The sequence below is a fragment of the Physella acuta genome, unplaced genomic scaffold (assembly GCF_028476545.2).
Source record: "Physella acuta isolate Inbredline_101_S28 unplaced genomic scaffold, ASM2847654v3 ptg000535l, whole genome shotgun sequence".
Classification (NCBI taxonomy): domain Eukaryota; kingdom Metazoa; phylum Mollusca; class Gastropoda; family Physidae; genus Physella; species Physella acuta.
In genome coordinates, this window is record NW_026732054.1 from 45,000 (window position 1) to 189,178 (window position 144,179).

The window sequence follows — 144,179 nt, forward strand, 5'->3', positions numbered from 1 at the left end:
TTAGGGCAGCTCTCTTGATTACATATTAGGCCAGCAGCTCTCTTAAGTACACATTAGCATAGCAACCCTTGCATCTACAGTGCACAAGGAGTATTCTATATGTTATGATTTTCTAGTCCTATATGACTATAACTTATCATGATATTTTAGTCCTATATGACTATAACTTATGATATTCTAGTCCTATATGACTATAACTTATAACAATAATCTTCCACATCCTCAATAGTCTTTAAGTTCCCTAGCATTTGATTAAAGTTTTTTATCTCTTGTCCATCAGTCCATGGAGGTTGGTCTGACTGGTCGGAGTGGACCACCTGCCCATATAATGGCGACGACAAACACACAGAGTCGTGTCTCTGTCGGTCAAGAACTTGTGATAAGCCTGTACCTATCAATGGGGGCAAGTACTGCCATGGACACCATATTGAGATCAAGGACTGCAAAGGTAAGCATCAGCATTTGTTAGTATTTATTGCTACAAATACTAGACAAGAAAGTATACTAATTACCTGGGTAATTTTATTTCATGGGGCATTCATAACCCGCGGCATTCATAATCTGGTTAATTTATAACCTGGGACATTCATAATCTGGTTTGGTTGATAAATTCGAAAAAGTCTCGAGTTCAAGCCGTCTGGCAGATAGACTCGATCACTTCCAACACTAAAAATGAAGAAGAAGAAGATAATCTGGTTCATTTATTATCTGGGGCATTCATTACCTGGGGCATACATAATTTGTGTCATTCATAACTTGTATTTTTCATCATAACGGCAACTATAACTTGCACCATTTGAAATATGATATCCCACTGTCTGAAGAAAACAAAAGTAGCTATGATACTTTAAATGTTTGATTAACTACTTTAATTTTCTTTTCCCAGTGAATGGGGCCTGGACAGATTGGTCACCGTGGTCACCCTGTTCTAGGACTTGTGGCTGGGGTGAAAAAACCAGAACACGAATATGTGGAGAACCCGCACCCCAGTTTGGTGGAAAGCCTTGTGTTGGTAAAGATATAGATAAGCAGTCATGTGACAGTGCGCCATGTCCAGGTGAGTTTACTCATTACACATTTGTGGGCTATAAGGTAACTTTAGGATTATCATCTAACCTGATATACTTCTGCAGACTATCATACAACCTAACACAAGTTCAAAAGATATTCATGTAATTTTATGTGGCAGCTTAAAATAAAATTATTTTGCCCTGAATATATTTTGTTATACTTTTTTCTTGTTAAACAATTGTAAATTTTTTTTAAACCGTAGTTTATGTAAAATTTATTTTTTCCGTTCATTTAATAGATTTTTAGATAACCCGTACCCCTACCAAAAATTGTGTAAAGAATTTTTTTTTAAAGCTATGAAAGTGAATAGAGTGTATTCTAGATCTAATTAAAATTCTAATTTCTATTTCGAAGCAATCCCTATTGATGGTGAGTGGTCGGAATGGGCAGGATGGAGCACCTGTACTGTCAACTGTAACAAGGGCTTCCAGGTCAGGAAGAGGCGCTGTGACAAGCCCAAGCCCAACAACGGAGGGCGCCTCTGTGAAGGCAACAACGAGCAGTACAGGACGTGTAACACACACGTCTGCACAAGTGAGTGGCACTTGTTTTACTTTACACCAGTACAGGACGTGTAACACACACGTCTGCACAAGTGAGTGGCACTTGTTTTACTTTACACCAGTACAGGACGTGTAACACACACGTCTGCACAAGTGAGTGGCACTTGTTTTACTTTACACCAGTACAGGACGTGTAACACACACGTCTGCACAAGTGAGTGGCACTTGTTTTACTTTACACCAGTACAGGACGTGTAACACACACGTCTGCACAAGTGAGTGCCACTTGTTTTACTTTACACCAGTACAGGACGTGTAACACGCACGTCTGCACAAGTGAGTGCCACTTGTTCTACTGTACACACCTCATGAGGAAATTAAAGAATGAATGATAACTGACAGGAAACCTCAGGACTAATTTTTGGGGTTTTATTTAAACTTTAGAACACCGAAGAGTGTAGTTTAAAATGATATACATAGATAAAATCTCCAGCAACAACATTTTGATTGGCTGCTGAGAGTTTTTGTGTTTCAACATTATATTTTTCTAATTAAAATATTATTTTTAATTAGAGTAAATAATGTACATCTTGAATTAGCTGAAATTTTTTTTTTGCAATTTTATTGAAGTAAAACTCATGAATTCAGGTTATAAATATTGGGAAAGACAAAATATTCCCTGAGTAGAATGAATAAATGAAAATGGTCTCATTGCAGAAATTAGTTTAACTTAAATTAAAACTCTTAATTAAACCCGTTTTGAATTCCAAAGCATCTATAAAATGATTTTGCATAAGTAACACTTTTTGTGGCATTTATAGTATAATCGAGGCTTATCAGAATTCAAAAATAGTTAAAACCACAATCCATTTAGTCATTTATATATAAATATTCATGTATCTACAGAAAAGACAAGTATAGCATTTTATTTATCTATATAATATTTCCCTTATAGTTGAAGCCACTTAAATCATTTATCTATAGTTATTTCCCTTATCTCAACAGAAAAGAAAAATTTTGCATTTTATTTATCTGTAAATATTTTGCTTATAATTGAAGCCACTTAAACCATTTATCTATAGTTATATGCCCTTACCTCTACAAGACAAGTATAGCATTTTATTTATCTGTAAATATTTCCCTTATAGTTGAAACCACTTAAATCATTTATCTAAAGTTATTTCCCTTACCTCTACAGAAAAGACAAATATAGGATACTGGTCTGACTGGTTCAACACAAACAGGACAAAAACTGGTCACTTCCAGCAGCGGTTCCGCTTCAAGTGCACGGCTCCAGTTGACAACGCTGATGATATCAAGATAACATTCGCAGAAAGCCAGGCGCAGTTCTGTCCCAAGAAAACCAATACCTGCAGCAGCTTAGACGACAAAACATCGCCAACATCTTTATCAGCGAGATCTGACCTCGATGAATCTCTGCGTAGAGTTTGTAACCGAAAGACTAAATCGTTCAAAGGATTCTGTAACTGTCGAACTTTGGGTGTGTTTTTAGTGTGTAAAAAATGTGACAATATATGACTAGCAGAAAGCTACTGGGATGTACTGCTTGACTATTTGGTGGCCCTACCTGAATACTTTTGGGAGCCACAAAACAATGAAGTTAACCAAGTTATAATCCAAGATAAGAAGAAAGGTAGGAAAAGATTATCTCGGAAATATAACAAGACAAGATCATCACCTTGAGATGGGTTAACTTATTTTGTTTTTGCATTATAAATGAGATCCACAACCACACAATTTTGAAAACAAGTAAGATCAGAACTCTCTACCCCAAAGAATTAAAAAATTAAAGTATTAATACATTTTTGATATTTATTTAGAATATTTGATTTTTTTAGTTAAACGTTCTTTTCAAGCATTTCATGTTTTCCTGTCAATTATAATCTTTCATAATAAACAACTTTTTTGGTAGGGGTCATTTCTTTATTCTAAGGGGTTTTTTTTTACTTTATTTTTAACAATTTAGTTATATTTATTTTAATAGCAAATGCCAATTTCACTCCTGCAATTGGTAATAATACCTGTAAGCCATAAGTTAATCTTAATTAGAAATTTACTGTTACTTTATAAAGATTCAAAATTTTAAAATTGAATATTTTTTGCCTAATTGATTAGAATTAAAATTTGTATTATTGCTAGCATCAGATTTTGTTTTGTTTTTAGGGGTCATTCATTTATGTCCTAAAAAAACTGGATATTTAGACACACTCCTCCTTTCCCCAGCTGTGGATATCCAAAAGATTTAATTTGAAAATTATACATAGGTATAAAAATACTTATGCATATAAATTCATTACTGTATATGTGTACTTTGCAGTGCTGTATTTCATTGAATGTTAAAAGTAAAAATTAAAATCATTTGAGAAAAAATCTACTTTTTTTTTTACAACCCCTCTCCATTCATGAGATAAACATAAATGATTGACCCTTTTAAACTGCTGTAACTGTTCAAACAATACATCTTGTTGATTCTCTGTCTTCCACAAAAAAACCAAAACATTAAAATTTTGCTATTGCAAATAAATTATTTCTTAACAATTTTAATCTTGTAAACATCTCCTAATTCTTAATGGAGGTATTTTCTTAATATATTTTTCAGTTAGAAATATGAAGTGTGCAATTTTCTACATGCTAAACACCTAGTTAATATTCCATTTAAGCTGTGATCACTGATCTTATAAACAATAAAACTGTAGATAAATGACTGATATTAAATAATTAAGGTTAACTATATTCTAAATGCATATCAACTATTGTTTATAAACTATACATAGTTTTAATATCTGAACTTAATTTTTACCCAAATAGTTGCATGAATTTATAAAATATATCTGGTTATATTCTAGCACTGACAGTTTTTACTTGAAGATCTGACAATTACCTGGCACTGCATGTTTATTCTATGTTCACTCTAGTTACCCTACTGCTGGTATACAAACTTATCTGATACACCTTTGTGATTCCAAACACAGATGCTCAGCTAAATTTAGACTTTTTTAAATTCTTTGTCTTTTTTAGAGTTTTTTTTTAAATACTGGATTTTTTTTTAATTATGTGTTGTTTTTTTTTAGTTTTTAGAGCCATCTTTATAGCCTTAGCCTATAGTTTTTAAAATAAAATGTGATGTGTAGCTGGCTAGTTGAAAATTTGATTGTTGATACTTAGGTTGTGTTCAATTTGCCAGTGTGTAAAACTGATATGAACTAAAGCCAAGAAGATGAGAATCAAAAGAATAAAAAGCTATATTTCCTTTTTTTTTTAATAGTTAAAAGTAACTTAAAGAATGTTAATAGCAATTATTGCTTCTTTTATATCTTTAGGATTAGACCCCAAAGTTTGCCCTATGAATAAGGTTTTGACAAAATATAAAAATCTCATATTGTCCTAAAATTTAGAATAGACAAAAAGGTTTTAAATAAAGCAAATGAGAAAATCAACTGAACAAATTTAGACTAATCAGGAAATACAGAATGCAAACAACAAAGGTTTCTGGGGTAGAGTGGTGTCCCCTTCTCATTTATATAAACAATAGCACAAGTCAAGCAGTGAGGAAACTGAACTCCCAGTAGCTTTATCAATCATTTCATAAATAAACAACATGTCAAACTTGAGTCATTAATCAAATAACCTAATGTCATTTTTTGGATATATTGTTTTGTTTCTGATCTTTGTGTAACAAAGTTCATTTTTTTTATTAGTACTGGTTGAAAGTTGGTGTGATGAACGAATGTTTATGATATTTTAAAAGTAAGTTAATGAATGTTCATAATAAAATATTTCATGGTCCATTTCAAAATAGATTGGGTATGAAAATTGTTTTCTACATGGGTTCTTTTACTACTGAAGTACTGAAGAGTTTATTTATTAAGTAATATTTATGTTGTTGCTATTTCAAAATATATAAATATTCCTTTGCAATACACATTAAAATGCATATATAATCAAAAAGATTATTAGATTTAAGGGTTGTCGTTAACTTGTCTTGTATATTGTGTTTCAATCAATCCATTAAATAGTTAAAATTGTAATTGTGAGAAAAACAAATGCTTTAGATTGTTTTAGTTGCACTGCATGAAAAATATACATTCATTTCTTTTCATGGCTGTACTTAAACATTTTTTATTTATTGATAATTTTCAATGCTAACTAATGACACATTGTTGTATTGCTTGTATCCTGTTTGAATGATTTGTATCCACTTGTATGACTTTGTATTCTGTTGAATAACTTGTATAATGTTGTATGACTTTTGTCTTGTTGTATGACTTGTACCTGATATCTCCATAATATTTTCTAGCTGCATTGTGATGTTGTATTTTGTTTAAAGCATTTTTTATGCTTTATACATTTTTAGCTACATTGTTCATGAAAATGTTATATTTGAATTTTTTTTTTTTTTTTTTGTGGCCATTTTTAAGTAGAATATTTTTTTCAAAATGCTGAACGGATTTGTGGATTTGTACGATGTTTGTTGTACATAACAAAAAATACTGTTAACCAATGACTAATTTATTAAAGTGGTAATTAGGAAGTTTTTAGCTAAAGTTTTTTTAATATGAATGTTTCTTGTGATGGTTCTTTTCACCAGCAACAAATGTATCAATCGGCTGCCATTTTGCAGCAAGCCATTTTCCTGCTTTACAACTGCAGCAGTTGTTTCAAGCACAGGCCACTAGTATCATTCATCCATCAACTCCAACCATGGAAGACACACTGACAATACTCATTAGGTTTTACCACTGTACGAATAACATAATGTTAATCCAATTGTTAACTGCACATAATGCATCTGTCCAGATTGTTATTTTATATTTTAGGCCTTAATCTTTATCTCACAATCATATTAGGCTGATATATATTCAAGGAAATAAGTTTGTAAATATTGAATATAAAGCTAGACAATGAAAATATATTTTATATATAAATATTTATATCTTAACCATATATATTTATACCTTTTTTTACAAAACAAATTGTTACTAAATGTAAAAGATTTCAAATTTTAAAAAAATAAAATTGTTATTAATATTGTAAACAATACTTGAACAAAATGAATGAAAATGGTTTCAGTTTTTTTGGTACACTTTTAATAAAAGACAAGCATAAATAATTTACAATTTTAGTACTGCAAAACATTTCTGAATTACATGTGCACTAAGCTCTGTATAAATATTAGCAGGCAGTAGTCAATCAGCAGAGTCCTTATAGAAATACAAACCTAATAACATGTGCAGTTGTTCAAGAGAATGTAAATGTATATATATATATATAAGGCAGGCTTTGTAAATGATGTAGAATAATGAGATTATAACCATTGATGTTTTTTTTTGTGTCTGTTTTTGCCTGTAGTCTCATGCTTTATATCACAACATGAAGATCTTACCCCTACAATATTTCACCTAACACAAGCTTCATGATTAGAGTTTCAGAATTATAGTACAATTATTTTAAGGGAAAAATTTCTCCTTGGTAAATATTTGTACTACTATTACATTTTAGTGTTGTCTCTATTTAATATGATTTTGATTTAAATTTAAGCATAAATTAGCCAAGAACAGTTATGAAAACAAGATTTTAAAAATGCACAAATTGCATTTTTTGTGTGCGTGCATTCTGCTGATTGTGCTCATTATATTTACATGTGAATGGGGAACATTTAAACCCACACAATCATAAATATATAAATACAAATATTATATATACATACAAATATATATATATATATATATATATATATATATATATATATATATATATATATATATATGTATGTATATATAAATGAAGTCAGTGTTCAATATTATGTATTGATTCCTACCTGACAAGAACTTGAGATATCTCACATTTCAGTGTAAGGTATGTGAAAAGGACTTTCAGTATAGTTATCTTCATTCATATGTATAACTGACCAGTCAACAAAAGGTTTTAACATTTTTCGAATAAATAATAGGAGGATTGTTTTTTGTAATACAAATTCTAACATTTTTAGTTTTAAAATGTAATATAACATATTTTGGAAATAATAGTTTTTACAACTTCTAGTTTTTATTATTATAGTAATTAATTTAAGAAATAATTTTTTTTTTTTTTAATATTTTAAACACTTTAGATGTCTTACATAGGGCTTGGATGAGATTTTAAAAGTGTACATTTCATGTATTTACATATGTATAAAAAGTCATATATTTATATGCTGTAATAACATTGTTATTTTGGATCACCGTTCATTTTTTCTGTTTGTTTTATGTGATTGTTAAATTATTAAATGTTTTGTTCCAATGTCAATTTCCTTGTTTTGAATTATTTTTCTAAAAAAAAAATCCAGTTGAGGGGTTAACAAATTATTCTCCATTAATTATGGGGTAAAGGTCATTTTTGTTCAATATAAAAAATAATTTCAAAATTATATTCTAAATAAAATTTTCTTTCTCATTATGTTTTTGTTTCGTTTTTTTTTTTTTCAAATACGCCTGAGTTATGTTAATGTGTTTAAAATATGTTGTGTGAATTTAACAATTATTTACTTATTGCAAAACATAGAACACGCCTAAAAGTGGATAGACAACCTATATCGAAAGCTTTTCAATAAATAATGCTTGATTACTTCCCTTTCATCTTCCATCCTATTTTTATTTTCTTTCAAACAGGGGAAACAACTTTTATACAAAATAATTTTAAAACCCCCCAAAAAAAGTAAAATATATGTTTATATAAACAATAGTACAAAGTTTCATTTCAATTATGAATTTCGTCAAACACTATTATTAACAACCTGATAACTCCAAAATACAGTTATCAAGTTACCTGACATTCTTACTCGTGATATTCAAAACCTTTGAACTCTATTGACTTGCAATTGATTAACAAATTTATTCTCATAACTACAGTTTTTTTCTGCTAATGTTTGGAATAGTCCCAGAAACCCGTGATGTATATTTAAATACAAACAAGTAATTAAAAAAAGTCTAGTGACAATTTTAGCGCAATTTCCTTGTGTTATCTAAAAATAGCTCTGTAGTAGCGTAAATCAAGAGCAGGGTTAGTAAAACAATTGGTTAGTTATTAAAACGTTTTTCATTAATTTTTTTTCAGTATTTTACATGTTTTATTTACAATAGAGTAACATGACTAAAAACCATTGCGCGCCTAGCTACCGAACGTGACGTCGCAGCCATTGAACGTGATGGCGCAGCTATTGAACGTGATGACGCATGTGGTGTGGTTGCATAAAATACCTACTAATTCGGTCCAAATTTTAATTAATTCAAAAAAAATTTTGTGACCGAACGAAAGGATATTTTTGAAAACTTTCTTCGGCAATATTGTTCTAAATTATGGCAGGAATCGATTGGTACATGTTTCAAGTCGCTAAGTGGTCTGGTTGCCGAGATATGGGCCAAAAACTGCTTTTTTTTTAGGTTTTTTGGATTTTCCGGGAAATCCATGAAAGAAACCCGGAATTTTTATGGCCTATGTTCATCCTCGTAACTTGCTTAACATAATTGCTTTGGAACTAGTCCTCGATATTGCTTCGTTGAGGAGGAGATACGACTTAAAGCTGCGGACACACATCCATACATTCCCAGAAATGACGAGTTAATAAACGCAATTCTCCAGAATGGAAATTGCGCTAAAAAGTGATGTATATAATAAGGCATCATGGCACAGGAGGAAAACAAGGCTATAAAACCATAGTGCCAGGTATAAAGAAAGAAAAGCAAGGCAAACCTCAAGAAGTTATAAATAAACCGGGAGTGATCTCCCCTTAACTTTCTCGAATATTCATATATATTATTAATATATAACTCTACGTGGGGGGGGGGGGGGGGGGCAACTTTGGATATAGATATGATTTTTAATCAATTTCGAAATACTTAAACTTTTTCAAAAATAATAGAATCTCGTAGAAAACAAAATTGCACACCAAGTGAACGGCAAACAATATGTGTATAATTGTGCGGAATATTAGTATTTTATAAATTCATATGCGTTTTTTGAGAAATTGGAAATAGCGTAAATTATCACTTCCGGTCAACGGATTACTCAAAATTTGACACAAGGCAGAGAATTAGATCTTTTTCTAATATGTGAAATTTCATTTATCTATCAACAACAGTACTCAAGTTTTAGGCTTTTGAAAAGTCGATACAGAACAACTATGTAATTTCATTAACCTAGCTGTAACGGTACTTAAGTTATCGTGTTAACAGACATACACACACATACACACATACGCACACACAGACATACGAACAAAATTGCAAAACTATGTTTTTCCGACTCAGGGAGGTGTAAAACGTCAAGATTTGTGAAAATCTCATTTTCGATTATTTATTTTTTTGACGATTACAATACTTCCTCTATACTTCGTATACGAGGAAGGAAAAAAAGGATTTGGAGAAGGTTATCAGAGTATGTATTGAGAATAAGTTACAGCAAAAACAGTTTTCTTGAAACCAAGATCTCTAGCCATGTTAAAACCTTCCATCAAAGAAAACAAAGAAAAATAAATCTTGATTTTAATATTTAAAAAAAAAATGTCCCCTTGATGGAAAGATACTATAAGCGCTAGGTTGATAATGATGTCTTTTTTCTCTAAACCAAAACCAAAATCACCACCTCATGTTCAAATAAAACCTGAAACAAAAATATCATTTAAAACGGATTTTTATGCTGAAACTGCATTTTAACTGGATTTAAGGTTGATCTACCCATAGTTACAACACATCCATACTAAATATAGTCGTAGTCATACCCCTAAACTTGCACCTAAGCTTAAACTTGACTAAAGTCACATTCAGTGTTTCTTGCAGGCTGCTCTTCGTCTACCGCCCCCTATAACAAATAGAACTGATATAAAAAATATACTTTTACCAGTTTCCGCCCCCCTCCTCCCGGAAAATGTAGTCTACTCCACCCCCGGGGGAGAAAGAAGTCTGAAAGAAACACTGGTCTCTTTTGTAGATCATACAGACTAAAGGTAGATCCTGCCTTCTATAATCTAGAAATGTTTTGGCCGCTAAACCTTAATCATGCAAATAGTGTTTCTTTCAGACTTTTTTTCTCCGGGCGAAAAGGGGGGAGGGCGCCTGACACTGATAAAAGTATACATTTTCTACATAAATAGTATTTTGTTCGGGGGAGGGGATGGGGCTCTGCCCCCCCCCCCTTACCCTGGGGCTCTGCCCCCTCCCCCCCCCCCCCCCCCCCCACTACCCAAAGAGATGCCTAAAAGAAACTCTTCATGTAGACCACTTTGAATAAGATTAGACAAATAAATTAGACTTGAAAAGCTGGTTCCAAATTTGTGTTGCCAGAAAACATATTTTTTAACAAAAATTGAATAATTTATAGCATTTGTGTAATAAGTACAAAATTACTTCAGGTTTCATTAAGGCTAGAAATAGTCAAAGAAATAATTACTAGTAATATAATAGTAATTTACCAACACTTTTATTTTGAATTTGGATTAGTAGAGTCAGGGTTTTGTGGTGATTGAGAATGTTTAATTATTGAAACAAAATACAATGCTACGCGATACACTATCCGGGTCACACCATTTAGGGGGTGACAACAAGGCAAGAAAAAATTTACAAATGTACAAAGAAAAATGCTTTTTGCCAGTTCCATTAACGATTAATTAAAGTTCAATAGTCTTTTAAATTTAAATCAACAAGTATTACAAGAGGATGGGGGCGACACCCTGACATCAACGTGCTAACTATAGAGAAAGCAATGCTACATCCAACTTTATAATTAACAGACTATAGATAGACATCGTTACTATTAAGTCTGTCTACAGTGATTAAAGCTTATGTGGTATATATTTTAATTATATCCCTACTTAGGCCGACACACACACATATACACGTATATATAAATAAATAAGTTTATATATATATATATATATATATATATATATATATATATATATATATATATATATATATATATATATATATATATATATATACTTCGTTTCTTGTGGGGGAGGGGGTGACACCACTAAGTGCCGCACCAGGTGACATCCGACCTTGGGACGCCACTAAGATCACTATTGTGTATTTTTTATTATGGAAAACAATTGTTATAACTTTTATTGTTTTACTCTCCCTGGCCATTCCGGTTGGCTTCAAGAAGAGGTCGAGGGCAGTTGTTAAAATATTTGAATTGGTAAAATTATTCTAAACGGCTTCTTAACGGCTTATATTCGATACAAAAATATATAAATGAGTGCAATCGATGGTTCCCAAACGGCTTTAATTTTTACAAATATAACTATAATTGTATCGCTTGCCATATATTTTAAAATATTTTTTTCTAAAATATAGCTTGATTACATAGACTTTCGATGACGTCATTATCAGAGTTTCTTCCAGGCATCTCTTCGGGCAGACCCCCCCCCCCCGAAGAAAGTCTACCGCCCCCCCCCCCCCCCCCCGAACGAAATGGAATTTATATAGAAAATATATACATCTTACAGTGTCCCCCTCCCCCCCCCCCGAATAAAGTAAGTCTACCTCCCCCCGCCCCCCCCCCCCTCCCCGATAATTTCAAGTGACCCCCCACCCCCCGGAGAAAAAAGTCTGGAAGAAACACTGGTCATTATTGTTATGGTATTAGATTTATTTACTCCAGAATCAATGATGTCATTCTTTTTCGTGCAGCTTTGAAAGAAACACCGGTCGCATTATTTTTGTAGACCATGCAGATGGGGGACGGGACAGGACATAAGGTTTGACTCGAGGCATAGAAAAAAACATAAAGATTTACATGGGAAGAATTAGCCTAGGATAGTGCTTGGCATTATGAAGTTGAGGCCTAATAAAACATAATGATTTACAAGGAATTTACAAGGAATTCGTTCTAAAAAAAAGGGGGGAGGTTAATCAAGAGTTCACCTTTGGAGCTACGTGCTAACATTCAACAAAGAGTTTCAAAACTGTTTGGTCCCCGGCTACACAATCTTCTACACAATCTCCTACACAATCTCCTACACTATCTTCTACACTATCTTCTACACAATCTCCAACACAATCTTCTACACTATCTTCTACACTATCTTCTACACAATCTCCTACACAATCTCCTACAAAATCTTTTACATAATATTCTTCACAATCTTCTACACAATCTTGTACACAATCTTCTGCCTTTTAGTGATAACAAGTTCATGATACTAAGAGTCGTGTTGAAGAAAAAGTAACTTTAGAATTGCAGTTTCAGTGCTATGCAAACTTGCGAGTATGCTTATTTTAAAATATACATTTATTATTTAAAACCTGAAACCTAGAGTTATTTCATTTTTTGTTCTCAGTTGTGTCCCCTGTTGACCTAGTGTCGTCTCAAGCGGGATAACCCAACGGCGAGCAGACGCAACAATTAAAATTCCGTTCTGCGCCAGACGAGAAAAATGTCTGCAGCTCTCGTGAGAGCACCGTTCTGCTACGTGTTGCCGTGGCAACCATCTCACACTGGCACCACTCACAAAAAAGAAGGTGAGGGAGGGTGGGGAACTCTTCGGTATTAAGTTACAAACTACTTTGTACTTGTTAAATGTTTTCATTCACTTCGCAGGCTTTTCGGCAGATTTTTTCGCGTTTAATTTCTAATACAATAGTTAAAATAAATAGTGCTGAATTTAAGCTAAAAGAAATGTTTAACATCAACTTAAGAAGAACTAAATAATTAATGTTGAACAAAAAAAAATGCAAAAAACGTTAACACGATGAAAAAAAAATCCGACACACATTTTTTTTTTTACAGACTAACTTCCAGATGGTTTTTATTAGGGTGGGTGTCCATGGGAAAATGTATTTTTGATACAAAATGGGAGTAGTTCGGTGTTTTCTTTTCTTTTTCTTCCTGTATGCAAATAACTTGCACCGTTGTAGACACTGGATTGGTTGAGAGAATCACACACAACACGTCATCAAGCAGACCGCCATATATCAATACTGACACGTGACCTACACGCACCAATCATACATCAGCTTTTTATTGTGTTGTGTAAGTTGTGTTGACCGAGGCACAATAACTGTGTTCGTTGAGTTGTTGTTTTTTTTTGGTTGGAAGTGTTAGATTTTTATTTAAATGTCATAGAAATCTTTAAAGTAGATTTGAAAACGTTACAAAATAACGGTTGGATCAGCAGAATTATACAACTCAACACATGCTTGAATTGTCCTTATTATAGCTGACACACTGAAATTGAACTACCGTAGTTTTAAATAATAAATAGGCCTATAGTTAATACTATTTACTATTTATAATATAATTATTAAAAAAAAAATATAGTCTATATGAACACGCAAGAAATGGATATTAAGACAGCGTTAGAGTTAGATTCTAGTGCCTACATTTTCTCTTGTACATCTGCATCCTAAGTGCTTACCTCAATGACGGCACATGCCAATTTTTCAAGCACTATTGAACATGGTTCATGTTTCTTGCTTTGTTTCATGTTGTTTCTTTTGTATCTGTATCTATTCAGTTATCTTTTGTTTGTATCATTCATTGCTAATGATGAAAAAAAAGTTCTAATATCAACCTACATGTCATCAGTATCGGATTCCCGCACCCCCCCCCCCCCCCCCACCCTCCGACCCCCCCCCCCCCCCCACGCCCCAAAAAGTGTAACCCCAGTGGTTATCATTTGGTGAATCTCAACACAAGGCTCACAATTCAACTTGACATAGCTTTAAACTTTAACGCGATGTGAATTTAAGGTTAACACTTAACCTCAAAGTTAACCCTGATGTTAGATTCATAGTTAACCGCGGTGTTAGTCTAGACGCTAGGCCAATATATCCCGCCTAATTAAAATACAAACCGCCATATCGGGGATAGGCCTACAACTTTGGGATAGGCCAACAACAGCGGGGATAGGCCTACAACTTTGGGATAGGCCAACAACAGCGGGGATAAGCCTACAACTTTAGGATAAGTCTACAACTTTGGGATAGGCCTACAACTTTGGGATAGGCCTACAACAGTGGGGATAAGCCTACAACTTTGGGATAGGCCTACAACTTTGGGATAGGCCAACAATAGCGGGGATAGGCCTACAACTTTGGGATAGGCCAACAATAGCGGGGATAGGCCTACAACTTTGGGATAGGCCTACAACAGCGGGGATAAGCCTACAACTTTGGGATAAGCCTACAACTTTGGGATAAGCCTACAACTTTGGGATAGTCCTACAAAGTTTTCAAAAGCAGGGATAGCTGTTCTGTCAACCATCTTTACAACGTTGAAGTTTCGTGTAAAAAAAAATTGTATTTCAAATTTTAGCTGACGCTGTTTGCCAACATTTTTAGGTCGAGAAACCGCCCTGTACCTAAATTGTTGACCGTAACTTTACCCGTTGCCTACATTTCTAGATTCTATTTTTTTTCTTTCTTCGCAAGCTCTTTTGGGTTTATCTCCCTTCAACAGTATTCATTCTTATCTCCCCTATATTCAAGACTCGGAGTTTTGCTGGCTAATGTACTTCTCTCCCCTTCTTTCGCCGGGCTGTATACAAATAAAAAAAAACATTAAATCGCCTCTCTTGGATACTTGCATCCTGCTACATCTGCACTAAAGAGGTCCCAATCATTCGCTCTTTTCGGCCATTTACTTTTTTATAAGTATTCTTTCAGTACCCTATACTAAAATAAGATTACTCAAAAGGTCTGTATATTACCTCCCCTTGACAACAAAAACACACACTTGTCCGTACCCCCTCCCCCTCCTCTTCATCTTTCACCAGGGAGATGGAGAGTCTCTCCTAAACCAAAATAAAACATTCTCTCTCCATCCTCCCCTACCCGGCGCCCCCTCCCCCACCCCCCTCCCCTACCCTGTAACCCACCACAACTCCCATAATACCCCGCACCTGTCTGGAACCCGATGCCATCTTGAAAAGAAATCAGACTGGCCACGCCCATTTTTCCCCCAGCTCCTCCTCCCTAACCCCTCGAATGTAATCTCCCTTCCCATTGGCTGGTCCCGTGCAACCATTACACGCAAGCATCATCGCGAGCCTCTATACTTGCATGCAGTCTCCAAGACTGCACAAGTTCTTGGTGTTTAGAATTCTCATCATCGGCAGCAGTAGATTCTGTCTACGGCTCGCCGACCCACATTCAACTATAAACAAATTCTCGGGAGAATCTTACCATTCTAACACCGCAGACGGCGCTCTGCAGGAAAAAAATTGTTGTTGGCGTTTGCTGGACGTCGACGCCGCTGTGGTGGGATCCGTTCCTCGTCTAGTTTGATGTAGTGACGGTCGAGGGTCCACTTGAAGAAATGGCCCCCGGGGCGAAATGGACGGAGTGTGGACTGCTGCTCACGCTGGCGTTCGCAGCCTCCATTTATGCTGCTCCCTCGCAGGAAATTAAATCTGGTGAGTTCAGCTTTCATTCCTAGTTTTTGTTTACGATTTGGTGTTTTTTTAGTGTTATTCTTAATATTTCTGTACATTTTATTCCTGGTGATTCTAACACCATACGGCTCAGTAACCAATATTTACATTGTTTTCAAAACAAATCACAATCACTCACCTGATAAATTTTCTCTGATACTTGAAAACGTTGTTTAAATAACACTGAGGACATATTGACAATGGCATAGCAAAAAAAAAAATTTGAACAAAGTGTCTGTGTTTACTTATTGAATGAACTGAATTTTTGTTTTGATGAAAGCATTTACGGTTAGCAAGTAACTTAAATTGTACTGACCATGGAAGTAGCATTGTGTTTTCTTATTTAGACTACCCACATTCTCACATAGATTTTTTTTAAATAAGAGTTCAAAACATTTCGTTTAAAACTCACGGTAAATGTTACGAGAAAGTTCAACGAACTACGTTACTAAAAACGCTTGCTCAGCGAAGCAGTACGGAAGAATGCGAGTACTCAAAGATAAAGCACACATCTCCTAGCTGAGTGGGTTTTTTTTACAGCTCATATTAAGCCTGGTGTACGTGTAATGTTATATGTTTGAAGATATAGCTGGTAAATAAAAAAGTATGTGTGTCCATTTGAAAGGGGGGGGGGGGGGGTTCGTTATAAGTAACGTGTAACAAAGTGTCATATCAGAATGTAAGCGGTAATGACAAATATAAACACAGCATTACACCTTACTCTTATAACTATCTACGTTCGCCTACGAAATTAGCTCAGGACAGAAAATTACTTTTCGCGCAAAGCATCCGGTACCCATATGTCCTGTACGATTACTTCCCCCTTGCTAAAATACCTTTTATTTTCTTTGAAAAAAAAATCTTATTTTTATATCAGGTCTGCTCCCCCCGCCCATCCCTTAGCTCCACGCACAAATAAACAGACGTACCTTCTCGCGAGGTTCGCGAACTCACCTGAGACTTCTGCTGCGGCCACCGTCATAACAAAATAAAACGCTTACCTGGCAAGTTCTCACGTGCATAGCTTAACTGGCAAACCTAGATAAAAAAAAAATTAAGACAAATTTCATTTTATAAAAAAAAACTCCCACAAAGTTATTCATTAAATGTAGAACTATAGAACTAGTGAAGTTTAAATATAGGTTGACATCTTATATACCATCAATACATCGTCTTTTAATGTTGATATATCAAATATCAACTCTTCAGATACCTTAGTGTTTACAGTGCAGCTTTACCAAACACCGATCAACTCTACTTTACATTCACTTGTTTAAAGTTAGCTATTCACATTTACGTCAAGCTTACCACAAAAAATGCTAGATCTGAACTCAAACACTTGAACAACATCCCCGATGTGACTTCCTTATTTACCAAACGCTTCCTGTTATTGTGAACGTGCAGTTTTGATTTTGGCACTTGGTTAGGTTATACACGGATATACCAGGTTATACCAGGTTATACCCGGTTATCCCAGGTTATACCATACAATACCACCACTATTGCTTTGTGTTGATCTGGTTAAACCTCTACCTACATGCGGTCACCTAATAATTAAGCCTAACGCCAATGATGTAATGAAGCCTTACACCAATGATTTAATTAAGTCTTACACAAATGATGTAATTAAGCCTCATACCAATGATGTAATTAAACAACACCAATAATTAAAATAACACCAATGATGTAATTAAACCCAACACCAATAATTTAAATAACAAGAATGATGTAATTAACACCAATGATGATCTTGTAATTTAGACTCAGATTACGATTCGTTGTGTGAAGGCTAACACACACACACACACACACACACACACACACATATATATATATATATATATATATATATATATATATATATATATATATATATATATATATATATATATATATATATATATATATATATATAACTTTAATGTAGGCAAATTAACTGATCATCTGACTAATATTTCGACAACCAAAAAAAATATGTCAACACAAATAACAATAAGTCAATGAATACCAGCTTGGTTTAAAACTCATGACCACAAATATAAGATCATCACAGAGCAGGGCGACCTGATAGTAAATTACGTCGAATTTGTGTTTATACTAAATTCTTTTAGAAGTCGGACACTCAATTGTAGCTTTAAGCTTAGAAGATTTGAAACACCAATCTCTCAGCCCTGCTGTCTATTTTATATACATCTAGTGTTTGACAAAAATCATTAACAGTGTGGTGTTATAGAGATGGTCCATACATAACAACACATACTTGTAGAAAGTTGGGTGTGGTGGGGGGGGGCGGTGTTAAGACTACGTTGGAAAGGGGTGTTGAGGGGGGGGGGAGAGATGTGGTTTTTCATATATTTTGTATGTATAAATAAAAATGGTGAGAAAAATCTTACATTGTATGGAAGTAGGTGGAAGTTTGTGGCGTCACATCATGACGTAGCCTCTAGCAATTTAGGGACGACCTCGTACTTTAGGTAAATTCCCATAGGTTGTATAATCTAGCCCTTTCAGCTCTAAAGGATACCCAGCAATCCTGTAGAGAAGTCACCTAATTCACACGACAACCAAAGATTTGAGGGAATTTATTTGAACTTAACTTTTTGAATAATGAGGAACACACTTTTACACATCAAAGTTGATCTCATTTGTCTTCGGAATTAATAAAGGAACATAAAATTCCCCGTAAAATTAATTGATCTTCTTTTCTTAAGCACTAAAAACAATCTCCCATATAAAAATTTTAGTGCTTTTATCTTCTTCATACACAGAGCCTACAAAAATTAAAAAAATTACAATTACAAAGTGTAATTCTTACCGATTTTCCCCTTTAATCTTTTTATGGTAGAAAAAATTAAAATTAAAATTTAAAAAAATGTTCATATATTTCAACTGAATCATTGGGTTGTTGTGTCGTCAGGTTGAAGAAAATGAGAACCATTACCCAATCAAACTTCACCTCTCTTTATTCACATTCCCACAATTCACCTCGCACTCAAATATTTGGGTTTTTCTGTTATTTTTTTCTTGCTGCCGTCCCTTTAATCTGAACTAAGATGTAAGACTCTTTACATCGCTACTCGGTGAGGGGGGGTGGGGGGGGGGGGGGGGAGAGAAAAAAAACATTGCTGCGCTGTGAGAATTCTGGCATACGTGGCACCGTCAGCCATCTTGGAACTTCAGGTTAAGTGTAGTTGGGCGTTGACTGCCAGTCATAACACACACGCACACACACACACACACATAGACACACACGCATAGACTCACACACACACGCACATTCTATTGTTGATTCAGCTTTTATTCCCTTGCCCGTGACTAATGGAAACAAAATGTAACTTTGCCATTAAAAAAAAACTAGGAAAACTGGACCTCATTTTACTTTTAAGAAGAAAAAAAACGTGTTTACATAATTCAAACATGAAATAATTTAAATGTAAATAAATTATTTTAATCAAAGTAGATTATTTATTGATGATTCAATAGGTCGTTACGGGTATTGCTTTTTCATCTTGTAATAAAATTAACTTTTTTCATATATTTGCTTTTAAACTTCTGAATTTGACGTCACCCCTCAGTGAAGGAATATGACGTCACATACTTTAACCGACTATTGATAAACGTGACCACAAAATGTCCAATCGCCATCAAATGACATAAGGAAAGTCCCACCCACTGTCTTTCCTTCAAATCTTGACACCCCCCCCCCTCCCACATACAGACACAGACACGTACACTTGTACACTCAGGAGTGTAAGTACATGCGGAACCAGGTTTTCAGGACAGGGGCAGGGGGGGGGGGGATGGGTGATGGTCAGCGATGGCATAAATAGACACCAACTTATAACTTTATATCACTTTTTTATATCAAACTGTCAATATTAGACGATGAATATTTTTTAACTAAAAAAATCACGAACAAAGTTCCGTGCTAAAAAAATGTGTCTCAGCTACACTGTGTCGTTATTAGTGCAGTATTTCAATTCACTATGTCTCAATGAAGGAGATCTTAAACACACTGGGAGATTTAGCCATCTATTGGACCACCTAGGAATTGTCTTTAATTGATGCCCCACTTCTGGGGGGTAGAAAATTTTGTGACGAAGCTGGGAGGGGAAATAATTTTAAAAAACGTGAAAGCTCATTTTTTTATTGTTTGAAAGTTTTTTTTAAACTGAATTCAAGCTGTTAAATTGGCATTTCTTTATTTCGTGCATTCTAATAAAGATTGATTAAAGACATCAGGGTTGGTAAAGCCTATCAGAAATTAAATAAGTTTTAGCGATATTATAGACAAAAACTACTTTGCTAGCAAAACAATTTTAAAATTTCTACATACGAAGGGGAAATAACTCAATAAATCTTTTCAATTCTTAAAGAAATGACGGGTTCTAAGGATTAAAATTTAATACTGGTTTAGGGGTTGGTGAGAAATGGAGAAGTATGACGCCATAATTATATGGGGGGGTCTAATTATTGTAACAATGAAGCATTGGGGGGGGGGGGGGGTAATTAGGCTATTAAAAGCCTAATGCCTCTGTTTTCTTGTTTTGTTGAATATGTAAAGGGGACGCCACTCGCACTCTTTAGTATTACCAAATTATCTATCTTTATCTTTATTCTTTAAAAGTCTCTTTTTAAACATTTGTGTAAGACTTTTGTTTCTTATTTATTTGTCTACTTTGATTTGTTTTTAATTCTTAATTCAATTTTTTCTAAGTTCTAGATCAAAAGTTGTTTAGCATAATTTAACTAATTAAATAATCCCAAATTTCTCTATGATTCTCCTCAGGTTGTTCCCACAATGGAATACAATATTTACACGAGGACGTCTGGTACCCTCTAGACAACGACTGCCTCCAGTGCCGATGTTTTGATGGAGAAGTCAAATGCAACTTTGTACCTTGCGATAAGTTTTGTAAGAAACTCATTCACACATTTCAGTAAATTTTTAATAGTAAATATTAATTAACATTAGACGTAATTTAGTTCATTAAAAGTAAAACTGGCTGTTTATTTTGTAAGCTTTGTAATAATTACTTTTATTTATTAGCCACGGGGCCTATGTTTTAAACAAAAATAAAAACTGTTTTATTCACTCTATGGATTTACTATTTATGAAATATATCTACCACAGCACACACAACAAGAACAAATATCATACTAGAAAGTGGCAAAAAAAAATAATTTCCCTTAGGCTTGTATTACTTTTATTAATTTTTTTAAAATAATCCTGTACAAATCTTCTGACAATAAAGGCCTACCATTTCAATGCTTAAAAAATTATGCTGGAATATACCATTTTTTTTTATAAAAAATAATCCTAAAATATTCCATTTCCTTCACAGCCTCAGCTGAATCAAGGGCATCGGTAAGAGAAAATAATTCTTTCTGGTCTATAAAAACTGAATTTAAAAAAAAATTAAGATACATTTTTTTAAATATATCAAAACTTAACTTGTAACTGCATAGTTATCTTTCTTTAAAATATATATTTCAGATTTCCTTTAAAATCATTTCCTGTAAAATTATTATATTTGAATTTTTAAAATATTTTTGCAGACACATGCAGAAGGTATAGAAGCACTGCAGGTATGTTGTCGATTTTTGCTTGGATAATATTTGTTACCCTAGAAAACATTGTTGGTTATGGTCACATTAACTTGGCCATGGACATGTTATATTAGAAAATAGTCATGCTACATTATAGAACAGACATGTTACATTAGGGAATCATCATTTTAGATTATTTATTCTAGAAAGATAATTAAAAGATAAAGACCCTGAAATATTTTATTCTATTTGATTTAATCCTTTACGTGTTACATTTTTTTTAATTTACCAGGGTCAACCAGGAGATAAAGGCCCTGATGGCTATCCTGGCAGACAAGGTGAAACTGTAAGTTCATGGTTCAAGACACAATCTCCAACATCTGTATAATTCATCAGTGATACATATTTCAATCATAACATATTAGATGTATTTTTAATATTTATTTTTTTCAAAATTAAAACAAAGCCAGATTTAAATTCTAAAATTAAAATAAAATAAAACTTATAGCAACAAAATAACCATGTCAATAACTGTAACAATATTTATGCACAGGGTGACCATGGTGCTGATGGGGTTAATGGCATTCCAGGCTCAACAGGCCCAGCTGGTAATCCTGAAATGGTTGGTAATTTTTATTTATTTTTTTATTTTTGTCTCCAGCTATACAGTATTTTATAGGAAAAACATCACTTATATAAAAATAAATAAAACTAAAATAAAATGTTACACTAACATGTGCATATTCTGCTTAACTCAATGATTTCTTTTTAAAATTCATTTTATATATTTTTGTTTTACAAAAAAAGGAAACAACTGTTTTATATATATTTTTAGACTGCTGACGAAGCTTACAGGTCTTACTACCCCAACAGCTTCTCTGAAAAAGCTGGCCCAGTTTATACACAGAACTTCCTTCAAGCTCAAGTTGTAAGTTAATTTTCATTCTATTTATAGCTTTCTCTTTCTACTAATCTATTAATAATTTTTTAAAATCCCTTTATATTTTTTCAATGTAAAAGTAATTTAAAAATGTTTTTGATGGAATTAGGGTCCAATGGGACCACGCGGTCCAAGTGGTCCTCCCGGCGCTCCTGGACCTCAGGGTCAGATGGGAGCAAGAGGAGATTCTGGTGACCCCGGCCCACCTGTGAGTCTTGGTTGTTTTTTTTTAATTTAATTTCACATCACCCAGCAGTAAAGAACATAATTTTTAATGTACATCACTCAGCAGTTAAAAAATAATTATTACTGTACACCACCCAGCAGTAAAAAACATAATTATTACTGTACATCACCCAGCAGTTAAATAAACAATTTTTAATGTACACCACCCAGCAGTTAAAAAATAATTATTACTGTACATCACCCAGCAGTTAAAAAATAATTATTACTGTACATCACCCAGCAGTTAAAAAATAATTATTACTGTACATTACCCAGCAGTAAAAAACATAATTATTACTGTACATTACCCAGCAGTAAAATAAACAATTTTTAATGTTCATCACCCAGCAGTAAAAAAATATAATTACTAATTTACATCACCCAGCAGTAAAAAAAAAACAATTATTATACATCACCACCCTTAGAACTACTGAATTAATGAACATAATTTATCCAACCATTTCACGTCTTCAGGGACCAAGTGGTACACCAGGTGCCCCAGGCCCACCCGGACCCTCTGGACCAGAGGTAAGACTTGTCAATACATTTTATAAAGTAAAGCTAAGTAAGACTTGTCAATACGTTTTATAAAGAAAAGCTTGGGGGGAGGGGGAGAGGGGGTCAAGTGTGATGTTATTACTTGCCAAAACGGGGCAGGGAGTGGGAACAGAATCAGCACAAAAAATGTAACATTGTGCATACAATGACTTATTAGCTGCTTATAACGTCCCATTTAGGGTACCTACACTAAAACAAAAATATAGAAAAATTTAACCATTAAATTAACATTTGTGTCCACTGACAGGGTGACACTGGAAGAAATGGACAGCCAGGTGCTGCTGGAGCTCCAGGTCCCAGAGTAAGTTCTTGGTTTCTGACATTTTAGTTCCAGGTCCTAGAGTAAGTTCTTGGTTTCTGACATTTTAGTTCCAGGTCCTAGAGTAAGTTCTTGGTTTCTGATATTTTATCTAAGACTTTTGGAAGTCTTCTAACTATTTAGCTCCAGGTCCTAGAGTAAGTTCTTGGTTTCTGACATTTTATCTAAGACTTTTGAAAGTCTTAAACTTTTTAGCTTCAGGTCCCAGAGAAGGCCCATTATTTCTTTTTCTAACATAAATTAAAAAGACTTCTTTAATTGAGTCTCCTAACATTTTTCTGTCTTATTCAATTAGTTAGTTGAAATGGTTTTGGTTAACGGAATATTGTTTTTCACACAGGGACCTGCTGGTGCAGCAGGCATGCCTGGTATGCCAGGGGCCAAAGGTCACAGAGGTTTCAATGGATTCCCTGGCAAGAGAGGTTCAGAGGGACAAGCTGGTGAACCGGTGTGTAGAAAAAAAAATCTTTTAATATTTATCATTTGTTTGTGAACAATTTTATTTAGAATGGAGTCTGCTTCATTATGTTGACTTTAAAAATTTTGAAACAAAGAAAAACTTTCTTTTTCTTCAATTTTAAATTAAACCTGAAGTATTGTGAAACCAGAGTATAAAATGTCCACTTGCAAGAATCTTTAGTTTAAAAGTTTAGTTTATTCTTTATGTTTTGTTTAGGGAGATGTTGGGCCACCAGGTCCATCTGGACCAGTTGGACCACAAGGAGCACGAGGTGCCCCAGGAAACAGAGGTGATGACGGATCTGCAGGTCCTCAGGTAAGTGTGTTTGTTTTTTTACAAAACTTTTTCAGCAAGCTGTCAGGTATGTGTGGGATGGTGTGGCCTAGCGGTAGAGAGCTAGACTGCTAAACGGTAAGTCTCTCAAATTAAAATCTGGGTTCAAGTCAGTAGACCATCCCTGAGTCCACCCAGCTCTGATGAGTACCTAACTCACATTAGGGGAAGTAAAGGTGGCTGGGCATAGTGCTGACCACACTATCCCTTCACATGGTCACAGAAACAGGTGAACTCTACTTCACTTGCCCCATATACCACCAGATTTGGAGTTTTTTTTTACTTACTTCAAGTATGTGATTTTTACAAAACATTTAAGTTTCATTTTTTATAGTGTGATACAATAGCCTACAGCTGTTGATAAAAATATTTTTACTAAATTATCTTTATTTATCTTCAACAGTTTCCTTTATCATTTGTTTCTTGTTTATTTATCTTCTTAGATTTTAAAATTTTAATTCACGTCTCATGATTTTTCATTTCTCCAGGGTCTGCGTGGAGTAGATGGTATGCCTGGACCACCAGGCCCCCCAGGACCTGCTGGACCTATTGGATCTCCAGGTATTCCAGGTCAACAAGGTCCCAAAGGTGAGGCTGGAGCTGCTGGTCCTAAAGGATCCATGGGACCACAGGGTGCTCGTGGTGATAACGGAATGCCAGGTACACCCGGAGATGAAGGCTACACTGGAGCCCCTGGTATGCCAGGATCCCCTGGTAATGAAGGATCACTGGTGAGAATTTTTTACCTTTACTGAAATTTGTCCCAAAAAAGAATTTTACATTTATGAGAATTTAACACTTATGTTAATTTTTTTTAACTTAGATAAAAATTTAACATTATTTACTGTTTTTGTTAATTCTATTGTGACTTATTATAACTTTAAATGTCCTGATAACTTTTGAAACTGTTATTGTAGGGTGACCCCGGCCCAGCTGGTCTGCCAGGATTTCCTGGATCTCGAGGTCCTCCTGGTCTTGCTGGATCTCCAGGCGCACCTGGTTCTAAAGGTGCTTCTGTAAGTAGCTCAACATCACAACTTACAATACAGATCACTTTTATAATTTAAAAATTACGTATCCTAATATTATAAAAAATTAGTTTTTAAACAAGTAAAGCCAAAAATCCATAATAGAAGAAATTGTTAAAATAGTATATTTAAACTGTATTTTGTTATACTGTAAAAACCATGAATTAAAAAAAATTATAAAATTTTAGAATGATTTTTAAAAAAATTTCTCAACACTATCTGACCTGTAGGGTGATTCAGGTGACAATGGCTTTAAAGGTACAGCAGGTGAGAAGGGAGCACCTGGACCAGGTGGAGAGGCCGGTCAGCCAGGACCCCCAGGGCCACCAGGAAACAGAGTAAGTAGAAACATACCCAGACAGTAAGTAGAAACATACCTGGACAGAGTAAGTAGAAACATACCTGGACAGAGTAAGTAGAAACATACCCAGACAGTAAGTAGAAACATACCTGGACAGAGTAAGTAGAAACATACCCAGACAGTAAGTAGAAACATACCTGGACAGAGTAAGTAGAAACATACCTGGACAGAGTAAGTAGAAACATACCCAGACAGTAAGTAGAAACATACCTGGACAGAGTAAGTAGAAACATACCCAGACAGTAAGTAGAAACATACCTGGACAGAGTAAGTAGAAACATACCTGGACAGAGTAAGTAGAAACATACCCAGACAGTAAGTAGAAACATACCCAGACAGTAAGTAGAAACATACCTGGACAGAGTAAGTAGAAACATACCTGGACAGAGTAAGTAGAAACATACCTGGACAGAGTAAGTAGAAACATACCCAGACAGAGTAAGTAGAAACATACCTGGACAGAGTAAGTAGAAACATACCTGGACAGAGTAAGTAGAAACATACCTGGACAGAGTAAGTAGAAACATACCCAGACAGAGTAAGTAGAAACATACCTGGACAGAGTAAGTAGAAACATACCTGGACAGAGTAAGTAGAAACATACCCGGACAGAGTAAGTAGAAACATACCTGGACAGAGTAAGTAGAAACATACCTGGACAGAGTAAGTAGAAACATACCTGGACAGAGTAAGTAGAAACATACCTGGACAGAGTAAGTAGAAACATACCCAGACAGAGTAAGTAGAAACATACCTGGACAGAGTAAGTAGAAACATACCTGGACAGAGTAAGTAGAAACATACCCAGACAGAGTAAGTAGAAACATACCTGGACAGAGTAAGTAGAAACATACCTGGACAGAGTAAGTAGAAACATACCTGGACAGAGTAAGTAGAAACATACCTGGACAGAGTAAGTAGAAACATACCCAGACAGAGTAAGTAGAAACATACCTGGACAGAGTAAGTAGAAACATACCTGGACAGAGTAAGTAGAAACATACCCAGACAGAGTAAGTAGAAACATACCTGGACAGAGTAAGTAGAAACATACCTGGACAGAGTAAGTAGAAACATACCTGGACAGAGTAAGTAGAAACATACCTGGACAGAGTAAGTAGAAACATACCCAGACAGAGTAAGTAGAAACATACCTGGACAGAGTAAGTAGAAACATACCTGGACAGAGTAAGTAGAAACATACCCAGACAGAGTAAGTAGAAACATACCTAGACAGAGTAAGTAGAAACATACCTGGACAGAGTAAGTAGAAACATACCCAGACAGAGTAAGTAGAAACATACCTGGACAGAGTAAGTAGAAACATACCCGGACAGAGTAAGTAGAAACATTACTGGACAGAGAAAGTAGAAACATACCTGGACAGAGTAAGTAGAAACATACCAGGACAAAGTAAGTAGTAAGTAGAAACATTACTGGACAGAATAAGTAGAGACATACCCGGACAGAGTAAGTAGAAACATTACTGGACAGAGAAAGTAGAAACATACCTGGACAGAGTAAGTAGAAACATACCCAGACAGAGTAAGTAGAAATATACCCAGGCTGGCTATGATGTACAGAACTCTTACAGTCTTTTCTCATAAGATGGCTCCCCACCATATCTAGTCCCTTCCCTGAATAAAATAGAAAAAAATATAGCATTTAGGCTATAAAGCAAAATATACTTAAACCAGTGTCCACCCCTGGCCCCCAGAGAAAAATGTCTGAAAGAAACCCTAGTAGAGAGACTATCATGTCAGGCAGCATAATCAAGAGGGAGGGGGGGGGGGGGTTGCATAGGCAGCAAAATTTTGAATTAAAAACAATTTAGATGTGGCATTTCAAAGACTTTTTCAGGTTTTTTTTTTATCCACTGTACTGCTCTTAATAACTTTATTTTAAAATAATTCTGTTTCTGCTTGTTGTATTTTAGTGATTTAAAATGTAATATTGTACTCCATTATATAGATTAGCTATCAATTATTTTGATTGATGTTGTATTTAGAGCAAAAAGCAATGTGTTGAAAGCTTTCTAAATTGTTGTAATTTGTGTTTGTGAACTTTTAGGGAGAACGCGGAGCAGTTGGCCCTCAAGGTAGTGTTGGACCTCAAGGAGAGAGGGTGAGTAGGATATTATCTGATTAAAAGTATCTATTTTATAGAGTGGGATATTCTATTTTATAGAGTGGGATATTATCTGATTAAAAGTATCTATTTTATAGAGTGGGATATCATCTGATTAAAAAGTATCTATTTAATAGAGTGGGATATTATCTGATTAAAAGTATCTATTTTATAGAGTAGGATATTATCTGATTAAAAAGTATCTATTTTATAGAGTGGGATATTATCTGATTAAAAAGTATCTATTTTATAGAATGGGATATTATCTGATTAAAAAGTATCTATTTTATAGAGTGGAATATTATCTGATTAAAAAGTATTTAATTTATAGAGTAGAATATTATCTGATTAAAAAGTATCTAATTTATAGAGTGGAATATTATCTGATTAAAAAGTATCTAATTTATAGAGTGGAATATTATCTGATTAAAAAGTATCTAATTTATAGAGTGGGATATTATCTGATTAAAAAGTATCTATTTTATAGAGTGGGATATTATCTGATTAAAAAGTATCTAATTTATAAAGTGGGATATTATCTGATTAAAAACTATCTATTTGATAAAGTAGGATATTATCTAACTTAAACATTAGCTGATAAATAGAGTGAGTAGGATATTAACTAATAAAACATTAGCTACTCAATAGATAGAGTTAAATATCATCTAATTACAAGAAGGATGAGTCAACAAATAAAATGTAATAAACAATTTTTATTATAAAACAACAAAGAAAATGTTTTTTTTGTAAATAACAATATATATATTAGCATGTTGAATTTGAATTGTAAAGATAAATTCAAGTTTTTAAATTATCTAGGGAACCCCTGGAGCCAGAGGTTCACCTGGCCCACCAGGTACAGCTGGACCTAAAGGAACAGACGGCATTGATGGAGATAGAGGTGCACGGGGAGAACCTGGTCCAAATGTAAACAAACCTCAGCATTTTATGTTTTGTTTAAAGTATCTATTACATCTTATATGTATAAATAAATATAAAGCCTCTGAATTACAAATAAATTGAAAGAGATGTTTAATTTTGTTGTAGGGTGAAGTAGGCAGACCAGGACCCCCAGGTGCTAATGGTGAACCCGTAAGTTGAAAAATGAATTATGGCCGATATTTAATTATTTATGTGTGTTTGTGTGTACATGTGTCTGTGCTTGTGTAGCCTACACGATTTTGCCATTGTTTTAACTTTTTTTTCCCAACTGTTTCTAGGGAGCCCCCGGCCCATCTGGCCCTGATGGCGCTACTGGACCCCCAGGTCCACAGGTGTGTGTCCTTCGTTAACAAGTTTTATCAAAGCTAATATTATGGGATTTTTTTATAACTTAGTTCAATTTAATTAGCTTAAAACATTAAAAGAGTAGATCAGCTTTCAGTAGGCAGTTTTTTTTAAATTTGTTTTAACTTAAGTAACTTTTCCTATCAGCTATAAGAATTTTAATGTATAAATTTGAAAGTTTAGCCTTATTTTAGCATTAGAATAAAAGCTTGTAATTTTACTTGTTATTAAACATCAAATGCTTTTTTGCAACAAATTTCTTTCCCCAAAATTTCATGTAAAAATAAAACATTTCCTATTAGCACTTTGTAAATTGTTTTATATGACCTTTTGCTAATGACCTTTTGCTAGGGACCTCAAGGATCTGAAGGACCAAAGGGAATTACAGGTCCTACTGGTCCTACAGGTAACCCAGGACAACAGGGTCTGCAAGGACAGCAAGGTGAACGTGTAAGTAAGCCTTAGGAGCAGGTGTTACTTTAAGCCTCAGGTTAACTGTCCAGTTGCAGGAGAACTAATTATTCTTCCTCTTTCTTAATTGTAATATTGGATGGAATTTTCCTCTGAAACAACTGTACTAGGTGTCAAAATGTTATGCACCATTTGGCCTGTTGACTCTGACTTAGCCTACTTTTCTTTCTGGATTTGCTTTCATAGCCTTTGTCCAACCAAGAACAAGAGTTTTTAACTTAAGCATTTAAATTCTGTTGCTCACTTAAAAAGTGATTCTCTCCACTATAACCTATATTTTTAATCTTTATCTGTGTTTGTAATTCCAAATAGATATTTCCATAAACTTAATTAAGAATTATGATGAACTCAATACTTTTGGGTTAGTAAACATGTGCTCTCTGATCCTACCATGCCATATCCCTTTCTTGTATGAATTACCAGCATATGAATGATGTTTGCGATTCACTTGAGTTTTATAAGTTAAAGACATGCAAAAATGTGTTGTCTGATCTTTTTGTTTGAAGTTTTATCCAAATATTTAACATCCATTCCCTTTGTTTGATGTTTTAGGGCCTCTTTGGTTTATCCAAATACTTAACATCCATTCCCTTTGTTTGATGTTTTAGGGCCTCTTTGGTTTATCCAAATATTTAACATCCATTCCCTTTGTTTGATGTTTTAGGGCCTCTTTGGTTTATCCAAATACTTAACATCCATTCCCTTTGTTTGATGTTTTAGGGCCTCTTTGGTTTATCCAAATACTTAACATCCATTCCCTTTGTTTGATGTTTTAGGGCCTCTTTGGTTTATCCAAATACTTAACATCCATTCCCTTTGTTTGATATTTTAGGGCCTCTTTGGTTTATCCAAATACTTAACATCCATTCCCTTTGTTTGATGTTTTAGGGTGCCCCAGGTAAAGATGGGGTACCAGGTACTCAAGGACAGAGAGGACCTCCAGGTGATGCAGGTAACTCAGGTGACAGAGGACCTCCAGGACCACCAGGACCAGAAGTAAGATCTAATTAATTAACAATTTAATTAGTGAGTATGTGTTACCTGAAATATGTATGTGGTTGAGTCATGGATGAAAAGGTTTATATAATTATATCATGACTTATGATTATGTCATGCCTTATGATTGTCATGACTTATGATTGTTATGCCTTATGATTATTTCATGCCTTACGATTATGCCATGCCTTATGATTATGTCATGACTTATGATTATATCATGACTTATGATTATGTCATGACTTATGATTATGTCATGACTTATGATTATGTCATGACTTATGATTGTCATGACTTTTGATTATCTCATGCCTTATGATTGTCATGACTTATGAATATATCATGTATTATGATTATGTCATGACTTAATATGCTTTAGGGTGAACTTGGCCAGCCAGGTAAAGATGGACCACCTGGTCCACCAGGATTTCAAGGTGCGCCTGGACCACAAGGTCCTCCAGGTGACCCCGGGTCTGATGGACCTGAGGGAGAGATTGGTGCAGAAGGTCCAGATGGAAATCCAGGTCATGCTGTAAGTAGTGAATAGTTAGGTCATGAGTAATCACTAGTTAGGTCATGCTGTAAGTAATCACTAGTTAGGTCATGCTGTAAGCAATCACTAGTTAGGTCATGAGTAATCACTAATTAGGTCATGCTGTAAGTAATCACTAGTTAGGTCATGAGTAATCACTCATTAGGTCATGCTGTAAGAATCACTCGTTAGGTCATGAGTAATCACTAGTTAGGTCATGCTGTAAGTAATCACTAGTTAGAGGTCATGCTGTAAGTAATCACTAGTTAGGTCATGCTGTAAGTAATCACTAGTTAGGTCATGCTGTAAGTAATCACTAGTTAGGTCATGCTGTAAGTAATCACTAGTTAGGTCATACTGTTAGTATTGATTAGTTAGGTCATGTTGTAAGCAATCACTAGTTAGGTCATGCTGTAAGTAACCACTAGTTAGGTCATGCTGTAAGTAATCACTCGTGATGTCATGAGTAATCACTAGTTAGGTCATGTTGTAAGTAATGACTAGTTAGGTCATGCTGTAAATAATCACTAGTTAGGTCATGCTGTAAGTAATGATTAGTTAGGTCATGCTGTAAGTAATCACTCGTTAGGTCATGCTGTAAGTAATCACTAGTTAGGTCATGCTGTAAGTAATCACTCATTAGGTCATGCTGTAAGTAATCACTCATTAGGTCATGCTGTAAGTAATCACTAGTTAGGTCATTCTGTAAGTAATCACTAGATAGGTCATGAGTAATCACTCATTAGGTCATGCTGTAAGTAAACCTAGTTAGGTCATGCTGTAAGTAATCACTCATTAGGTCATGCTGTAAGTAATCACTAGTTAGGTCATGATGTATAGAATAAATGAATGATTAGGTCACACTGCTAGTAGTTACTGAATGAATAGGTCATGATGTTAATAAACTGAATGATTAGGTCAAGATATTAATATTGACTGAATGAATAGTTCTAGATGTTAGTAGTGACTGAAGGATTAAGTCATGCAGCCCTTTTATGAGTCCATATAAACGTTTTAAAACCTTTAAGACGTCTTTATAGATATTAAATTGATAACACAAAATGTGGCTTATCAGTTAAACTAGCCTTATTGAAGTCTCCCATCATATCTTAGAACTGAGTTTGACAATTAAAGAAGTTTCAGTCCACTCTGTTTTCATGTTAGCAATGTACAGGGAGACCTTCAATTTTTTTTCACAGGGTGAAAGAGGTTTCCCTGGACCACGTGGACCCCCTGGACCTGTGGGAGAGAATGGTCTTGCAGGAGCTCAAGGTCCACCTGGACCCTCAGGACCCAGAGTGAGTTCCTAGCTGATGTTTTTCAAAAACTGTTGGCCTATATTTCTTATGTAGTAATGCATAAAACATTAATCTGTGTACAAAAGTTTTTATTTTGATGATCAGGCAAATGATATTTTTAAAGGAAGATAAATCAAGTTTTAATTAATATTTATATAAAATTACTGTTTTATTCTAAAGTAAAATTACCTGTTACATTTTGAAGTGAAATTACCTGTTTATTTTAAAATGAAATTACCTGTTTATTTTAAAATGAAATTACCTGTTTATTTTAAAATGAAATTACCCGTTTATTGAAAGTGAAATTACTTGTTTATTTTAATTTGAAATTACCCGTTTATTTAAAGTGATATTACCTGTTTATTTTAAAATGAAATTACCCGTTTATTGAAAGTGATATTACCTGTTTATTTTAATTTGAAATTACCCGTTTTTTTAAAGTGATATTACTTGTTTATTTTAATTTGAAATTACCCGTTTATTTAAAGTGATATTACTTGTTTATTTTAATTTGAAATTACCCGTTTATTTAAAGTGATATTACTTGTTTATTTTAATTTGAAATTACCCGTTTATTTAAAGTGAAATTACTTGTTTATTTTAATTTGAAATGACCCGTTTATTTAAAGTGAAATTACTTGTTTATTTTAATTTGAAATTACCCGTTTATTTAAAGTAAAATTACCTGTTTATTTTAAAATAAAATTACCCGTTTATTTAAAGTGAAATTACTTGTTTATTTTAATTTGAAATTACCCGTTTATTTAAAGTGAAATTACTTGTTTATTTTAATTTGAAATTACCCGTTTATTTAAAGTGAAATTACCTGTTTATTTTAATTTGAAATTACCTGTTTATTTAAAGTGAAATTACCTGTTTATTTTAAAATAAAATTACCCGTTTATTTAAAGTGGAATTACCTGTTTATTTGAATAGGGTCCACCTGGACCAGCTGGATCAGAAGGAGACCAGGGTTCCCAGGGTGCACTTGTAAGTAAATAAAAATACAATCTTCATTAACCGTCTTCGTTAATTAACTCGATAAAGGTACTATAATAACTAACATGATAAAGATTCAGGTTAAATTGATGTCTTCTCAGTATAACATTTTACTTTGCTCATACAAATTATCCAAGTTTTATTATAGCAGATTTTTCTTAAACTTGTCTATGCTTTATAATAAACAATTATGTAGAAAAATATTTTGTAATTTTAATATTGGGTCATTTGTTTAATTTAAGGGACAACCTGGAGAACGTGGACCTGCTGGTGAACCTGGAGCTAAAGGAGACTCTGTAAGTGACATCGTTAAGGGGGGATAAGTAAGATCTACAAGGGGAGTAATCACGATCAATAAGGGGGATAAGTGAGATCAACAAGGGGTGATAAGTAAGATCAACAAGGGGGAAATCATGATCAATAAGGGGGATAAGTGAGATCAAAAAGGGGGATAAGTGAGATCAACAAGGGGGATAAGTGAGATCAACAAGGGGGATAAGTGAGATCAACAAGGGGGATAAGTGAGATCAACAAGGGGGATAAGTGAGATCAACAAGGGGGAAATCATTATCAATAAGGGGGATAAGTGAGATCAACAAGGGGGATAAGTGCGATCAACAAGGGGGATAAGTGAGATCAACAAGGGGTTAAGTGAGATCAACAAGGGGGATATGATCAAGGGGGATTATGATCAGCCCTTAACATGGCTAGTGCAATTTTTTTATAAAATGAACCACATATCTACTTCAAACCCTCAATGATATGAATTAATTCAATGAATGAAACATGACATCACCTCTAGGGAGAGCCTGGACCTCCAGGTCTGGATGGTCAAGCTGGACGACCAGGTGAACCAGGTCCTAAAGGTGTGACAGGTGCTGCAGGAGTGGCCGGAGTCCCAGCTGATAAAGGAGATCGGGGAGATGATGGTTGGTACTCACTCACATATTCATTGTACTCACACTTGGTCACTTTCTGGTGACTATGCATATATATATATATATATATATATATATATATATATATATATATAAGCCTATATATATATATATATATATATATATATATATATATATATATATATATATATATATATATATATATATATATATATATATATATATATATATATATATATACAGATATATATATATATATATATATATATATATATATATATATATATATATATATATATATATATATATATATACAGATATATATAAGCATATATAATATATATATATATATATATATATATATATATATACAGATATATATAAGCATATATATATATATATATATATATCAGTTTGAGGGTGTACAGGCATGTGTGTGTGTTAACCTGATATGAGTATGTAAATATTTTTCAAAAATTAGATTTTGTATTTGTCAAAACCTGACAATGTGAAACCTGTCTTTAAAACCCTCTCCGTGTATTGACAGGCCCTGGTGGTGCACCTGGACCACCTGGACGTCAAGGTAAACGTGGAGTACAAGGTGATGCTGGAGAGGCTGGATTTGCAGGCCCACCTGTAAGTCTTCCAGCAGTCATTTTCATTCTTTTCATAAAATTAACTGTCATTTTCATTATTTTAATTTAAAAAATGGTCTTTTTCATTCTTTTCATAATGTAAACTGTCATTTTCATTTTATTAGGATAAACGGCCATTCTTATTATTTTAATAACATAGATAAGCACATTCAAAGTAGTTCCTTTTAATTGAATGTAAATGAACTCTCTTTTCAAAGTAGTTCCTTTTAATTTCATGTCAATGAACTCTCTTTTCAAAGTAGTTCCTTTTAATTTCATGTCAATGAACTCTCTTTTCAAAGTAGTTCCTTTTAATTTCATATCAATGAACTCTCTTTTCAAAGTAGTTCCTTTTAATTTCATGTCAATGAACTCTCTTTTCAAAGTAGTTCCTTTTAATTTCATGTCAATGAACTCTCTTTTCAAAGTAGTTCCTTTTAATTGAATGTAAATGAACTCTCTTTTCAAAGTAGTTCCTTTTAATTTCATGTCAATGAACTCTCTTTTCAAAGTAGTTCCTTTTAATTTCATGTCAATGAACTCTCTTTTCAAAGTAGTTCCTTTTAATTTCATGTCAATGAACTCTCTTTTCAAAGTAGTTCCTTTTAATTTCATGTCAATGAACTCTCTTTTCAAAGTAGTTCCTTTTAATTTCATGTCAATGAACTCTCTTTTCAAAGTAGTTCCTTTTAATTGAATGTCAATGAACTCTCTTTTCAAAGTAGTTCCTTTTAATTTCATGTCAATGAACTCTCTTTTCAAAGTAGTTCCTTTTAATTGAATGTAAATGAACTCTCTTTTCAAAGTAGTTCCTTTTAATTTCATGTCAATGAACTCTCTTTTCAAAGTAGTTCCTTTTAATTTCATGTCAATGAACTCTCTTTTCAAAGTAGTTCCTTTTAATTGAATGTAAATGAACTCTCTTTTCAAAGTAGTTCCTTTTAATTTCATGTCAATGAACTCTCTTTTCAAAGTAGTTCCTTTTAATTTCATGTCAATGAACTCTCTTTTCAAAGTAGTTCCTTTTAATTGAATGTAAATGAACTCTCTTTGTTGAAAGGGTGAGCCAGGACCACAAGGCAGACGTGGACCTCCAGGACAGGCAGGTGAAAAGGTGCGTACAAAACTGGTGTCTTTTTTTAAAGCTTAGACTTTGGTAGCCTTGTGACCTTAACCTTTGGTAGTACCATGACCTTGACCTAAAAACTATTTTTTTTGTTTTTCCAGGGATTGGCTGGTGAACCAGGAGACCCAGGAGAGCCAGGCAACAAAGGGAGACCAGTATGTGCTTGTTTTTTTTTTATATTCATCTAATTAGTGGCCTAAAGTTTAGTTAACCACTGCTAGTCTGACACTTGAAGCCACTGTGGACCATATGACTGAGTCTAACACAAGAAGCCCCTGGACCATATGACTGAGTCTAACACAAGAAGCCCCTGGACCATATGACTGAGTCTAACACAAGAAGACCTCTGGATCATATGACTGTCTAACACAAGAAGACCTCTGGAACATATGACTGTCTAACACAAAAAACCCCTGGACCATATGACTGAGTCTAACACAAGAAACCCCTGGACCATATGACTGAGTCTAACACAAGAAACCCCTGGACCATATGACTGAGTCTAACACAAGAAACCCCTGGACCATATGACTGAGTCTAACACAAGAAACCCCTGGACCATAAGACTGAGTCTAACACAAGAAGACCTCTGGACCCTACAACCCACCATAGCACAAGAAGCCCCTTGATCCCATGAACCACTGCTTGTCTGACCCTAGAAGCAGCTTGACCCTATGACCCTCCCCCTTCCATGCTATGGAGAACGCTCTTACAGTAAATAATGTTAAGTTCCTGGCACCAGGCTGAGCTAGCTTGCTCTTCTATTTGGGTCAAAACACAAGTGAGGAATCTTATATAAAATATTTCAATTTTTTTTGTTTACTTGCTAGGGTGATCCAGGTATTCAGGGCCGACGTGGACAGTCAGGAGATGCAGGTATTCAAGGAGTCCCAGGAGAGCCAGGAACCCCAGGACATCCTGGACCTCAAGGCTTGCCTGGCCCACAAGGTCCTAATGGACCAACTGGACCTCAAGGAAGACCTGGAATCAAGGTAATGTTTAACAGTTACATGTTTACAGGCTCATAAGGTTGAGTAATATTTATTTGTTCACCATTGCCACTGTTTAATTTTTTAATTTCACGCATCATATAGAAAAGGAAAATAATGAAATAATGTTTGATTAAATTGGATTTTAAAAATTATTTAACATGTTTATAAAAATATTTCCAAATTTATCTTATATTAGTAATATATTAATAATATAAGCTCACTTGAGAGGTCTATATTACATAGCTTTAAAGTCTTCTGTCATATAAAAATCTTTAAAATCTAGGCCCTTCAGATACACGTTAATTCAAAAGATTGAAGTGAAATGTAAATCTTTTATTCTGATGTTTAGGGAACCTCTGGGGAGCTTGGTAGACCTGGCCGTCCAGGAAGTAACGGAGCACCTGGCCAGCCTGGGTACCCAGGTATCAAGGGGGCCCAAGGAGAAGCTGGTATTCCTGTACGTAAAACATTTACTGTTGGCCTCAGTTTTATTTGTTCATTTTGTGTTTCAACTTTAAAACTTGCCAAACTTTACAAAATAATGAATATTTATCAACTAGTTTACTAAAGTGCCGGACAGGTAAAGTTATTTTTTTTTAATTCGTTTGAACTAATTTTTGAAGCTCTTTTATTTGAAATGTGTTTGTCTTTGCTGTCTAGGGATCTGAAGGTCCAACTGGACCCCCAGGCCCTGCTGGTCAACGAGGAGAACAAGGTACACCTGGTGCAGCAGGAGAGACAGGACCTACTGGGGCACCTGGACCTAAAGGACCTAGAGGAGCGGCTGGTAGAAATGGTAAGCTTTCTTGTCCACATAAATAGATGGTTGCTTTTTATTCTTGATACCAAAATAGTGGCTTATCTAGTTGGTGTAAATAGTAAGTAAGATAAACAGTTTATTTTTATTCTCTTGATAATAAAGAAGTAGCATACCTATGGGGGTGTTAAGGTGATTAGAACCCCTACCTCAAGAGACACTTAAAACAAAAATTGTCTCATATTAAGTACCCGCAATAGGCAACAGTGCACGCATCTTCTTGTTTTTACAATTTTAAAATATTGTATAAAGATTACAATTTTACAAACAAATTTTGAATACCCACCATGACCAAATTTCAGCTGTGCTAAACTAATATTGGATGGTCAAATGGTAGAGCAATGAAAGTAATATATTGTAAACAGGCAGATGAATATTTTCACTAAATTATTTTTATTAATGAATTGGTACCTGTCTTAAGTTGTGGAAATTACTGAGACCACCCAGTTTTAATTGGTACCTGTCTTAAGTTGTGGAAATTACTGAGACCACCCAGTTTTAATTGGTACCTGTCTAGTGAAAAGTAATAGGAACCAGGCACACAATACTTTGAAATACAGATACCACAGACAGCCTACAGCTGAGTGCCTGATGGCCCTTCAAGTTTGCCAGAATTTTCTAAAATAATTGTGTCATTCCAGGCATTGATGGCTATCAAGGCAAACAAGGAGACAGTGGACCACCAGGCCAGTCCGGCCCAGTTGGAGAGCCAGGCGCTCCTGTAAGTTGTTTGTAAACATAACAAAATGTTAGGCCTACACATTTTTTACTTCAGCTGATTTAATTTTTTCTTGACTCAATGTACCAAACCCTTTTCATACCATTTTTATTTATAATTAAAGAAATTAACCTTTAAATGTTCATATTAGTGTAGGATGATTATATAATTAATTAAAGTAAAATAAACCTTTAATAAATGTATATAATAATGTAGGCTAATTATGTCTAAATTAATGAAAATTCCCCTTTGAAAACATTAGTGTAGGCTAATCAGATCCTTAATTAAAGAAAAATTCACCTTTTGGCAGGGAGCACCTGGTGCACCTGGTGCCCCAGGACTTCAAGGCCAAGCTGGAGACAAAGGACCAGACGGTGACGCTGGACTTCCAGGAAATCCTGGCAACCCTGGCCTTCCTGGCCCCCCTGGACCAGCTGGAAATGCTGGACCATCAGGCACTAAAGGACCTAGGGTATATTTCTTTATTAAAAGTTACATTTGCCCAATAAATACAATTTTATTTTTAACTTTTTAACTGTTCTTTCCCATTTGAGTCCGTATTCCAATTTATTAATCTAATGTTGTAAAAAATTATTTCAGGGAGAAAATGGACCAGAAGGACCACGTGGACCTGCCGGAGCTGCTGGAGCACCTGTAAGGGCAGATTATTTTAATTAGTAACTTAATCTTAGGATTAGCTTAATCAAGAACCTGTAGGGACAAATTATTTTAAATAGTAAATTAATCTTAGGATTAGCTTAGTCAACACTTGTAAGGACAAATTATTTTAATTAGTAAATTAATCTTAGGATTAGCTTAATCAAGCACCTGTAGGGACAAATTATTTTAATTAGTAAATTAATCTTAGGATTAGCTTAATCAAGGAAAAATTATTTTAATTAGTAAATTAATCTTAAGATTAGCTTAGTCATGCAAGTTACAAAGTCTAGCACTAATCAGGTAAGTAATGAATCATTGTTAACTTTTTATTTATTTGCCTCTCTTTCATTTGTTTGTGTGTGTGTGTGTGTGTAGGGAACTCAAGGCCCAGCTGGACCTGATGGTGTAGATGGTGAAGCTGGTGAAAATGGTGACAAAGGTGACCCAGGATACCCAGGTTTACCTGGAATTCAAGGTGCAGAGGTAAGTTCAGGCCTCCATCAATTTATTAACATTATTATATTTTGATATTTTTGTTTAATTTATACTTATATTCTGACATTCAATTGCTTATGGTCAATAAAAATATACATTTTTAAATAGCGTAGGCTACTTAGTTTATTTAAGAAAAGTAACCATTTAGTTACTAGTTAGCATACAAATTGTGTACAGGTCTTTTTTTGTTTACACTCTTTGTATGTCTGTAATTTGTGCACTACTAAACCAAACCTGTGTATCCTATTAAAATGTTAAAAACTTGAATGTCCTAAACTATGGGTCCTATTAAAATGTTTAAAACTTAAATGTCCTAAACACAGGGACCTTCTGGAGATCAAGGAGGTAGAGGCCCACCTGGACCACCAGGACCTAGGGTAAGTTATTTTTATATAATATTTTTTGTATTAAACTCTCAATACGTTTTAGGCAGTAATGTTTTATTTGTTTCAATATTGAGTGGATTACAATTAAATTGTTTAATTCCCTTCTCCGTTTTTTATTCCAAATACTGTATAAAACAAATTTTTTTGTTCATATCCTATTCCATGTTTTAAAATTGCTTTACTAACTATCAGGGACCTGATGGATCTAGAGGTCTCATTGGGGCAGAGGGTGATGTTGGACAAGAGGGACCCCCAGGTCCAACTGTGAGCAAAATAATCTTTACATTTTTATCAACTTACAATTTATTATAAACATTTCTAAGCTGAGAATAACAATCCATGCAGGGGTTTAAATCTTAGTGTTATATAAAATCTCAAAATAATTTAACAGCCAACAGCATAGTTTTTAATTCCTCATTAAAAGAATATTGAAGAGGTTTAGGTTTAAATCTCGGCGTGCTTAGATTTTAATTCTTCATAAAAAAAATGTGTAGAGGTTTAAATGTCACTGTTATATGAAGTCTTAAAATAATTTCAATGCCAACAGAATAGCTTTTAATTCTTCATTAAAAAAATTGGTTGAGGTCGTAGAGGTTTGGGTTTACATCACGTTCATTAACATTTTTTTCTGTAAAAGCTTCAGTTAACATCTTTTTTTTTTTTAATTAGGGACCAAGAGGACCTGCCGGTGAAGACGGTAGACGTGTAAGTATAAGTCTGAGATTTGTTGCAATCAGCTCAGTTAGAGTTGTCTGAATTAGATAAACTACTGCAGTTGTTTAAAAAAAGTTGTTGCTGATGACTGCTTTGATTGCATTAAATTTTTAAATTTTATTTCTCTTGTTCTTTAGGGACCTCAAGGAGAACCTGGCAGACCAGGACCACCTGTGAGTTCATGAGCCAAATTTTTAAATGACCCAACTTTTAGAATGTAGAACTAACAATCATGACAAAAACACTAAATTTTCTTGCCCTTGTATTTAAATCACTTTATTATCCTAACGCTGACCTGTTGATTCAGTTAAAAGAATAAAAACAAGTAAAATTTCAATTATTTTTTTATGATTTGCTACCCTCAGGGACCACCAGGCCAGTCAGTCTATGCCTCTGCAATGCAAAGCTGGACTGGACAAAAAGCTGGAGATCCATACTTGGTAAGATAGCCAACAATTGAGTAATTCATCCTACATAACATGCATTTAAATATTAAACAGTCATCTTCACATCTAGCCTTTGATTTTATTGGGGGAGGCAGGGACTAAATATATAACAATGTACAAATTTTTATTGCACCTGAGATCTACAAATAGCTATGGAACTGTGCATAAAAAATACAAAAACATTTTTCCTTATATTTTCCACACACAAATTTAAGAGGGGGGGGGGGGTGGGGGCTTTGACAAATTTACCCCTAAACCTGCTTATGTTAATGATATAACTAGGTAAATTTATTTACATTCAAAATAAAAGACTAGTATATTTTGCTAAGACAATAAATAAAAAGATAGCATTAGGCTATGTGTCTTATTTCAAAAGGTTTTGTAGTACTGAATTTAAATATCTTGTAGCTTCACAATTAAATGCTTTATTTTTTGTTAGGGTGATGCACCTGAAGAAGCCCGCAATACAATAGAAGCCCTCAAGAAAGTTTCAGATGAGATTAAAAAGCTGAGAAAACCAACTGGGGAGAAAACTTCACCTGCAAGAACTTGCAGAGAATTAGCTGCCTCTTCAGAAGAGAAGCTCAAAAATGGTCAGTTCCCATCATATTGTTTTGTTTAATTCTGTCAAAGTAAGGAATTTTTTTTTTAAATATAATTGTATTAAAGAATTTTTTTTAATTAAATTAGAACTAAAGCTTCAACAAATATTCTAAGCTACACTGTTTGCTCATATTATTTCTCAAGTTATTGTAATGTTGTTTTTTTCCTTGACTTGCCTATGTTACCCTAGTTCTTTTATTAACTTCTTGATAATTTTCAAAACAAAAAGTGAAGGTTTTTTCCTTGTAGTATGACATAGGTTATATTCATAGATGGTGTCTGTAGGGGTGGGGGTGAAGGACTGAACTTATGTGACAAAGTGATCACATTTTTACTTGTTAAAAATAATTTTCTAAACTTATTTCAACTTTTTAAATTGGGAAATAGCATTGAAATTAATGAAATCTAAGTAACATTGACCCATATTTTCTAGAATTGTCATTATTAAATAGTGATTTGGGTTGTGGGGTAGGGGTGGATACTAAATTTAGATGTCATTTGCCATGACAGTAGGAAGAAAGGGGTGAGTGGGGGGGGGGGGAAATCTGCCAAATAAAGCATGCCATCATTTATGGATGACCTCATATGTGCTTGTAATTTTTTAAACTAAGTTTCCACCTTCTAAACACTACTGACACAATGTTTCAGGCCTTTACTGGGTGGATCCCAATGGTGGTGGTATTGCTGATGCCATTCAGGTCTTCTGTCGCTTCAACAATGAAAACTTGGATGATACACAGACTTGCTTGGTACCTGCAACTTCAGTGGTGAGTTTTCAAATTTCAACGTCAAGTAGACATTATTTTAAGAAATATAAATTGTTCTGTTTACAAATTCATCATTTTGTATTAAAAGTTGAATGATTATGTTTATAATGTGAGCATATTATGTTTGCAGTTTGAGAAAAAGCAATGGTTTACCAGAAGACCATCTGGTGCTGAAGAATTTGCACTGTTTGCTGAAAATTTTGCAGAATCTGAGGTTGTTAACTTAAAAAAAAAATTTTTTTTATTCAAAATTATGTCAAGAATCTGGTTTCAAATCCTTGAAATGTTTTATTAAATTTTTTTAACTGTAAATTAATATTTCACTAAAATCAAAATAAAATTTCACATGAGGTATTTTAGTTTATTTCTATTGACTAACATATTTTTTAAAAATTGTTCTCAATACTCTGTTCAACAGTTCTCCTATCAGACCCACAAATCTCAGGTTAAATTCTTGCAATACCTCAACAAGAAAGCCAAACAAAGAATCACCATCCACTGCAAGAATGTTGTGGCTGTATTTGACCAGGCCAATAACACTTGGGACAATGCCATGAAGCTCATTAGCTTTGACGAGGAGGATGTCACTGCTCAGGGCAAGAAAACATTCAGATACAAAGTAATTGAGGATAACTGCAAGGTCAGTTACAAGAATTAGTTTCACTTTTCATGTTTTGACATTTAATAACATACCTTTAAAAAATTAGCAAATTATTATTTTTAAAGGACAAAATAAGAAAAGTATAGAGATAATAGTACTTTTTTAAGCAGCTGTTTATGTTTTATTTATTTTTTTCAGGAGAAGAATGGTCAGTGGGGTACTACTGTCATTGAGGTACGAGGCAAGGATCAACAGCTCAAGAGACTACCAATCCTCGATGTAGGCTTGAAAGATGTAGCTGGAAGCGAACAAGAATTTGGCATTGAAATAGGAAATGCCTGCTTCGGCAGCTGAGATGTTAAAAAAACTTTATTAGCTTGGCAGTGATAGTATCTCATAATTCATTTTATATCAACATGTCTGATTTCACATTTTATTAAAAATGCCCAGGCTAATTTTTTAATGTTAAAATAAATATTTTTGTTTGTTTTGGGTTTGCATGATATTGTCTATCACTTTGGGAAAATTGTTTACATTTGTTTTAGTTATGTTTATTTCTCATATGCCTAGGACCTTTAAACATTCGTTTAGCCTAGGATATGTAAGTTTGAATAAACTTTCATAACAAAAACTCATTTTTTTCCTAAATACATAGACAATGCCCTGAATTCCCTAAAATTCATTTGTGGTAATTCGCTCCACTTGTCCTTTTCAGTCACTTTAAACATATGTGTTCATTAGAACATTTTAATGACAACTATTGTGACACTAATGTTTTTGTTTGTGTTGAATAATATGAATTTAAATTTACAAAATGGTCTCAGAATTTTTTTCAGTGCCAAATTACGAGTGATTTGAAACACAAAAGTGCCTTTAAATGTCAAAGTAATGGATTAATATTCACTCAAACTTCTTTAACAAATATTTTTTAGTAATATCACAATGGTGACTAAATGCATAGTGCAACATAAAAAAAGAAACACCATTTTAAAAAGTTACAAGAAATTTAAACCAAAAACCTGGGTCAAAATATTTAAGCTAATAAACAACAATAAATGGCAGCAAACCAGTATTTAAAAAATTTATTTCAACATCAACAAATTGTGTGGGTTTGGCCTAATGATTTATGGTGAACTTTTCTTGTAATTTTTATTTTTTTATTTTAGAAAACTTGTGATAAAACTTTGCAATGACCATTCAATTGATTTCATGAATATTTAATTATGAAGAAGTCTAATAATTTTTTAAAATGATACGGCTTACTGTGATTTAGACATTTTATTAAAGATCTTTTCTCTGATGGCTTCTCTAGGCTTTTACATTGCACTAAAACATACATCTCAGATGAACGCAAGGAGAGATTTTCTTCACATATTTGTAATTTAGTAAAAGCAGTTTGAATCAATCAGTTTTGCTTTTGTGGTTTATGTAATAGTGTTAATAAATGTGATGAATGAATTGTTATTGTTCACAGAGCAATGAATGCCAGTTCTTTGGTCAATGCTTTTTTGTGTAAATATTGTATCAAAATCTCAATTGTTTTTAATGTGTTATGAGGAATTTCTTAATCCGTCCAGATGTCTGCCATTTATTTTATTTTTAATTATTTTTATCATTAAAGTTTACATTTTTTTTTTTTTTGCAATAATAAAAATTTGAAAGTAATGAAATTTTTTATGTTTCTTATTTTATTACAACAAATCTAAATACAATAAATACTATATAAAACCCTTATCATACAACTTAAATGAAGTATCACTATAAACTATAATTGTAAAACAAAAATGCATAAACATTATAAGACTATGCTGGACCTAAATGTTGACTAACTGTATGCATACACACACATTATGATACTTATGGTGTTAGCCCCCCCCCACCCTAAACACACCAAAGGAAAAAAGTATACATATATATATATATATATATATATATATATATATATATATATATATATATATATATATATATATATATATATATATATATGGGGGTGGTTATGTGTGTGTATGTATTGTCGAGATGGTCAATGTGTAGATATAAAACTTTTAGACTTTTAATTTTTAACTCTAATTATTCATTAACTGAACAGTCAAAAAGCATTTTCTTCTATATATTTTTCAATTTTTCGTCTTTGGGTCACCCCCCCCCCCCCATATGGTGTCACCCGGTGCGGTCCGCACCCCCCCCCCCCCCTTCGCCTCGCGGCGCCTATGAGTGTCATACTATCGTGGATCTCAAGTCACTCTCAAATTCATAGTAGTGAATTTGCCAAAAACTGTAGGAAGAACATTAAGAACCTAACCTTGTTTTATTATTCAAGATTTTTCCCTTATTAAACAATGCAGAGTATTAGACTTGATTATTAATGAAAAGGAAAGTTTTAAAATATGTTGTAGGCTATAGATCTAGTCATACAAAACATTATAATAAGTCATTTGTGATTAAGCTTCTTCGATCTCACGACATATATATTCATGGTTTCCTTCGTCCCATAAGCTTCTCATCGCAGGTTTGCGATTTTAAACGATTTACCAGCCAAACTTGATTTTCTTTAAATTTAACTTAAAATAAATAAGTTTAACACGTAAACTTAAGAACATTCAACATGGAACTCAACCCGACCCTTACTCATAGTCCATACGCTTCCACCAAAAAGGGTCTAAGTCAAGTCAGTCGAATTTATTTTACCCCCTCCCTACATCCTAGTCTAATTATATAATTATAAGGACACAGGTCTAAATAGATCTAGTAGAATGCTGAATCTCGAAAACTGTTCAAGGTATCGACTTGAGAATATTATTTTCTGATTCTACGGAGGATTTAAACTATACTTGCAATGCGTAGTCTTCAGAGGGTTAATCATGACCTAACTGCACTAGTAAGCCTACTAATACTTAGCGTTGCCATGGAGAAGATTTTTAACTTTGATCCCAACCTTCTGCTATCGATTTTGTTCTCACATCAAAGATGGATGTCAAAACTAATGGATCTTCTAAAGGTTAGAAATTAGTTTAAAATCAAGTTCTGTTCATATTAATAGAATAATAAGATGCCTACTATTTGCGCTATGTACTTATTCTACTAACTATCTTACGAGGCTATCTAATTCTACGTATTATTATTGTGTATTAATAAACTATTATTTAATACAACAGGATTACATACTACGTCACACTTAGTGCTAACTTCTAAAAGTTATGTAACCTTATGGCTTATTTGACTATAATCAGACAGATGGTGGGACTGTTCAAGGCAGGACAAGTCATGACTAGACAACACAAATTCTAAAGACAAAATCTAGTCTAACTAAAAACTAAAAATCTTAAAGTCACAATTTTGTTTATTTGAGTATTTGTTGATTTATTTTTAGATTTTAGATTAATCAATGGGCTACTCATAATAAAAAAAAAATATGCAAACATACATAAACTAGATCTAAAAATGAAATTCAACTGTATGGTCTATACCAGGGGTCTCCAAACTACAGCCTGCGGGCTGGATGCGGCCCGCGAGGTCCTCTCATCCGACCCGAGGAGATTGTTTTGTAAACGAAAAAAATGTTTGTTGGAGGTGGCTGGGGAAAAATTCAAAACAAATTGAAAATGTAGCATTGTGTGCAAAAGTACCACTGCCAACCGTGTTGCAGACATTGATGAAAACATGTGGACATTAGCAGTGTACTGAATCTTGTGTTAAAGATGGTGAAATTAATAAGGTCACATGGGCTCATCTATAGATAGTTCAGAGACAAGTTGAAAGATACAAACGCATAATCGCAAGAATTACCATATTTCACGGCAGTTAGATGGCTAAGTTGTGTGATAGTTCTTAGCAGGTTATTGATATATATATATATATATATATATATATATATATATATATATATATATATTTAATATCGTTGGGAGGTGGAAGACAGTAGGCGTTCTTCGGGGGGTGGGGAGGGCTCTGCCACCTCGAAGAGTTGCCTGGAAGACACTTTGGCCCCCGAACTAATATTTGATAATTAATGCGGCCCTTGGGCTGAAAAGTTTGGAGACCCCTGGTCTATACAATAATTAGTAATTTAATTAATAGGGGCTGAAAAAAATTTCCGCCGTGGGCCTCGCTTATGCTTAATCCGCCCCTGATTTCAGCCTTCACCCTTTCCAACACAACATCATCCCAATGTCTTTATCATCCTGGGGTCAGCTGTTGTTAATAATTATGGTGTTTGGTATCAAATCTGGAGAATACTGTCTCCTTTAAGAACAGTTTTATAAAAAGATCATGAAAACAATGGATTAGCATTTTTTTTTAAATTAAAGTTTTATGTTTAGATTACTTTGTGTTTTAAAAGCAAAGTGAGTAATGAAAAAAATATTCAAAGTTTAAGTAGTCTATTTTAAACAAGTACCTAAATGATTTTAAGAAACCTGTAGTAAAAAAAATAATACACAATGTTTACTTTTTCCCTCTGATGATTTTTGTTTAAGACATTGTCTCATATAAACCATTTAATTAACATGCAAATGTAGAAGGGTCCTTTTTTTACTTTCTCATACATATGAAGTATAGAGAAAGTCTTGTAATCGTGCAAAAGTTCCCATCCCCTGTTGTTTTATATAAGAATATTCGAGAAAGTTTAGGGGAGATCACTCCCGGTTTATTTTAATTTTGCTCTTCAAATCTGCTGTACAGGTATCTCATTTGATAATCCAGACGTTGAGAGTTTCCTAGACAGTCTATTTCAACTAATCAAAGAGGAAGCCCTGAAAAAAGGCACATCAAGAGAAACAGCAGTTATAGAATTTAAACAGCCACATGAGTTAGAGGTAGAAAAAAACTTTTGAAGGATTGAATTTATATTTCTAAAGTTTTGTAAAAAAAATGTTTTGGAAATTTTAAACTGACATTTTTTAATTTAATTGTTCACATGTTGCTAAGCTAACCATGTTTTTCTATCAGACTTTTTAAAAAAATTATTTCACATTTTTTATATTTTCACATTTTTAAATATTTATTTATTCAAACATATACAGTTATCAATAATTACTCATTAACATATACCTTTCTTTCTTCTTAAACTGTTTTAGTCAGTTATGCCAATGCATTTCAATCAAACTTAAAAACATGCTAATCTTGAAGAGAAATTTATTATAATTTCTATCACTGTAGGTCCTGTTCGATTTTGAAATTCACCACAAACCATCTAGTCATGAATCACTTTTGGAAGAAGTTAAAAAGATTATTAAATACAGCGTCAAGTCAGGTAAGGTTTACAAACAGGCTTGCGGCGTCAAGTTAGTTTAAGTTGATAAGTGTAGTGTTGTCAAGTCAATTGAAGTTAACAAGTATAGTGCCAGGTAAGGTAAATGAAAATGACTGAATTATTTGTATACTTAAACATACTAATTCATTGCACATGTTGCTGCAGTCTCAAAAGAAAAGAAGTCCAAGGACACTCATTGTGATAACATTCAATTGTTAACATTGATATATTTTTAGACAAGTGGCCTAATTATCTGCAGGGCGTAGTGATATATTTTTAGACAAGTGACCTAATTATCTGCAGGGCGTAGTGATATATTTTTAGACAAGTGACCTAATTATCTGCAGGGCGTAGTGATATATTTTTAGACAAGTGACCTAATTATCTGCAGGGCGCTTTCAGATCAATATGATTTAGTTCTACACACTAGAGTGAAGAAACGTTTTTTAAGGGTTCTATCAGCATGTTACTCATTGTGTAATTTTAGATGTGTGACCTTGTTTTCTAAAACTGCGTTTTTTAAGTGTAAATAGCTCTGGGGTTATATTAGATTTTAGTTGTTAGGTCGCAGGTTTGTTCACTCTCCCACCCAAATGCCGCTGGCATGCTGTATGAATGCCTTGAGTTAATCACCCTCCAAAATAGTGTGGTATAATACAGCTTGGGGAACACCTAGGTGTCAGGGGTGCATGCTCTAGGGAGCCACCAATTACACTAACAGTGATGTGCCTGGTGCATCCCCTGGTTTGGTCGACCGGTCACTCGATCACTTGTTTTAGTCAACAATAATAGTAGCCCAGTGTGTTTCTAGTATACAGCTCTTCTTAAAACTCACCTGACTCACAGGGTGTAGGTGGATATGCCTGGTGCAAGATAGCCACTAGGGAACTCTGTACACCAAACTGCACCTTACTGCCAGGGGGCTGCCCTCCAGAAAATTTTTCCGCAAAAAAACACCTCAGGAGTATTCTCAACAACTTCCCAAAGTTTCATGAAAGATGTGGTACTGCATAAAGGACATATAAACAGACATATTTACATACTTTCATTTATATATATATAGATCAATATAGATAATACAACTCTAAGATAATATTCTATTCTGAAACCTCCCAGTACTCTAGTGGGTAAAGTAGAGACAAGCTTTTCCTATAGTCACTTAATAAGCAGCATTTAAGTGCTTGAGTAAGCCTCTGATTATCATCAAGAAGAAGAAGAATTTCAAGTCTTGAGTATTAAGGTGAGGATAAGCATTGGGTGGGCGTGCCTTAATTAGGTATTAGGTTAATTATCAGTGTGATTTGCCACTATACTGTTTGTATAAAAATAGTCAGTAGTAATAGTTATAAAAGTGAAGTTTTCACTGTTTCCCTAATTAATGTCTGATACACTGATTAGGTCTGCCTGGCTCATGTCTGATGCCAAGACATGAACACATTTTATCCTTGCACTGCTCATAACTCACTTTGCTTTCATGTACCTGCAGTAATAGTTTGAATAAATTAGACTTGACATGAAATATTTACACTTTCAAAGCCTCATGAAAATATTTCACCATCATAAATTATTAAGTTATTAAAAAAAAACATAACTATAAATTCAGTGACCTTTTAATTTAAAATAACCAAAATCAACAACCAAACTGTGTTGTGAACAATAAAAATCTTATTTTAATGCAGGTATTAATATTTTTTTCTAACTGTACAGGTCACCCACATTTTCACAACTTACTGTATGCTGGCCTTGACCCATATTCCTTATCAGGGGCATGGCTGACAGATGCACTCAATGCTAATATGTAAGAGAATTTTTTTTTGGTCTCTTTCTCTGCATTTTCTAAAGCAAGTTAACATTTTTTACTATTTGATAATTTTTCCTCTTATTGTAGACTGAAGAAAAGAATTATGTAATTAAAGTAATTTAATGCAGGTGAATAAAGTACTTTAAACATTTTTTTTTTTAAAATTTGTTTTCATGTAAAAACATTCGGCTGTGAGTTTTTAACGTCTGCTGGTGTTTACAATTCCTGAAAAATAATAGCTGAGTGAGCAGTTTTTTTTCCATCACACCCCCCAGCTAACGCCTACATGTTGATGTTTTAGCCTTATTTCTGATGACTCAGCCTTTCTCATACAAACAGATGTGTATTTTTATTTAAATGTTCCTCCAAAACAACTCAGTTTTACTCTGTCTGTGGAACTACTTATTTCTGTAGATTATTTTATTTAATAACTTAGTTTTGCATGCAACTAGATTCGGTTCAATTATATGAAAGATGCTATTAAAATTATACAAAAGCCTGATAATGTTTAAATACAAATATATATATATACAATATGTTGGCAAATCTACACTCATCTAAGTAATAAAATAAAAACATTTCAGCAAATGTTGAACACTGCTAACAGACCCACTTATCAGATATGATTTTAAAACTGTTGTATGTATACAGTTTCATCCACTTAGCAATAGAACAATATTGGCTCTGTTATTTCCATTTATGCTGCATGTTTTATTAATATCTTCACCAAAACTTAGACATACATTTGAAGCCAGCCCAGTTTTCATCATGATGGAGAAATACATGTTCAAAAAACTTTCAACACTGATTGGTTATACTAATGGAGATGGCCTTTTCTGCCCAGGTAAAAGAGATAGCAAGGTTCTTAATGTACTTCAACAAAACACAAGATGCATGATGCGTGTAGGAAGAATAACTGTGTATATAGACATATATGTAATATATTCTAGACATATATATAATATATATATATATATATATATATATATATATATATATATATATATATATATATATATATATATATATATATACATATACACACCTACAATAACATATACATATGTACATATATTGATATATATTTATGTATATTATATATATATATATAGGGTCTTTATATATTATTTATATATATATAGGCCTACATATATATATATATATATATATACCTACAATAACATATACATATGTACATATATTGATATATATATATGTATATATATGTATATTATATATATATATAGGGTCTTTATATATTATATATATATATATATATATATATATATATATATATATATATATATATATATATATATATATATATATATATATATATACTATACATGTAGGTGTCTATATCTATATGCTTAGCTAGATGGACTCGGGCAGATGAGGCTCGTTAGCTGGGGACAGCCACTCTTCTAGGAGAGACAACTCCAAAATTAAAACAACTGCTGCCTTGTAGTTTGTTCTTGGTTGGACAAAGGCTATGGAAGCAAATCCAAAAAGAAAAGCAGGCTGAAATCGGAGTCAATGGCCTCAATGGCGCATAACCAGTTGACACGTAACGCTTAATTGTGTTGGAGGCGTGGTCGAGTCGGCAAAAAGCTCATGGTTGATACATTCGAACAAAGTTTCGATTTTCAAACCCACTGGCAGATAAATCTCGATCCCCTTCAACACTAATAATTAAGAACGAAGAAGAAGAAGAAAAAGCTAGATGGTGTGGCAGGATTATAGAGCTTATGACTGCTAACCCAAATTTCTTGAGTTTGCATAGGATATCCATGAGTCCACCCAGCTTTGATGGGTACCTGACTCACTACAGGGAAACAAAGTCAGCTTGTCTTAATGCTGACCACACAATTCCCTTGTATGCTCAAGTCATTGCTTAAGTCATTGAAACAGATAAACTTTACTTCATAAGTCTTGGGCTCAATAGGAAAAGATGATGTATATTCATATACACACATGTACATAAGCAACATATGGGAGTGAAAAATGCTCTGCTATAAAAAATATTTAAATTTAAAATAATGCATTAAAAAAGGTATTAATGTCTAAAAAACTTTCATAAAGCTAGAAATTAAAATACTTAAATCAACAAAATAACATCAATATATCTTGCAGGTGGGTCAGCTTCTAACTTCCTTGCACTGCACCTTGCCAGGTACAGGAAATTCCCTCAAGTAAAACAAACTGGCGTATACAACTTCCCTCAGATGAGATGTTACGTTTCTGAAGATGTAAGCCATGGAATTTTAATGGTTGCTAATTATAATTAGCATGACATTAAAATTAGCGTTCTACCTTTAGAATTTCTAACTATTCTCATCTTGTATTCTAACCTTCTAATTTTAGGGACACTATTCACTTAAAAAGGCTGGCCATTTTCTTGGATTAGGAGAAGATAATATAGTACCAATCAAAACAGATAAACTTGGCATAATGTTACCATCAGATTTAAAAATAAAGGTTCAAGAAGATCTTGATAAGGTATGCTATTAAATTATTTTAAACAGATTAAGACTCCTATTTTTGTTTCTCTTAAATTAAAGTTAGTAGTTTTTCATTTGCAGCTTATTATAAGTAAACGTGGTGTATTTTTAATGAATCGGTCTATTGTTTTAGGGTTACGTGCCCTTGTTTGTCATGGCTACGGGGGGTTCTACTGTGCTGGGTGCTTTTGACCCCATCCCTGAGCTACACGCCATCTGCCAGGAGTTTAACATGTGGCTGCACTGTGATGTAAGTAGACAGAATGTTGGCTGAAAATGGTTCCAATCGTAGTCAGGAATTATGAAAAGTCATCTAAATGTTTGCCCTAAGAAAACAAAAATATAAATACTAGACGTACAATGTTACATATCAAACTCAACCACTAGGAGACAGGCAACTCTGTTCAGTAAAGGGCAGGTAAATCTCTACAGTTAGGGGCAGGTAAATCTCTATAGTTATGGGCAGGTTATCTGTACAGTTAGGGGGTAGGGGCAGGTAAATCTGTACTGTCAGGTTCAGGTAAATCTGTATAGTTAGGTTCAGGTAAATTTGTACGTTAAGGGAGGGTAAAACTGTAGTTGAGGGCAGGTAAATCTGTACAGCTAGAAATTTTAAAATCTGTCCACTGTAGCGTAGTTAACCCTGTCTGTCTACAAATATTTTCTGAGATTTTTCTAGATTTGAAATGAGACTATGTCATGTATCAGAATGTTAACAAAAATTTTTAAATTTTTTACTAACATTTTAATATACCAGTTGTATTGTTAATATATTAGTTCATTAAGTTTTCTTATTATTACTAAAATGATTGTGCTCTTTAAACTCCTAATCCCCCTACACATTCACAATACATATTTTGTGGCACTGGTTAGATCTATTTACTAATTGTATTTTTATTAACAATACTGCATGCTTTTAAAACCTCATATAAAACTAGTCATAGCTGCCATGTTCACTTATTGTCCATATGTTCAACCTGACCCATTCTACCTCATATACAGGATGATATTCATGAATGGCTTCTAAAGTAATATTGATGAAGAAAATAATTAGTAAACAGTACATTCAGTTTAAAACATAAGAGAAGGTATTATTATAAAATACCTCTGTTTTAGTTACCACTGAATTTTATCAATTCTATGCAAATCATAGTTTATTCTAACATAAAAGCAAATTAAAGGCAAGTGCACTGTATTTTTTACTAATGTAATATTAATTTTGGTAAATTATCTAACCATATACAGGGTAATAATTAGTGTAGTTTTTTTCCAGATTGAGTTTTAATTTTATTGTAACCGCTGATAAGTATATGTTAATTTTGTACATGACATTAATTTTAGTTGAAAAATGAATTAACATTTTGGTATAATTAAATATTGAATTTTCAAGACATCCATTTATATGTTTGTATAAAAACTAAAATCTTAAGAATATCTAATAGTGGTGACCAAATGCAGTATTTTACAATTTTAAATCTTCCAGAAACTCTCCACATACACACACTGTCCATTTTGTCTTTACAGTATTGATAGGTAACCTTCTGATATCATGAACTTTAATGATTACCTTTTACACCTTCTGAAATAAAAAAAATAAAGATTACACTTTTTTAAAGGCATGTTTGGGAGCAGGTGTTCTTCTTTCTAAAAAACACAAATACCTGCTAGATGGCATTGACAGGTACCAGTTTATCTCTATAACTTTAATAAAAAGTAAAGATATTCTTTAGTGTAGGTGTAGTAGAATTCACCTGTTTCTGTGACTTACGTGTGGGATGGTGTGGTGAGTTCCATGCTCAGCCATCTTTACTATATCCAACTAGAGTCAGATACCCATTAGAGCTGGGTGGACTCAGTGAGTCCAACAGACTTTAGCCCTGGATCCAAACTCGAGACTTTGAGCCAGCAGACCTGTACTCTACCACAGAACCACACTGTACCTTAAATTGTTCTTTATTATCTAAATATTTATGTCAACAAGCACTTTGTTTTACTAACATTTTAGTTTAATATTAAGAAGAATATATATTTTTTATAAAATAAACTTTTCATAAAAAGAACATTTAATTTTTAGCCGATATTCTAATATATCTTTTTAATATTATAGTTAACTTGTAAATAAATTTTGAAAATAATAAATTTTAAACATGAAGTACTATTCAAAGTTTTTTTTAAAAATTTGATGAAAAGTAATATCATAATTTTGATTCTCCTTTGTCAGTATTAAAAGTAGAAGATTATAAACGTGTTTGATGATATTTTAATGTAATATCAGATAGTAGATTGAATACATTCCATTGAGTCAAAGATGAAATAAATGATTTAAAGAATTAACAAACTGCATGGTTACACCTCTTGTTAAAACGTTAGCTTATCGACTTTAATCTGAGTTAATTTTGTTTTATTTTCTCATAAAGCTGTGATTCTGTTGCTTGGAACTTTCATAAAATCAGTGGTGTGCCCCTCCAATGTTCAGCTTTTTTACTGAATGACAAGGTAATGTTGTGTCATGTTTTGTAGGTTAGATCCTCTTAAATTATAGTTTTTGGTTGAATTTTTATTGTAGCTTTAGTTGTTTTTTTTTTTATTCTCAGGACTTGCTGGGAGAAGCAAATGGGTCTAAAGCTGAATATCTGTTTCAACCAGACAAGTATTATGACACATCACTTGATATTGGTAGGTTGAGCCTCATAATTTTGGTAAGTTGGTGGCTCATGATGTTGGTAGGTTGGTGGCTCATGGTGTTGGTAGGTTGGTGGCTCATGATGTTGTATTTTGGTAGGTTGGTGGCTCATGATGTTGGTAGGTTGGCGGCTCATGATGTTGGTAGGTTGGTGGCTCATGATGTTGGTAGATTGGTGACTCATGATGTTGGTAGGTTGGTGGCTTATTATGTTGGTAGGTTGGTGGCTCATGATATTGGTAGGTTGGTGGCTTGTGATGTTGGTAGGTTGGTGGCTCATGATGTTGGTAGGTTGGTGGCTCATGATGTTGGTAGGTTGGTGGCTCATGATGTTGGTAGGTTGGTGGCTCATGATGTTGGTAGGTTGGTGGCTCATGATGTTGGTAGGTTGAGGCTCATGATTTTGGTAGGTTGGTGGCTCATGATGTTGGTAGGTTGGTGGCTCATGATTTTGGTAGGTTGGTGGCTCATTATGTTGGTAGGTTGGTGGCTCATGATGTACTCATACATTGTTGTTGTTCCTGTCATTTAAGGTGACCGCAGCGTGCAGTGTGGAAGAAAAGTGGACATCGTCAAGCTATGGATGATGTGGAAAGCTTTAGGGGATGATGGCATGGGGTCAAGGATTGACCAAGCATTTGATAATGCCAGGTCAGCTGACGTGTCAAAGTGCTTGTCTCCCTTACTAGTTCAAATGTTCTTATATAACATTAACTTTGTTAGATTGTATTGTACACAGCCAGTCTGCTGTGTGAAATTTTATTTTATGTTTCCATAGCTACCTAAAGAAAAAGATGGAAGTCTCAAATAATTTCAGACTGGTGATACCAGAGGTAGAGGTTTCTTGAATATTTCTTACATTTCATTTCATAATTTTTTTTTATTTTTTTTTTTAAATTTATTTCTTATTTATCTTTTATTTTTATTTTTTGGTGATCTTGCTAATAGTTTTAGCTTTTTTCTTTTAGTTTCAGTGTACAAACGTTTGTTTTTGGTATTTACCTGCAAGATTTCTGGGTCAAAAGGAAACAGAAGATTGGTGGGCTGAGCTGCACAAGGTAAACATTTGGTTTTTGTTTTTATCTTAATAAAATGTTTGAAAAACATTACCAAGATATTTGAACAATAAGTTCATTTTTAATATAACAATATATATATATATATATATATATATATATATATATATATATATATATATATATATATATATATATTTTTTTTTTTTTTTTTTTTTTTTATCAATCTAAGTATCTAAGTTTAAAATGTTATCAATCAAACTCAAATAATAAAATCTTTAAAAATATAACAAACAACTATTTTTTTTATCAATCTAAGTATCTAAGTTTAAAATGTTATCAATCAAACTCAAATAATAAAATCTTTAAAAATTGGTTACTGTGCCGACAGGTGGCGCCAAAGATCAAAGAAGCCATGGTCAAGTGTGGCAGCATGATGATAAGTTACCAGCCACTGTCCAGCAAAGGTTTTGTTAATTTTTTCAGAATGGTTGTCCACAATCCCTTGTGTACATATTCAGACATGGATTTTGTCATCTCTGAAGTGGACAGGCTAGGGCATCACTTATAAATCATGGTTTATTGAGACTTACTAGATGGTGATTTTGTTGTGAATTAATGTTTTACATTGATGTTTCAGTAATCCTGTCTTCCAGTATTAAGGCATTTTACTTTTACTAACGATTACATTTCTTTTATACCAAATGAATTTGAAACATTTTTAAGAGCATTTTTTAAAAAAACATTGTTTACGTTATAAATTTTATTTATGTAACTTTTTTCTGATTATAATATTTTGATTCTTATGGAGATTGCATCTACCTCATTTTACTAGCCAATCCTTTCATGCTTGAGAAAAACTGCATAGTAAATTTATTTTTCTTGGAATGTCAGTATAATTAGTGCCCCCTTAGAATTATGTTTACAGACAAAAAGAAGCTGAAAATAATCAAGGTAAAGCTTAAATGGGTTGAGAGTTGACATAAGAAATGGATCAGTTTTGGAGTTGTATGAATTTCATTTGATTCTTTTTTTTTTTTTAGATTAATCTATGTAACTTTTGTCTGAATTTTGTGAAGATAGGTTAGTGTTATTGCTAACATTCCAAGTTTGATTCTTATGGAAATGGTATCTACTATCTACCTCATTTTACTAGCCTATCCTTTCATAGCTGAGAAAAACTGCATAGTAAATTAATTTTTCTTGGAATGTCAGTATAATTATTGCCCCCTTAGAATGATGTTTACAGACAGATAAAAGCTGAAAATAATCAAGGTAAAGCTTAAATGGGTTGAGAGTTGACATAAGAAATGGATCAGTTTTGGAGTTGTATGAATTTCATTTGATTCTTTTTTTTTTAGATTTATTTTGTGAACATTTTTTAGATATCAGTAAGGATTTTGTTCTAATGTATTTAGGTATGTAATGTAGCTCCAGAAAGACCTATCTTAATGGCACATTGGTGTGTATGGATGTAGTTCCTGATAATCTTTTTGAACCCCAGATCTATATTGTATCAGCTGAGTATTTATTTTAATTTTCAAAATTTTACTAAGCTCTTAAAAAGAATGTATGAAGTAAAAACAAATTCAGGGAAAATAAATATTTATATTGGACAGAAATTTTATTTTTTTCATTAACACAATGGTGACTGATGATATTAATGCATTTTTCCTCAAAAACATTTTCAATTTTATATATTTTTTGTGAAAAAAAATGAGCATCTCATCAAACAAGGAGCAGGTTAAAATCACATATTTCAGTTTAAAACTTCACCAGTATAAATGCTGAATAAAACTACTATAAAGAGCAAGAAAGCATCAAGTTATTTTAAAAACAATCACCATGAATTTATGATGAAACTATTACTCAATCGCCAACATTGCACTGCAGATATACATAGTGTGGGTTATAAGTTATGCGTGGTGTTAAAACTGCACTGAATACCAAAGGTGTAGTAAAATCACAGCAGGCAGCAAATTAATTTTTATGGTTCTAGTTGGATGGAATGAAGAAAATGGCATCAGGCAGTGTGCAATGACTGATGGTAGCAACGATTGCCATAACAGCATTAATAAATTCATGGATCTTGTCAAAAAATAAATGGCTCTTACCTCTACATTTACAAAAAAAAAAAACTAAAACAAATTCAAGTTCTCATTTTGTCTTTGAAATAGTACCCTCAACATATGTTACAGAACACAGAACTAGCACACATTCATTCAGACTTGCACTCAACACACTGCTGCATATATTGTGTAACAGTTTATTTAAATTTGGTAAAGCTTTTTCTCTGAATGACTACTAAAAATATAATACAGGCATTTTTCTTTGGTTGTTACAAAAAAAAATATATAAATCCCAAAAATGAAAATTATATTGAGAGCTATTCTGAGAAATAGTTCTAACTTTTTGATCAACAATTTTTAGAAATTTCTATCAAAAATGTTTTATTTTGGAAGATTTTTTAAAACATTTTTTTTCAGCAACCATTATATATAGCATGACATGAATGAACGATTTCATGTTATATTAATTCACATTACAACAACAAAAAATGTCAAATAGATGGACGGATTATGATAAGGCAAGTGTGAATTATAAAAAATGTAACACTGTAAAATGATCAAAATAGTTAAAAACCAACAATCATTTTAAGTCATTAAAATACGCAGGAACAAGCTCAAAAAGATAATTTCTTAACTTTTAGAAATTGCCAACTGAAAAACAATTTAAAAAGCAATGTTTCATCCAGATGTCTGCCAACTCCAGATGGAAAAATAAAAATTAAAAAAAAATTAAAAGAAAATTAAGTATTTAAAAAACCGATTTAATAAATTGACAATGATTACTTCTTTAATGGCAATGACTGATTAACTAAAGCAGGCATTTCCTACTTCTATACCGAACTGTTGATTCTCTCTGCCAATGTCAAACAAAAGCATGTCAGTCAATGGCAAGATGTCAGTCTTGTTGGTCTTAATGCTGAAGGTTGCTGTGTGCCATTGGTTGTCTTTGCGCTGGAAATGATAGAATCAAAGGAAACCATGAGAAGAAAAATAATTAATCATATTTGTATCTGTAACACTATTTTACTATTAATTGATTTTAAAAATCAAGTTTCATTGACTTTTAGACAGAATGCATTTTAAAAAATACACTTCTTTAAGTCAAAATAGTTTTTATAGATGTTTTATTTTCTAATGACCATTTATAGGAGTAAAAAAAATTTTTTACTTACTTCTTTAAAAAAAATTAACATCAATTATTTGACTGCTATTTTTTTATTAACTGGTTAGGACTAAAGAACTTTTTAAACATTTATCTTATGAATAAAAAAATGTATGTCTACTTGCAAAGTAAATAAGCTACTTACGCAGTCATCAAAAACATCAATGAATGTTGACTTCTTGTATCTGCCCTCCACGGTGTCCATCTCCTCACCTGAGCTGCTGACAAACCTGATGCCATAGGGGATGGTGTTGAGACAGGTGTAGGTGACTGTCTGGCGAGCCCCAGAGGACAGTAGCTGGAGGAACTTGACTTGCTGGGAGTCAGCTTTGTAGAAGAACTGGGGATTCACAAGTTTATAGCATCAATACTTTTTAACAAGAAGTGTAAAACAACTGGGGATTCACAAGTTTATAACATCAATACTTTTTAACAAGAAGTGTAAAACAAATGGGGATTCACAAGTTTATAACATCAATACTTTTTAACAAGAAGCATGAAACAAGTGGGGATTCACAAGTTTATAACATTAATACTTTTTAACAAGAAGTGTAAAACAAATGGGGATTCACAAGTTTATAACATCAATACTTTTTAACAAGAAGCATGAAACAAGTGGGGATTCACAAGTTTATAACATTAATACTTTTTAACAAGAAGTGTAAAACAAATGGGGATTCACTAGTTTATAACTTCAATACTTTTTAACAAAAAAAACCACACCTCAAAATCTGTAGTTGTTTGCTACCATACATACATATTTTTAATTAAGTACTTAATAGCCGTACGTGAATTATAAATATAATTACATATAGCAAAGTTTGTAGTTTCGTTAATTTGTTTCACTTTTTCATATTGTGGTACCAGTGAATTTAATTAATAATTAATTTAATAGATGTTTAAAAATAATTCAATTTAACTTTTGTGTAATTATTTAACACTTTCAGATGATTTATTTCATTAAAATCTTCTAACCAAAGAAGTTTGATATTTTGACCAACCTCTTTGCCATTGTTGACATCTTCCATGAAATACTGGCCATCTTTGGTGTTCTTGGTCCATCTATCCTGTCTGAACTGAAATGTCAGTTTACAGCAAAGGTTTAGAACTTGATGAAAACAACCATTTCATAAACTTTGTTTACAGCTAGAGTTTTTTTTTTCAAAATCTTCAATGTTTCAACTTATTTTTAAGAAAGTGTTAAGAATAGCAACTAACATTGTTGGGGTTGGCATTGATGCAGCTTTCCTCAGTCTCAAAGTTGCAGTACACAAGGATGGCATCATTAGCAGAGCCTTCATTGGGATCAATCCAATATTCACCTGAAAATTAGTGTGGAATTTAATTATTAATTGATCCAATATTCACCTGAATATTTGTGTGACAACTAATAATTAAATACAGGGATTTATCCTATATTCACCTAAAAAATTTTGTGGAATTTAATAATTTATTATTAGGATCAATCCTATATTCCACAGAAATTTTTTGTGGAATTGCATATTCATTTTTGTTGGGTAAAATATGTTTGACCAACTCTACAAGATGGGTAAAAAATGTTTGACCAACACTACAGGTTGGGTAAAAAATGTTTGACCAACACTATAGGTTGGGTAAAAAATGTTTGACCAACACTACAGGTTGGGTAAAAAATGTTTGACCAACACTACAGGTTGGGTAAAAAATGTTTGACCAACACTACAGGTTGGGTAAAAAATGTTTGACCAACACTACAGGTTGGGTAAAAAATGTTTGACCAACACTACAGGTTGGGTAAAAAATGTTTGACCAACACTACAGGTTGGGTAAAAAATGTTTGACCAACTCTACAGGTTGGGTAAAAAATGTTTGACCAACACTACAGCCTGTATACAAATGCGGGCTACTGACCACTCTTAAACTCTGGGTTAGCTCTGATAATATCCCTGCAGGTCTGACCAGGAGATGTTCGTCTGCCAGTGGGTTTGTAGACACGGTTCAAAGCCTCTCTGGCCAAGTTTAAGCCTTCATATCCACTTTCTGTGTCCTAAAATAAATTTGTCAGATTTTTTTCAATTTCTTGCTGCCTTAAGGGGCAGAAGATAAGGTTTATATTACCAGCAATAAGAATACTATAAAATATAATTTAAAATGAGAAATACTTTAACAAAATAAGTTTAGATTAAAGAACTTATATTTAAAATACCATTTTGAAAATGACATGGAAAATATATATTTAGCTTTCTCAATCCTAACTAAACATTTCAAGTAGCTGACATTAAATCAAATATCACCTCACAGTCTTCTAGCATAAAATTATCATTACACTAATACATTACCATTATTTGATACATGCAAACACCAAGTCTCTTACCTCAATGGGCTGATCGTACTGCAGATATGGATCGTTGCCCTTGCCTCCAAAGTTGGGACTGGATGGGTAAACTGGAGCATATCCCTGAATATTCAGATTTTTAAAAGTAATTACTATCCAGTGTTAAAAACATGTATTTCCTTATATCTAAAACATGACCAATGTCACTTATTGCCCAATGAATGTTTAGATACATTTTTAATACATTTCACCACAAAGTAACTGGTTCTTGTGTAGATATAAATGTGATTACAGTTTCAGCATTTTAAAAAAAATTGTCAAAAACTCACAGGTGGGCCTGGTGGTCCTGGAGGTCCTGGTGGTCCAGCTGGGCCCTAAATTGGAAGTAAAAAATGTCATGAGATTTTATAAAGTGTGAGGATTACAGTATTAAATCAACTTCTAACCAGGAAAAAAGTACTTCATTGCATTGCCATTCTTAATCTATCATACCCATTTTTAAAAATTTTCCTTGAACTACAGAGAACTTCAAGACAATATGTGTTATTTATTTTTAAATATATGTTAATATTATTTATTTAAATATTATTATTTATTTATTTTTAAATATGTGTTATTTATTATTTAATTTTTTTTTAATATGTGGTATTTATTATTTGTTTTTAAATAAATCAAAGTTTGATTTTTTTTAGATCTTCCAAAAATTGAAACTAAAATCTTCAAAAAGAATAACTAGATTTGAATCCGAAAAGAAAATTCAACTTACTGAGGGGCCATCATCACCAGCGGGTCCTCGTGGGCCCTACAAATGAAAATGTGGGTTTTATTTTTACATGGTTTTTAATTTAGTTTTTAAATAAATCACATAATCAAAACAGATAAGAATTGAAAATAAACATGTAACAATATAAAACATGGAACAGCACAATGCCGTATGTGAGACAATTTTTTTTTCAACCTACAGGGTTGCCAGGTCGTCCAGCGGGTCCAGACTCTCCATTCCTGCCAGGGAGTCCTCTCTGTCCAACAGATCCCTGTTTGAAAACAAAATTAATCCATCGTCACAAAATCATTAAAACCTCAACAGTTATCTCACTTATTCACAACCACAATTTTTAGTATCCTAATAAAAAGTAATTTATGACATGCCTACTCAAAATAACTTAAGTTTAATTAGAATTTAAATAATAATAATACTCAAAGGTATTATTTTAAAACCTCACAGTAATTATGTGAAACATGTAAATTTTGTAATTGACTTACAGATGGGCCGGGTGGTCCTGGGGGCCCTGGTGGTCCACTTTCACCATTGGATCCCTAGATTATGTTTTGAAGAAAATATATAAATTATATATGGGATTATATATAAAATAATATATAATAATGTGATGAAAAATTACCAAAAAATAAATAGCAACCTAAGATGTAGACTATAAGAAGTTCAAAACTAACCTGTGGTCCAGGTAAACCTTGACCTCCAGGTCGTCCAGGCCAGCCTTTGTCTCCCTTGGCTCCATTTTTACCACGACGTCCAGCTTCTCCAGCGGGACCAGCAGGACCCTAAAATTTACATCAAAAACTATTTTTAGCTTATGCTCTATCATGTTTATCTGGCAATTAAACCAGCTATCAGACATTAAAAATAGGATATAAACAAAAAACGTTGCTATGGCTGATGCTGTTACATTATTCACTATAATTTTATCTAGCAATAAGAGCAGAAAAGAAAATGGATGTGGGCCAAACATGCAAAAGAAATAATCCAATTGTTGACATTTGTGCTTAATTATTATGTTTAATTAACTGAGATTTTCAGTTAATTATTATGTTTAATTACCTAAGATTTTCATTTAATTATTATGATTAATTACCTGAGGTCCAGGTGGTCCAGCATTGCCTTGTGTACCTGGTGAACCGCGATCACCCTGAAAGAATAAATTATATTAGGTCAATTTAAATTCTATTGCACATATTTTTTTAAAATTTATATCTTAATTTTATTTCAATTATTTTAGTTTATTTTGAGAATCATTAAATTTTTTTAATGGAAACTAAAACATGAAAATTTAATCCTTGAAAAAACAAACCAGTAAGTTCTCTCCTTTCACCCTAAAAATAAAACTTAATTTACCTTATCTCCCCTTTTTCCCTAAAATTAAAACTGAATTTACCTTATCTCCCCTTTTTCCCTAAAATTAAAACTGAATTTACCTTATCTCCCCTTTTAAAACAAATTTTACCTTATCTCCCCTTTTGCCCTAGAAATAAAACAAATTTACCTTATCTCCCCTATCACCCTGTGGTCCTGGTGGTCCTGATGATCCTGGAGGACCTGGTGGTCCATTGAGTCCCATTGGTCCAGCAGAGCCTGGTGGGCCCCTGTTTCCTTTCTCACCGTCTCTACCCTGCTGACCAGGACTGCCAGGAGTACCAGCCTCGCCCTTGATGGAGGAAAAAAACATTCATGCACATTAGAAGATCTAACTTATTGGAGGCTGGGGAGGTGTCTTTCTTCATTCAATACCCCTGTACTGAGTCTGTACTGACCAACTGATAGTAAACACTTCTATTGTTAAAAGATTTTTATTAATAATCATGCCTTTCTCAGATAGCTTAAAAGTAAAAATATGAGTATTTCGCAATGAAATTTTAACCATTTTTTACAAATTGTTAATACACTAATCACTGACAAAGTCATTAGTGCAATGTTTAATTCAGAAATATAATAAACTGTTATTTTTTACTAAGATTTATTAATAATAACTACATTTATTGAGAGGGACATTGATAATATTTTGTAACATACTTAAACAGGTATAAATAACAACAAAGTTTCTTAAAAGAGTTATAGTTGATATTTCGTAATGAATCTAAACTGGCATGTTAGAAGTGACTAAAACACTAACTCGCAAGCCAGGATCTCCTGGGAATCCTTGAGGACCTGGAGCTCCAGGTGGGCCAGTGGCTCCAGGTTGTCCATCTTTTCCATCACGTCCAGGTGGGCCAGTATCACCCTGTAGATTTCAAATTATTTTAAACATAGCTGCAAGGACATCAATGAGTTGGGAACTTAAATGTTTCTTTTAGAAAGGAAAAGTTAATACAAGAAAGTTGAATCAAATTGTTTTAATTTTTGTAACAAGACATGAATAATGCTTTGTTTACATTTTTGTAATGAGATATGATTGATGCTTTGTTTAAATTCTTGTGACGAGATATGAATGATGCATTGATTTAATTTTTGTAATAAGAAATTACATTTTTGTAACAAGTTATGAGTGATGCTTTGTCAAAATATGACATTTTTTAATAAAAGAAAAGTTAATAAAAGAAAGCAGAATTAAAGTGTGTGAATGTTTATAATGAGATATGTGTGAATGTTTATAATGAGATATGTATGAATGTTTATAATGAGATATGTGTGAATGTTTATAATGAGATATGTGTGAATGTTTATAATGAGATATGTGTGAATGTTTATAACGAGATATGAAAAGCAAACAAACATGTTAGGTTTAACCTACTATTTTGTTTTTGACTTTCTAGAATATAAAGAAAATTGGGGTTTTTTTTTATACTAAGGTTGTTGTGCTTATTTTCAAAAAGATTAAATTTCTTTACATATTTTTTTCAAAAAGGTTATATTTCTTGACATATCTTTCAAAAAGGTTTTTTTCTTGACAGAAATTTCAAAAAGGTTATATTTCTTGACATGTTTTTTCAAAAAGGTTGTATTTCTTTACATATTTTTCCCAAAAGGTTATATTTCTTGACATATGTTTCATTATTTTCTACACTGTCAGTTTACCTGTTCTCCTGCTACACCAACTGGGCCAGAATCACCAGGGGCACCTGTAAATCCAGGGCTGCCTCGCTCTCCTTGTGGTCCGGTAGGTCCAGGGGGTCCTGGGGGACCCTACAAATAAAGCCATCAAGTGATGTGTGATAGATCTGTCTAGTGGCTCATAAGGGCTTATGTGGTACATCTGTTCTATTTAGTGGTTTATAAGGGCTTATGTGATACATCTGCTCAATTTAGTGGTTTATAAGGGCTTATGTGGTACATCTGTTCTATTTAGTGGTTTATAGGGGCTTATGTGATACATCTGCTCAATTTAGTGGCTCGTGAGAGCTTATGTAATACATCTGTTCTTTCTAGTGGTTTATAAGGGGCTTATGTGATACATCTGCTCTATTTAGTGGCTCATAAGGGCTTATGTAATACATCTGCTCTATTTAGTGCTTTATAGGGGCTTATGTGATACATCTGCTCTATTTAGTGGCTCATAAGGGCTTATGTAATACATCTGCTCTATTTAGTGGCTCAAGAGGGCTTATGTGATACATCTGCTCTATTTAGTGGTTTATAGGGGCTTATGTGGTACATCTGCTCTATCTTATGGTTTACAAGGGTTTATGTGATAGATTTATTCTATCTAGTGGTTCAAGGGGCCTTGATGTGTTCTATCCAGGGGCGTAGCGAGGGGGGGGGGGGGGCGGGGGGTGCGGACCGCACCGGGTGACACCATTTAGGGGGGTGACACCAAGGCAAAAAATAGCAAAATATATAGAGAAAAACTCGAGGGGGGGTGCAAATCGAAAACTTGAGGGGGCGTGCAAATTGAAAGTTTGAGGGCGGGGGTGCAAATCGAAAATTTGGAAGTTTGTCCCTGGGAAGGGTCTCTATGCTTCTGGGGGGGGGGGGGGTGACACCATTAAGTGCCGCACCTACGCCACTGGTTCTATCTTATGGTTTATACGGGCTTATGTGACAGATTTGTTCTATGTTGTGGTTCAAGGGGCTTATGTGACAGATTTGTTCTATTGGGTGGTTCATAATATAATGGATAGAGATTAACTTGACCACGTTGACCATGGAATTCAAGACTTACTTGTGATCCAGGTGTACCACGTTCTCCAGGTAAGCCATCATTGCCTGGCTGGCCAGGTTGTCCAGCTTCTCCAGCAAATCCAGGTGGTCCAGTTTCACCAGCACTTCCCTACAATCAATTTTAGTAAAAAATTAAATTGTCCAGTTTCACCAGCACTTCCCTACAATCAATTTTAGTAAAAAAAATTAAATTGTCCAGTTTTTTATCAGCTCTTCCCTACAATCAATTTTAGTAAAAAAAATTAAATTGTCCAGTTTCACCAGCACTTCCCTACAATCAATTTTAGTAAAAAAAAAATTAAATTGTCCAGTTTCTTATCAGCACTTCCCTACAATCAATTTTAGTAAAAAAAATTAAATTGTCCAGTTTCACCAGCACTTCCCTACAATCAATTTTTTAAAAAAAAATTAAATTGTCCAGTTTCACCAGCACTTCCCTACAATCAATTTTAGTAAAAAAAATTAAATTGTCCAGTTTTTTATCAGCTCTTCCCTACAATCAATTTTAGTAAAAAAAATTAAATTGTCCAGTTTCACCAGCACTTCCCTACAATCAATTTTAGTAAAAAAAAAATTAAATTGTCCAGTTTCTTATCAGCACTTCCCTACAATCAATTTTAGTAAAAAAAATTAAATTGTCCAGTTTCACCAGCACTTCCCTACAATCAATTTTTTAAAAAAAAATTAAATTGTCCAGTTTCACCAGCACTTCCCTACAATCAATTTTAGTAAAAAAATTAAATTGTCCAGTTTCACCAGCACTTCCCTACAATCAATTTTAGTAAAAAAAATTAAATTGTCCAGTTTTTTATCAGCACTTCCCTACAATCAATTTTAGAAAAAAAAATTAAATTGACCAGTTTTTTATCAGCACTTCCCTACAATCCATTTTTGTAAAAAAAATTAAGTTATCCAGTTTCACCAGCACTGCCCTACAATCAATTTTAGTAAAAAATTAAATTGTCCAGTTTCACCAGCACTTCCCTACAATCAATTTTAGTAAAAAATTAAATTGTCCAGTTTCACCAGCACTTCCCTATAATCAATTTTAGTAAAATATTGAATTGTGTTCATATGTAGTAGTTCATTTATTTTGAGCAAAACAAGTGCAGACAATTTATGATTGAAATAATGTATTACTGCTTAGGGATCATGGATATATGATATAAGAAGTAAGTTGGTTTAGAAAGATATTTTCAGTAAAAATCCCTGAGGCATTCCATACCTTTTCCCCTTGTAATCCAGCAGCCCCTTGTGGCCCTGAAGGTCCTGTTGGTCCAGGAAGACCTGGGGGTCCATTAAGTCCAGGTTGACCAGGTTGACCGGCAGCTCCCTGAGGTCCTGCATCACCGTTATTTCCTTTCTGTCCAGGTGCTCCCTCCTTTCCCTTTAAAGAAGATGATAAATCTTTTAGAACAAATCTTGCGCATTTTCTTACTGAAACATTGAGTTCTTTTCTAGAAAAATATCTAAATATTCTTGCTGAGTTAGAAAATGATAACTCTGCAAGAAAATGATAAATAATTTTTAAAAATACTTTTAATTTCGAAAAGTTTAAACAACACATATGTATTCACATTTCAGCCATTTTGAATTATTTTTTATAAACTCTGTCAGTGTTTATATATTTATAAAATATTTCAATATAAATATATTCATGGTTTAACATAAAATATGGCAGAACCTGATTATTGTTTTGTTGTCAAATTTACATTTTTTTTTAAAATGTAAAAACTTACTTGGTCTCCTTGAGGTCCAGACTCTCCTTTTGATCCTTTCGAACCTTGAGCACCCTAGATAAGGAACCAATCATTTTTAAACATTTTGATACTGATTTTAGTGTGTCAAGTTTACATTGATAATTTTCATAACTTATAAAACAACTTCTATGCTGGCTGCACACATAGATCAAATCTACTTACAGGTGGCCCATCAGCGCCAGGTAAACCGGATTCACCGTCCTTGCCTTCAACTCCTCTCACACCTTGTGGTCCTACAGGTCCTGGGGGTCCTCTTTGTCCTGGGGGTCCATCTTTTCCAGGGGTACCAACGTCACCAGGGGGCCCAGGAATGCCTGCGTCTCCTTTGTTGGCAGCGCTTCCGCCTGGGCCTGGGGGTCCTGTGCTTCCAGCGGTACCTATAGGTCCAGGAGGTCCAGTGGGGCCATCTTGTCCAGCAATTCCTTGCAGACCCTAAAAATTGTTAACAATTAACTACCTAAATTAAATTTGGTTTTCTTTGTTTATATCTTAGCCTAGGTAAAAACAAAGATCAGGATATGCTAGACACTGATTGGTTATTTTAAAACAATGATCAGGATATGCTAGACACTGATTGGCTATTTTAAAAGAAAGATCAGGATATGCTAGACACTGATTGGTTATTTTAAAACAAAGATCAGATTATGCTAGACACTGATTGGTTATTTTAAAATGAAAAAAAATAAATTGCTGACCCTGGCACCGCGTGGTCCAGCACGACCAGCTGGTCCTCGTTCTCCTTGTGGTCCCTTAAAAAAATATTTAAAAGTTGTATCAGTTCATTTAAGTTTGTACCAGTTATTTTAATTGAAGTTTGTGTCAGTTATTTCAATTTAAGTTTGTGTCAGTTATTTTAATTAATTTTGTGTCAGTTATTTTAATTAATTTTGTGTCAGTTATTTAAATTAAGTTTGTGAGAGTTATTTCAATTTAAGTTTGTGTCAGTTATTTTAATTAAGTTTGTGTCAGGTATTTTAATTTAAGTTTGTGTCAGTTATTTTAATTAAGTTTGTGTCAGTTATTTCACTTTAAGTTTGTGTCAGTTATTTCAATTTAAGTTTGTGTCAGTTATTTTAATTAAGTTTGTGATCCTTATCTCTTACTTCAATTTAAGTTTCCAGTAGCTATTTAAATTTAAAATTACAATAGTCATGTTTTAAAAATATAGTTACATGTTACCATTTCCTTATATTAGTTTTTAAGAAATTAAAAAAATATTTAATTTAATTTATTGATTCTTTGTGAAAGAAAAATCCATTTAAAAAAAAAATATTTTTTACCATTGTACCTAGACATCTGCAATACAATGCTATTCACAAATATCGTTTTTTTAATGTTTTTTTATTGAACATTTCAACTTTCATGAATTTTCTGATTAAATAAAACACTGATGATAGCCAAATGAATACTTACAGCCAAACCTTGTGGGCCAAGGTTACCTCGTGGTCCTGGTGGTCCTGGTGGTCCCTTCATTCAATAAAATAGCTCATTAGATGATTATAAAATAAGAAAGTTTAGTGGTAAAAATATAAGAAATTAACCCTCTAGTGACTAGTTGTAAATCTTTAATATTTCTTCATCAAGATTAGAAGAAAAAAAAATTCTAGAGGCGGAAATATAAAATATTAAATTTTTTTAACAAGCTACATTGACTTGTTGCTACACAAATTTGACACTACATTGACTTGATCCTACACAAATTTGACACCACATTGACTTGATCCTACACAAATTTGACACCACATTGACTTATTGATCCTACACAAATTTGACACCACATTGACTTGATCCTACACAAATTTGACACCACATTGACTTGATCCTACACAAATTTGACACCACATTGACTTGTTGCTACACAAATTTGACACTACATTGACTTGATCCTACACAAATTTGACACCACATTGACTTGATCCTACACAAATTTGACACCACATTGACTTGATCCTACACAAATTTGACACCACATTGACTTGATCCTACACAAATTTGACACCACATTGACTTGATCCTACACAAATTTGACACCACATTGACTTGATCCTACACAAATTCGACACCACATTGACTTATTGATCCTACATTGACTTGACACTATTTAAAAACTTACAGGTTGTCCTGCCTCACCAGCAACACCTGCTTGACCCCTGTCACCTGGTGGACCCCTCTGTCCTTGAAGGCCTTGATCACCTGGAGCTCCAGGTTCTCCCTGAGGTTAATCAACAATATCAGTCATTAATTATTCCTTTTTAACAACCATGGCTCACTCATCAACATATTTAATTAGGCTGTTTTATGAAATGAGTAAAACCATCAAGGTATTGAGCTTTCTAATATTTTACATATGTAATCATAATGAAGCTGCACTTCAGCAGTTATACTACACCTACACTACAGTTATCATAATACACCTACAATAGAAAACTTAGTCTGGCTCTTGTCTACAGATAAACTACAAAACTTACTCTCACTCCTGTCTACAGATGAACTAGAAACTTACTCTGGCTCCTGTCTACAGATCAACTACAAAACTTACTCTGGCTACTGTCTAAACTACAAAACTTACTCTGGGTCCTGTCTAAACTACAAAACTTACTCTGGCTCCTGTCTAAACTACAAAACTTACTCTGGCTCCTGTCTAAACTACAAAACTTACTCTGGCTTCTGTCTACAGCTGAACTACAAAACTTACTCTGGCTCCTGTCTAAACTACAAAACTTACTCTGGCTCCTGTCTACAGCTGAACTATAAAACTTACTCTGGCTCCTGTCTAAACTACAAAACTTACTCTGGCTCCTGTCTAAACTACAAAACTTACTCTGGCTCCTGTCTACAGCTGAACTACAAAACTTACTCTGGCTCCTGTCTAAACTACAAAACTTACTCTGGCTCCTGTCTACAGCTGAACTACAAAACTTACTCTGGCTCCTGTCTAAACTACAAAACTTACTCTGGCTCCTGTCTACAGCTGAACTACAAAACTTACTCTGGCTCCTGTCTAAACTACAAAACTTACTCTGGCTCCTGTCTAAACTACAAAACTTACTCTGGCTCCTGTCTACAGCTGAACTACAAAACTTACTCTGGCTCCTGTCCAAACAACAATACTTACTCTGGCTCCTGTCTAAACTAAAAAAACTTACCCTGGCTCCTGCGGCTCCTGCTGCCCCTTGGGCTCCTGGCTTCCCAGCCTCTCCTTGTCTTCCAGGAATACCTGGAGGTCCCTGTTGGCCAGCTATTCCCTGTAAACAGAGATTACAGTACATACACATAGATTTACATAAGTAAGTCCCATAAGCATTTACACATTTTATGCCACAGAAAATAAAACTGTTTTTGAATTAAAAGAGGTAACAGGCTGTAAAAGATGTTTTTTTTTGTTTAGGTATTTTTTCTTTGAGTTTTATAGAGGAGTCACAATGCACCATAAAAGAGGCCTTAAAGAAATGTGTATTACGTAACATTTTGAATCAGTGTTTGAATATTGTATTGCTTTGCATTACAGTGTATTGTATCCCATCACAGATTATTGTATCACATCATATCCGATTGTATTTGACAGTTTGGTGTTTAAAGAATCTTGATTGGTAGGCTATATCAGGTGGTGAAAGCTTCTTATAAAAGGGAAGAAAGCAATGAGAACTAAGAAAGGGAAGAGACTTACTTGAAGTCCAGCAACTCCTTGAGGCCCTGGTGGTCCATCAGAACCAGATGGTCCCTGAATTTAATTTTGAAATTTATTAAAAACTATTGATGGTGTTTTTTTTAAATCTAACCTGACAGTGTGCAAGTCTTTAAAAAAAATATGATAAAACTTTATGTTTGAGAAAAGAAGCTAATCTTCTATTTCTTGCACTGACAATATTTTTTTTACTAAATTTTCTTATTAACCAATGCAAAAAATATGTTATTTCATAAATATGTAAGTTTAAATAATAGCTAAAAGGAAGTAAAAATAATGGCTAAAATATAATACAGAAGCGTAGTCAAGAAGATTCCTTGTACTAAAATCAAATTCAGTAATATTAGTAGAACTTATTACATAAATATTTATCTACATTTAAGCATTAATGTTTAGTAATGTACCAGATTTACAAAAATAAATTATTCAAAATCAACAAACCTAGAAATATTTAACAAGAGTAATATTTAAAATGTCTTACAGCTTGGCCCATGGCTCCTTGTTGTCCTACAGGTCCTTGGTCTCCCTTAGGTCCTGGTGGTCCAGGTTGTCCATCTCTTCCATTAGCTCCGTTTCTGCCGGGTGGTCCCTAAAGCATTAAATGAATTTATGGAATGTATTCTGAATAGAATAACATTTATGTATACATTTCTAGATAAATTACAACAAAACATGATTATTGTTTAGAATATCTGCAAACATTTTCTTCTGATAATTGAAAATTTATATTTGCCATAATACTAGCTACGTAAGCAGGTAATTTAAATACATTTAACTATTACAGCATATTCTTAATAATTTTAACTTTTAAAATCTGCCACAGCTTAAATGATGAAATAAAAAATATATTATTTTAATCCATTATCAAAATTCTAATCCCAACAACATTTAACTACAAACCGAACAAATAAAACCAAACAACTATCACCCAGGTAAAACAATTTGTGTAGGCCGACATTGAAAAGTTAAACAGACTTACAGGCTCTCCCCTTGCACCTTGTTCACCAGCTGGACCAGGAGCACCTGGACTTCCTGCAGGTCCAGGCTCACCATCTGCTCCCTGTTTGCCTTCCAATCCCTGGTGGTGTAGATTAGTTCAAGCAAACAGTTACATAATTATAGAAGTCTTCCATAGTTGGTGTAGATAAGTTCAAACAAACAGTCACATAATTATAGAAATCAGTCTTCCATAGTTTATTTTAGTGTTGTTAACAGTATTTTAGTGTACTGAATCTGAATGGGTAGGACAGTATGTGTGTAGTGGAATCTTTTAAAGCTGTTTATGTGTCAGTTAATTTTTTATTATATATGCTAAAATTATATATTTAAACATATTGTAAGTATCTAAGTCAATGCAATTCAAAATTTATTTATTCTTTCATTATAAAATACATTTACTATATTAACATAAAATTCAACCTACTTTAATATTAAAAAACAAAACTAAAAGCTTAACTTAAGTGTAACTACAGCTACACATACATTTTTATAAATTCATACTTACAGCTACAACTATAGACTGTTTTTCAAATATATACTTACAGCTAGAACTACAGGTAGTTTTAAAAATATATACTTATAGCTATAGCTACAGGTAGTTTACAAATGTATACTTATAGCTACAACTGCAGGTAGTTTACCAATGTATACTTACAGCCACACCTACTACACCTCGTGGACCTTCTTTACCAGGATAACCTGGAGATCCCTAAAATAAAAATTTGAAGGTGTCAAAATTTTTCAGTTGTGAATCTTTCAATTATTTGTTACAGATTTAAATGTAGATCCTCATAAAACAGGGCTCAACAACTATTTGTGCTACTAATAGAACTTCTAACAGATCTGTTAGAAACTAATATCTTTTGAAAACTATTTAATGATTGTAAATAAATTTGGAGAGAAAAAAACTTACTCGTTGTCCAGGGGATCCAGCGGGTCCAGGTGGCCCTGGCTGACCCTAAGAAATATGTAAATCTTTAGAGGTTGTTTACAAAACATAACCAAAAAGGTTTTAAAATATGTAAATCTTTAGTTGCTGTTTACAAAACATAACCAAAATAAATTCTAAATATGTAAATCTTTAGAGGTTGTTTACAAAACATAACCAATATAAAATGTAAATATGTAAATCTTTAAAGGTTGTTTACAAAACATAACCAAAATTTTTTTATAATATGTAGATCTTTAGAGGTTGATTACAAAACATAACCATAATAGATTCTAAATATGTAAATCATTAGGGGTTGTTTACAAAACAAAACCAGTTTTTTTTTAAAAAATATGTGATCTTTAGAGGTTGTTTACAAAACATAACCAAAATAAACTCTAAATATGTAAATATTTAGAGGTTGTAGACCAAACTAAAAAAAACAGGTATAAAATTATGTAAATCTTTAGAGTTTGTTTACAAAGTATAACCACAAAAATAATTTAAAAATATGTAAATCTTTATTAGAAAGTGTCACTAAATAATTTGTAAATAAAGTTGAGAAGGCTGAGGGCAACTTACAGCGTTTCCTTGAGCACCTCGTTCACCTTGATCACCTTTGTCCCCATCTTTGCCATTAGCACCAGGTGAGCCTGAGGGTCCTGGGGGACCATTCAAACCAGGTGCACCCTGGTACAAGGATGTATATGTTAGATATTATTATTATAGACAGGAATATTGTTTTTTGTGTATAAATCTTACAGTTGCTGCTAATTTTTTTGTAAGATTCAATTAAAGAACGTTTCATGTAAATGATAATTTATGTCTTTGAAAAATGCATGTGTGTGTTTCACGAATTATTTAAAAATAAAAGATTCAAACGGACAATGCTTTGATACTTACAGATTCTCCCTGGGGTCCAGCAGGTCCTGGGGGTCCGGGGGGTCCGTTAGAGCCCTAACACAATTATAAAAAAAACATTTATCATTCTTTCAAAATGCAATCCTTTAAATTGTGTTAAATCATTGTAAATCACAAATTTAAATAGATGTTTAAGTACAAAAGTACTTAGATTAAAATTATAAATACTAAACTACTTATAATTTTTCAATTCAATTTAACAATTAGATAAGTTTGTCTGTATGTCCGAATGTAGAAAAAGCCAATAAAAGTTATGGAGAAAGGGAAAAATTTGATTTTCCGATTTAAATATTTGTGTGTTATTATTATTTTTTTAAGTCTCTCAGCTGTCAGGTTTTAGAAAATTAACTGCATGGTTGAATTGGAAGTGTGGTATACTTTAATAAATATGAATTTCTTATTAATGTGCATTTTTAGTTTCTTATACAAATAGGCCTATTGCTTAAATGTTTTATTAAAGGGAAAACAGCCAAATATCAACTAGGAATATTTGTAACAACATTTGTTTTTACTGTAAGTGGTTTGTTAAGATGGGGTTGGTCCGGAATTTATTTGTGATGAGAGGTTGAATTTGGTAGGGGCAGAGCATAGGGAGAGATTGCTGGTTTATTAGATGGTGTGGTGCAGCTTAAATGAAAATTGACTAAGTTTGTATGTCTGTCTCTCTGTCACTACCTCAGTATACGTAAGAGTATTCAAATTGGATAAAAAATTAGTTCATTCTGTACTCCATGTTGTTTCCATGAAAATGTGTCCTTGGGATCACTTAGGCAATTGAAAATCTAACCAAATATAAATGTTTTTTACGTTTTATATATTTTTCCAACAGGCTTTACAGCCAGTAAAAGATATATACAAGTATATGTATATAAATGTATAAGTATATGTGTATCAGTACATGTATACACAGATATACATAAATAAATATATTGGTATACTGACCCTACTTATAGATGTACATTCACATATTTATGTTTCATAAAAATATATGTTTTCTAACCAAAATCAAAAAATTAAAAACCCATTTTAAAAATACCGCGTTGGTGAAGAACAAATTGTGCCAGTTGCTTCATTTTACTATTAAAAGTTAACTTTCGTGTAAGGATCTCAGCAATAGTTTTGAATTTTAGTTAGTTAGTTGTGTCAACTTGCCCCTGTGACTTTTAGCCCCACCTTCCTCTTATAAATATATAGTTTAAAATAAACCAACCCTCTTTCTTAGCCCAACCTTCCCCTATAGATATATAGTTTAAAAATAAACCAATCCTCTTCCTTAACCCCACCTTCCCCTATAGATATATAGTTTTAAATAAACCTACCCTCTTTCTTAGATCCACCTTCCTCTATAGATATATAGTTAAAAAATCAACCAACCCTCTTTCTTAGCCCCACCTTCCCCTATAGATATATAGTTTAAAAAAAAACCAACCCTCTTTCTTAGCCCAACCTTCCCCTATAGATATATAGTTTAAAAATAAACCAATCCTCTTCCTTAACCCCACCTTCCCCTATAGATATATAGTTTTAAATAAACCTACCCTCTTTCTTAGATCCACCTTCCTCTATAGATATATAGTTAAAAAATCAACCAACCCTCTTTCTTAGCCCCACCTTCCTCTATAGATATAGAGTTTAAAAAAAAACCAACCCTCTTTCTTAACCCCACCTTCCCCTATAGATATATAGTTTAAAAATGAACCAACCCTCTTTCCTTCCTGTCCTGGCAGGCCTGGGGAACCTCTTTCTCCAGGTGGTCCAGCATTACCTCTGGCACCTGGTTCTCCTTGTGAGCCTGGTTGTCCATCACGTCCCTAGCAATAGAAAAAAAACAATCAAAGTATTTTAGTCGCTTTAGTCACTTTAAATCAAAGTATGAACGTATCTGACATTTTTAGTCACTTTAAACTAAAGTATGAACGTATCACACATTTTTAGTCACTTTAAACTAAAATAAGAACATATCTCACATTTTTAATTACCTTACACTTATTTTTGTAAGTGAAAGTAATTTGTGCGATCCAAACAGGTGTTTAAAAAATTAAAAACATTTACTTGTGTAAAAAAAAAACAAATTTTGTAATAAGAAAAAAAAACAATGTATTTGAAAGAAAACAAATATTGTAAGTATTACAGCATCTCCTTTGCCTCCAGGAAGACCTGACTCTCCAGCAGGTCCTGGTGGTCCTTGTGGGCCAGAGAATCCTGGCTGACCATTGGCACCTTGGGGTCCCTGGTTAACAGAAATAAAATGTTCATGTGGTCTACTTATAGAAATACTTTATACGAGCTTTATAAAGAAACACTTTCACACAATATTTGTAAAGAAACACTATCATACAATATATGTAAAAAAAAAAAAATAAACACTTTCATACCATATTTGTAAAGAAACACTATCATACAATATATGTAAAAAAAAATAAACACTTTCATACCATATTTGTAAAGAAACACTTTTATTTAGTCTATATAACTATTGCGTCCATACCAATGTTCTTATCTAATGGATCTTATCTTAAGCTAAATGTCACATACAAATAAAACACAAATATTTTAATATATGCCCTATACACAACAGTAAATGACAGCTTTTCCAACAAGGAAATAAAGAGTGAAGTTTTAAAGAACAAACAAGGCTATATAACAACATAACCTTCAGCTAAAAGTGAAGTTTTATACAAGGCTATCCAACAATGTAACCTTCAGCTAAGAGTGAAGTTTTATTCAAGGATATACAACAAAACTTACCCTTTCACCTTTGGGTCCAGGTGGGCCATCAGATCCCCTGTCTCCAGGTTTACCAGGAGGACCGGTTGAACCAGCTGCACCGTCAGAACCAGCAGGGCCGGGGGGTCCAGACTCACCAGAGGCACCAGCAATACCAGCGTCACCCTAATACATATGTTTTAATGATTGGCATCACAGTAATACGTAGTGGCTTACATATGTATTCAATGATTCACATCACCTTAATACATGTGGTTTTCATAAATATGTATTCAATGATTGGTGTCATCCTATACATATGTATTCACTGATATTAATATATATATATATATATATATATATATATATATATATATATATATAATGATTGGGATATTATGTCAAGTTTAACTTTTAATATGTCATTCTGGCGAAAATGATCTAAAAAAATTGCTTTTATATCTCTAAAAGAAAATATTTTAAAATTAAACTAAAAATAATTTCTGACTTTAAAAAGGTAGATAAAAAAACCTGATAAAAGCTTGTTTACCTTTTGTCCTTGAGCACCGGGGAATCCAGGGTTACCTGGTGGTCCAGGGGGTCCAGATGGCCCGGAACTTCCAGGTGCACCATCGTCACCTCTCTGACCCTAAAGTACATGACAAAAAAGTTGTTAGAATAGTGACCATTACAAATATATTTGACGTTTGATCAGTTATTTTTATTCTAAGCCAGATTTTAAAAAAGAGAAGGGGTGTTTTAAAGTGGGTGTGTTGAAAGGATGTTTTCATAGAATATCTTGCTAACTGATGAAAAGTTTAAAAAAGATATGTTTGCATCTATGCCAATAACAAAAAATGTTTAGGTCTATACCAACAAAACAATGATTGGATCTACACCAATAAAAGACAAAAGCATAGAGTGCAAGCACACTAAAGTATTACCTGTTGTCCAGGGGCACCGTCACGTCCCCTGTCTCCTGGGGAGCCACGAGGTCCAAGCTGACCAGGTGCACCAGCAGGTCCTGCAGGTCCAGCACTGCCCTGAGGGGTTGGACATTAGAGAGCTGGTCATTTGCTCATTTGACACATGGATATTACACCACACACTGACATAGACACGTACACACACACATATATGTATATATATATATCTATCAATCTCTCTCTCTCTCTCGCTCTCTCTCTCTCTCTCTCTCTCTCTCTCTCTCTCTATATATATATATATATATATATATATATATATATATATATATATATATATATATATATATCAGCAAATGTTTAAACAAAGGGTAGAATAAAAATAGATGAAGTGCTTACCTTTTCACCATTTCGTCCACGTTGTCCTTCTTGTCCATCTCTACCAGGGAAACCCTAAATCATGCAATAAATACATACATATGATCATTGACTGATAAAGTATATATATATTACATACAATCATACTTACTATATTCAATATGTAAATCCAACTAGTAATTAGATTTATATTATTTTTAAACATTGCATAAGTAATAATGCAACAGCAGGTCTTTATAGTAAGGACACTATTTGGCTCAATAACAGTATAAACTACACTCTTAAATTGAAATAGTAAATTTGATTGAAATATTTTTTTTTATTAACTTGATAATTTAAAAAAATTAAAACTTCAACAGTTTTCTTGGCAATTCGTGCTAATATATCTAGTAAAAAAATAGGATTTTCTTAAAAAGGGAAAAATGATATCTCAATTTGAATAAAAAATAAATATCTCTGAATGACTGTAAGGAGTTTTACAGTAACTCACCCTGTGTCCTTTAGGTCCAGGCATGCCAGGAATACCAGGTCGACCACTTTCACCCTAAACAGAAGAAAAAGAGTGTGTAAATAATTGTGTTTTGTTTCTTAGAATGGGAAAATTATGTGGGTTGCAATTCTTAAATTTATGTTTAATATTCCATGTTTTATGTTTTCCATGCTTGCTTGATGTCATCTCTATGTAAGTACTTACAGCAGGGCCAATAGCACCAACAGGGCCAACATCTCCAGGTGATCCCTCATCTCCCTAGTGAAGAGACAGAACAATTCACATTTTATTCTCACATATTTGTAAACATTAGGCAGATTAGCAATTGTAAAAGATTTAAAATAAATTTATAAATGTAACAATTATGTGTTTGTTTAATACTTTAAAGCCCCTAAGGAGCAAAGGGCTGTAGCTACACCAGTTACAGTTATAAAAAGTAGCAAAAGGCTATGGCTACACCTGTTACAGTTATAAATAGTAGCAAGGGCTATGGCTACACCTGTTACAGTTATAAAAAGTAGCAAGGGCTAATGCTACACTTGTTACAGTTATAAAAAGTAGCAAGGACTACAGCTACACCTGTTACAGTTATAAAAAGTAGCAAGGGCTACAGCTACACCTGTTACAGTTATAAAAAGTAGCAAGGACTACAGCTACACCTGTTACAGTTATAAAAAGTAGCAAAGGGCTGTAGCTACACCTGCTACAGTTATAAAAAGTAGCAAGGGCTATGGCTACACCTGTTACAGTTATAAATAGTAGCAAAAGGCTATGGCTACACCTGTTACAGTTATAAAAAGTAGCAAGGGCTACGGCTACACCTGTTACAGTTATAAAAAGTAGCAAAGGGCTATGGCTACACCTGTTACAGTTATGACGTGCCTAAAATATCTCCACAACCTACCTCTGGCCCAGGTGGTCCAGGTGGTCCGGGAAGTCCACGAGCGCCAGGTGTGCCCTGGTCATCAATTACAAAAAAACAAATTTTAAAGTTAGCTCAAAAACTCCAGTAATTTGAAAAAATAACATTAGAATTAATTAATATTAACTAAACATTGAGCTGTGCATCTCAGCTGATATTTTAAAATAATAAAATAATATGCTATCATTGCTTTAAACTTTAGTAACTAGATCATGCACATATTTTTTAACTCTAAAAAAGTTATATTTAAATAAGAACTCTTATATGTATGAGTTAGGAAATAGTTCAAATGTACGCACTGGTGGACCAGGATCTCCCTGTTCTCCTCTAGCACCTTGGTAGCCTGGTTGTCCCTGAGGGTGGAGTTGGTCAAACAAATTATTTTTTTAAACTTTTGCAGAACATTTTTCTGGCAATATTGACATTTTACTTACACTATTCATTTTCTGTTGTTTTTTTTTGTTTTTTTTTTACATTATAAGAATAAAGAGAACATGTTATCTTTAATAACATTTATTTTAAATAATTATAACATTTAGTAATATATTTTACTAGATTGATCTCAGTATGTAGTTGAAAAATCTATTTATTCTATAAGCCAGTAGTTAAGGGGAAGTAAAGCAAAATTTAAAGCTAGAAACTAAAGCAAGAGTTAAAGGGGAAGTAAAACAAGAATTAAAGCTAGGAAGTAAAGTAAGAGTTAAGGGAAAGTAAAGCAAGAGTTAAAGGGGAGTTAAAGAAAGGAAATAGAGCAAGAGTTAAATGGGAAGTAAAGTAAGAGTTAAAATTGAAGTAAAGCAACATAGAGTAAGTTAAAAAAAGAGTAAAAGGGGAAGTAAAAAAAATCTTACAGGTGGTCCAGCGGGTCCAGGTGCACCTCTTGGTCCAGGTGCTCCCTACAGAGGCAACAGAACATCTTAAGTTAGTTTAAGTTACATAGGCTACTTATCAACGTTGATAAGCTACTTAGGCTACTTATCAACATTGAATACCTTATCCCAGCTACACATTTCCTTTATCATACCACTTTTGTGTCCTTCTAATTTTACAATACACAGATTTTAACTATGGTTATCATCTAGTTAGAATTATGATTTTTCTAGAATTCAGCAATGGTTTGTTATGTAGCTTATTATATAATTTGTTTTTAAATGAGTATGATATAAATAAAAGAGCAAATATAATCCTATTGACCATAATTCAGAGAATGAACTTAAAACATAAACTAAGGCAGTTGATGAGTAAAGAGTTAATATAATTCTTTTGTCCCATAGTAATCTAACACAATGGATGCTTATTTAACAGTATATTCAAGTAAATCAAACAAAAGCTTCCTGTGTAGATATTAAAAATCCCAGAGACTATGTTCAAACACATACAATCTAGCTTGATTATCCTAGTGAAAAGATCATACACCGTATGACTATGTTAAACACATACAATCTAGCTTGATTATCCTAGTGAAAAGATCATACACCGTATGACTATATTCAAACACATACAATCTAGCTTGATTATCCTAGTGACAAAGATCATACAATGTATGACTATGTTCAAACACATACAATCTAGCTTGATTATCCTAGTGACAAAGATCATACATGGTATGACTATGTTCAAACACAAACAATCTAGTTTGACTATCCTAGTGACTAAGATCATACACCGTATGACTATGTTCAAACACATACAATCTAGATCTAGCTTGATTTTCCTAGTGACAAAGATCATACACCATATATGTCATGACTATGTTCAAACACATACAATCTAGATCTAGCTTGATTTTCCTAGTGACAAAGATCATACACCATATATGTCATGACTATGTTCAAACACATACAATCTAAATCTAGCTTGATTTTCCTAGTGACAAAGATCATACACCATATGTCATGACTATGTTCAAACACATACAATCTAAATCTAGCTTGATTATCCTAGTGACAAAGATCATACAATGTATGACTATGTTAAACAAATACAATCTAGCTTGATTATCCTGGTGACAAAGGTAATACACTACATGACAATGTTCAAACAAAGTCTAGCTTGACTATCCTAGTGACTAAGATCATACACCGTATGACTATGTTCAAACACATACACTCTAGATCTAGCTTGATTTTCCTAGTGACAAAGATCATACACCATATATGTCATGACTATGTTCAAACACATACAATCTAGATCTAGCTTGATTTTCCTAGTGACAAAGATCATACACCGTTTATGTCATGACTATGTTCAAACACATACAATCTAAATCTAGCTAGATTATCCTAGTGACTAAGATCATACACCATATATGTCATGACTATGTTCTAACACATACAATCTAAATCTAGCTTGATTTTCCTAGTGAAAAGATCATACACCGTATGACTATGTTAAACACATACAATCTAGCTTGATTATCCTAGTGAAAAGATCATACACCGTATGACTATATTCAAACACATACAATCTAGCTTGATTATCCTAGTGACAAAGATCATACAATGTATGACTATGTTCAAACACATACAATCTAGCTTGATTATCCTAGTGACAAAGATCATACATGGTATGACTATGTTCAAACACAAACAATCTAGTTTGACTATCCTAGTGACTAAGATCATACACCGTATGACTATGTTCAAACACATACAATCTAGATCTAGCTTGATTTTCCTAGTGACAAAGATCATACACCATATATGTCATGACTATGTTCAAACACATACAATCTAGATCTAGCTTGATTTTCCTAGTGACAAAGATCATACACCATATATGTCATGACTATGTTCAAACACATACAATCTAAATCTAGCTTGATTTTCCTAGTGACAAAGATCATACACCATATGTCATGACTATGTTCAAACACATACAATCTAAATCTAGCTTGATTATCCTAGTGACAAAGATAATACAATGTATGACTATGTTAAACAAATACAATCTAGCTTGATTATCCTGGTGACAAAGGTAATACACTACATGACAATGTTCAAACAAAGTCTAGCTTGACTATCCTAGTGACTAAGATCATACACCGTATGACTATGTTCAAACACATACACTCTAGATCTAGCTTGATTTTCCTAGTGACAAAGATCATACACCATATATGTCATGACTATGTTCAAACACATACAATCTAGATCTAGCTTGATTTTCCTAGTGACAAAGATCATACACCGTTTATGTCATGACTATGTTCAAACACATACAATCTAAATCTAGCTAGATTATCCTAGTGACTAAGATCATACACCATATATGTCATGACTATGTTCTAACACATACAATCTAAATCTAGCTTGATTATCCTGGTGACAAAGATCATACACCGTATGTATGACAGGAAACCTACAGGAGCAAAGAATCCTTGTTGAGGTCCATAGCTAGGTCCAGCTTTGTCTCCATTGGTTGCCTGTTGGCTTTGGGCGGCATTCTGAAATATGGAATGGGGGGGGGGATGTAGATTTAAATTATTTGTTGAATTTATTATATAATATGACCACTATGACGATTGCAGTGATATACTCAAATATACTGTGAAAGAAATTTTTAAAATTTTGATTTTGCTCGAAACTAAATTAAATTATTATCAACACCGACTTTTTTCAAAAGTTAAATATAAAAATAACTAACTAGATATATTAATCGATTTGAGGTCTATAACATTCGTAAAAATAAAACAACGTACTTTATAATTAAGCAAACCTTAGAGGGCTGATTTTAATTTTAAAAATATTTTTATTCATCAAAATTTGTGAATTGTGTCCCTTGAAAACTAAAACAAAAACGATAACTCACTGTAACTGGACCTTATGAGAAATATAGGTTGTCTCCCATTTAAGATTTCAAAAAAACAAAATGTTTTCAAGTAATTTAAGTCTACGGTGGTTTTGTTTTTTACGAGTTTTTTTTTCTATTTGCTTTGTCTACTGTTAATTAGTTAAAAATTTAGAAAAGGCTATTTGAACAGTAAGATTTGGATCTCGTCTAGATTAGATTATCCCAACACAAAATGTCGAATGTATTGTAATGATTAAATAGTAAAATATTTTTTTTAGTCACAGTTGAAACCAATTATTTTTGCTTTTCTTTTTTTTAATTAAAAAAGTAAATGAATTATTAATTACCGTGTCTACAGCCGCCTCGCCCCTTTCTCTGGCAACTTCGTTGATCCCTTCTGTAAACAAACAAAAAATACTTTATCACTTTCCTTCTATTTGGCTTTAAACAGTGGGAAAAAGAATTCATAAAATATAAAAATTTCTAACCAATTTTTTACAATCTGCTCAGGAAGTAAAATTAATTCATAATTTATAATTTATAACTAACTTTTCACGAGTATAAGAAAAAGAAACTAATACGTTATATCCTATATATATATATATATATATATATATATATATATATATATATATATATATATATATATATATATATATATATATAGTCAGTATTAGGTTCAAATTAAACAATGTACGGATGTTAGATCTAACATTAGTAAATTAGTATTTAAAGCTGTTGTACTCAAGCAGCAAAGATTTAGACAACACTCAGATTTAGTGTTGTTGTTTTTTTATTAAGAAGGAAAATGTGATGATTAATTTCAACCTCGATGCGTTTAAACATGCATGCTGTACATCGACCCATAAAAAAATTAATTTCGGATTTTTGTTCGGCATTAAAATTAATAACTTCATCTTACTATGGGGCTGAAGTAATTCCGTGTACTTTCGTCTTTCCCATCATACTTTTTTTTACAAGTCCGCCCACTCCCAAGGGGCGTAATAAAAACCGGTATAAAAGAGCAGGAAAGGGGTATCTGTACCTGGGCACTGTACGCAACACTCCCCCTCCACCTTGTAGGGTTCCGAGCCGTCAGCGCATACCGTCACCTCCCCGCACTCTATGTATTCACACTTCGTCTCCCCCCGAACACATTTGCACTTGTAGCAGGGGTCCTCGGAGTATGGGAAAAACACCTCCCCCTCCTTAATTTTCGCCTTGGTCACCGGGTCTTCGCAAGTACCACTCCCTGGATGGATAGGAAAGATCCTACGATAAAGATCAAACAAATTCTTCCTGTGTAGACGTAGAAGATCCTAAAGATCAAATAATGTTTCCTGTGTAGACTTACAAGATCCTAAAGATCAAATAAAAGCTTCCTTTGTAGACTTACAAGATCCTACGACAAAGATCAATTAAATATTTCAATATGTAGACATCCAAGATCACATAGACCCCGTTAATGCAAAACTAAAGATCACTAAGACGAAGATCAAACAAACGCTTCCAGTGTACACTTACAAGATCCACGATACAGATCAAAGAAATGACTACATAATTATGTAGAGTTTTAAAGATCCTTTAGTCCAATACCAATGCAACTTTGTTTATGCAAACTAAATATCACAAAGACGAAGATCAAGCTTCCTGTGTAGATCTATAAGATCCTACGAGAAAGATCATACAAATATTTCCATGTGTGACGTAACAGATCATAGAGATAAAGCTCAATCAGCTCAGGTTGGAAGGTCCTAGGACGAAAATATTTCTACAACTCCTATTAGCACTCCCAGTGACGAATACAGAACAAAGAATAGGATTGACAGATCTTCGCGACAAAGATAATCAGGGTCGGCGCTACCTATAAGGCGAACTAGGCGCTGTCCGTAGGAGGGGGGGGGGGGCGCCAAACTGGGTTGGGAAAACAAATTTAAAGTTTGAGCGGGGGGGGGGGGGGGGGAAACGAAAGTTTGAAGGTGTGGGGATGCAAATCGAAAGTTTGTCCCCGGGCGCCGGGAAGGGTCGCTACGCCTCTGATAATACGGGGGCACACAAAAAATTGCGGGGAGGGGGGCGCTTTTAATAAGTTTTGCCTAGGGCGCTAAATAAACTGGCGCCGGCAATGAAGATCATACATCATAACTTCATTGACATTAAGATATTAACGGGGGGGGGGGGGGGTCAATATCATACCTAACCACTATTGTTTTACTGGCAGTGTTTCTTCCAGACTTTTTTCTCCGGGGGGGGGGCACTTGAAATTTTCGGGGGGGGGGGGGCGGTAGACTTTCTTCGGGGGGGGGGGGGGGTGGACACTGTTAAAAGTATATATTTTCTATATAAATTATATAAATTTAATTTCGTTCGGGGGGGGGGGCGGTAAAAAATTTTCGGGGCGGCTTCGCCCCCCCCCCCCCCCCGAAGAGATGGCTGGAAGAAACTCTGTTTACTGGCATTACAGATCTCAGTGACAAACATCAAACTCAATACACCCCTTCAATCGACAAAAAACATCACAGAAGATCAAACATAAAATTCCCCTTTAGTTATCAAATGTGTTTATGTCACAATCTCATCACAAATACCAAGAAATATACAATTCTTATCATTCCACGATGAATTCCTCTTATATAAAATTTTCCGAACTCCTCGCTGAATTCCCCAAAGAGTTGTTACCATAAGAAGGACATCTATTAATTATTGCTTCATTAATTATTCCAATTAAAGAATGTTCTCAAGTATCACGTGCAGTATTTAATGTTAACATATTTTTTGCATTTGTAAAATTATTCCAATCATTAGAATTCTTTAATTTTTCCTTAAAATATAAGGTTACGGTATACTCAGGTATGAAAGAATAAAATATCACAATACGTTAGATCGTATAATAGTGTAACAACTAAACGATACAAAAATAAAATATTTCGAAACTGTAACTAAGAAAATAAAGTCTTTTTTAACTTCCTCAACAATGATATACATATATTTTAATCGGCCTACATAGGGCCCAAATATCTCGTAGCTTTTTGCCAATGCCAGCCTCAAGTAAAAATAAATAGAGCCAGCAGGTTGTAAAGGTGACAGCTACATACACACTCACATACACACACAAATCTAGTCCCACGATGTTGACACTGCACCAATCTAGTCCCACGATGTTGACACTGCACCATTCTAGTCCCACGATGTTGACACTGCACCAATCTAGTCCCACGGACACTGCACCAATCTAGTCCCACGATGTTGACACTGCACCAATCTAGTCCCACGATGTTGACACTGCACCAGTCTAGTCCCACGATGTTGACACTGCACCAATCTAGTCCCACGGACACTGCACCAATCTAGTCCCACGATGTTGACACTGCACCAATCTAGTCCCACGATGTTGACACTGCACCAATCTAGTCCCACGATGTTGACACTGCACCAATCTAGTCCCACGATGTTGACACTGCACCAATCTAGTCCCACGATGTTGACACTGCACCAATCTAGTCCCACGATGTTGACACTGCACCAATCTAGTCCCACGGACACTGCACCAATCTAGTCCCACGGACACTGCACCAATCTAGTCCCACGATGTTGACACTGCACCAATCTAGTCCCACGATGTTGACACTGCACCAATCTAGTCCCACGATGTTGACACTGCACCAATCTAGTCCCACGATGTTGACACTGCACCAATCTAGTCCCACGGACACTGCACCAATCTAGTCCCACGGACACTGCACCAATCTAGTCCCACGGACACTGCACCAATCTAGTCCCACGATGTTGACACTGCACCAATCTAGTCCCACGATGTTGACACTGCACCAATCTAGTCCCACAATGTTGACACTGCACCAATCTAGTCCCACGATGTTGACACTGCACCAATCTAGTCCCACGATGTCGACACTGCACCAATCTAGTCCCACGATGTTGACACTGCACCAATCTAGTCCCACGATGTTGACACTGCACCAATCAAGTCCCACGGACACTGCGCCAATCTAGTCCCACGATGGTGACACTGCACCAATCTAGTCCCACGATATTGACACTGCACCAATCTAGTCCCACGATGTTGACACTGCACCAATCTAGTCCCACGATGTTGACACTGCACCAATCTAGTCCCACGGACACTGCACCAATCTAGTCCCACGATGTTGACACTGCACCAATCTAGTCCCACGATGTTGACACTGCACCAATCTAGTCCCACAATGTTGACACTGCACCAATCTAGTCCCACGATGTTGACACTGCACCAATCTAGTCCCACGATGTTGACACTGCACCAATCTAGTCCCACGATGTTGACACGGCACCAATCTAGTCCCACGGACACTGCACCAATCTAGTCCCACGATGTTGACACTGCACCAATCTAGTCCCACGATGTTGACACTGCACCAATCTAGTCCCACGGACACTGCACCAATCTAGTCCCACGGACACTGCACCAATCTAGTCCCACGATGTTGACACTGCACCAATCTAGTCCCACGATGTTGACACTGCACCAATCTAGTCCCACGATGTTGACACTGCACCAATCTAGTCCTACAATGTTGACACTGCACCAATCTAGTCCCACGGACACTGCACCAATCTAGTCCCACGATGTTGACACTGCACCAATCTAGTCCCACGATGTTGACACTGCACCAATCTAGTCCCACGATGTTGACACTGCACCAATCTAGTCCCACGATGTTGACACTGCACCAATCTAGTTCCACGATGTTGACACTGCACCAATCTAGTCCCACAATGTTGACACTGCACCACTCTGGTCCCACGATGTTGACACTGCACCAATCTAGTCCCACGGACACTGCACCAATCTAGTCCCACGGACACTGCACCAATCTAGTCCCACGGACACTGCACCAATCTAGTCCCACAGACACTGCACCAATCTAGTCCCACGGACACTGCACCAATCTAGTCCCACGATGTTGACACTGCACCAATCTAGTCCCACGATGTTGACACTGCACCAATCTAGTCCCACGGACATTGCGCCAATCTAGTCCCACAGACACTGCACCAATCTAGTACCACGATGTTGACACTGCACCAATCTAGTCCCACGATGTTGACACTGCACCAATCTAATCCCACGATGTTGACACTGCACCAATCTAGTCCCACGATGTTGACACTACACCAATCTAGTCCCACGATGTTGACACTGCACCAATCTAGTCCCACGGACACTGCACCAATCTAGTCCCACGATGTTGACACTGCACCAATCTAGTCCCACGGACACTGCACCAATCTAGTCCCACGATGTTGACACTGCACCAATCTAGTCCCACGGACACTGCACCAATCTAGTCCCACGGACACTGAACAATCTAGTCCCACGATGTTGACACTGCACCAATCTAGTCCCACGGACACTGCACCAATCTAGTCCCACAGATATTGCACCAATCTAGTCCCACGGACACTGCACCAATCTAGTCCCACGATGTTGACACTGCACCAATCTAGTCCCACGATGTTGACACTGCACCAATCTAGTCCCACAATGTTGACACTGCACCAATCTAGTCCCACGATGTTGACACTGCACCAATCTAGTCCCACGATGTTGACACTGCACAAATCTAGTCCCACGATGTTGACACTGCACCAATCTAGTCCCACGATGTTGACACTGCACCAATCTAGTCCCACGGACACTGCACCAATCTAGTCCCACGATGTTGACACTGCACCAATCTAGTCCCACGATGTTGACACTGCACCAATCTAGTCCCACGATGTTGACACTGCACCAATCTAGTCCCACGATGTTGACACTGCACCAATCTAGTCCCACGGACACTGCACCAATCTAGTCCCACGATGTTGACACTGCACCAATCTAGTCCCACGATGTTGACACTGCACCAATCTAGTCCCACGGACACTGCACCAATCTAGTCCCACGATGTTGACACTGCACCAATCTAGTCCCACGTTGTTGACACTGCACCATTCTAGTCCCACGGACACTGCACCAATCTAGTCCCACGGACGCTGCACCAATCTAGTCCCACGATGTTGACACTGCACCAATCTAGTTCCACGATGTTGACACTGCACCAATCTAGTTCCACGGACACTGCACCAATCTAGTCCCACGATGTTGACACTGCACCAATCTAGTCCCACGATGTTGACACTGCACCAATCTAGTCCCACGGACACTGCACCAATCTAGTTCCACGATGTTGATACTGCACCAATCTAGTCCCACGATGTTGGCACTGCACCAATCTAGTCCCACGATGTTGACACTGCACCAATCTAGTCCCACGATGTTGACACTGCACCAATCAAGTCCCACGGACACTGCGCCAATCTAGTCCCACGATGGTGACACTGCACCAATCTAGTCCCACGATATTGACACTGCACCAATCTAGTCCCACGATGTTGACACTGCACCAATCTAGTCCCACGATGTTGACACTGCACCAATCTAGTCCCACGGACACTGCACCAATCTAGTCCCACGATGTTGACACTGCACCAATCTAGTCCCACGATGTTGACACTGCACCAATCTAGTCCCACAATGTTGACACTGCACCAATCTAGTCCCACGATGTTGACACTGCACCAATCTAGTCCCACGATGTTGACACTGCACCAATCTAGTCCCACGATGTTGACACTGCACCAATCTAGTCCCACGGACACTGCACCAATCTAGTCCCACGGACACTGCACCAATCTAGTCCCACGATGTTGACACTGCACCAATCTAGTCCCACGATGTTGACACTGCACCAATCTAGTCCCACGATGTTGACACTGCACCAATCTAGTCCCACAATGTTGACACTGCACCAATCTAGTCCCACGGACACTGCACCAATCTAGTCCCACGATGTTGACACTGCACCAATCTAGTCCCACGATGTTGACACTGCACCAATCTAGTCCCACGATGTTGACACTGCACCAATCTAGTCCCACGATGTTGACACTGCACCAATCTAGTTCCACGATGTTGACACTGCACCAATCTAGTCCCACAATGTTGACACTGCACCACTCTGGTCCCACGATGTTGACACTGCACCAATCTAGTCCCACGATGTTGACACGGCACCAATCTAGTCCCACGGACACTGCACCAATCTAGTCCCACGGACACTGCACCAATCTAGTCCCACAGACACTGCACCAATCTAGTCCCACGGACACTGCACCAATCTAGTCCCACGAGGTTGACACTGCACCAATCTAGTCCCACGATGTTGACACTGCACCAATCTAGTCCCACGGACATTGCACCAATCTAGTCCCACGGACACTGCACCAATCTAGTACCACGATGTTGACACTGCACCAATCTAGTCCCACGATGTTGACACTGCACCAATCTAATCCCACGATGTTGACACTGCACCAATCTAGTCCCACGATGTTGACACTACACCAATCTAGTCCCACGATGTTGACACTGCACCAATCTAGTCCCACGGACACTGCACCAATCTAGTCCCACGATGTTGACACTGCACCAATCTAGTCCCACGATGTTGACACTGCACCAATCTAGTCCCACGGACACTGCACCAATCTAGTCCCACGGACACTGCACCAATCTAGTCCCACGATGTTGACACTGCACCAATCTAGTCCCACGATGTTGACACTGCACCAATCTAGTCCCACGATGTTGACACTGCACCAATCTAGTCCCACAATGTTGACACTGCACCAATCTAGTCCCACGGACACTGCACCAATCTAGTCCCACGATGTTGACACTGCACCAATCTAGTCCCACGATGTTGACACTGCACCAATCTAGTCCCACGATGTTGACACTGCACCAATCTAGTCCCACGATGTTGACACTGCACCAATCTAGTTCCACGATGTTGACACTGCACCAATCTAGTCCCACAATGTTGACACTGCACCACTCTGGTCCCACGATGTTGACACTGCACCAATCTAGTCCCACGATGTTGACACGGCACCAATCTAGTCCCACGGACACTGCACCAATCTAGTCCCACGGACACTGCACCAATCTAGTCCCACAGACACTGCACCAATCTAGTCCCACGGACACTGCACCAATCTAGTCCCACGAGGTTGACACTGCACCAATCTAGTCCCACGATGTTGACACTGCACCAATCTAGTCCCACGGACATTGCACCAATCTAGTCCCACGGACACTGCACCAATCTAGTACCACGATGTTGACACTGCACCAATCTAGTCCCACGATGTTGACACTGCACCAATCTAATCCCACGATGTTGACACTGCACCAATCTAGTCCCACGATGTTGACACTACACCAATCTAGTCCCACGATGTTGACACTGCACCAATCTAGTCCCACGGACACTGCACCAATCTAGTCCCACGATGTTGACACTGCACCAATCTAGTCCCACGGACACTGCACCAATCTAGTCCCACGATGTTGACACTGCACCAATCTAGTCCCACGGACACTGCACCAATCTAGTCCCACGGACACTGAACAATCTAGTCCCACGATGTTGACACTGCACCAATCTAGTCCCACGGACACTGCACCAATCTAGTCCCACAGATACTGCACCAATCTAGTCCCACGGACACTGCACCAATCTAGTCCCACGATGTTGACACTGCACCAATCTAGTCCCACGATGTTGACACTGCACCAATCTAGTCCCACAATGTTGACACTGCACCAATCTAGTCCCACGATGTTGACACTGCACCAATCTAGTCCCACGATGTTGACACTGCACAAATCTAGTCCCACGATGTTGACACTGCACCAATCTAGTCCCACGATGTTGACACTGCACCAATCTAGTCCCACGATGTTGACACTGCACCAATCTAGTCCCACGATGTTGACACTGCACCAATCTAGTCCCACGATGTTGACACTGCACCAATCTAGTCCCACGATGTCGACACTGCACCAATCTAGTCCCACGATGTTGACACTGCACCAATCTAGTCCCACGGACACTGCACCAATCTAGTCCCACGATGTTGACACTGCACCAATCTAGTCCCACGATGTTGACACTGCACCAATCTAGTCCCACGGACACTGCACCAATCTAGTCCCACGATGTTGACACTGCACCAATCTAGTCCCACGTTGTTGACACTGCACCATTCTAGTCCCACGGACACTGCACCAATCTAGTCCCACGGACGCTGCACCAATCTAGTCCCACGATGTTGACACTGCACCAATCTAGTTCCACGATGTTGACACTACACCAATCTAGTTCCACGGACACTGCACCAATCTAGTCCCACGATGTTGACACTGCACCAATCTAGTCCCACGGACACTGCACCAATCTAGTCCCACGGACACTGCACCAATCTAGTTCCACGATGTTGATACTGCACCAATCTAGTCCCACGATGTTGGCACTGCACCAATCTAGTCCCACGATATTGACACTGCACCATTCTAGTCCCACAATGTTGACACTGCACCAATCTAGTCCCGCGATGTTGACACTGCACCAATCTAGTCCCACGGACACTGCACCAATCTAGTTCCACGATGTTGATACTGCACCAATCTAGTCCCACAATGTTGTCACTGCATCAATCTAGTCCCACGATGTTGATACTGCACCAATCTAGTCCCACGGACACTGCACCAATCTAGTCCCACGATGTTGACACTGCACCAATCTAGTCCCACGATGTCGACACTGCACCAATCTAGTCCCACGATGTTGACACTGCACCAATCTAGTCCCACTGACACTGCACCAATCTAGTCCCACGATGTTGACACTGCACCAATCTAGTCCCACGGACACTGCACCAATCTAGTACCACGATGTTGACACTGCACCAATCTAGTCCCACGATGTTGACACTGCACCAATCTAGTCCCACGATGTTGACACTGCACCAATCTAGTCCCACGGACACTGCACCAATCTAGTACCACGATGTTGACACTGCACCAATCTAGTCCCACGGACACTGCACCAATCTAGTCCCACGGACACTGCACCAATCTAGTCCCACGGACACTGCACCAATCTAGTACCACGATGTTGACACTGCACCAATCTAGTCCCACGATGTTGACACTGCACCAATCTAGTCCCACGATGTTGACACTGCACCAATCTAGTCCCACGATGTTGACACTACACCAATCTAGTCCCACGATGTTGACACTGCACCAATCTAGTCCCACGGAAACTGCACCAATCTAGTCCCACGATGTTGACACTACACCAATCTAGTCCCACGATGTTGACACTGCACCAATCTAGTCCCACGATGTTGACACTGCACCAATCTAGTCCCACGGACATTGCACCAATCTAGTCCCACGATGTTGACACTGCACCAATCTAGTCCCACGATGTTGACACTGCACCAATCTAGTCCCACGATGTTGAAACTGCACCAATCTAGTCCCACGGGCATTGCACCAATCTAGTCCCACGATGTTGACACTGCACCAATCTAGTCCCACGGACACTGCACCAATCTAGTCCCACGATGTTGACACTGCACCAATCTAGTCCCACGGACACTGCACCAATCTAGTCCCACGATGTTGACACTGCACCAATCTAGTCCCACGATGTTGACACTGCACCAATCTAGTCCCACGATGTTGACACTGCACCAATCTAGTCCCACGATGTTGACACTGCACCAATCTAGTCCCACGGACACTGCACCAATCTAGTCCCACGATGTTGACACTGCACCAATCTAGTCCCACGGACACTGCACCAATCTAGTCCCACGATGTTGACACTGCACCAATCTAGTCCCACGATGTTGACACTACACCAATCTAGTCCCACGGACACTGCACCAATCTAGTCCCACGATGTTGACACTGCACCAATCTAGTCCCACGGACACTGCACCAATCTAGTCCCACGATGTTGACACTGCACCAATCTAGTCCCACGATGTTGACACTGCACCAATCTAGTCCCACGGACACTGCACCAATCTAGTCCCACGGACACTGCACCAATCTAGTCCCACGATGTTGACACTGCACCAATCTAGTCCCACGGACACTGCACCAATCTAGTCCCACGGACACTGCACCAATCTAGTCCCACGATGTTGACACTGCACCAATCTAGTCCCACGGACACTGCACCAATCTAGTCCCACGATGTTGACACTGCACCAATCTAGTCCCACGATGTTGACACTACACCAATCTAGTCCCACGGACACTGCACCAATCTAGTCCCACGATGTTGACACTGCACCAATCTAGTCCCACGGACACTGCACCAATCTAGTCCCACGATGTTGACACTGCACCAATCTAGTCCCACGATGTTGACACTGCACCAATCTAGTCCCACGGACACTGCACCAATCTAGTCCCACGATTTTGACACTGCACCAATCTAGTCTCACGGACACTGCAACAATCTAGTCCCACGATGTTGACACTGCACCAATCTAGTCCCACGATGTTGACACTGCACCAATCTAGTCCCACGGACACTGCACCAATCTAGTCCCACGATGTTGACACTGCACCAATCTAGTCCCACGATGTTGACACTGCACCAATCTAGTCCCACGATGTTGACACTGCACCAATCTAGTCCCACGGACACTACACCAATCTAGTCCCACGATGTTGACACTGCACCAATCTAGTCCCACGGACACTGTACCAATCTAGTCCCACGGACACTGCACCAATCTAGTCCCACGATGTTGACACTGCACCAATCTAGTCCCACGGACACTGCACCAATCTAGTCCCACGATGTTGACACTGCACCAATCTAGTCCCACGGACACTGCACCAATCTAGTCCCACGATGTTGACACTGCACCAATCTAGTCCCACGATGTTGACACTGCACCAATCTAGTCCCACGGACACTGCACCAATCTAGTCCCACGGACACTGCACCAATCTAGTCCCACGATGTTGACACTGCACAAATCATCTTTCTTCACGTAACCACCTCTCTAACAGACAAGTTCCAGAAGTTTCTCACGAACCCTTCACCTACCTGCACAGGTAGAGGGCGCTGCTCACCTGCCTGCAACAGGTGCCGCTATTGTCACTGGCATTTCACGTGCATCTCGGCAAAGGTCAGAGTTCAATTATTGCCCCTGGCTCCACGGAAATCCATCAGTGTATTCCATGAACCAGATATTTACTGTATTGATCAAAGGTTCGACCAGAAAGAAAAACTTATCCCTGGTCAGGTTTGAGCTAAGATCTCTCCAAACCTCCCTTACTCTCTTAGAATATTGAGACATGAAAGAAAGTTCTTGCATGCTCTTGTTGTGTGTGCTTTTGGAAATCGATACTCAAACTATGAATAGAATTTGCTGACTCGAAGTTCGAACTGAGTATTTATTGACTCGATACTCGTACTATGTACACTTTGTATTAACTTTATATTTGAACTGTGTAGATTATTTATTAATTCGATACTCGAACTATACACAGTATTTATGAACTCGATACTCGTACTGTGCAATGTATTTACTAACTCAATTCTCTATTAATACCCTTCTGTAAGGCTTATGTTAGGTACCGATTAAGGCTGGGTGTGCTCTGGACTCTCTTAATGAAAACACTGGTATTAACCCTGTATGATCAGCTTCTGGAGCTGATATACTCGTATCACTGACCACACGCTTTTAATTACACATCCACCGAATGGTCAAATATATTACGTACTGAAGCATGTCAAAGCTTCCCCGTTAATTTCTTAATTAATTATTTAACAGGTCGTCAACCTCTCAGCCACGCGCTTCGTTGAAGGCAACCATCGCACTGTTGTCAATAGCAACAGGTTTCCTAGCCCAACCACTGCTCACCGCTTCCGCCGCAAGGATCGGATCAAGCCTTTCTGCTCTCCATTAAAGGAGAATTCTACACATTTATCCGGGACTTCCGGAGCGCGGGCGAACGCACGCGAGCGGGGGTCACGTGTGAAAACAAACAGGGGTTAATGCGCCCCGTTCATGCCATTTCTCAACGTGGAGTTTATTTCCTTTCTTACATATGCTTGGTGCAACAGCTGAGACGTCTGTTTAAGTAAGGAAATGCTTGCCCTTTATTATTGCTGGGATTAGCTTTTCTTATTACTAGCCTTAGCTCTTCTTATTCATGGCCTTAGCACTTCTCATTATTGACCTTAGCCCTTCTCATTGTTGGCGAGGCGGCGGTATAGAGAGCTCGACTGCTAACCCGCAAGTCTCGAGTTCGAATCTCTGACTTGTGTCTACGTCCCTGAGTCCACCCAGCTTTGACGGATACCTGACTGATTAGGACAAAGTGAAGCCAGCAATGCACTGACCACTCCACCTCTATACATGTTGCGGTCACTCTACTTCATCTGCCCCACTGACCATCAGGCTCGAGACGGTAACCTAACCCGTATTTTACTCAACTAAGCTCTGCAGTTTGATGACCTTAATTACGCGTATCATATTAGTTAAAATTAATTAATTTTCATTTGTTGTTCCGATAAATGACAGTAGCTTGTTCTACCCCCCCCCCCCCCTCTCCTGCCCCTCTCGACCTCCATGCAAAAACAAAATCACAAAAGTAAGACCCCTTCCCCCCCCCCCCCCACTTGTAATGACAGAGGTCATAAGCGCTCCCCCACCTTGTGACATAAGGATTTTATTTCTAGAAATAACTGTTGCCTCCCCTTCCTTGATTTTTCTGATCCAATGTGTTGTCTCCCTTACATCCGATCTTAGCCCAACTGCCGGCTAAAACAACAACTGGCAGCCACTTCAGCTTAACACCAGACCGGAAGTTAACTCAAAGTGACGTCAGAGGGGAAAAAACTCCACCCAGTTAATTAGATCAAGATGTAATGTTTCTCCCCCCCCCCCCCCTTATTTGTATGCACATTCCTACATTGTTATTCTATATGAATAGGATAACATATTTCATTCCTCGTGTTTTTTGCAACTCGACAAAAAAAAAATAATAGAGTTCGCTCCCTTGGCAGTTTACCTTGTTTCCCGTACCAGTGCTATCAAATACGAAACTGGTTTCAAGGCTAGCTGTCTGGCATGAGACTAGACAATAATGCTAGCGTGTAAACACACATTTCAGTAGGCTATTCTAACATCGCTATGTTAATTAGGTAGTTGATCTCTACAACTGACTGTTTCGTTAACCAAGACTGTTATTAGTATGTATAATAATATGTTCATATAGGATGTTTTAGTAAAGACAAATTTTCAGGTCAACGACAAAATACTCGTTGTTTCATTTGCAGATATATAAATATGCGTGAATATATATATATATATATATATATATATATATATATATATATATATATATATATATATATATATATATATATATATTGGATCATTAAAAATTAATGCTAATTCGATAAAAATCATGTTTAATGTTTTATGCGAATTTATATGTGTTCAAGCGTATTATATGGTGAGCAGATTCTAGATCAGTGGTTCTTATTGTGGGTTTGATAGAACCCCAAGAGTTTAGGGAGTTAGTCTTAGGGGTTCGACGGATCTCAAGTACGACACACACCCGACTCACATCATGCGCGAAAAGACAACTTTCGGTGAATTCTCAAATGGTGGGGTTCTGTACATCTACAAAGGTTAAGGACCATTTTCATATATATATATATATATATATATATATATATATATATATATATATATATGTGTGTGTGTGTGTGTGTGTGTGTGTGCGTTTCAAAATATCTCGTTCATCGGTGGATATAGACACAATTATTGTACACATATATGACTTGCAACATTGCCAAAGAGTAAAACAATTGAAGACTTTAAAAATATCTTTCACTGTCTCGTCTTTATATGGTAGTACATAGACCCTGGCTAACTAGCTATCAAAAGACATTCATCATACAGTATACAACTGGCAGATTTTCTTTACAGCTGATCTATACTAACACCTGGACAGTGTAACCCCCCACTCCCCACCCCTTCTGTTTTTACCTTGAACCACTCACCCTGTTCCCAGGTAAAATTTTACCTATCTGGCAAGAACGGCTACTCGCGAACTGTTTACGTTTTTTACCTTGTCAACAAACAGAACCCCTACTCAGCACTAATGATCTTAGCTAACGGTTTTTAATGGTTAATTATGTAATCTAATTATGCAATTAGACTTTTTAAATTGATTTAGTCCTTTTTAAAATTGAAATATTAATAGTAAGCAAAATAAAATAAAAGCTTAGCAAACGTGCAGAAGATAGAATTTTAATAGAATAAATAATGTTACTAGCACTGAGTTAGTTGAACAGTGTTTCTTTCAGACATCCTTTTCCGGGTGGGGGGGGGGGAGAGCACTTGAAATTTTTGTGGTAGGGGGGGGGGGCACTGAAAATGTTTGTTTGGGGGGGGGGGGTGGTACCCTGATGAGATGCCTGAAAGAAACTCTTTTCGTACTTTAAGTAGTATTAACATTGTAGCTCGCATAGTGTTAATTGTATGCAAATTGTACAGAATGTTATGCAAACATTGTACCGAGTGTCACCAAAATAAAAATAAAAATTTCTTACCTTGGGCTTTAATGAGCACCAAGAGGGCCAGTACAAAAATCAGCGCCTCCTTCCACATTTTCGAACCCTCGCGTCCCAACTCTGTGTGAGCACAGCTAGGAACTGGCGAATATCATCCACTGTGGGACTCGCGTCTCTGTGTCCTCGTCTCTGTCCTCGGGGACTGCTGCAAGTCGATGGCTGCAGCCCTCGCTGATCTCCCCGTACGGATGCCTCGGGTCGTGTTATGCAGACAGAAGTAGAAATTAATCCCTAACAAGCTAACAAAACAACACCAGCTAACATGAAGTTAGCCTGGTGGATAGAACGCACGGCTACTAACTCGGATGGCAAAAGCAGTCAGACACTTTGAGTCTGCTGCAGATCGCCCAAAACATTCGAGCGAGCGTTTCTATTTTATATGGCGCTTTAGGAAGAATTACCAATCAAATCCCACGTTACGGATGCTCTCGGGTTTGGGGGAGGAGCTAAGAAAAGATAGACAACGTAACTAAACATTGAATTTTTTTTTTACCGTGCGCCAAAAAAAAAAAAAAACAATTTCTCCAGAAACGTTACGAAGAGAAGAATAAAAAAAACGATGGTGTATGATGTTAAGAAAGGGGGGTAATTCGTGTTGGGCTGGAAGGTAGACTGCGAGAGAGCAAACGGGATAGAAGAAAATATTCCAACCAAAACAACAAGTGCGGGTAGGTCTCTGTAAATCTACAAGGGGAAACAACCTAGCAGGGGGTAACTCGTATGAGCAAGGAACATTATTCGAATATTAACGTTCGTTTTGCCTTCGTTTGCTTTTTTTTTTTAAGTAACCCTTTTAATCTCCTTCACCCAGATTTCTCACAAACTTGTTTCCAAATGGTGTGAGTAAAAACATTCAACTAAAACAAAGAGACGGGGTGGGGCCGGTGCATTACATAATGAGGTCTTGGCTCTAATCGGAGAACACAAGAGAACGGGTCTAAGTGTGTTTCAAGATTGTTTGCTTTGTGAGAAACCTGTGCAAAAATCACAACAATTAATCCCTTTACAAAGACCAGCTGCAGGAAAATTAGAGGATAGTTATAGGTTAGTCTAAACTCCGAAATACCACAATGAGTCAAATGTTGACGTATTTTACTCCACCTGTGTAACAGCGGAAAGCATCAAGTTAGATTTATAACCAGCTCATTAGAGGCAATTGAAGCTTTGCCTAATGGAGACAAATATCCAGCTGTGTCTAGGCTGGTCTAATGCAAGCAATATCCAGTTGAGTTTTAACAGCTATCACTGTATGTAAGGCCTGTCCTTCCTAACAATATGTATGGCCTGTCCTTCCTAACAATATGTATGGCCTATCCTTCCCCATAATATGCAAGGCTGGATAGGAAAAGTGAGACTTACATCTATACATGGGATACTTCTGTTTCCACATAATTGCGCAACGGAAAAATGCGCAACAGTAAAATGCGCAACAAACAATGCGCAAGCAGAAAATAGCGAAATACACTATACTTATTCACTTTAATTTGGTCATATTTTCTGTAAATATGTGGTCAGTCTTTAAATTATTTTTAAAATTCCCCTAAGCTCATTTTCTTCTTCTTTTTCTTCGTTCTTAATTTTAGTGTGGGAAGGGATCCCCTCTAACACAATTAAGTATACGAGCCGGTCCGCGGCATAACATACGCCGCTATTTAGATGTTTTATTTTCTACTTTTCAGTAATTCATAATTTGTGAATTCGACAGTACCAACGCTGCCACTGAAAATATTTCTTTAAAACACTATAAGTAGCTCGTTAAGGACCATAACCCCCCCCCCTCCCCTACGTTTAAAATCGTTGGCTCTGCTTGTAAACATTTAGAGTGAACACAGCTCACTAAGACCATGTAGGGGTGGGGAGGTAGGGAGCGCGTTTACAGCTTGTTTTCTAGCGGCTCCCAGAAGAAAATTATATATATATAGACGTGTCAACTGGTTATGCGCCATTAACGCCATTCTCTCCGATTTCAGCCTGCTTTTCTTTTTGGATTTGCTTCCATAGCCTTTGTCCAACCAAGAACAAACTACAAGGTAGCAGTTGTTTGATTTTGGAGTTGTCTCTCCTAGAAAAGTGGCTGTCCCCAGCTAACGAGCTTTATCTGCCTGAGGGTTCGAACTCGAGACTTCTCAGTTTGGCAACCATGTACTTTACCGACTGTTGATGTTGCGTATATTTCTGGTCGACTTAACTGCGCATGATTCTCTGTTTAAATTTAAACGTCTGTTCTTTTTTTGACGTATGCAGAATTACACGATTAACTAAGTTAAAAAATCTAAAATCAAATAATAACATAATATCTATTCAATATTTTTTATATTTTTAATATTGCGACTCAATATTAGCTTCAAACAGTCATCGAACTGTGCTCAGTACTCAATAATATTAGAACCGCTACACAGTGGCGTAGCGAGGTCGGGTGTCACCCGGTGCGGCACTTAATGGTGTCACCCCCCTGAGGCGTAGCGACCCTTCCCGGGGACAAACTTTCAAGTTTTCGATTTGCACCCCCCCCCCCCACCCCCTCAAGTTTATCTCTATATATTTTGCTATTTTTTGCCTTGGTGTCACCCCCCCTAAATGGTGTCACCCGGTGCGGTCCGCACCCCCCGCCCCCCCTCGCTACGCCCCTGCCGCTACATCAGAGCATATTGTAGCTCTAAAGTCAACAAACTGTGCTCAGTACTCAATAATATTAGAACCGCTACATCAGCGCATATTGTAGCTCTAAAGTCAACAAACTGTGCTCAGTACTCAATAATATTAGAACCGCTACATCAGAGCATATTGTAGCTCTTCAGGCAGTCAACAAACTGTGCTCAGTACTCAATAATATTAGAACCGCTACATCAGAGCATATTGTAGCTCTTCAGGCAGTCAACAAACTGTGCTCAGTACTCAATAATATTAGAACCGCTACATCAGAGCGTATTGTAGCTCTTCAGGCAGTCAACAAACTGTGCTCGGTACTCAATAATATTAGAACCGCTACATCAGAGCGAATTGTAGCTCTTCAGGCAGTCAACAAACTGTGCTCAGTACTCAATAATATTAGAACCGCTACATCAGAGCATATTGTAGCTCTTCAGGCAGTCAACAAACTGTGCTCAGTACTCAATAATATTAGAACCGCTACATCAGAGCATATTGTAGCTCTTCAGGCAGTCAACAAACTGTGCTCAGTACTCAATAATATTAGAACCGCTACATCAGAGCATATTGTAGCTCTTCAGGCAGTCAACGAACTGCTCCAACATTGACATTACAACTTTCAGAGACCTCTGTCAAACGTCAACACTCAGCGCCATCTGTTTCAACATTCTAGAAATGTTTTTGTTGTTTCAACATTTTGCTCGGTTTCCTTTTAAAATAAATTACCATTTTGTAGGGTCACATGATTTATTGGCCACGGTAAAAAAAAATATTGGGATTTCCAAAATATAATCTGTTAGTTTTATTTTTAAAATCTTTAACCGGTTTCAGATATGGGCAAATATGTGAGTGATTAAAACAAGTTATTCTTTTTTTTTTTCAACATTTTGCTCGGTTAAAAAATAAATAAATAACCTTCTTTTATGTGGTCACACAATTTATTGGCCACGGTGAAAAAAATATTGGGATTTCCAAAATATAATCGCTTAGTTTTATTTGTAAAATCTTAACGGCTTTAGATATGGGCAAATATGTGAATGATTAACATAAAACTTTCTCTAATTTTCATATATATAATATTTAACGCTTATGTTCTATGTTATATATATATATATATATATATATATATATATATATATATATATATACATATATACATATACATATATACATATAACATATAACATATAACATATAACATATAACATATAACATATAACATATAACATATAACATATAACATATAACATATAACATATAACATATAACATATAACATATAACATATAACATATAACATATAACATATAACATATAACATATAACATATAACATATAACATATAACATATAACATATAACATATAACATATAACATATAACATATAACATATAACATATAACATATAACATATAACATATAACATATAACATATAACATATAACATATAACATATAACATATAACATATAACATATAACATATAACATATAACATATAACATATAACATATAACATATAACATATAACATATAACATATAACATATAACAAATAACATATAACATATAGCATATAGCACATAACATATAACATATAACATATAACATATAATATATAACATATAACATATAACATATAACATATAACAAATAACATATAACATATAGCATATAGCATATAGCATATAGCATATAACATATAACATATAACATATAACATATAACATATAACATATAAGATATAACATATAACATATAATATATAATATATAACATATTATATAAATATATATATATATATATATATATATATATATATATATATATATATATATATATATATATATATATGGTGGGGGTGCGTGTATGTGCAAGTGTATGCAGAAACAAGTTGTTGTTTATCTGTTTATCTAAACTTTATATACCTTCACGGTACCCAGCACGTAGAAAAGAATCTATTGACATAACCACTGCTTTTCCGTGTTAGTGGCTAAAATGTCAAGTACACCTGTCATGAGCACTTGTTGTGTGTGTGTACCGGAAGTGGCCTCACTTCCTAGGTACAAACCTCGTCTGAGACTCCAGACAGCCCTAACAGACGTTGGGCGCATAATGACTCACACTATAGGGTATACGGCAGTATTTCTGTTTCCTCCCAAGTTTAATGGGCTTTGTTCACAGAGACGAAGATGATAACTTCTGGTATTATTGGTTAGACACATTCAATCTTTTAAAATATTTTTCAACCTTTTATTTAACTTTCTTCCTCTGTCTGTTGTGCTCATTGCGTTTTCCGTCTTGGATCAAAACTGGCGAGCGAAATTTCGACCACTTCTGACTGACCGATTCTTTTCATAGTTATGCAATATAAAGGAGAAAATAAATGATTTTCTTTAAATATATATAATAATACATTACCATTTAAATCGCTAAAAATAAAAACTTGGGTAGCTTTTTAAATTTTTAGTAAAGGTATCCAATAGATCATAAGGTGATCAAAGCTTTCCTTTTTTTTTTCTTTAAAAAGTTCATAATTATATATTTAAGTAAAGAAAATAATTTATTTCCTCCTTTTTAGTGCATTATTTTTTAAAAGCCTGTTATTAAAAAACTTTTTAATACATTTAAAATATTTTTTTAATAAAAATGTGTTAATTACTTTTTAAAAATCACAAATGCAATTCTTTGTCACGTGTTATGCAGGATTATTATGGGTTGGATAAAATTATGTTGTAACGTTAACCTTTCTATCAGCCAAATAGAAGGAGAACGTCCCCGGATTCTTTTTTCGGGGTCATATGCAAATGCCTTACGGCCTAAGTGGATGAACACTTAACACAACGACCACTAGGGCTCGAAATTAATGTCTAGGGGAGCTAGTGATACTATTGTAATTAACACTCATCCAATCTACATACGACCATTTAATCAGCGAACTCAGATGTGGCAAAACACAAAGATGAACTAGATAAAATATTTAATGTATAAAATATCAAAAACCCAACTTACACAATGTAGGAAAAAACACTATCACAGATTTCTACACTGTCCTAAGAACAGCTACAGGCCACACAACACTGCTGTAGCTTCTAGACTTACTTAGCGACAAGTAATATTAAACTAGAAGATTAAATCAACTGAAGAAAGCAAGGCACACACAGGTCTTAAGTACTCTCACGTTCAAATGGTCAGAGTCTATAGCCGGACAATATGGACGGCTGCCTGACTAAGGTAAAACGGCCTCGTAGACTGCCAGGTCAAGATAAACTGCCCTGTGTTGCGAGTGTGCGGGGCAATTAAAGACTTCTGTGACAGGGGAGGTTATCCTCAACTCATGTCGCCATTGGTTGGGATAATCATCTGATCAGAATCATTCAATCAGATTTTAATGGAAATTTTTTATGTCTCAAACACCTTAATAGTCAATGGAAAAACCCCAGGTGTTACACAATCATTCCATATAAGGAATTATACAATGTCAAAATAAAAATGACTCGACCTAAGTAGGTCACATCCCCTCCCTTTTTGGAAGTGACAGATAGGTTCCACAAGAACATACATAAGGAACCAATCTGGCAATGAAATAACAAAAATGTTTTACAAATGTAGGCAATCAAAATCATAATACCAGATGAAAATATCCCTGAACATAAAAGGGAAGTAACTCCAACTTTTACAATTGGTGAAAGGGGAGAAACCCTTCAAAAAGTAATTATACATCAAAATTCCTCAAGAAAGGGGAATTACAATTTTTCCATGAGAATATTAAAAGTGGTAAACCCGCCAGGGTAAGACCTTTATTTCAATGACTAGCTACAATATCAATTGAGTCATGTGAGACATATTATTATAAAAGATTACATTTAATCAAAAACCACCTTTAATTAAGGTTCACCTGAAAATAAACAAAATATTCAACAGGATTGGAATTTTGAAAAATTCTAACTCACACCACTCATTTTCATATGAGTGACACTCAAACAAAACCTGTTTATGGTCCTAATGAACCACAAAGCATGTCACATGATCAATGTGTGCAACAAGATTTCACATCCTTGACAAACAATCAGCCACAACATTATCACTACCCTTAATGTGTGAAATTTCCAGATTAAAATTTTGGAAATATAAGCACCATCTCAATATTCTTTGATTTGTCTGTCCTAACTTAGAGGTAAATTTCAGGGGATCATGGTCAGAAAACACTCTGACTGGATTGGTTGAAGAAGAGACATAGACTTCAAAATGTTGTAATGATAAAACCAAAGCTAAAGCTTCTTTTTCAATAGTAGAATAATTCTTTTGGTTTTCATTTAACTTCCTGGAAAAAAAGGCAATGGGATGGTCAATTCCCATGTTGTCTTCTTGAAATAGGACTGAGCCAATGGCTAAGTTGCTAGCATCAATGGCAAGTTTAAAGGGCTTGCTGAAATCTGGCGCAGCCATAACAGGAGCATTAGATAGAAATGACTTAATAGTTAAAAAAGCTTCTTGACATTTATCTGACCATTCAAACTCAACACCCTTTTTCAATAATGCAGTAAGAGGTTCAGCAATAGCTGAAAAGTTTTGACAGAACCGTCTATAGTAACCAGCCATCCCAAGGAACTTTTTGATCTCTTTACAATTTTTGGGAGGTGGTAACCTTACAATAGCATCTACTTTAGCTTCAATGGGCCGAACTTGGTTCGTTCCCACTTGATAACCCAAATAGGTAATTGAAGCTTTACAGAAATCACTTTTATGTAAGTTTACAGTAAAATTAACTTCAGACAATTTTCTAAAAAGGTTAGTCAATTGAACAATATGTTCTTCAAAAGTATTAGAAAATACAACTATATCATCTATGTAGGCCTCACATTGGTCTATGTCAGCAATGACAGAGTTAATGACCCTCTGGAAAGTTTGACCAGCATTTCGCATACCAAAGGGCATGCGTTTGTATCTATAAAAACCATTAGGGGTTACAAAAGCAGATATTTCTTTTGCACGGTCAGATAAGGGGATTTGCCAGTATCCTGAAAGTAAATCAATTTTGGAAATTATCTTAGCTTGACCAACTTTATCAATAACGTCTTCTATCCGAGGTAAGGGATAGGAATCAGCTTTGGTGAGCGCATTCACCTTCCTAAAGTCGGTCACAAACCTGAAAGATCCACCGTCTTTCGGGACTAGGAGACATGGGGAACTCCAGTTGCTGAAACTGGGCTCAATGATATCATTCTTGAGCATATAATCAATTTCATCTTTTATCAAAGCAGCTTTTTCCGGGTTAACTCTATAGGGGTGTTGTTTAATGGGTTTTGCGTCACCAACGTCTACATCATGAGGTGGAACCTTCGCTTCTTTGGGGACATCCCCAAAAATAGAGGGAAATGTCTCAAACAACTGAGACAATCTATGGCTTTCCTCTGTGGACAAATGCATAAGGTGGACATTCAAATTATCTAAAAAGGAAGAATTTACCAATTTTGGGGGTTTCAATTTATCATGTATCACATCATCAGAAACATTTGAACATACAGGTAAAGTAATTTTAGCTGTGGATTGAAAATTGTTACAATTATCATAATATTTTTTCAGTGAGTTGACATGATACACTGTCTGTTTCTTTCTTCTGTCGGGCGTATTGACAACATAGTTCAAATCACTTAATTTTGAATGCACAGTAAAAGGTCCACAATATCTCAAGGATAACGCATTGTCCAGATTAGGCACTAGCACAAGAACTTTGTCGCCTGGATTGAATGTTCGTTTACAAGAACTCTTATCATACAGTCCTTTCATTCTCACTTGGGCCTTTCTTAAGTTCTTGTGAGCCATTTCGCACACGGCTTTCAGTCGAACGTGAAAATCGTCGAAGTTTTCCACTGGATGATCACTGGTACCTGTCCAACGTTCGTGTATCAGCTTCAGGGGGCCACGGACAGAGTGTCCAAACACAAGTTGAAAAGGCGAGTAGCCTAAAGAGTCCTGGACACAGTCCCTCGCGGCGAAAATAATCCAAGGAACAGACTCATCCCATTGGGTGTTACTATTAGCGAATGTCCTTAGCATGGTTTTGAGGGTTTGGTGGAACCTCTCAAGTACGCCTTGAGACTGAGGGTGGTAGGCTGAGCTGGTGATGTGGGTAACGCCTAGCTTGGCTAGCGCTTCCTGAAAATGGTGACTGGTGAAGTTGCTGCCTTGATCTGTTTGCACGATTCTAGGTAATCCAAAGGTAGTGAAGAACCGGGTCATGGCTCTGACTACAGTCTTTGCCTTAATGTTCCGTAAGGGAATCGCCTCGGGAAAACGGGTACTTGAACACATAAAGGTAAGTAGGTACTCGTTGCCCGCCTTGGTTTTAGGCAAGGGACCTACACAGTCCATGACGATTTTAGAAAAAGGTTCTTCTAACACAGGAATCGGACTCAAAGGGGCCTTAGGAATTGTCTGGTTTGGCTTTCCGGCCAACTGACAGTTCGTGCAACTTCTACAGTAACGCGACACATCTTTTCTCATTTTGGGCCAAAAGAACAGTTCTTTGATCTTCGCCGTCGTTTTAGTGACACCTGGGTGCGCTGACATTGGATGGTCATGTGCCAGCTTAAGTATTTCGTGCCGATAAGGTGGAGGGATCCACAGCTGGTTTTTACCCAACCATGGTTCGGCTGGTGAGGCATTCACTGGTACAGAGCGACGAAAGAAGAGGCCGTTCTCGGAGAAATATTCTCCATCGTCAGATGATAGAGATTTTTCGACCGTTGCTTTGAGTTCTGCGTCGACTTGTTGAGCTTTAATGATGTCTTCCTGAGATATTCTCAGGGGTAAGCCCAGGCTTGTGTTTTCTGGAAGCATAGACTCCAATTTGGGAGTCGAATTTCTTGACGATGATGGTAGATGTGGTTCAGACGTTGTGTCAGCCAATTGTTTGGTCTGGCTTCTTGTCACCGCACATGCAGGATACAGTTCATTATCATCATCTGGAACTGTTGACAAAGGGTCTGAAACCGTACAGGGGTATACTTTGCTTCCCGCAAGGTCATTCCCTAGAAGTAGGTGTACTCCTGGGACAGGAATACTATCTATCACACCTAAAATGACCTCACCTTCGACGAGATGATGTTTCAAGGCAAACTTGTGTAGAGGGACGACAGTAGATTTTGTCCCCACTCCCTGGATAATGGAAATCTTTCCGGTGTTCGTCTCTGGTGTAATGTCCATTGAACTTTTCAAAAGGAGTGATTGTGACGCTCCGGTGTCTCTTAGAACGGTGATATTCTTCTGAGACAACGGATCACCTGGTTTGCTAATGATGGCTTCGGCAATAAAAGATGAAAAGTCAACTTTTCTCGATCCCTCGAGATCGGTAGACTCGGAAGAAACTGGATGGTGGCGAGAACAGTCAAAATGTGACTGCACATAATGTGTGGAGACTTGACTACTTTCTTGCGGACACTTAGGGTTAGAGTCCTTTAGAATTCTAGAGTTCATAGTTGAACTGGCTGCTTGAGGGGATAGAGCATAGTGCGCGGAAGTACGCACCACCTCTCTGTTATATTGACGACGTTTGTAACAGTCCTTGACAAGATGACCAGGCCTTTTGCAGAACTGGCATACTGCTCGACGATTGAGAGTTGATCTTGGTTTCTCTCTGGACTGTGATGCCTTCAAATGTTGGCCAACAGGATGATTGCTGCCAAAAAGGGGAAGCACGGGGTTGAGGCGGTTTCCTGACACTGGTGGTTTCTTATGCACCAACATGTATGTGTCAGCCGACTCAGCAGCCTTCTGGATGTCAATTATCTTGTTATCCAGAATGTGTAGTCGTATCTCTTCAGGCAGGGACGATAGGAATTCTTCCCTTAGGATAAGTGACCTGAGTTTCTCAAACTCAGAAACTTCCTCAGAGTGTAGCCACCTTGAGAATATTTTCTCCTTTTCAAAGAGAAATTCCACATATGATTGTGTGGGTAACTTGCGGAGTGTTCGGAATTTTGTCCGATAGGCCTCGGGCGTCAGTGCGTAGGCCTTTAAAATGGCAGTCTTGACCAAACTATAGTTATTTTGAACGTCGTGAGAGAGTGCCTGGTATGTTTTTGCAGCTTTCCCAGTAAGGACAGAGCTCAATAAAGCAGTAATGGAAGTTTCGGGCCATTCACATGTCTTCGCTAAACTCTCAAACGAGTTAAAGAAAACGACCAAATCTGTTTCATCAAATTTAGGAACTAATTTCCCAAATTTGGCAATCACTTGCCCTACCGACAACTTTTTTGGATCTACCAGAGAAGTAACATCACTAACTTGACCAAACTCTAATTCCAACCTCCTCTTATCTAAAGCAATTTTAGCCTCTAACTCCTTTTCTTTTAATAAAAGCTCTCTCTCTTCTAGAGATTTCTCCTCTCGGAGCAACACACCAGCCAACAAACTTTCATCAAATACTCCTTCATTAATGAAATGAACAACAATTTTATCTCTCAACACCTCTGACTTCTGCGTAACAGAATAATCCAATTTCAATTCCTTAACAACACTAACCAAAACTTTTCTACTCAACTTTTCTACATCTTCAACAGTGGGATTAGCCAAAAAAGACTCCATAACACCAACTTGAAAATCACAACAAGCCTAGATTCTTTAAATTAATACACAGCGTTGGGCCGTGTACTTGACCTCTAAATGTAGGACGTGACACGTCTGCTTATTTGACCTAGATACTCTAGCCTGAGCGCGCGTTGTAAGAACCCTGCGCTACTGGATATAAAAACAACTAAATCCAACTAACCTTAATATTCCACTGATATAACCAACAACTGGGACGACAGATTAAATCTCGGCGAGACCCCACTTTGTAACGTTAACCTTTCTATCAGCCAAATAGAAGGAGAACGTCCCCGGATTCTTTTTTCGGGGTCATATGCAAATGCCTTACGGCCTAAGTGGATGAACACTTAACACAACGACCACTAGGGCTCGAAATTAATGTCTAGGGGAGCTAGTGATACTATTGTAATTAACACTCATCCAATCTACATACGACCATTTAATCAGCGAACTCAGATGTGGCAAAACACAAAGATGAACTAGATAAAATATTTAATGTATAAAATATCAAAAACCCAACTTACACAATGTAGGAAAAAACACTATCACAGATTTCTACACTGTCCTAAGAACAGCTACAGGCCACACAACACTGCTGTAGCTTCTAGACTTACTTAGCGACAAGTAATATTAAACTAGAAGATTAAATCAACTGAAGAAAGCAAGGCACACACAGGTCTTAAGTACTCTCACGTTCAAATGGTCAGAGTCTATAGCCGGACAATATGGACGGCTGCCTGACTAAGGTAAAACGGCCTCGTAGACTGCCAGGTCAAGATAAACTGCCCTGTGTTGCGAGTGTGCGGGGCAATTAAAGACTTCTGTGACAGGGGAGGTTATCCTCAACTCATGTCGCCATTGGTTGGGATAATCATCTGATCAGAATCATTCAATCAGATTTTAATGGAAATTTTCTATGTCTCAAACACCTTAATAGTCAATGGAAAAACCCCAGGTGTTACACAATCATTCCATATAAGGAATTATACAATGTCAAAATAAAAATGACTCGACCTAAGTAGGTCACAATGTTATAACCCACTGCCTTTGATGAGACTTACTATAAATTTTGATACATTTATGTTATTTAAAAAGTAAAATTATTGAATGGGTCACTTCAAACACCTGGTTTACACGTCGTTTTTTTAAAACGTTGAATGAAGTTGTTAGTAATTTCTAATGAAATGGAGTTATTTTTATTATCTTTTTTTTTTAATTTAAGAAAAAAATTGATATTCAAAAAAAAATTATCTTGTAATTGGAATGAGTGATCATATATCTGAGGGGGTTGTGTATATGATGGACTTGTTATAAACACGTCTAATGAGATAATATGAAATAAATATACTTGGGATTCAATAGTATACACGATTTCTACTCTATCTGTTTCTTAGTTTTGTTTAGGCTAACCACTACCTAGGTGGTCTTTTACTCACTAAGTAGAACCTCAAAAAACATTTTGAATTCTGCGCTTGAAAGTTTTTTTATGAAATAATTTCCTCCCTTAAAAATCGAATCGTTTTGTGATAATTGCGAAACAAAAACTGCACGTCTTCATTCAAATGTTTGCAAGATGTGCGGCATTTAACGAATGGATGTACACCAGAAGTATGAAAGAACACACACAAAACTACTGTGTAGGATAAGTGGCACGTAAGAGAAGCATCGCTTTAGTGTATTAGGTCAAGTCGTGCCGTGTGGTCTGGGGGTGCTTGGGTTATCCTACACTAGGGTGGCCTGACATCTAATTGAGGGTGTGGGGGTGCTTGGGTTATCCCACACTAGGGTGGCCTGACATCTAATTGAGGGTGTGGGGGTGCTTGGGTTATCCCACACTAGGGTGGCCTGACAAATTATACATGTGGGGGTGGGGGTGCTTGGGTTATCCTACACTAGGGTGGCCTGACATCTATTTGAGGGGGTGGGGGGCTTGGGTTATCTCACACTAGGGTGGCCTGACATCTAATTGAGGGGGTGGGGGGCTTGGGTTATCTCACACTAGGGTGGCCTGACAAATTATACATGTGGGGGTGGGGGTGCTTGGGTTATCCTACACTAGGGTGGCCTGACATCTATTTGAGGGGGTGGGGGGCTTGGGTTATCCCACACTAGGGTGGCCTGACATCTATTTGAGGGGGTGGGGGGCTTGGGTTATCTCACACTAGGGTGGCCTGACATCTAATTGAGGGGGTGGGGGGCTTGGGTTATCTCACACTAGGGTGGCCTGACATCTAATTGAGGGGGTGGGGGGCTTGGGTTATCCCACACTAGGGTGGCCTGACATCTAATACGTGAGGGGGTGGGGGAGCTTGGGTTATCCCACACTAGGGTGGCCTGACATCTAATACGTGAGGGGGTGGGGGAGCTTGGGTTATCCCACACTAGGGTGGCCTGACATCTAATACATGAGGGGGGGGGGTGCTTGGGTTATCCCACACTAGGGTGGCCTGACATCTAATACATGAGGGGGGGGTGCTTGGGTTATCCCACACTAGGGTGGCCTGACATCTAATACATGAGGGGGGGTGCTTGGGTTATCCCACACTAGGGTGGCCTGACATCTAATACATGAGGGGGGGGGGTGGTTATCCCACACTAGGGTGGCCTGACATCTAATACATGAGGGGGGGGGGGGAGAAAAGTTGTCTGGTGGGGACAGGGGCATAGGTTTTAGGGGTAGGGGTCATCGGCAAGTGCACAAAAGGCGCCATTGAATGTACATGTATATATATATATATATATATATATATATATATATATATATATATATATATATATATATATATATTGATATATATATATATATATATATATATATATATATATATATATATATATAATTTATATATGCGACTCTACATTAGGGACAGTTGGAGAAACTAGCACAAGAAAGATGGGTTACTACTGGGGAGAAACTTGCTGACTAGCTATTTCCCTTAAAGACTCATGTTGGTGGCCAACATCCACGTCCAGGGGTTAGGTGGCCGTGTCCAAGAGGCCCAGGAAATTTTAATAAAGGCCACCACACCCCAGATCTAACTTTTCATTTTTCCCTAGCAAATTGATGAAATCCGATGCTCATCCTCAGCTTGATATGTAAATAAAAATGACCGTTTCAGTGGGCCCATCTTAATTTTGGTGGGGCCCATCGGTATTTTCCCCCTGTAGACCGGTGGGCTAGTCCACCCTTGTTCTCGTTTGACAGAGAACAAGCAGCTTGACAACTAGTTAAGCCTGCTTCAAAATGTTCATAACTTTGACATCTGATAAGTTAAACTTATTAATACAGCATGATATTCACCTAGGTAGTAGATCTATATATTTTGAGGAATTTTTGTTAAAAAAAAATTTAAAGTTATGATTCTTAGTTTACATCTCGTATTTGTAGGTGGGATAGGTTGACGAACCAAAGTAGTTAATATAATAAATATCTTAACGCTATAAACGATGTGGAAATAAAGGTTATAACATAAGAAGATGATAGAGGTCTGCAGTAATAACAACACAAATAATAACATTATCCTGTTATGATGCATGTTCTGACTATAGAGTGGTGCGACTCAGGGGCGTAGCGAGGGGGGGGGGGCGGACGGGCGGACCGCACCGGGTGACACCATTTAGGGGGGTGACACCAAGGCAAAAAATAGCAAAATATATAGAGAAAAACTCGAGGGGGGGGGGTGCAAATCGAAAGTTTGAGGGGGGGAGGGTGCAAATCGAAAACTTGAGGGGGGGGGGGGGCGTGCACATCAAAAGTTTGAGGGGGGGGTGCAAATCGAAAACTTGAGGGGGGGGGTGCAAATTGAAAGTTTGAGGGGGGGGGTGCAAATCGAAAATTTGAAAGTTTGTCCCTGGGAAGGGTCAGTAGTATATTAGGTCACTTTTGGACCGCAGGCGCAGGCGCTGGGTGAGCAGGAGCAGGAGCAGGAGCAAAGGTTATATAGGAAAATACTCCCCGCCTGGGTGAGCCGCAGGTACAACGACATATAGCAAAATACTCACCCACCAGGGTGAGGTGGGTGAGCCGCAGGTACAACGAGATATAGTAAAATACTCCCTGGGGGAGCAGGAGGTACACCGACATATAGTAAAATACTCCCCCACCTGGGTGAAGGTGGGTGAGGGTGGGTGAGCCGCAGGTACAATGACATATAGTAAAATACTCACCCACCTGGGTGAGCAGGTGGGTGAGGGTGGGTGAGCCGCAGGGACAATGAGATATAGTAAAATACTCACCCACCCTAGGGTGGGTGAGCAGGTGGGGGAGTAGGTCAGTAGGTCACCACCGGTGACCTTGTGACGTAATCAGTGACCTTGTGACGTAATTAGTGACCTAGTTACGTAATTTTAATGCGTTTTTTAATGAGTTTTTTAAATTTTAATTAATTTTTGACCTAGTTACGTAATTTTAATGCGTTTTTAATGAGTTTTTAAATTTTAAATTAATTTTTATTATCGAGTTACGTAATTTAATTACTTTGATTGTATTTTTATTTTGTTTAATTTGTTTGTTTACTTGTTGTTTAATTTAATTACTTTGTTTATATTGTGTAATTTTTATTAACGAGTTACGTAATTTGATTATTTGTTTACTTTTTAATTATTTTTTATTTTGTTTATTTTTAATTTTATTTTATTTTATAATTAGTTAAATTATTATTAACTAGTTACGTAATTTGATTTTAATTACTTTTGTTTATTTATTTATTTGATATATTTCTTTTCTTTGATGTATGGTATTTAAAATAAAAGACACTGTTTATTTGATTGTATGTATGTTTAATAGTAAACGGATAGGGGTGTTGGTGGATGAGAGGGGGAGTAATGATGGGGTTTGAGGGTAGGGGTGCGTTAGCGTGTACTTTGTGAATAACATCCATTAACCAGACATGTAACACCTGTTACGTATTGATCGCACCCACTGGGCCATCACAGCATGATGTCCCACCTAATTAAATTTTTGTTATGCTTCACCGAGTTTCCCCCGAGCGGTTTGATAGGTCATGATGATTAACGACGTACATTAAGTGCCTCTCCGCGTTAAGTGTGGGAACATCTGTTACCACTTTAATTGATTTTTTCCCCTGGTTGGGTCCCGTGCTTTCCACTAACAGTTATACAGTGTCATGGGTTTTTAAGTTTCTAGTACGCGTATGCTACACGTATATACACACACACACACACTAAATTAGAACAAAAGTCTTCTTATATTTTATTTGTTTATTAACGTTTTTCCAATTCATCAAAGGCTTTTAAAATTGCATCCTGTAAACTTAATAGGCGCTCAAAGCAGACGCGACTCATACTAACACCAGAATTTGTAGGAAAATTAAGATCGGTCCCATCTATAAGCTCTCTAAGATTTAAAGTGTTTTTGTTCATGAATTGGCTGACAATCGCCAATTTAAATCCGGTGTGATTCATCGTTCGTATTTCAGTCACTTTATTGTTACCTCTGGCCACAAGTATCCAATCTTCATTAGACAACTTGAAATAATCTTTTATAACTAGTTCCAATAATTTGAAGTGTTAAACGTGTTATAATACGATCGTTAATATATTGACGACTCGCTGACGCCGAAAAGGGTTGTAATATAACTTTTAAATTTGCACCGCGAGCTTTCTTCAAAACAAAATAGGCTGCATATAACCCGCAACTGTTGGTTCGAATATCTTGTAACACTCTTGAATTGTAAACGAGTGGTCTGTTTGAGTTATTTTTTATAAAAGACAAAATGGCCGGCTCCCGAGGTGGTAAGCCAAAACTATCGAAATAAGTAAATTGGGATAGTCCGTTGAAAAATAGACCAACCCAATGACTCCCTGCCTCCGAGGACGAATCTAGATTGATAATGAATGCCGCTTGCTTCGTTCTATCGAGACGCGCGGGTAACTGATCGCACGCTAAAACAGCAAAGAGAGTTGTGCGTTGCACAAATAAGTCCGTGGCCAGTATACTTTGTAGTTCTCTTGTGTTCATTTTCTTTTATAGGCCAAGTTAGGCGGTGTAATCTGTAAGCACTTGCCTCGTTTTTGAAATTTCTAACACCGAATCAAGTTCAGCATACACAATAACTTGAATCGGGTCAGCTGTAACTTGTGAAAATTTAAGTTCAATAGAAACAGGTCCGGATTTAGCCAATTCAAATTGTTCACCATCCAAAAGACTAGGGCTTAAATCAAAAGCAAACAGGGTATACCCGTTCTTAAAGTTTTTATAATCTATCCCATTACCAGCATCTTTTCCAACCATACCAAGAGCGAGGTTACTATTGAAAAACGCTCTAATGGCTTGTTTCTTATCAAAGTCCATGACCAGTGGTTTTCCCGATAACGAGCGACCATCAACGCTTACATTTAAATACGTCAAGTGAAAATGTTGAAAATTGAAGGGGTTTTTCGTGTAACTTCCATTAAAGGCGGTAGAGGCGACTAGACCGATCACTAAACGGGTCGGTGTTTGACTCATATACAAATTGTCTTGGTTGTGACTTAACATACCTTTCGGTATAGCAAAGGTTTTTATTACAACGCGTTTAAAAGGGTATTTTGCATCTGTTGTCGTTAAAGCCTTTTCGTGTGCGATAGAAATGGCGGGGTTAAGTCTGGCTTTTCTAACCACCAATGTTGCGTACGTTATAACCGCTTTATATCCCTTGTTTGGTTCTGCTGTCAAGAGAGTGAAACTGTCTTTTGCGGGTGTAAGTTTAATTTTAATGTCAACACCATTCAGCATATACCGATCTTGAGCGAAAATGTCAGAGTGTATACGTCCCATCATATCGATCTCATGACTTTCAGCAGCGGTGGTGCGGCGAATCCTATACCCTTCATTATTGTCATCTTTGAATTCCTCGAAATAACAGGCTAAGTCCCTCGCATAAAGAGCGGCCGATAGAGACCCATTCTTGGCCTCTTCCCCGTGATTTAACGTAGCTACCAGATAGGCGCGATACGGAGAGGTGTTCTCACTAGCAGTAATTAGCGTATCGTTTAGAGAAATATCCACTTGTGAAAATAAACTGTGCAAAAAATAATTGACGGGTGCGACATCAACGTCAGGCGGTATTGAATCACCATTCGCTAAAGTCACTTTAGCGCGCACGTGTAAATAAGTATTAAACAAATCGAGATAGTCTTCACTGTTGCCAGAAATGGCAAATTCTATAGGTGCACCTTGTGCCAAGGACGCCAGGGGATGTATTTCAACAAATTGACCCTCCTCGACGGCAGTTTGTGTCGGGGGTGTACTAAATAAATCCAATCCAGAATGTAAGCACTCACATGAACTCGGGTGAATAAGAGCCATGGTTAAGCAAATATATCTGAATACTTGGGATGCTTCTTCTTAACACACGTCTTCGAATGTTTGTGGCTTGGTCTGCGTGTTAGTTTTATCTGTTGTTCGAAGGGTTCACCCGGTGGTCTCGAGAGCCCACGCTTTCTTCTCAACCCGCTTCCTGATTGGTTTTGTCCCAGGTGATCAACGGCGCCTTGCAATAAACGATGTCCGGCTTCCTTGGCATGTTCTTTGAACGATTCTCCAACGTCTCTTCCCGCTAATGCGTCGTTTGCAACTTGCAACCCAGTACTAACACCTTCTCTGAGTAAAGCCTTACCTCCCGTCTTTATCCAAGGGAGGACCATTCGACCTAGACCACTAAAGAAACTACCAATACCGTGTCCTCTCTGATTTCGTCCACCGATAAAAACGGGTAAACCATCACCGTACTGGTTACAGTAAAAATCCTCGTACAATTTAGGGTTTCGATGTAAAAGTGTGTGTTTCACCATGGTGTGAGTTATTCGAGATCGAAATGTTTACGTGTTCTAAAATGGAGTGTCAACACTGACGTTCCACTTGTGAATGAGAGCGTTTGTCCCAAGTCATCGCATAAAAGTATTTCCACAGTGTCGAATGAAAAGCGGTTCAGGGGGATGTAGTGGGGTTTGTCGTAAATACGAAAAACGGAACTTGGTTTCTTCTCAACGATCGGTACGGTCCGAAGCAAAGGGACCATGACATCACCAACCGGTCTCGTTTTTACGAGGTCACAATAGACGAATACCGTTTTTACTTCGTCTTCAGGGAGATGTTTCTCTGTAACTCTACCAGGAACAAGCAAATAGCTTGTCAACCTCTCACAGACGGTACTTTCTATTCCCGCCGCAATTACTTTTACGACAACTTTCTTAAATCCCTTGTTACAGTTTGAAATTATAACTTCCACTTTTCGTTCATCTACCTCTCTTTTTACTAGTTTTTTTATAGCGTTAACAAGCAAGTCTATGTTATTATTTTTGGTCTGACGTAATCCATATAGAAAAAGGTTAACGTCTTCACCTTCTGTGATGGAATGATACTGGAGCCAAATTTCATGTTCTCTAAGCATACAAAACGCATTCGGCATTTGAATCTCGACCAGACCAACTTCGTAGTGTAAACTCACATCGATAGTCTGTGGTAATTTAACGAAAAAATGCCCAGCCTCATTGTCTGGAAATACATTTGGTGATGTATTGCTAGGCAGGGTCACATAAAAACTCATTGTAAAATTTTGGTCCTTGCAATGGTTGGGTTAGGTAAAATATATCCGAGACAGCTGGATAACAACACGACCCAGAGTTTTCCCTCTTTGTCGTCGACCGTTCCACGCGTCAGATTAAATAGTGAAAAAGCAATGACAACAAATATAACCAACATTTGAGAGATGAAAACGATTTCCGGTCGTGTCTTTAGTTTATCGAACCAACTCGAAATGGTTGAACCGATAGAAGACGTGGTGGATCTGGGTCTCACCTCGATCCCACCGAACGGTCTGAGCGTTTCTTCCAACACGGGGTCATCCAGACTTAGGCTTTTTACCGTTTCCTCCATCCTTAGTCTTTATATTTCGAAATGTCTCTAGCTGAAATCCAACTATTGAATGAAGGGTTATAACCGAACCACTTGACTAAATACTCTTTACCACCGACACCCTTTCTTTCTTGTATAATTTGTTCGACGCGGTACACTTTTTTGTCCCCCACTTTCTGAAGCTCCTCTTTGTAAAACGAACCTTTCACTTCTTCACCTGAATCATCTTTCAAGACGTATGTTACAGGCGTTGTCGCGTTCACGCGGCTCACCGTAAACAGTTCTTCCGTCCACGACGGGGTATAACCCTTTTTAAACGTGTTTCGGCTTTGGCCGATCCGTACACGATCACCTTCGTTAAATACTTTTCGATAAGTAATGTCCCCATGTTCGTATAAAGTATTCCAGACCCTTTCTTGATTAGACAAATTAACATTCACAGGGGCCATACGAATACTCCTATGGTACGAGTGGTTATAGCTGGTGATCAAGTCGTCTACGACATCAATGTAACGAAGACGATTTGTTTTTGTAAAGTACCGCCACATTTTTTCTTTTAATGTTCGATTGAATCTCTCAACTATAGCCGCCTTAATATCTTCATTCTCAGTGGTAAAGAAATGAACGCCTTCATCTTTAAGAAATTTTAAAAATGTCTTGTTGACAAATTCACTACCTTTGTCTGTTTGAAAATTTATAGGTTTTCTAGTAGTAAATATTTTACGTACGGCCTCCGCTAGAGCCTTACCCGTTTTTTTCTTTATCGAAATCGCCCAGGCGAATTTGCTAAACACATCGATGCAGGTCACTTGGTAAGAAGCACCACCATTGTACTTTCGTAACATGCGCATATCTATAAGATCCGCTTGAAACTGGTGATTTATCCCACCGGTGATGGTGGCGCGCCTTTGAAAGCGTCGCCGAAGAGGTTTATGTAACGTGTAGGTATCCTGATGACTTAACCATTCTTTAATTTTCTTAGTTCCAATTTCAGGGTGCTTAAACACGCCGCCGTAGGCACCTGGTCTACTAGGATCATAGTAATGTCTTTTTAGTGTTTGGTTTTTTCCCACGCGTCCCATTTGGTAGTGCTTGTTTTAGTTTTCTTACTTCTGGTACGTTTCGATGGTGGTGTTTTTTCTACGTGTGTCTTCGTTTTCTTCGAGGGGTGAATATCAGAGTCAGGCGAGCCGGATTTCGTTTTAGTTTCAGATTCTGTTATGTCTATCGTTTCTTTTTTAGGTTCGGTTATGTTTTCTTGTGGTTTTTCAACCTCGGTCGTTGGGGTATTCACGGTGGATGGTTTCACATCGACTAATCCTAGGGACTTGTTTCTATAATCGCTAAGTCGCGTCGTGTAGAGCTGTAGTGTCTTTTGATATTGTCTCACTTTGTCGTGTGGTGACAAATCTTCCCTATTTAAGATATGTTCCATTTGCATATCCAAAAGGCGTAGACTATCGTTGAGTGTATCGGGTGGTACATATGCTTTTTGTTGCATAGACTCTAATATTCGAGGATCCATTAAAAGCATTTTCCTGGCCATCTTTAAAATCCCAAGACACCTTTAAGCACACCGAGAACTGGTCCGAGTAAAGCACCTAGGAAACCACCGGTCTGCAAAATTTGCTTTCGTCTTTTGACGGTCAATGACTTTTTGGTAAGTTGTCTCAAGTTCACTTTGTGACGACGCAAACGTCTCTTCTGACCGGGCGTGAGGGGAACGTTGCCTTTTAAGACATTGTGACAGCACTCGCATAACGTTTTTACGAGTTGTGGGGTAGCATTTTCGACAACGGCTTTCACGGCGGGTGGTTTGGCTCGAGCCAAAAACCTTAACATCTCACCTTGTCGTTTTACCGACTCAGACATGGTTGCTTTTATTTCGGGACGTAAACGACTTGCTGCTCGTAAGAAAAGATACTACTGCGTAATCTCAGATTATCCGGTGTTTCCTGTCGAAGGTCGATCAACAAATAACCACGAGGGGCCGATGTTGCGTCCTTAAAACTTTCCTGGACATATGAAACGCGACCGGGATACATTTGTTTTGCCAAATTTGTAATTTGTGAACCGTCTCTAGGGTTCTTGAACAACACTATGTAATGCGAATTGAGACTGATGGTTCTTTGTTCTTTATTTTTCCCGAATAGGTTTTGGACAATATACATGACACTAATATTACGATGGTGACTCCCTTTCGTAAACAATTTTGTAATTCGCTCATCTGTTTCCGCCATCAAATCGTCGAGGATGACTAGACGTCGACGTTTTCCATCCCCCAGTGATCCACTTTCTAAGTCAGGAAGACCTTCCACAAACTGAACGTTCTTCATGGTATCAAACAAAGGCTGCCACTCCCCGTAACAGTAATAAATTTCCTCAGGTGCAGGATCCATCATCTCTGACACCTGGGATAAAAATGTTTTGACAAATACTGTTTTACCACTCCCGGTTGGCCCTGCGATCAGAGCGGTAAAGGGATGTTTCATCTCGGATCCATCGTTTTAAATGAATTATTTTGCTTCCAATCAAAAATCTTATATAGGATACCGAGTTACATAACTTTCAGGGACAAGTAACAAAACAATAACACATACTTGTCTTTTAATATAAAAGTAAGAAAGTGAGTTTCTGTGATTGTGTGAATGTGTATACATGTAGCATACGCGTACCAGAAACTTAAAAACCCATGACACTGTATAACTGTTAGTGGAAAGCACGGGACCCAACCAGGGGAAAAAATCAATTAAAGTGGTAACAGATGTTCCCACACTTAACGCGGAGAGGCACTTAATGTACGTCGTTAATCATCATGACCTATCAAACCGCTCGGGGGAAACTCGGTGAAGCATAACAAAAATTTAATTAGGTGGGACATCATGCTGTGATGGCCCAGTGGGTGCGATCAATACGTAACAGGTGTTACATGTCTGGTTAATGGATGTTATTCACAAAGTACACGCTAACGCACCCCTACCCTCAAACCCCATCATTACTCCCCCTCTCATCCACCAACACCCCTATCCGTTTACTATTAAACATACATACAATCAAATAAACAGTGTCTTTTATTTTAAATACCATACATCAAAGAAAAGAAATATATCAAATAAATAAATAAACAAAAGTAATTAAAATCAAATTACGTAACTAGTTAATAATAATTTAACTAATTATAAAATAAAATTAAATTAAAAATAAACAAAATAAAAATAATTAAAAAGTAAACAAATAATCAAATTACGTAACTCGTTAATAAAAATTACACAATATAAACAAAGTAATTAAATTAAACAACAAGTAAACAAACAAATTAAACAAAATAAAAATACAATCAAAGTAATTAAATTACGTAACTCGATAATAAAAATTAATTAAAAATTTAAAAACTCATTAAAAAACGCATTAAAATTACGTAACTAGGTCAAAAATTAATTAAATTTTAAAAAACTAATTAAAAAACACATTAAAATTACGTAACTAGGTCAATGATTACGTCATAATGTCACTGATTACGTCACAAGGTCACCAAAAGGTGACCCACCCTCCGCTCCTCCGCCATAAAATTTATAAAAGTCATTAAAACTAATTAAAACGGATTAAAATTACGTAACTAGGTCAATGATTACGTCACAAGGTCAATGATTACGTCACAAGGTCAATGATTACGTCACAAGGTCACCGGAGATTACGTCACCCCTCCTGCTCCGCCAACCCCAGTTGGCGTAGTATTTTACTATATGTCGTTGTCCCTTCAGCGCATCCTGCTCCCCCTCCGCTGCGCCAGACTGCGGCAGGCGGGTGAGTATTTTGCTATATGTCATTGTCCCAGGCTGCGGCAGGCTCCCCCTCCTGCTCCGAGTATTTTGCTATATGTCATTGTACCTTCCCCCCTCCTGCTCCGCCAAAAAATCGGTCCAAAAGGGCCCAAATATACTACTAGGGTCTCTATGCCTCTGGGGGGGGGAGGTGACACCATTAAGTGCCGCACCGGGTGACACCCGACCTCGCTACGCCACTGGTGCGACTGAATATTGGTGCGCACGTATGTTCAACGAATGAAGATGTGATGCGCATAGGGTGATGGTGACATAGAGGAGAGAAAGAACGTTTGTTGCTATAGGATGAAAGCTAGGAGTTAGGGGCTAGGGATGAAAGAAGCAGATTCGGGTTATGTTGTTGATTTAGACTGATATTAGCAATGTTTGAATAAAGACTAAAGTAGGAAGAATTAGTATCCTGTTATATATTATGATGTCTGTGACTAAGCGCTACCTTATAGAAGGAGTGAATATCGTTAGAAGAACGTCCACGGTGGGTGGTGGTGATATTGGAAAGTTTGAACGCTCTCACAGCGAACCCCAAAATATCCCAAGAATAAAAATAATAACAAACATGTCATAAAAATTAGTAGGGAAAAACGTTTTTTTTTCTGTTTTCTGGTAACCACATTAATGGCATTAGCATTGACCTTTTTGTTTATTAAAGCTCACACTAAGAGGGAAATTCCCGAACCTGAACCAGTGCATACAACCAAAGATGTTGCCAAGTCGTAAACACTTCACTTTTAGCCCCATTCCTACAGCTCCATACCCTGTCAGAGTTTTTGTATTGCCGTACATCTGTGATATTTATAGTCTTGAACCGTCTAGCACCTAAAATATCCGCGCCAAAAAAACTATTGAGCGTAGGAATACAAACACAAGAGATATTGGGGAATTCAAGTTCAAAAACTTTTAATTATTTTTTTTATTATTATTTTTCATCAGTAAATAATTGTAGCTGTTCATGGGCAACCATAAAGAATTCTCTTTAGACCTAGCAGATGAAGTTCTAATGTTTTCTGACCTCGGCATATGAAGAGAAGGTGTGGTCAGCACTTTGTCCAGCCACCTTTACATGAGGTAGGTACCCATCAGAGATGGGTAGACTCAGGGACGTCCTATTGACTTGATCCCAGATTCGAACTCTAGACTTCCGGTTTAGCAGCCTATACCGCTTAAGCTACGCCGCCCCATCAATTTCAGCCACGTGTATACTGGAACAATGTGGTTGGGTGGCAGAGTAAACTGGTCCAGACTAGTTAGTCGGGCCTTATTGGTAAGTCTACGGAGAAAAACATATTAATTAAACAATAAATTTGTTAGTTTTTTAAACTTAACTCCGAAAAGCCTTTTTTTCAACATGGCCGCCGTTACCATTGAAAACATATTTGCTGATTAGTCCCTGATGCATTCAAATAGTTGCCTTTAAGTGCCCCAGGGATATTTCTGATTCAAAGGTAATCTCAAGTAACCTCCGTCTAATCGCTCATCGTGTAACAGGTACCGGCAGTGCCAACCAGAGGTAATCTAAATACATCAACGAAACTGCTGGAGCAAGGGCTTTCGGGTACTGACCTACTTACCGCGCTTCGTTTTTTTTAAGTAACGTAAATATAGGTCATGTTGTAATGGTGAGTAGTGTCTGGCATACGTCAACAAAACATTTGACGTCATTTTTTTTTAAAAAATATGTATAAGTTTAATATTTTAATTTAAACACCCAATAAGTATGTACGGTATATAAATGTCTAGTTAACAATTAAAATCCTACGATTAAAATGCTAAAAAAATGTTTTAAAAAAAACTATTCCCACCGCCTGACCTAAATAATCAAAACGCTGATGTACACAAACTGTCAAGAGTTCTTTCCCCTTTTTTTCACCAGCCACGGACAAGATGAGTAAATATTGCAGAATATCTATCCGTGTTATGGTAACATTATCTCCCCTCGCTCCTCAGAACGGGTCAGCTGATGAACGACTTGAGATGCAGCATTGAAACCAACCAGCCTAGGGGAGATAAGCGAATCTGCTACCAAACAAGAACACAAAGAAATAACTCTTCAGTTCAAGTTGGGCTGGAGTTTCCTAAAAATCTGGCACACACCGAAAAAAAAGAAGAAGAAAACAGAATTGGTATATCTAAGGGAGAAAAAAAATGTTTGAATGATTAGGCTGTTGAGTTGCCAGTCTGCAAAAACCATTAGACTGCTTTTGTCTCTGTATTTCATTCATTCAGTCGGCTACGGTTGTGTTGTTTTTTCAAGGCCATGTTTTTATTTCTAGACGTAGATTTATTACAGGGTGCAGGCGACTCTAAATTTATTCTAATACTGTAACATCTAGAGATGTCACCGAATTCAGCAAAATCTAGAGATGTAAAAAATACAGCAACATCTAGAGATGTCACCCATGACAGCAACGTCTAGAGATGTCACCAAACACAGCAATATCTTAAGATGTTGTCTATTAATACATTAACATCTTGAGATATTGTCTGCTAATTATCTTAAGATACTGCTTTAAGATATTGTCTGCCACTATATCATTTGATTTGTTGATCATATCCTTCGTTGTCTCGGCGTTGGTTTCGATGCCGTATATTGTTGACGGGATGTCCAATCGGTCTACTAATTATGTCATCTCGGCTTTACTGCGTGTTATGGCTTCTATGCCATAGGCAATGCTGACTGAGCCAACAAGGTCTCCAAGACGTCAATCATAATGTTTTCTAGATCCAGGTAGATATTGAACCACATTGGAGTGAGCAGACAACTTTGTCTGACGCCTATCTTTGTCCTAAACCATTCGCCTATAGAGATGTTCAAATCTACTGTGCTGCTTTCTCTCTCGTACAAATTCTTGATACATTATTCATATATAAATAGGCTTATATTTATAAACCGTATTCAGAATTATTTGGGGCTTCATCCTCTTCGTTATGTGCAAGAAATGGCACTTACGTATTTATTGTAGAGATCATTTGATCCTGTAGGCTTCAGCTGAACAATTAGTGCCCAGCATTGTCTACACACACAAAACAACACTTGTATTCTACCAACTAGCAGCGTGCTTTGTGTTTCTGTTTTAGCAGCTTTCTGGAGGCCTTACAACCTTAACATAACATGCGGGCGCTTTTGAGTTTAATAATTGTATATTCGGTATTATGTTCCACTTTCTTGCTCATCTTTTTTTCTAATTCGAGGTAAACCTCTGCGGTGGTTTTAGGATATTGTTCACACAAAGGGCGGGTTTATCTTGAGCTATGCCCCTGGCTACAGCCCTGCTAGCCCTTCCACGTGATCCGCCACTGCCCTAACATGCATCTCCTTCCAGGCTCGTTAACTACCTGTATGTTTGACATTACAAAGACAGGCAAGTCTGCATCATGGTTCCATGCCTAACTACAAGAGACAGAGCACATAATTGTCCAGTATAAACATGACAATAACGACATTTGGTAAAAAAAATTACAAGTCAAGATCGTGGTTTTTTAATGGCTTTTATTATGTTCACTAAGTATTTTGTTTGTGACTCCGCAAATCTTGGAATATTAATTAAACCCACTTCCCATAGTCCGATAGCGTTTAAATGGGGAACATTGGTAGATCTTGGATGACAATGCAAGAATATCTAATTTGTATGTTTATTCTGAGACGCCGTCAAAATATCATTCGTAAAGTATTTCAGATTATTGTAATGATTAGCTTTATCTTATAAAACCGTATGTAGCATTTACATCATAAATGCCAAATATCTCCATTTTAAAAATTTAAACATTTTAAGCATATTAGAAATACTGGCCGAAAAAATAAATAAATAATTAAAGAACACATTTTTACTCTATAAAAAATATTGTGCAAGTTTATATGTGTGCTGATTGTGCATAATGTATAAATGTATACTAATGTATGTGTACAGTACTAAAAGGTTCATACAAAGGGATGTCACCCTACTGTACTAACTGAGGGCGTCACAACACCGATTCACATTTTTAACATAAACTTTGTGGTTTTTCGTGTTTTGTTTTTTTTTTTTTTTTTTTTTGTTGTTTCTTTTTTTTTTTTTTTTTTGCAGCATCAATAATGTCATTTTGTTTCGTTTTAGAAAAAATGCTTATTTTCATTTACCATAAAAATGTCTAATAGTTTTAAAATATAGAATTACGAACAGCGCTATCAAATGAAATGCTGATGCAGTTTTTAGCTTTATTTTTTTTTTTGTAAACTTAAAAAGATAAAAAGCTACAACTTGACCTATTTCTGCTTTCCTCAACTGAAGATTTATCACACTGGGCCGCATTAACCTCGAAGCCAAATCTCAGTGGGGCATCTCTACATTGGACATAATGTTTAGGTCTGGCTAGATTACAAACAGTGGCATTCGTTCAGACTAAAGTAGTGCTAGACTTTTCTTTCGTATAAAACATTTACTGTTTTAATGTTTGAAGCATTCTTTTATATTAAAGTTTTAAAAATAAAACCATTTGCTTTTTATATCGGTTACATGTGGCTTTTATTAATTTTATTTATTTAAACCACGAAGCGAGAAAAAGTGTGAAAGAAACAAACAAGAAAAAATATGATTATGAATAGGCTATAGACTATAGAGAACGATATTTTGCACTAAGAAAATACTTTAATTTCTTATTCCAATTGGACATCAACGCGTTGTCGAGAATCCTTCCGTCGTTATTGTTGACGTGAATAAAAATCGTGTTTGTGTCAACTTTTCCTTCATAGCGGCCGTAAAAAAAATATTAAAAAATCAAGCTTGAAAAAAAACAACCATTTTGTGGAGTTCTAAAATTTCATAAACTAACATAGGCCTATATATCGGCTATATAACCATTGATCCTTCTTGTACTAACATTAATAGAGTCCGCTGGCTAGTTTTTGTAACAGAAAACACTCTAGAAATATTTTGTTTTAATTTTCAAAATTCGGTGTGGCGAAATTCCATTGAAATTAATGCAAAATTAGTAGTATTTCACCATTTTAAAAAATTTGAAAATTTGAAAGAAAAAATTATTTCTAACTTTTTTTTATACAAAAACAAGCCAGCTGATTATATTAGTGTTAGTACAAAAAGGATCAATGATAATATGGGCGGTTTATATGTTACTTTAAGAAATTTTTGAACTCCACAAAAGGTAGTTTTTTTCCAAGATGGCCGCCGTTGCCTTGGTAACCATATTTTCAAAAGAGTCCCTGATGCTTGCAAATATTTTCCTTTACGTACCCAAACTTAGATATATACAAATAAATCAATAAAACGTTTTAATTAAGAAGTTTTTTCTGGAGCCTACCCACTTAATTTTGGTCCAGTCAAGTGAATATTTTGTGAAGAAAATTGCAATTAAGTGGAGGGTAGACTCAATTTTGACGTTATTTTAGGGGGCGGAGTCTGACGTTGTGTGACGATGTGTGACGAAGAGAAAGATGGTATTTTAAAAAAGCATCACACCGTTAATAACCGACCCCCCCCCCCTTTCCCAACACACGAGACGATCCTGTACATGCTTTTAGCGGCCCAAGCAGACGATCCTAAAGAACTGCTGCCAACGTCTTATCCTATTTCATCTCAAATTCATTTTTGCACTTCCTTTTTTAACTGCCACGAAAGCTGCACTTTCCCACACTGCCATTATCCGTTTCCTTTCTTCTGCCTGAGTCTTCTCTTGTGGGTTTTCCCACTTCTCACTGACGGCGTCACTTAGTCGAGCCCAGGACTAAAAAACACGTTAGAGCTTTTCAAATAATGCTGACACGAAAGTCCATTCGGTTGTTGTTTTTCATCGTTCGCATCACATCAAACGAAATTATAGTTTTATACATAAACAATAGCTTGCTCATGTGAGTGAGTGTGTGTGTACGTGTGTAAGTGTGTGTGTGTGACTTACAGTTCCTAGGAATAGATCATGAATGCTAGGAGAAAATGTGGATGGTGTGGGGGGGGGGGGGGGGGCGAAACAAAAGAAAAACATTTCACTAAATGATATTATGCTATTAAATTTAAAATATGCCTTATCTTCAGTGCACGTTTTTTTAGTGGTATTGATAAAACATTTTTAAAAATTGTTCGCAGTTTTAATAACCATTACTTACAATGAAACTTCTGCCAGAATGTTTAAAAAAAACCTATCTCGATGGTTTACTTCGGGCATCGATCATGCGTCCTAAGCAATTCGCAAAGTGACCGCGGCGTTTGGCCAAAATACGAAGTAAGTGTTGAAGTGCAATGTTTTATTTGGCCGGCCAGTTTGCAAACATATAAACACACGCATACATATAGAAATACACAAATACAGATGCATATGAACAGGCATGTATAACATATATATAGTTATAATATATATAATTATATATATATATATATATATATATATATATATATATATATATATATATATATATATATATATATATATCACCTATACAATTATATATATATGTATATATATATGTATATATATATATATATATATATATATATATATATATATATATATATATATATATATATGTATGTATGTATGTATGTTTATATTTGGGTATGATTTATGATCGTTTCCCTCCATACTATATGCTGTGTATTTCAACCATAACCCCCCCCCCCCCCCACACACACACACACACGTACCCTCCAAGTGCTCACGATCCACCCCAAGCACCTGTATATCATTTTTTCAATTAGAGATAATTTTTTAAACTGCCAGTGGCTCTCATGTCTTATCTCCCCTCCTCGCCACCTTACCTAGACCATCGTACACCGCACCGCCTAGAGTTATCTCCCGTGGAAGAAAAAAACTGCTGAGCCTGACCTCAACCTCATGACACAGAAAGCACTGCGCGTGCGCAAGTTTTGGAGGTCTTTGGCTTGACTCGGCCTTGCTGTATTTTCATCGTGTTTAGCCCCAGTGTTAAATTTTATGTTTGTTTATTCTCGGCAGATAACGTTAGGGGTTAAATGTCAGCTCATGATAATAATATTCCCTAGGTATATTTTTTTAGCCTGACTCACATGTTGGGCAAAACAAAAATTTTGAAGTTATTTTTGTATGCTTTTAAAGAATATTATGCACAGTATATATATATATATATATGTATATATATATATATATATATATATATATATATATATATATATATATATATATATATATATATATATATATATACTAGCTCCGTACCCGTGCTCCGCCAAGATGAATCTTTTTTAAATGTACCAACTTGGGAACAGAACAAAACTAAACACAAACAAAAGAAAACGCCAACACAATCTCAAACACAACGCAAACACAAACTCAAACACAACGCAAACTCAAACACATAAGAAAACACAAACCCAAAAGAAAAAAAACAAATATGTTAACAATCACGAACTTAGCATTCAAACCGGTTTGAAATTCTTACAACGTTTTCCACACATAGACCACACATTGACCACACGACATAGACCACACGTTGACTACACACTTGTGCCGTCCAACCTGTATAGTTTTACTCAGGAAAATCTCGGTTATGTAGAAGTTATCAACGAGTTAGCTCCTATGGACGCGCAAATCTCCCAAACCACTGACATGAACCGAAAATAAAAATAGACAAAAAAAAAACTCGTTCAAGGACACTTGGTCGGAAAATCCTCAAATTTTGGCTAATCTAAAAATAAATTGTACTGTTCCGTTTATTTTATCTAATTATTATTTTATTTCTTTCAGAGAGCTTGGCAACCCTAGGGTAACATAATTCACTTCGATTATCCACCCCGGTTGATTTATTCGCATATACCATTCACCCTGACTTTACAAATCAACAATTCACTTCACTGAAGTAGATTTATTCAGCTCACTATCATAATTCACCTAGCACACTCATTCAATGTCAACTCACTAATCAAAGCCCCCCCCCCCCCCCCCCGCGAAGAGATGCCTGAAAGAAACTCTGCATACCTTTCACCAATGCAAAAATTCCATTCAACTATTTCCGAATTCCTTTCACCAATTCACACATATCCTTCACCTTTTCACACATTCCCTTTAACAATTCCCACATTCCCTCCACCAATTCACACGTTCCCTTCACCAATTCACACATTCCCTTCACCAATTCACACATTCCCTTCACCAATTCACACATTCCCTTCACCAATTCACACATTCCCTTCGCCAATTCACACATTCCCTTCACCAATTCACACATTCCCTTCACCAATTCACACATTCCCTTCACCTATTCTTACATACTTTCACCGATTCACACATTCCCTTTAACAATTCACACATTCCCTTCACCAATTCACACATTCCCTTCACAAATTCACACATTCCCTTAACCAACTCACACATTTAGTTCACCAATCCACACATTCCCTTTAGCAGTTCACGCATTATCTTCACCAATTCACCCATTCACTTCACCGAATAACCTTGCAATACCTTAGGTCTAGACACAGATCCGTGTCTACAACTTTATGATTGTTTCGTTTCGTTTGTTAACCTTGTTCTATTTGTTATAGTTCAGTTATCTTTTTACATGGAAGGACACGATGCCACCAAAATTAAAACAGACATCTCAAATTAAACGCAAAACACTCCGCCGCATATCCTTACGCTTGCACTACATTATTGCGCGCTTTTATTTACATTCTTCTGGTTACCAAGAGCAGATAAGTCGTGATAAAACAATTACAGTGGCGCCGTTCACAAAAATAGAGGTTTTCTTTTAACCGGCATATTACGCATTTAAAGGGCCCTTTAAGCTCTGAGATTAGGTTGTGGGTTTATACATATATATATATATATATAAATATATATATATATATATATATATATATATATATATATATATATATATATATATATATATATATATATATACACACATATATATATATATACATACACATACACACATATATATATATATATATATATATATATATATATATATATATATGTATGTATTTATATACCACATATTCTACTCAACCCTAGGATCAGATATACTGTTTTGATGCTTAACGTGATTGCAAATGATTAAATCTAACATATGGCATGGTCTGTTTTATTTTGATAGGCCCACAGATTAAGGACTTGTTTGTATACAAACTAAAGTGGTTGTTTACAAACACTCGATGCTTGTTTACCGTCATCTTCCCCAGCTTCCCTGAGTTCAGATGTATTCCATTTCCCCGTTCCTCCAAAGTCCACAAAAAGGCATCTCAAAGTTCTTTTGAAATCAGAAACATTCTAATGAAGATCAAAGTGATTTTCATTATTTTTTTAATCCTGAAAAGTACAATATTGCTTATTTGCTACACCGAATTTCCTCACCCCCAACCTTTCTCGCACAGCAAAAGTCAGATCCCTCCCCATAGGTGTGTGTCGTCATTTATGCATGGACTTCTGGGACTAGACACGTCACCGAAAAGGTCCGTTTCACGTCTGCTTGAGATCTGCACAAACAAGACTGTTTCAAGTTTTGTTGTATCCCTAATTCCATCACCCCCCCCCCCCCCCCCCACACACACACACACTTACCACCGTCACCAATACAGGAACCCATCTGTTACGATTAGCTCTCTACCTTTGGCAGACGTGTTTACATAGCTGAAAGCCAGACCCGCAATTTTTTTTAAGGAAATAATTTTGGTCATGAAATGTGGCTTTTTTTTTTTATAAAGTACAGAACAGTATATCACTTCATAAATATATTACATCTTACGATTATTTTTATTTTTTGTTAAAGAAGAAAAATAATTTTCTAAAATTCACACACATTCAAGATGAGAGAAAAGCACCGTAGTATTTTACTTCTAAAACCTAGACAGAATTGCAGCCATTTTCTTTTTCAGATTCGAAGTAATCCATGTTTTTAAATGTTCTGGTTCTGTAATGCAGTAGGTCTCAAGTTCACAAACAGAATGTACTGACAACTAGAATTGTTTAAAGTATGACATCTTTTAACTGGTATACCGATTATTATGAACTCTGCTTCACCTGCCATATTGATCATCAAGTCTCGTATTTAAAGAATATTGTTGACCTGCTGGATAATTAGAACGCTTAAATCTATGACACCTTCAGCCTGGCGTAATTTTCAGCATTTATATGTTTAAACATTCACGTCTCCAAGACCTATCATTCAGCTAAAGCCACTGTTACGACAAAAACAGAAGTGGAAAAAAAACGAAAAACGAAGTTTATAAACTAACTTAAGCTCAAAGTGGCAATTAACCTTTACGCTACTTTGAGACCGACTTAACTTCCAGAACTTTCTGTTCCCACGAAACTTTTATCACGGCGTTTCAGCGTGGGGCTACATACACGCATCCACGCATCTGATGGATGGGGTTTTTATCGGGGTTTTTTTTTTCGTTTTTTTTTTTCTTTTTTTTTTTTTGTTTAAAAAAATCTGTAGTATCGAGTTTTATTTGCGTTCTGTCATTCAATGAGTAACAAACATACGCATACACCCTCACATACATACATACATACATACACACACGCACAAACACCTACATGAAATAACGCTGAGAATGCAGAAAGCTGAGGGGGAAATCTTCTAGCTGAGAAGTTAAAAAAAAATGATGTTTATGTTTACCTCGTGATGTCGGCCTCTGGGCTGAATGTGGGGCTTGACCTAGCTTGATGGAGAAGGGTGTGGCCGCGGTGCCGCTGTGGTGATACGGGCTAGAAATGTTTACTTTTTGCTCGACTCAGCATCAATATGTCCACGTTCAGATGGCAACAAGAGGTGGATAACACTAGGGGTATCCCATTGTGACCCTGGGGTCAAACTGGGGTCAGACACTGGGGTCAGTCTCTGGGGTCAGTCTCTAGGGTCAGTCTCTGGGGTCAGTCTCTAGGGTCAGTCTCTGGGGTCAGTCTCTGGGGTCAGTCTCTGGGGTCAGTCTCTGGGGTCAGTCTCTAGGGTCAGTCTCTGGGGTTAAATGTGTTCTTTCCCACTAAGGATCGTGGTCAGATGTGTTCCATCCCAGTATGAATATGGTCAGTTTTATTCCATCCCACTGTGACTGGGGTCAGTTTTATTCCATCCCACTGTGACTGGGGTCAGTTTTATTCCATCCCACTGTGACTGGGGTCAGTTTTATTCCATCCCACTGTGACTGGGGTCAGTTTTATTCCATCCCACTGTGACTGGGGTCAGTTTTATTCCATCCCACTGTGACTGGGGTCAGTTTTATTCCATCCCACTGTGACTGGGGTCAGTTTTATTCCATCCCACTGTGACTGGGGTCAGTTTTATTCCATCCCACTGTGACTGGGGTCAGTTTTATTCCATCCCACTGTGACTGGGGTCAGTTTTATTCCATCCCATTGTGACTGGGGCCAGTTTTATTCCATCCCACTGTGACTGGGGTCAGTTTTATTCCATCCCATTGTGACTAGGGTCAGTTTTATTCCATCCCACTGTGACTGGGGTCAGTTTTATTTCACCAAACTCCAAATAAAACAACGTTTTAACTTATTCATATTTGACTGCTTTTTAACGCGGGCTTATGTTTTGCAACCCTCATCCCCATTTTACCAAACTTCTCCCATATTTTACAACCCCATCCCATTTTACCAAACTTCTTCCATATTTTACAGCCCTCATCCCATTTTACCAAACTTCTCCCATATTTTACAACCCCCATCCCATTTTACCAAACTTCTCCCATAATTTACAGCCCTCATCCCATTTTATCAAACTTCTCTCATATTTTACAACCCTCATCTCATTTTACCAAACTTCTCCCATATTTTACAACCCTCATCTCATTTTACCAAACTTCTCCCATATTTTACAACCCTCATCCCATTTTACCAAACTTCACCCATATTTTACAACCCTCATCCCATTTTACCAAACTTCACCCATATTTAACAACCCTCATCCCATTTTACCAAATTTCTCCCATATTTTACAGCCCTCATCCCATTTTACCAAACTTCTCCCATATTTTACAGCCGTCATCCCATTTTACCAAACTTCTCCCATATTTTACAGTCCTCATCCCATTTTACCAAACTTCTCCCATATTTTACAGCCGTCATCCCATTTTACCAAACTTCTCCCATATTTTACAGTCCTCATCCCATTTTACCAAACTTCTCCCATATTTTACAGTCCTCATCCCATTTTACCAAACTTCTCCCATATTTTACAGCCCTCATCCCATTTTACCAAACTTCTCCCATATTTTACAGCCGTCATCCCATTTTACCAAACTTCTCCCATATTTTACAGTCCTCATCCCATTTTACCAAACTTCTCCCATATTTTACAGCCGTCATCCCATTTTACCAAACTTCTCCCATATTTTACAGTCCTCATCCCATTTTACCAAACTTCTCCCATATTTTACAGTCCTCATCCCATTTTACCAAACTTCTCCCATATTTTACAGCCGTCATCCCATTTTACCAAACTTCTCCCATATTTTACAGCCCTCATCCCATTTTACCAAACTTCTCCCATATTTTACAGTCCTCATCCCATTTTACCAAACTTCTCCCATATTTTACAGCCCTCATCCCATTTTACCAAACTTCTCCGTATAACTTCGACCGCCATGTCCCATCATGCACCACCAGGTGCAGACAGCTACATCCGTGAGTCGTCTAACCTTAGCTGTACATCAAACATTACCGCTCCTCAAACTAACCATTACCAATGTTAACTTCCTAACCTATTCACTGATCCACCATACTCTAACCATAAACCTAAGAAATTAGAAGATGAGAATTGATCAAATGTTTAACCTCAAGAATATAGAGCTTGCATTTTAGACATCAACTCTCAAAACCGTGCATACTTGCGCATTGTGAATACACTTATTGCAAAACTATAATTGATGTATGTATACAGTGTTGTTTTGAGAAACTAATTCTAATTTGAAATTTATAATTGATGTATGTATACAGTGTTAATTTCAAATTAGAATTAGTTTCTCATTTAAACGCGTGTATTAAAAAGTAAAGAAAAATACCAGCCTCATTATAATTAATTAACGTTTCTATCATCAGTTGTGTCTGCCAGAAGAAAAGGGGAGGTAACTAAGCATGTGGATAACATTGAGTTGCATTCCTTCCCTGCACTCTCACAAGCATTCAGTCATTTTGACCTCAAATTTTAAAATGCAAGTTCACAGTGACCTTAATGGAATGGAATAACCCCCCACGCATTAACCGCTCATAAATTGCTGATCTTGTTGAATTTTTTGAAATCAAAGATGAACACATTTACATCGCATCCTGTTTGTTGTCTTACTCCGCGCTATTTGTTGTCTTATTCCGCGCTGTTTGTTGTCTTTCTCCGCGCTGTTTGTTGTCTTACTCCGCGCTGTTTGTTGTCTTACTCCGCGCTGTTTGTTGTCTTACTCCGCGCTGTTTGTTGTCTTACTCCGCGCTGTTTGTTGTCTTACTCCGCGCTGTTTGTTGTCTTACTCCGCGCTGTTTGTTGTCTTACTCCGCGCTGTTTGTTGTCTTACTCCGCGCTGTTTGTAAAACAAGCGGGAACACAGCTGCTACAAATAAAGCAACTTTTTTTTTTACCTCTAGTCTACAAGAATTTTTGTTACATTTTTTCCATAGCAATTATCGCAATGTCTCATTAGGATATATATATATATATATATATATATATATATATATATATATATATATATATATATATATATATATATATATATATATATATATATGTGTTCACTTATATTTACACATATATGTAGAGATATATAAATACATATACACACCTGTACACACATACATGCAGCTTATATATTATATAGCCTACATATACAGAAAAATATACTAGTCACGCACGCACACAAGCACACACATATATATATATATACATACACATATATATATATATATATATATATATATATATATATATATATATATATATATATATATATATATATATATATATATATATATGTATATATATATATATATATATATATATATATATATATATATATATATATACACACATATATATATATATATACATATATATATATATATATATATATATATATATATATATATATATATATATATATATATATATATATATATATATATATATATATATATATATTTATTTATTTATTTATGTGTACATGTAGGCTGTATAAGTTGTATATATGTCTGTTCATGTGTGTATATGTACGTATATATGCGAAAAAAAATATCAACTCCTATAGTGAGTGACTGAAAAATAAACTGTATGTACGGTATTAGTGATCGGACATTAGATCTTCTGTCACCATTTTTTTTTTGTTTTTTAATTTAAATTAAAAAATTTTGCTTTGGGATTTTTCGCTAGAATAACTAGAATAATGGTCAAGGGGAAATAAATAACAAAATAGAATGTGGAAAAATAAATTACTTCCCTTGAAGACTGCAATGGTAATGGGTTGTTGTTTTTTTTTAACTTTAATTTCTAACAAGCTTTTATTTTATTAAATTTTAGATTGTCTTTTCGAATATGATTTTTGGCTTACAATAAGTTTTTCACTCAGATTTTTTTCTACTACACTTGCAGAATTTTAGAATGAATTAAAGATTAGGCCACTTTAAGTTACACACATTGAGTAAATGCATTAGTCGATCGCTGTTTAAATCGGAGGGTATTCGTTTGGAAAAGAAAATGGCTATCTTAAATATTACGAACCGTCCATGAAACGCATAGTCGTTAATTTTAAACAGGCCAGGGGCGGAACTACAGTGCCGCCAGACCCCGCAATGCGGGGGGGTGGGGGGGGGCGGGACGTTTAGGGGCCCGCAGCCGACCATAACATCTTTTTTTTTTACAATTAAAAAAAATAACCTTCTTGCATCTTTGACTTGATGGTTGTTTTGTAAAAAGAATACTGAAGCTGAGGTTGGATTATCTTTATTCTATAGACACCATCTCAAGTCCTCTTTCTCCTACAATCAAACATGCTATGGTCGGCAAAATTCTTTTGAAAATAAATCCATCGCGTGAAAGATACGCAAACGTTCAAACCACTTCCATGACTTATTTCCCTTTTTTAAATAGTCAAATATGTGTGCTCTTAAGCACCTTTGAAAAGATTTGCACTCAACAAATTAAAAAGCAATTACTTCTCTTAATTATTATTAAAAAGAATACATATTAAAGAATGACAAAGCATAAAAAGGAAATGTATTTAAAACTAATAATATAAATACAAAAAAATAAAAAATAAAATAAACACAGGGCGAGAAACCATTACACATACACAGCTTTCATGCTTCATATTATTTCGACCGACTTATTTACAGGAGGCATTATAGCAAACATGTTAAAACAGAAATTTTCTAAACAGACTAATATAGCAGTCACACAAATGACGTGTTGTAACTTTTTAATTATTTTTTTTTAAAACTCGAACAAGACCGAAATGAGTATTCTAATCTATGTTGGTATTTTCGTATATATATATATATATATATATATATATATATATATATATATATATATATATATATATATATATATATATATATATATATATATATATATATATATATATATATATATATATATATATATATATATACTATTATATATATAGGGGGCCCAAAAAAATTCTTTGCGGGGTGGCCCTTTTTTTCTAGTTCCGCCACTGACACAGGCGTATAGTTTAAAACTGAACTTTAATGTGAGCATACAAATCCCATCTACGTTTTAAAAACACCATGTGACCACACCCAATTTTTTTTTATAAATCAAGGTACATTATTTTATTATAATTAAATTATATTATTATTATATATTAAATTATATTTAAAATCATTTTTCTTTTAAAGTGCGTAGGCTTCATAATAAAAGACTTCTTTATTAATTTTCTATTTAGAAGAGTGGAATATAAATTATTTTATATAAAAAAATTAACAACAAATAATTTTCTGTAAAGTCACACTTTTAAACAACTGTTTTTAAATACCAAATTAAAAAATTGGACTCCAGAAAAGTTTAATTTTTGTTGAAACCTTGGCTTGCACTGTCACAGCATGAATAAAGCTATAAATAAATCGTTTCTGGTCCAAGGGAAATAATAAGGAAAAATACCCGACACCAGACAATAGCTTCCCCCTGTTTTGTTTGCGTAAATATATATGTCATTCACAATATTGTAGCTCATGGGGCTTTAGAATAGCTTTACACTTTACATTTTAAAATACAAATTTAGATAATATAACATGTTATTTTTTTACTGAAACAAGGACAAGTATTGTACTTCACCCACATTTATTTGTTTCACTATTAACATAAAATTATTGCAGTTCTCTTACACGACGGTTAAAGCTCCTATAGTATTAAATGTGTGTACATATTTGATGAAAAATAATTTTAGTAAAATGAAAAAAAAAACGATCGATCGGGTTTTTCATAACTGCGATTGTTATGTATAAACGGAAGCGGCAGATCTAAAATGTTTCGTATTTTCGTATAGACGGAAGAAAAAGCCAATCATATTCCGAGTTTAGGTCACGTGACAACTGTGACACTGTCTGTGAAAGATGACAGTGAAATAGTCAGAGATAAACATGGGACAGTTTATATTATCGTTATTTTTATTCGTTTCTTCGCTACGTTGTAGCCAGGCAGCTTTAAGTAGTAAGTGCATATCTGCTTTATTTAGTGTGTCGTCAGTGGTTTAATTTTACAAATTTGGTTAACTTTACACACCTTTGGTGACCTACTTGACAAACATGGCCGTTCAGGTGAGAACGCGGAAATGAATGTATTCAAGTTTACCTTTTACAGGTGTAATGGTTATACGAGATCAACGTGCTTTCGATACGTAGCTAAACCCTTTTTTTAAAGGTTTATTTTAAACTCTGAATGCTTGAGTTTTAAAAATACTGTTTTAATAAGAATAGTAGTCTATGAGTTAGATCAAGTTTGTTTTCAAAAAGGTGCATGCCATTTCCCCCCCCCCCTCATTAATTCAGGTACATTAGTATTAGAACTATTAGGCCTAATTAATTCTAATAATTTGAAAATAATCTATAAGCATGAGATTCTAATGTCAATTCACAATTAATACAATGCACAGAGGAGTGGTGATACTGATAACAGACTTCCTGAATAGGTGTGTTAAGCTGTTAGTAGTAGCCCCAGTAGGCCTATTCAGTATTCAATATTGTAATCTCAACTAGTTTTATGGTTAGAACTTAGGTTAGCCTTAACATTAGCAATTAATATGTGTTAACTCCCACCAGTAACCTTTTTAAAGAAGATTCAATTGTGCCATTATATCTAGACACTGGTATAAGAAATGCATCTACAAGACTTATTGCTTATAGTGAATATAGTCGGAACTTGAAGTGTTTAAAATCTATTTAGATAAGTCTTAGAGACCGCCATACTCAGTTTAAGGCCTACATAATTCAATACTTAAAATGCTTTTTCCCCCATGGCAGGAGAGGTTTATGAATATAATGACTGCAAAGCTTTACATCAGCAACGTGTGGGGGTAGAGGATGGCAGGATACCAGATAGTGCTCTCACGGCCAGCTCTTTTAACACAAAACGCCAGCCCCAAGATGCCAGAGTGGGACGCTCAGCAGGTCAGTTGATGAAAATATATGGTCAGCAGGTCAGTTGATGAAATTATACGGTCAGCAGGTCAGTTGATGAAAATATATGGTCAGTAGGTCAGTTGATGAAAATATACGGTCAGCAGGTCAGTTGATGAAAATATACGGTCAGCAGGTCAGTTGATGAAAATATATGGTCAGTAGGTCAGTTGATGAAAATATACGGTCAGCAGGTCAGTTGATGAAAATATATGGTCAGTAGGTCAGTTGATGAAAATATACGGTCAGCAGGTCAGTTGATGAAAATATATGGTCAGTAGGTCAGTTGATGAAAATATACGGTCAGCAGGTCAGTTGATGAAAATATACGGTCAGCAGGTCAGTTGATGAAAATATACGGTCAGCAGGTCAGTTGATGAAAATATATGGTCAGTAGGTCAGTTGTTGAAAATATACGGTCAGCAGGTCAGTTGATGAAAATATATGGTCAGCAGATATGTTGATGGAAATATATGGTCAGCAGGTCAGTTGATGAAAATATACGGTCAGCAGGTCAGTTGATGAAAATATACGGTCAGCAGGTCAGTTGATGAAAATATACGGTCAGCAGATCTGTTGATGAAAATATATGGTCAGCAGGTCAATTGATGAAAATATACGGTCAGCAGGTCAGTTGATGAAAATATACTGTCAGCAGACCTGTTGATGAAAATATATGGTCAGCAGGTCAGTTGATGAAAATATACGGTCAGCAGGTCAGTTGATAAAAATATACGGTCAACAGGTAGTTGATGAAAATATACGGTCAACAGGTAGTTGATGAAAATTTACGGTCACTAGATATGTTGATGAAGGTATATGTTCAGTAGGTAAGTTGCTGAAAATATACAGTCAGTAGATAAACTTATAGGAGATAAAGGTTCGACAGGTTTGTTGATGGAAATATAAGGTCATAATCCACATTAATTACCAGTAGCTCAAATCTTATAATTGTGAAAAATTATCTTTTAGGTGCTTGGTCACCGTCCATCCAGAATGCGTACCAGTGGCTACAAGTAGACCTGGCCAAACAGTACATCGTCACAGCTGTCTATGTACAGGGTCGACAGGGCAGCGATGAATATGTGAGGGAGTTTTTCTTACAGTACTCTGACGATGCCTCGACATGGAGGATTTACACAAACCAGTTGGGGATCCCTGAGGTAGTTTTTGTTTTCTTTAATAAGTGTTGGGCCCCTGGTGCTTGTTTCATGTCAAAAGTTTTATATACCAGAGATTTGAGAGCAATCATAGGCTCTAAGGAGTTTTACCCTAAATGATAAGAACTATGTAGCCTCACTAATTTCCTATTGCTGTAGTTAATTTTATGTTTATAGACAGGAAATCTAGAGTAAATTATATTCAGCTAATATTTTGACTGCAGACTAGTATTGTTATGATTAATAGTAGTTTCTGTTCAGTGTTTTGATGCTAAATCAGTTCTTATGTATTTTGACAGATCTTTGAAGGCAACAATGATGACAGTTCCTTGCAGATGCGAGTTTTGACCTACCCCATTGTGGCTCGTTATGTTCGTTTTAACCCGCAGAGATGGAACATGGTCATTTCCTTGCGAGTTGAAATAGTTGGATGTGTTTTTGGTAGGCTTTGTTTAAAAGATATTTCTGCTTACAAGAATTCTGCTATGTCACAATATATTTGCAGTTTGCCTAACTTTATGTTAATTTTTATGGTTATAAGAATTCTGCCCTATACAACATGTTTGCAGTTTGCCTAGTTTTATGTTAATACCATTTAAAAATAATATAAAATTGAGGGTTAAGAATTATAACTGAAGTACTCTGTGTATGAATTTACATGTACTGTATTTACTAATTAACCTTAAAGTTTTTAAAAGTTTAGTATAATTTTAATTTTTGCCTTTGTGGAGATCAATTAATTAAATTTAATAACAAAGTATTTATTTACAACAACAGAGGCAGACACAGCGTCCTTTGATGGAGAAAGCTACATTGAGTACGATATGAGCCGGCAAGCTGTGCAGACCTCACAGGATCTGATGGAGATGAGGTTCAGAACCACCCGTGCTGATGGTGTCCTGATGTACGCCAGTGGCAACCAGGGTGATCTCTTCATGTTGGAACTTTCCAGAGGCATCTTGTACTTTAAGATTGATTTGGGTACGTACACATCTTGTACTTTAAGATTGATTTGGGTACGTTCTCGTACACATCTTGTACTTTAAGATTGATTTGGGTACGTACACATCTTGTACTTTAAGATTGATTTGGGTACGTTCTCGTACACATCTTGTACTTTAAGATTGATTTGGGTACGTTCTCGTACACATCTTGTACTTTAAGATTGATTTGGGTACGTTCTCGTACACATCTTGTACTTTAAGATTGATTTGGGTACGTTCTCGTACACATCTTGTACTTTAAGATTGATTTGGGTACGTTCTCGTACACATCTTGTACTTTAAGATTGATTTGGGTACGTTCTCGTACACATCTTGTACTTCAAGATTGATTTGGGTTTGTATGTTTGTATTGTGTCTGACCAG

The 144,179-nt window shown here is 35.9% G+C and overlaps 7 protein-coding genes across 8 annotated transcripts in view; 5 read left to right on the forward strand and 2 right to left on the reverse strand.

The window, feature by feature from the left end:
• LOC131945829 (semaphorin-5A) overlaps positions 1 to 4,143 on the forward strand; it is an 11,644-nt gene extending 7,501 nt beyond the window's left edge. Inside the window, exons 13-16 of the mRNA XM_059306438.1 lie at positions 281 to 448; positions 887 to 1,057; positions 1,426 to 1,605; positions 2,773 to 4,143. Of these exons, the coding sequence (XP_059162421.1) occupies positions 281 to 448; positions 887 to 1,057; positions 1,426 to 1,605; positions 2,773 to 3,113 (860 nt within the window). The 3' untranslated portion in view covers positions 3,114 to 4,143. The remainder of the gene's footprint in view (positions 1 to 280; positions 449 to 886; positions 1,058 to 1,425; positions 1,606 to 2,772) is intronic.
• Positions 4,144 to 15,631: 11,488 nt separating this feature from the next.
• LOC131945816 (collagen alpha-1(III) chain-like) lies at positions 15,632 to 21,943 on the forward strand. Its single transcript, XM_059306418.1, has 5 exons — positions 15,632 to 15,987; positions 20,795 to 20,920; positions 21,351 to 21,373; positions 21,565 to 21,594; positions 21,848 to 21,943. The coding sequence occupies exons 1-5, from the start codon at positions 15,891 to 15,893 to the stop codon at positions 21,941 to 21,943; spliced, it is 372 nt and encodes a 123-aa protein (XP_059162401.1). The 5' UTR covers positions 15,632 to 15,890.
• On the forward strand, positions 21,570 to 44,652 carry LOC131945825 (collagen alpha-1(I) chain-like). Of its 2 annotated transcripts, XM_059306432.1 has the most exons (43): positions 21,570 to 21,594; positions 21,848 to 21,901; positions 22,109 to 22,177; positions 22,391 to 22,483; positions 22,605 to 22,703; positions 23,195 to 23,248; positions 23,526 to 23,579; positions 23,938 to 24,045; positions 24,274 to 24,372; positions 24,879 to 25,121; positions 25,308 to 25,406; positions 25,649 to 25,756; positions 27,850 to 27,903; positions 28,726 to 28,833; positions 28,954 to 28,998; positions 29,127 to 29,180; positions 29,545 to 29,643; positions 30,553 to 30,660; positions 31,040 to 31,192; positions 32,392 to 32,490; positions 33,427 to 33,480; positions 33,732 to 33,785; positions 34,292 to 34,418; positions 34,936 to 35,024; positions 36,084 to 36,137; positions 36,251 to 36,304; positions 36,980 to 37,141; positions 37,491 to 37,598; positions 37,802 to 37,937; positions 38,600 to 38,679; positions 38,987 to 39,148; positions 39,277 to 39,330; positions 39,712 to 39,819; positions 40,155 to 40,208; positions 40,410 to 40,481; positions 40,887 to 40,922; positions 41,069 to 41,104; positions 41,297 to 41,371; positions 41,817 to 41,970; positions 42,629 to 42,747; positions 42,878 to 42,961; positions 43,166 to 43,387; positions 43,547 to 44,652. In XM_059306432.1, the coding sequence occupies exons 3-43, from the start codon at positions 22,175 to 22,177 to the stop codon at positions 43,700 to 43,702; spliced, it is 3,930 nt and encodes a 1,309-aa protein (XP_059162415.1). In that variant the 5' UTR covers positions 21,570 to 21,594; positions 21,848 to 21,901; positions 22,109 to 22,174; the 3' UTR covers positions 43,703 to 44,652. The 2 variants fall into 2 exon arrangements, with proteins under 2 accessions (XP_059162415.1, XP_059162416.1); XM_059306433.1 differs by lacking the exons at positions 21,570 to 21,594; positions 21,848 to 21,901; positions 22,109 to 22,177; ... (2 more) ...; positions 23,195 to 23,248; positions 23,526 to 23,579 and adding an exon at positions 23,725 to 23,734.
• A 1,666-nt stretch (positions 44,653 to 46,318) lies between these two features.
• LOC131945817 (cysteine sulfinic acid decarboxylase) lies at positions 46,319 to 57,634 on the forward strand. Its single transcript, XM_059306419.1, has 15 exons — positions 46,319 to 46,349; positions 48,032 to 48,165; positions 48,509 to 48,602; positions 50,310 to 50,400; positions 51,141 to 51,247; positions 52,537 to 52,652; positions 52,768 to 52,902; positions 53,038 to 53,154; positions 54,521 to 54,585; positions 55,322 to 55,400; positions 55,499 to 55,580; positions 56,121 to 56,238; positions 56,366 to 56,420; positions 56,556 to 56,645; positions 56,995 to 57,634. The coding sequence occupies exons 1-15, from the start codon at positions 46,319 to 46,321 to the stop codon at positions 57,172 to 57,174; spliced, it is 1,494 nt and encodes a 497-aa protein (XP_059162402.1). The 3' UTR covers positions 57,175 to 57,634.
• A 574-nt stretch (positions 57,635 to 58,208) lies between these two features.
• On the reverse strand, positions 58,209 to 100,462 carry LOC131945818 (collagen alpha-1(I) chain). Its single transcript, XM_059306420.1, has 45 exons — positions 100,098 to 100,462; positions 85,589 to 85,795; positions 84,891 to 84,940; positions 84,116 to 84,196; positions 81,603 to 81,647; positions 81,051 to 81,104; positions 80,734 to 80,787; positions 80,034 to 80,087; positions 79,830 to 79,883; positions 79,361 to 79,414; positions 78,983 to 79,081; positions 78,589 to 78,687; positions 78,081 to 78,224; positions 77,464 to 77,562; positions 77,036 to 77,143; positions 75,315 to 75,368; positions 74,994 to 75,101; positions 74,397 to 74,441; positions 74,139 to 74,192; positions 73,464 to 73,562; positions 72,966 to 73,073; positions 72,467 to 72,520; positions 71,946 to 72,044; positions 70,913 to 71,011; positions 70,213 to 70,266; positions 69,495 to 69,548; positions 68,962 to 69,231; positions 68,779 to 68,832; positions 68,265 to 68,426; positions 67,041 to 67,148; positions 65,957 to 66,064; positions 65,055 to 65,162; positions 64,428 to 64,589; positions 64,020 to 64,073; positions 63,601 to 63,708; positions 63,412 to 63,465; positions 63,111 to 63,182; positions 62,915 to 62,950; positions 62,478 to 62,522; positions 62,188 to 62,271; positions 61,725 to 61,860; positions 61,053 to 61,156; positions 60,836 to 60,910; positions 59,980 to 60,174; positions 58,209 to 59,623 (listed from the first exon to the last, which is right to left on the reverse strand). The coding sequence occupies exons 1-45, from the start codon at positions 100,153 to 100,155 to the stop codon at positions 59,477 to 59,479; spliced, it is 4,170 nt and encodes a 1,389-aa protein (XP_059162403.1). The 5' UTR covers positions 100,156 to 100,462; the 3' UTR covers positions 58,209 to 59,476.
• A 16,891-nt stretch (positions 100,463 to 117,353) lies between these two features.
• Positions 117,354 to 118,664, reverse strand: LOC131945819 (uncharacterized protein F54H12.2-like). The gene has a single exon (XM_059306421.1). It carries the CDS (start codon positions 118,662 to 118,664, stop codon positions 117,354 to 117,356), a length of 1,311 nt encoding a protein of 436 aa, XP_059162404.1.
• A 21,891-nt stretch (positions 118,665 to 140,555) lies between these two features.
• The window catches only part of LOC131945820 (neurexin-4-like), an 18,630-nt gene continuing 15,006 nt past the window's right edge, over positions 140,556 to 144,179 (forward strand). The window contains exons 1-5 of the mRNA XM_059306422.1: positions 140,556 to 140,687; positions 141,497 to 141,643; positions 142,625 to 142,815; positions 143,112 to 143,253; positions 143,590 to 143,793. Of these exons, the coding sequence (XP_059162405.1) occupies positions 140,618 to 140,687; positions 141,497 to 141,643; positions 142,625 to 142,815; positions 143,112 to 143,253; positions 143,590 to 143,793 (754 nt within the window). The 5' untranslated portion in view covers positions 140,556 to 140,617. The remainder of the gene's footprint in view (positions 140,688 to 141,496; positions 141,644 to 142,624; positions 142,816 to 143,111; positions 143,254 to 143,589; positions 143,794 to 144,179) is intronic.

Coding starts and splice junctions, on each gene's coding strand:
- LOC131945818 (XM_059306420.1), bottom strand. CDS start 100,155: ATGTGGAAGGAGGCGCTGATTTTTGTACTGGCCCTCTTGGTGCTCATT. Junction 75,369..77,035: donor CAGGACAGGAAGGAAAGAGG/GTTGGTTCATTT, acceptor TAATTGTGTTAG/GGCTCTAACGGACCCCCCGG. Junction 73,563..74,138: donor GAGGTGTAGTAGGTGTGGCT/GTAAGTATACAT, acceptor CTACACCACCAG/GGATTGGAAGGCAAACAGGG.
- LOC131945816 (XM_059306418.1), top strand. CDS start 15,891: ATGGCCCCCGGGGCGAAATGGACGGAGTGTGGACTGCTGCTCACGCTG. Junction 15,988..20,794: donor CTCGCAGGAAATTAAATCTG/GTGAGTTCAGCT, acceptor GATTCTCCTCAG/GTTGTTCCCACAATGGAATA. Junction 20,921..21,350: donor TGTACCTTGCGATAAGTTTT/GTAAGAAACTCA, acceptor TTTCCTTCACAG/CCTCAGCTGAATCAAGGGCA.
- LOC131945817 (XM_059306419.1), top strand. CDS start 46,319: ATGGATGTCAAAACTAATGGATCTTCTAAAG. Junction 48,166..48,508: donor AACAGCCACATGAGTTAGAG/GTAGAAAAAAAC, acceptor CTATCACTGTAG/GTCCTGTTCGATTTTGAAAT. Junction 55,401..55,498: donor CTTTTTTACTGAATGACAAG/GTAATGTTGTGT, acceptor TTTTATTCTCAG/GACTTGCTGGGAGAAGCAAA.
- LOC131945819 (XM_059306421.1), bottom strand. CDS start 118,664: ATGGCTCTTATTCACCCGAGTTCATGTGAGTGCTTACATTCTGGATTG.
- LOC131945825 (XM_059306432.1), top strand. Junction 29,644..30,552: donor AAGGACAGCAAGGTGAACGT/GTAAGTAAGCCT, acceptor TTGATGTTTTAG/GGTGCCCCAGGTAAAGATGG. Junction 39,331..39,711: donor CCGGAGCTGCTGGAGCACCT/GTAAGGGCAGAT, acceptor GTGTGTGTGTAG/GGAACTCAAGGCCCAGCTGG.